The 136094-nt window shown below is 50.3% G+C and overlaps 2 protein-coding genes and 1 long non-coding RNA gene across 7 annotated transcripts; 1 reads left to right on the top strand and 2 right to left on the bottom strand.

Annotated features, from left to right (window-relative positions):
• Window positions 1–32329: 32329 nt before the first annotated feature.
• Window positions 32330–44696, bottom strand: LOC109578853 (uncharacterized). Of its 3 annotated transcripts, none has more exons than XR_002183748.2 (4): window positions 44514–44696; window positions 43608–43679; window positions 43075–43165; window positions 32330–32617 (listed from the first exon to the last, which is right to left on the bottom strand). It is a non-coding gene; the product is annotated as an uncharacterized lncRNA (long non-coding RNA). The 3 variants fall into 3 exon arrangements; XR_011564089.1 differs by having other exon boundaries at window positions 32330–38384; XR_011564088.1 differs by lacking the exon at window positions 44514–44696 and adding an exon at window positions 44130–44444.
• Window positions 44697–44994: 298 nt separating this feature from the next.
• Window positions 44995–99515, top strand: CASTOR2 (cytosolic arginine sensor for mTORC1 subunit 2). 3 transcript variants are annotated; one of them, XM_019987452.2, is made up of 9 exons: window positions 44995–45288; window positions 83629–83699; window positions 87760–87953; window positions 88921–89053; window positions 89587–89710; window positions 90419–90529; window positions 90980–91062; window positions 93638–93732; window positions 93812–99515. In XM_019987452.2, exons 1-9 carry the CDS (start codon window positions 45176–45178, stop codon window positions 93875–93877), a joined length of 990 nt encoding a protein of 329 aa, XP_019843011.1. In that variant the 5' UTR covers window positions 44995–45175; the 3' UTR covers window positions 93878–99515. The 3 variants fall into 3 exon arrangements, with proteins under 3 accessions (XP_019843011.1, XP_070636101.1, XP_070636100.1); XM_070780000.1 differs by lacking the exon at window positions 44995–45288 and adding an exon at window positions 45625–45650; XM_070779999.1 differs by lacking the exon at window positions 44995–45288 and adding an exon at window positions 82814–82860.
• Window positions 99516–104156: 4641 nt separating this feature from the next.
• RCC1L (RCC1 like) lies at window positions 104157–127948 on the bottom strand. The gene is made up of 11 exons (XM_019988007.2): window positions 127574–127948; window positions 123649–123778; window positions 120798–120926; window positions 119771–119837; window positions 119251–119302; window positions 118414–118498; window positions 115941–116122; window positions 112928–113015; window positions 111953–112126; window positions 109525–109610; window positions 104157–104927 (listed from the first exon to the last, which is right to left on the bottom strand). The coding sequence occupies exons 1-11, from the start codon at window positions 127895–127897 to the stop codon at window positions 104850–104852; spliced, it is 1395 nt and encodes a 464-aa protein (XP_019843566.2). The 5' UTR covers window positions 127898–127948; the 3' UTR covers window positions 104157–104849.
• Window positions 127949–136094: the final 8146 nt, after the last annotated feature.

The following is a 136094-nucleotide window of genomic DNA, read 5'->3' on the forward strand; positions in this document are numbered from 1 at the left end:
TAGTAAGCGTTAGCAATTATGAGAGTTTCGGGTGCCTAGTCACTAATCCACCCACCTGGGAGACAACCACCAAGAATGTCCCCCCCATTCCTTGCATATTATGGAGTAGAGGGCTTCACGTGAGCTTCAAACGCGAGCAAGTGAACCCCAAGGGCCTGGTGCTCTAGAGCCCGGGAATCACTACTGGTGCCTGTGTGCCCTAGAGCCTGTGTTTCTTAACAAGAGAAGCCACCACAGTGAGAAGCCCAAGCACCGCAACCAGAGAGTAGCTCCCACTTGCTGCAACTAGGGAAAGCTTTCACAGCAACAAAGACCAGCACAGCCATAAATAAATAAACGAAATTACGTATAAGAACCATCAGAGTAGTCGTTGTCCTTGAGTCGCTCAGTTGTGTCCAATTCTTTGCAATCTCATGGCTAGAGAAGTAGGGGGAAGCTATTCCTGGGTGGTGACCATATGCCAAGAGAGAGGGGAGTTTCTAGAAGCACCGAATGGCCCTTGGGATGAAATGCTGCTGAAAGGTCTTAGACAGGAAAGCCTCAGGAGGTTCAGCAAAAAGGAGGGCTTTCCTGACATCCCTGGGAATGCTCTCAGGGCAGGGAGGGAGCAAATGTCAGACTGCAGTGGGCTGAGGAGGAGCCTGGAGGCATGTTCCGGGGCATGGGGGAGGGAGGGCTGCACAGGGACAACTCTCCCAAGTTCATGGTCAGGGCAGAAAGAAAAAGAGGGTAGCTCTAGGGAGACCTGGGAGAGAGGGAGATTTTATTCTTTAATACGAGATGCACTTTAAACTGTTTAAATGATGAAGAGAAAGGAGAATTGAGTATGAGAAGCTGACATAACAGTAGAGAAACTACATAGACTTCTAAAACCCACTCCAAGAAAATCTTGAAATATTCAGGAATCCACTCGATTATTTATCAGACTTTACTTTTCACAAATGTTGCCTTTGCCAAGGTACAGAGCAGGTCCTGGGGGCCGAGAAATATTGTTTGTGTGTCTTGTAAGGGCTTTCTGGCTTCCCACAGAGCAAGCCATTCCTCCCTGAGATTCTAGACGGGCGTACAAATACTCAATAGTATCAGCACAGAGGGTGTGTTCTATCAGGAGGCTGAGTAAACAGCTGCTAGGAATGCAGTGTTAGAGATGGAGGAGCAGCTTCCTGCTCTCCTCCAGCCAGAAAACTCTCAGGGCACCTGGAGCCCAGCTCTCAGCTCCCTTTTAATTATGTTTAAACAGCTTCATTGAGTATAATTTGTTGTTCAGCCGCTCAGTCATGTTGGACTCTTTGCAACCCCATGGACTGCAGCACACCAGGCCTCCCTGTCCTTCACTATCTCCCCAGGCTTGCTCAAACTCATGTCCACTGAATTAGTGATGCCATCCAACCATCACAGCCTCAGCCGCCTCCTTCTCCTCTTGCCCTCAATCTTTCCCAGCATCAGGGTCTTTTCCAATGAGTAGGGTCTATTCCAGTGAGTCAGCTCTTTGCATTAGGTGGCCAAAGTACTGGAGCTTCAGCTTCAGCTTCAGCATCAGTCCTTCCAATGAATATTCAGGGTTGACTTCCTTTAGGACTGGCTGGTTTGATTTTGCAGTCCAGGGGAGTCTCAAGAGTCTTCTCCTGCACCACAATTTAATATACCATAAACTGCATGTACTTAAGGTATATTACTGAGCTCATTTTTGACACAGGTACCCTTGAAACCATCCTCACAATCAAGATGGTGCATTTATCCATGGTCCCCAAAGGCTTCCTCAAATCCTTTGCAACCCTTCCTCTTGTCCCTCCCTGCCCTCCATCCCTGTCCCCTGACAAACACTGCTCTGCTTTCTGACACTGTAGACGAGTTTACAATTTCTACAGTTTTATATAAAAGGACCTTTACTGTATTACTCTCCTCTGTGCGGCTTCTTTCACTCAGCATCATCATTTTAAGATTCATCCATGTTACTGCCCATATCACTGTGAAGTCACTCTGTCTTTGCAACCCCATGGACTGTAGCCCACCAGGCTCCTCCATCCATGGAATTTTCTAGGCAAGAGTACTGGAGTGGGTTGCCATTTCCTTCTCCAGGGCATCTTCCCAACCCGGGGATCGAACCCAGGTCTCCCACATTGTGGGCAGACACTTTACCATGTGAGCCACCAGGGAATCACTAGTTCGTTCCTTTTGGCCACTCCATATATCGATTCTGTAGCTGCTGGATATTCAGTAGCTGCTCAGTTGCTTCTGTGTGTGTGCTCAGTTGCTCAGTCGTATCTGACTCTTTGCGACCCCATGGACTGTAGCCCTCCAGGCTCCTCTGTCCATGGGATTTCCCAGGCAAGAATACTAGAAGAAATGAAGTGAAGAAGTGAAGTGAAGGTGCTCAGTCGTGTCCGACTCTTTGCAACCCCATGGACTGTAGCCTACAAGGCTCCTCTGTCCATGGAATTTTCCAGGCAAGAGTACTGGAGTGGGTTGCCATTTTCTTCTCCAGGGGATCTTCCCGACCCAGAGATTGAACCCACATCTCCTACACTGGCAGGCGGATTCTTTAGCACTGCACCAACTGGGAAGCCCTTGGGTGGTCTCTAGTTGCGAGCTATTACAAATAAAGCTGCTGTAAACACCTGCATATAGGTCTTCATGTGGACACGCGTTTCTCTTTCTCTTGGGTTTAATGCCTAGGAGTGAGATGGCTGGCTTCAGTGGCAGGGGTGTGTTTATATTTTGGACACTGCTACCCTGACTGCCAGAGTAGTTATACCTGTTCACATTCCCACCTGCAATTCTGGTTTCTCCATATCTTGACAACAGGCTTTTTATCCGTTATCTGTGGCAGCAAGATGCTTATCTATCTCTAAGAGAAATCTAGAAATACCATAGTGGTTTTTCACACGTGCTAAGGGTGAAGCCCCAGGGTAGAAAGGTTCTAGAAAGGTGTTTAGGATTTGGAGGATGGGGTTGGGGATGGCTATGTCACTAGGCTTTTAAAACCAGCACGACCCACCCCTCCTATCACGCACGCACGATCCAGCACAGCTGAGCCTCAGATACATAAGACAGTTCAGCCGAGACCCTCCCTTATCACTCCTTCTGCTTCAGCTCAGCCCATGTCCTCCCACAGTGAGGCTGACCTTTGTCCACAACCCTACTGTGCCCCGGCTGGGACTCTTTGAACTTGATCTCTGCAGGCTCCCAGTACTCCCAGGACTCCCCCTCTCCACCCCTCTGATTTTGTTCTCACTGGGATCCTCACTGACCTGTGCTACCCAGAGAGGACAAGCTCTACTCCGGCCTTTCAGCACCCCAAGTGGACACTGGTCCTTGGTCAGTGCCAGCAGCTCCTGGGCTGCCTGCCCTGTGCCCCAAGGCAAAGCGGGATAACAGAAGCCCACCTCCACCCAGCTCTGAGATGGGCCTAGAAAAAAAGCTCCTTTTCAAGCAGAGTGAACCCCTTGCCTCTTGAATAGTGAAAAGATTTGGGAAGTACATGCCCACCTAGGAGGTAGCAGCAGATTTGATCAACCTTCTCAACAGTGGGGAGACACGGTCAAGAGCAGCAGGGCTCCTCCAGGATCCGCAGCCTGGATCAAACCAAATCCTCTATTTAGTACAAAGTGAAGCCACTTAACCTCTATGTGCCTTAATTTTCTTATCTGTAAAAAGGGGGAAACAGTAGAATTTATTAATACCTGCCAAACTTGCCTCAGTGATCAAATGAGACATTTCTATAATGCATTGTACTTCAATCGAGACTTAATTAAATTTAATTAAATGGTCTATTTTAATAACAATGCCAGTTTCTCAGTTGTGTCCTACTCTGCAACTCTTTGGACTGTAGCTCGCCAGGCTCATCTGTCCGTGGAATTTTTCAGGGAAGAATACTAGAGTGGGTTGCCATTTCCTCCTCCAGGGGATCTTCCCAACCCAGAGACTGAACCTGCTTCTCCTGTGTCTCCTGCATTGCAGGCAGATTCTTTATTGCTGAGCCATCGAGGAAGCCCAACAATGCAAGTTACATAGTAGCAAGAGCTCAGCAAAAGTGAGTCATTATGAGGCAGAGACCTTGCTCAGCATTTCCACATTTCACTTCACTTAATCCTCATAATAACCCTATGAGAGGGTCACCATTATTATCTCCACTTGACAGAGAGAAAGCTGAAGCACAGGAAAGACATGTGCTTGGCCCAAAGTCACACAGCTAGCAGACAGAGGTGCAGGCTCTCAACCAGCTAACCTGACTTCAGACTACACATCTAACCCCTTGGTCATTCCATCTATCACCAAGCACCGGTCAAGACGAGAGATCCCTGAGCTGGTCCCTCGTCACACGTGCAGAAGGCTGACACCTCTCCTCCAGGAGCCGTGATCCCCTGGACCGACAGATCTCATCAATTTACCAAGCATCAGAGCCTCTCAGAAACCACACGATTTAAAGGTTTTGAGGAAGGAGACATTTAGCTGGGTCTTCAAGGATGAGTCAGAGTTTTCTAATTAGACAAAGTAAGAAAATATTTCAAGCCTATTGAGTCCCATTTGCAAAAGTTTGGAGATGTGGAATCCATGAGAAAGAGTTGGCTGGGAAGTGCAGGAATCCCTTAAGCTTAAACAACAGGGACATAATTTAAGAAGTCTAGAGGTGGACTTCCCAAATGGCCCAGTGGTTAAGAATCACCTGCCAATGCAGGGGACGCAGGTTCGATCCCTGGGCCAGGAAGAGTCCACATGCCACAAGGCAAGTAAGACCATGTGCCACCACTACTGAGCCCGTGCTCTAGAGCCCAAGAGTTTTGCAGCTACTGAAGCCTGTGGGCCTAGAGCTCAGGTTCTGCAACAAGAGAAGCCACCACACTCCAACCAGAGAGTAGCCCCTGCTTGCCGCAAATAAAGAAAGCCTGAGCATAGCAACGAAGCCCCAGCACAGCCAAAAATAAAATTAAGTTTTAAAAAAAGTCTAGAGGTGATTGCAAACTAGGAGGAGCCAATTGGGTAATGTTATCAATGATGCCCCAAGATCTTTCTGTCTGCCGTTTCGGCTTTGGATTTTTTGTCTTTCAACTCTCGGGCCTCATGATTCCAAGATGGCTGCCACAGCGCCAAATGTCATGTCCTCATACAAATGTGTTAAAAGTAGGAAGCAGGAGGCTGCCAGAGCCTAACAGAGATCTATCTCCTTACATGACTTTCTTCTTTTATTAGGAAAGAAAATCTTTTTCCAGAAGCCCCAGCCAACTTTCCCTGACATTGGCCAGCACTGTATTAAAGTCCAACCTTAGACCAATCACTGGCAAAGAGAAATGAGATTGTCATGGCTGAATCAGGCTAATTACAAAATCTTAGGGCTGGAGGGGCCTCTCAAGTTGCTTGAGCACACTGTGGCTCCTTGATTCTGGGGTTACCTGAGTAATAGGATGGTCAACCGAGCCGGGCAGAAGCGATGAACATTCAAACCACAGCCCTGAGCGGCCATGTAAACAGTCTGACTGCCCTGGGGCCACCGGGCTGCAAGGAAACCCACACTAACCCTGCGATGCGTCTACATGAAAAGGCAGCCCCAGACAGTCCCCAGCTACCCTATTCACCTCCTTCCTGCCTCTTCCACCCTTCCAACCCCTCCTGCCTGAAATAGCGTGAGAGATTTACCCTGCCCTGAACAGCCCAGCCAAGCATTTCCAGAATTCCTGACCCACACAAGTCATGACAGGCACGAGGTTTGGGATGATCCATTTTATTCCACTCTGCTTTGGGGTGGTCGGTTTAAGCACCAATAGATGGCAGAACAAACCTCAAGGTCATACAAGTGCCAAGCTGTGATTTGAACCTGATGCCACACTGCCTCTCAGATTCACAAGGGGGAGAGGAGAAATCTCTCTTTGAAATGCCAAAAAGAATTTTTAAATCATCACAGATTGTCAGGTCATATGCCTCAGAGAGGGGAAAAAAAAAAAAAGCCCCGTTAGGGAAAGAGAGGACGAGAGGGGGAAAAGTCAGCAGGAAGACAAAGAAGGTGGACAGAGGGTGTGCAGCGTGCTGTGGAAGACAGGTTACGCTGGGAAGGGCCGTGTAGCTTTGGAATAAAAAGTAGGTTAATAAAGCTGATAAATGCGAGCTAGGTCTGCATGTATTACCCCGTGAAGGATGGCTGCTTTAATGAGGAGCGAGGCAGGGAGAAGCCCCGTCGTCAGGCCCCCAGCTCTGGGTCAGAGTCCACGCTGCCGGAGGGAACCGCAGCAGGGTCACGGTCTTTGACCCGTGTGTTAATAATCTCTGTCTTCTGCTGCGAAGGCGGCGCATGCTGCCAGGTCAATGCGGGGGGCGGGGCGGGGCATAGGTGGCAGGCCTCATTGGGAGGAGGGGGACAGGGCCAGGCTCACAGCCTGTGCTATGACAGAAGGCACATTGATCACTCTCCAATGACAAAGAGAAGTCCCCTGGGGCCTGATCTGCTGAAGGCTGAGGAGTGTCTGAGCTCTGCAAGAAGCCAGCCCCATAAAGGGCAAGGGAGGGAGAGGGGAAGCTGAGCGGAGTGGGGAGGCAGGGAGCTTAGCACGCCAAAGCTGCCCCTCAAATCACCCCTAGCCTCGGGTGTTTCTCCCTTTTTAATTTGGGTCTCAGTCGGCTTTTCTCTTAAGGGCCAGGGGCCAGCCAGCTGGAATAATGTTGTCTGCAAGCCCAAGCAGGCTTAGTCAACTCTGACCAACTAAGTGACTATGGAATCCAGCCCAAACCTCAAGCCTTGGTCAAGCCTCAGTGCAGGGTGGGAGGAGGGCTCTTTCTGGTTGGTTTAGTGTCTGTATCAGTTTCTTGTTGCTGCTGTACAAATCAGCACAACCTTCATGACCGAGTCCCTCTGAAGCCACCTCTCAACCGTTGTGTCAGAGTCTGGGCACAGACCTGGCATCTGAGTAGCTTCGTGAGCCCCCGTGAATCTGTCAGTCAAACACTGAGATAATCAGGCCTCAGTCCAAAGGCTGGACATGTCAGGCGGAGTCTGCGGTGGCCCAGGACTCACCTCCCAAGCCAACTTGAGGACTGACTCGGGACAGCACCAACTAGATTCTAGCACAAGGACATCAGTGAATCGCAAACAGCATTCTCACCACCCTTTTGCCTCGAGTAATTAAAAAGTCAACAATGGATAATTCATTGCACTTTATTAAAAGTTAGGTTGGGAACTTGGGGGTTTCTGTTTAGAGTCTAATTTAGACATGAAATGTTGCATGGTCTTTCATGCATGTACACTCAGTCATGTCCAATTCTTCGCAACACCAGGGACTGTCACCTGCCAGGCTCCTCTGTCCATGGGATTTCCCAAGCAAGCATACTGGAGTGGGTTGCCATTTCCTTCTCCAGGGTGGTCTTGGGCAAGTCCTTTTACTTCTCTTGCCTCTGTTTGCTTACCTCTAAAATGGGGACAATGATGCTCGCCTTCCCCAACGTGGGCGACGATTAAATGAAACAATGAATGTGACAGACACACTCAAGACCCACCCCTTATGCAGTTGTTAACCCCCAAGAAGGGCAGTGACAAAGTCCCCAAGGCCCCGCGCAGCCTCGGTGGGGGCACCTTCCTGCCACCCCATCCCCCCACCTCCCTCCTACTTCTCTTTGTTTCAGCCTCAGCAGACTTCTTTAGATGCTCTGAAGTCACCCAGTTCCTTTCTGCCTCAGAGCCTTTACACGACTTCTTCATATCATCCAGGTCTCTGCTCTCACGTTCACCCACCAGCAGAACCTTCCCTGATTGCCACCATGGTCATCCTCCTGGCTAGGATCTGGGAGCCTGATCTAGTCTCAAGATGTCACCCTCATGTAACTAACCACGAAGAATTTCTGTGTACAACTTCATGTGGAAATCATCAGAGCCAAGGTCAAAGGGAGAGGTGAGGGAGGCTGGTACATACACAGAAGAGTTCGGCAAACTGTTCCTGCCAAAGGCAGACTAACAAATATTTAGGGCTTTCTGGCCATATGGTCCCTGTCACAACTACTCACCTCTGTTACCCAAGTGCAAAGACAGCCACAGGCAACACACAAGCAAATGAGCATGGCTGTGTCCCAGCAGAATCTCATTTACAAAAACAGACAGTGGGCTGGTCGTGGCCCATGGGCCACTGTTTTGCCAATCCTGATCTAGGAATCTAGCCGAGCAATTGCTGTTGCTGCTGCTGCTAAGTTGCTTCAGTCGTGTACGACTCTGTGCGACCCCACAGACAGCAGCCCACCAGGCTTCCCCGTCCCTGGGATTCCCCAGGCAAGAACACTGGTGTGGGTTGCCATTTCCTTTTCCAAGGCATGAAAGTGAAAAGTGAAAGTGAAGTCGCTCAGTCGTGTCCAAATCTTAGCGACCCCATGGACTGCAGCCTACCAGGCTCCTCCGTCCATGGGATTTTCCAGGCAAGAGTACTGGAGTGGGGTGCCATTGCCTTCTCCAAGTCGAGCAATTAGATCACCCCCAAGTACAGGATTCCCAAGATCCAGGCATGTGAAGAAACAACGGAAAAAGAGATAAGAAGAGAAGGGACAGAGGGAGTCAGAAAAGCGCTACGAAGACTTAAATGTGTTTTAAGGGACTTCTCTAGGGGTCCAGTGGCTAAGACTCCACATTCCCAATGCAGGGGGGCCTGGGGCTCGATCCCTGGTCAGGAAAGTAGATTCCACATGCTGCAAGTAAAGATCCTGCATGCTACAGCTAAGACAGAATCTCCTGGGTGCCACAGCTAGGATCAGGCCCAGCCAGATAAACAAATACGTTTACAGTAAATTTATTTTTAAAAAATATATATATAGTGAATCTCAGAGACAGTGGGGGAGACAAGAATAAGGCTATCAGAGGAAACAGAAAATTTTAGCCTAAAATTCATAAAGAATCTCAAGGATTCCAAATAGACAAAATGATCATGAAAAAAAAAAGAACAAAGTTCGAGGTCTCAGACTTCCTGATTTCAAACTTACTGTAAATCTATAGTAATAAAAACAGTGGGAAAAAACTGGCATAAGGACAGACATATAGACAAATGGAATAGAATAGAAAGGCCAGAAATAAAACCTCACATAAGTGGTCAAACGGTTTTGATGAGGGTGCCAAGACCATTCAATGGGGGAAGAACAGGCTTTTCAACAAATGGTTCTAGGAAACTGGAGATCCACATGCAAAAGAATGAAGTTGGACCCACACCTCAGAACGTATATAAACATTAACTCAAGATGGATCAGAGACCTAAATGTAAGACCAAAAACTATAAAACTCTCAGAAAAAACATACAAGAAAAGCTTTGTAACTTTGGGTTTGGCAATGATTTCTTGGATATGACACCCAAAGAACAGTCAACAAAAGGAAAAACAGACATGCTGGGCTACATCCACATTTAAAACTTCTGTGCATCAAAGGGCATGATAAACAGAGCAAAAAGGCAACTAACGGAATGGGAGGAAATATTTTCAAATCATATATCTGATAACAGAATACATAAATAATTTATACAACAACAAAAATGGATTTAAAAGGGATGAAGGACATGAATAGATATTTCTCCAAAGAAGATATACAAATGGCCAACAAGTGCATGGAAAGATGCTCAACATCACTCATCCTTCAGTTCAGATCAGTCGCTCAGTCGTGTCCAACTCTTTGCGACTCCATGAATCACAGCACGCCAGGCCTCCCTGTCCCTCACCATTTCCCGGAGTGCACTCAGACTCACGTCCATCGAGTCAGTGATGCCATCCAGCCATCCCATCCTCTGGCGTCCCCTTCTCCTCCTGCCCCCAATCCCTCCCAGCATCAGAGTCTTTTCCAGTGAGTCAACTCTTCGCATGAGGTGGCCAAAGTACTGGAGTTTCAGCTTTAGCATCATTCCTTCCAAAGAAATCCCAGGGCTGATCTCCTTCAGAATGGACTGGGTGGATCTCCTTGCAGTCCAAGGGACTCTCAAGAGTCTTCTGCAACACCACAGTTCAAAAGCATCAATTCTTTGGTGCTCAGCTCTCTTCACAGTCCAACTCTCACATCCATACATGACCACTGGAAAAACCATAGCCTTGACTAGACGGACCTTTGTTGGCAAAGTAATGTCTCTGCTTTTCAATATGCTATCTAGGTTGGTCATAACTTTTCTTCTAAGGAGTAAGCGTCTTTTAATTTCATGGCTGAAATCACCATCTGCAGTGATTTTGGAGCCCAGAAAAATAGTCTGACACTGTTTCCACTAGTGATGGGACCAGATGCCATGATCTTCATTTTCTGAATGTTGAGCTTTAAGCCAACTTTTTCACTCTCCTCTTTCACCTTCATCAAGAGGCTTTTTAGTTCCTCTTCACTTTCTGCCATAAGGGTGGTGTCATCTGCATATCTGAGGTTATTGATATTTCTCCCGGCAATCTTGATTCCAGCTTGTGCTTCTTCCAGCCCAGCGTTTCTCATGATGTACTCTGCATAGAAGTTAAATAAGCAGGGTGACAATATACAGCCTTGACGTACTCCTTTTCCTATTTGGAACCAGTCTGTTGTTCCATGTCCAGTTCTAACTGTTGCTTCCTGACCTACATATAAATTTCTCAAGAGAAGCGAATGTAAATCAAAACTACAATGAGATACCACCTCACACACATAGAGTGATTATGGTCAAAACAAAAACCAGAAAATAACTAGTGTTGACAAGTAGGTGAGAATTCAGAACCCCACGCACCATTGTCAGGAATGTAAAATGGGGCCATCAACTACGGTAAAGAGTATTGCAGTTCCTCAAAAACTTAGAATTAGCGTATGTCCCGGCAATTCCACCTCTGGATATATACAGAAAACAGTCAAAAGCAGGGTCCTAAAGAGATAGTTTCACAAGCATATTCATAGTAGCAATTGATAATAGCCAAGAAGTGAAAACAGTGGAACTTTCCATTGGCAGATGATGGATCAACAATCGCAGTATATGCATACAATGGAATATCATTCAGCCTTCAAGAGGAAGGAAACTCTACAGTACAGGTGAGCCTGGAGGACATCATGCCAAGTGAAACAGGCCAGTCACAGAAGGACCGTGTGATTCCGCTTACATGAGGAACCTAAAGTAGTCAAATTCACAGACAGGGCTTCCCTGATGGCTCAGCGGTTAAGAATGTAGAAGACATGGGTTCGATCCCTCGTCTGGGAAGATCCCACATGTGGCAGGGCTACTAAGCCCGGGTGCCGCAACTACGGAGCCTGTGCTCCAGAGCCTGGCAGCCACAACTACAGAACCCACACGCTGCAGCTACTAAAGCCCTCACACCCTGGAGCCTGTGCTTTGCAACAGGAGAAGCCACCTGGATGAGAAGCCTGAGCGCTGCAGCTAGAGAGTAACCCCTCCTCTCCACAACTAAAGCAAAGCCCATGCAGCAGCTAAGACCCAGCACACCAAAAACAAGCAAGTAAAAAAATTTTTTAATTCATAGAGACAGAAAGTTGATTTTGGTGGTTACGGGGGTAATGGGCAGGTAAGTTGTTAGTTAATGGGTATAGAGTATCTGTTCTGCAAGATGGAAAGACTTCTGGAGACTGGTTACACAACCAGTGAAAGTGAAGTGAAGCCGCTCAGTCGTGTCCGACTCTTAGCGACCCCATTGACTGCAGCCCACCAGGCTCCTCCGTCCATGGGATTTCCCAGGCAAGGGTACTGGAGTGGGGTGCCATTGCCTTCTCCAACACAACCAAGTAATACACAAAACATGAGTGATCTATACACATAAAATTGATAAACGTGGTAAATTTAACTTCATGTGTGAAGTGAAGTGAAGTGATAGCCGCTCAGTCTTGTCCGACTCTTTGCGATCCCATGGACTATACAGTCCATGGGATTCTCTAGGCCAGACTGCTGGAGTGGGTAGCCTTTCCTTTCTCCAGGGGATCTTCCCAACCCAGGGATCGAACCCAGGTCTCCCTCATTGCAGGCAGATTCTTTACCAACTGAGCCACATTTACCATAATTAATTTTTTTTTAATAACAAGTTTTTAAAAGTAAAGGGATGAAGAAAGTTATAGCATGCTACCATTAATGAAAACAAAGTGGAGTGCTTCTATTAACTTCTTACCAAACAGATTTCAGAACAAGGAAAATCATCAGGGATAATGAGGAACATTATATAATGATAAAAAGGTCAGTTCTCCAAGAAAACATAATAGTCATTAATGTGTTTGAAAGTGAAAGAGGAGAGTGAAAAAGTTGGCTTAAAACTCAACATTCAGAAAACGAAGATCATGGCATCTGGTCCCATCACTTCATGACAAATAGATGGGGAAACAATGGAAACAGTGAGAGACTTTATTTTGGGGGACTCCAAAATCACTGCAGATGGTGACTGCAGCCATGTTGTTCCATGTCCACTTCTAACTGTTGCTTCCTGATCTGCATACAGCTTTCTTGAGAGGCAGGTCAGGTGGTCTGGTATTGTGAGCCATAAACACACAAATTTAAAAGATAGAAATCATAAAAATTATGCCATGAGACATAAATGGAATTAAACTAAAAAATCAGCTATTGAAAAATAGTTAGCGGGACTTCTCTGGCAGCCCAGTGGTTAAGACTTCACCTTCCAATGTAGGGAGTGTGGGTTCGATTCCCCAGCCAGGGAGCTAAATCTGACATGCCTCATGATCAAAATTCCAAAACATAAAACAGAAGTAGTATTGTAACAAACTCAATAAAGACTTTAAAAATGGTCTGCATCAAAAATGTATACATATTTTTAAAAGCCTATTATTTTAAAAAGAAAATAAAAATAGAAACTTCCAAGTTGTGTGCTTAACACTTGGAGATTAAATGACATACTTCTAAGTAACATATGGGTCAAAGAAGTCTCAAAAAAATTTTTTTAATATTTTGAACCAAATGAAAATGAAAATGTAACTATCTGCCACACAGGAGAGGCCAGGTGGAGCAGCCAACAGCCAGGGAGCAAAAACCGGCAGCCACATGAGTGCGCCGTCTCGGATGGCCAGCCCCATAGTGCCTTCCGATGACTGCATTCCCAGCCAGCAGCAACCTCAACCAAGTGGAAGACCCCAAACAAGAGCTGCCCAGCCCAGCCCTTTCTCTATTTCTGATCTACCAAATAGTGACCAAAAGAAAATAGTTACTTTAAGCTGCTCCATTTAGGGGTAATTTGCCATGCAACTGTAATAACCAGGACGAGGAGAGAAGAGGAAAGTACAGTGGATGGGAAGGTGTGTCAAGGGAGGGAGTGCTGGCTACAAAAGTTTGGAGGACGTTGAAGAAGGAGGAGATGGGGGTGAAGATAAAGAAGACGAAGATGGTGGGGAATGAGAAAACAGAGAAGATGAATACAACACTGATGCAATCCAACTTTCCTTTTCCGATTAGCCTTTCTGATTTTCTCAGGACCTTGGCAGCGAGGGAATGGTCTGCTCTTTTCGCTTATGTTACATCCCCTGGTGTTCCTGAGGTCTCTCTTGGCCTCTTACACCTGATACACAGTTTTTTTGTTCCAACTCCCTCTTTATTCCTTCCTTTCTCAACAAAACCCTTACAGAAAGCATACACCACTGTGCTTGATGAGAAAAATGACAATGTGCACTCCTGTGAGCCCAGAGGCTGCCGGGCACCCGAGGGGAGGCAGGCAGAGCCCTGGTGTTCTTTTTTCTTTCCCTGCAACCATATCTGTGTGAATATGAACATTCAATACCAGCCCTTAGATCTCTACTCTTTCTTTGTAAAACTAGAAAAGCAGGATTATAGAAAATCAGCAGAAGGTGGTTCTAGATGTTTGGGAGGGTGAAGCGGGCATGTTGACAAAACAGCTTCTTCCTGGGTTATGCTTAATGGATGTTCTCGCCATTGAAACTTTTGCTTCAAAAATAAAATCGTCTCCTAATGATGACTGGAGCCCTGCCACTTGATGGAGGAGATTCAGCAGAATGTAAGGGATCTTATTTGGAAATGACATTCCGTATTGTAATTTTTGTTCGGGTTTTATTTTTAAATTTTCTTAATATGACATGTCTATGGTGTGCTTTAAAATATTCCAACCGAGAAAAAGAGAGGATGGGGAGAAGGGATGAGGCCAGGTTGGCAATATGGTGATCATTACTTAAACTAGGTGATGGGTCCACAGGGATTCATTGTACTGCTTGCTCTACTTTGGAAAATGCTTCACATTTTTCCATGATAAAAAGTTTGTTGTTTTTCTTTTTGTTTCACTGGAAGGGAAAAAAACATGTTCTGTTTTAAATGTTAAAATGTGCACATTGCTTTGTGACAATAAAGCCAATGAGTACACAAAGATTTCCATGCCTCTCTCTCAGAACATATTATACTTTAGACTTCCCTTTCTGGTTCACTTAATAAATATATTGTCAAACTTAATGTCTCTAAAGCAAGCATAATTTTTGCCTGGGCACACTGCAGGGCCATATGGACTGATCCAATTCACCCTCTCAGTGGGTGTAATTCATCAGCAGTTACGTCATCGATACAACCCTAGGGGACACCACATTGTTCAACATTTAGTCCTTGATTTTTATATCGAAGTTTCATCTCAAATTGGTTGTTTTTCAAAAGAGAGGATGGGGAGAAGGGATGGAAGTCATTCCTGTGAGCTGGTTGAGGTGGCGGCCCTGCACAGGCGACCATGCCTACGTGAATCATTTCAAGAAAGATGCTACCGAGGGCATAAGCTTTGCGAGCTATACAGTCAAGTAGCTGAAGTTCAATGCCACGATGCTCTTAGAGATACGCTTTAACATAAGTTGGTTGAAGCCTGCTATGAGCTTAGTTGTATCTCCCCAAGGTTCATATGTTGACGTCCTGACCCCCAGTACTTCAGACAATGACTGTATCTGGAGACAGTATCTTTAAGGTACTATGAACCCTCAGGGTGGGTCCTAGTCCAATATGATTGGTGTCCTTAGAAGAAGAGCACAAGGATAAGACAGCCACAAACCGAAGAAAGGGGCCTTCAGAGAAACCAGCTCTGCCCACGCCTTGACCTTGGATTTCCAGCCTCCAGAACTATCAGAAAATACATTTTTGTTGTTAAGTTTCCCAATCTGTAACTTTGTTATGGCAGCTCAAACACACTAATACAAAGGCAAGCCTTTTGATGTATGTTGTTGTTGTTTAAATTGCTAAGTCATGTCCAACTCTTTGCAACCCCATGAACTTGTTCCTCTGTCCATGTGATTTTCCAGGTAAGAATACTGGAGCAGGTTGCCATTTCCTTCTCTAGGGCATCTCCCCAACCCAGGGATCAAACCTGCGTCTCCCATGTCTCATGCATTAGCCAGAGGATTGTTTACCACCAAGCCACCAGGGAAGCCCAATAATAAGAACAAATTATACCAAATGCTTTTACATTTCCAACAATCTTTGCTCTAGTAATCTGTTGGTATAATAAATTATGTTAATGAACTTCCTTTTTATCAGCGTCTTCAATTATTTACTTTTTGAAAGGGACATTTTTTGTGGTTGTTTATTTTTAATTGGAGGATCACTGCTTTACAAGGTTGCATTGGTTTCTGCTCTACAACAATGTGAATCAGCTATAAGTATACTTACATCCCCTCCTTCCTGAGCCTCCCTCCCACTCCCCATCCCACCCCTCCAGGCTGTGACAGAGCACTGACCTGAGTTCCCTGTGCTAAACAGCTGTTTCCCATTAGCTATCTGATTAACTTCTTGAACCACATTTGCATTCCTGCAATAAATCCTACTTGCCATAATGAATTATTTCTGATAGATTAATAAATTCTATTTACTACTCTTTAGAAAATTTGCATCTCTATGTATATGTAGAATTGGTATGTATTTTTCTTTTTTTATAGTATAAAATTTCGCTATTTAGTCACTATGACTTCAAATAATAAATTCAGGAGCTGTTCATCATTTTCTTTGTCTTGGAATAACTTAAGTAACAGAAATTATGTGTTATTTAAATCTTTACTGTCTGAGCCACCAGGGAAGCCCATTTAAAATCTTGAATAAAGCTTACTCATGAAGCCAATGATAATAATAATAAACAGGACTAGTCCATCAAGAGACAAAACAATATACTAAAATCTATTTAAACAATAGGATGGAATTTCTCTACATGGATCAGGAATTTTTGAAATATTGGACATTTTTTTAAATAAAAGAATGGGAATCATTTAATCCAATAAAGGATTTTAAAAAAAGACAGCAAGTACACTCTTGCTTTAGCACTTGAGGGCGCTCTGGAGTTGTCTACATCCCTTGTCATTGCCTGAACTGCTTATTTATTTATTTAACTTCTGTCACCATGACAGCAAGGCCCTCTCCTGTCTTGTCTACTGTTGAAATCTCAGCACCTAAACAGCAGCAAGTTGGCTCTCAATAAATATCTGTGTGATGAATGAACCAGGCCAGTGTTCCTACCAAAAGCTGTGCTGTCCCGTTCAGCTCGTGCAGCTAGTCACGTGAAGCTATTTACATTTAAATTAATTTGAATTTAATTTTTTAAAAATGTTTTTTCACAGGCCACATTTCAAGAGGGCCTGCCAGCATATTGGACTGCTCAGACATAGACCATTTCCACAACTACAGAAAGTTCTACTGGGAGGCACTGCTCCCAGGGGTGCAAAGGTGGGGATCATGGCCATAGCATCTCTCAGAGTCAGGTGGGAGGCAGAGAGATGGAGAAGGTCATTATCAACACCAGGAATGATCGTGGCCACTGTCCACGGAGCACTTGCTCTCTGCCAGGGACTTTGTTAGATGCATTAGAAACTATTTTTTAATTGAAGTACAGTTGATTTACAATGGGGTGTTAGTTTCTGCTTACAGCCAAGTTAATTAGCCACACAAAAACATATATCCCCTCTTCCTTGGATTTCCTTCTCATTTAGGTCACCACAGAGCACTGAGCAAAGTTTCCTGTGCTATACACTCGGCTCTCATTAGTTAGCTACTTTATACATGCAGTGTATGTATGCCGGGCTTCCCAGGCAGCACAGTGGTAAAGAACCCACCTGCCAAGGCAGGAGATGCAGGTGCAGCTCAATGCTTCAGGAAGATCCCCTGAAGCAGGAAATGGAAACCTGCTCCAGTATTCTTGCCTGAAACATTCCATGGACAGAGGGCTACAGTCCCTGGGGTTGCAAAGAGTCGGACACGACTGAGCATCTGAGCACACGTGCACGTATGTACGTCAATGCCCTTTTTCCAATGCATCCCACCCTCGGCTCTGAAACATATTCACTATCGCTTCCAACAACTCTGCAGGGCAGGTGACATCACTCCTATTAATGACAAGGAATCTGAGTCTTCTAGTAAGGGACCCAGGGAAAGAGATAGTCCCCAGTTCAGGGGCTGGCAGGAGTTGGGAAGGGGCATCAGTCCAAGCAGCTAGGCTTCAGGGAGGAGCTCCAGGGGGCGCTAGAGCGTGGGAGGGGAGACTAAGGCAGGGGCTGCCCCTGCCACCTGCCACTAGGGGGACTTGACAAGAGAAGGCAGCTCTCCTAAGCGGCCCACAGGGCTCTCAGAGGGCTCACCCGCCCACTGGGTGCCAGGCTTGAGACCGTGAGACAATGCCAGCCCCAGCCACCACAGGAGCTGAGGCACTATCCATGCTCTGCCCTGGCCAGGACTATGCCCAGAGCCTCCACCCCCATGGGTGGCAATAATAGAATGGCCAGAGTGACAGGGCGCCCTTGAGACCCCAGGGCAGCAATGCCTGGCCCATTCCTGGCCTGCTGCCATGCTTCATGGTTGGCTTGTAAAGTGCCTGGGGCAGGCAGCCTCCTGGAAGTAGAGTGGGGAGCAAGCCTGGATTCCATGGGCCTCAGTGTCTCCTCAGTGGAAGGCCTCCATCCGAGCGTAGGGTCACCCTGCTCTAAACAGGAAGTGTTTGACCTCAGGGGTATGCTCTGAATGGTCACTCAAAGTAACCAGGGGTCTGCAGGGGCAAAGAATGAAACCACCAGCAAAGGACACATCGTCAGCCTTCCACAGCATCAGCAATCCATTACGGGGCCTCCAAGACAGACAGAGAGCTGACTCCTGCTACCTCCCTCTTCCGGAGGGATGGGTGGTAGGGTCAGGCACCATGCTGCTCTCTGAGCAGCCCCCTTGGACTGACCTCTTCTCCTGGGCTCTGGGAAGCCAGGCAGAAAGGCAGAGGCCCTTTATGTGCCAGACAAGACCGTTGTCAAGGGACTGCAAATCTGCTTGAGGTGTTACATGTCTGTTTTTAGAACAAGAATGTCACATCAGCAGGAACCAGTGGCCAGAGATGGGGGGGCGGGGGCAAAGCAAAAGAGATTACCTTCTGTCTCAGAGCTTTGGGTCTGCTGCCCAAGTATCTAGGGCACATTTGCACAGCACAGAGAACTATTCGCCCTCCTCAGCCTTATCAGGTTGCTCTGTGCCCAGCAGTGCCGGGCACGGTCCATGTGTTAAGTTGCAGTGCTGACAGCAAGGGGACGGGCGAGTGGCATTGCCCTGGCTTTGCAGATGGTGGAACAGGAGCTCCAGCTTCGGGGTTAGGATAAGAGGGTACCCCAGGCCCCCCATTCTAGGGCCAGGATCCAGCATCTGCAACTCTTGGCTAAGGCTTTCTCCAGCATCTGAGTTTGCTCTGCCCAACCAGGACAGGGGCAAGTGTTGGGGAATGAAATGTCCCTCGGGCTGCCCTTCACCAACGACCGATGGGGGTTTGTGCCTATACCCCGGGACAACCTCACCCAGCAGGTGAGAAAACTCCGAGTTCCTGCATCTGCGCTGTCTCCTGGAGCTCCATGCCAGATTTGGCTCAGCTGCTCATCTCTATCGAGACTAGCTTGCTAGAGTCCTTGTGTTATCCGGACACAACCCTACCTAGGTTTCTGGGACGACTTGAATCCCTGTCTAAAAGCCTGCTTCTGAGGGAACTCAAACTAAGCAGATAAGGAGGAGAAAGCTGAGAACCAGGAGGACAATTGTGACCACCTCATTGTAAAGCCTGGGTGGAGGTGGTCCAGGGACAGGACAGCCAGGCTGAAGGTGACGTCTAGGCTGGCCGCTGGGATGTGTGGTCCAGCAGCAGAGTCTCCAGGGAGAGAAGCTACCCAAATGGATGCTGGCACAGGATTCTATTCCAAGTAGCCTATTGAGATTAGAGCAGGACCTGAAGGTGTGTCATCAAGGTCTAACCCTGGGAGAGGGATCTGGCCAGGTCTGAGCAGCTGGACCGGGCTCGGGGTCAAGGTCTAACTGCAGTGTGCATCCCAGCAGGAGCAGAAGCCCAGAAGGATAATTTGACACACCCAGTGGGTCAGAGAAGAGGCTAGAGCTGGAAGGAGATAGGATTCCGGGGGCCCACAGGACACCTGACCCATTGAAGATCCAATCCCTGGGAGCCCGTCTAAAATGGCTCATGAAGAGCAGGTGAATTCTGTGCAGGAGGGTTCCACCTGGACAAGGATAAGCAAGATAAGGATTTGCACCCAAACCTCCATGTCTTCCCCTTGGCAGCTGGGCCCTGGACTCCCCTCACCACCGCCAGCCTACTCCCATGCAGCCCATCACCATCCAGCTTGTGTTCTAAGTATCTAGTCCTTCATCCTCTCCCTCCATCCCCACTGCCAGCTGCTGGTCCCAGCTACCTCCCATCTCTCACCCAGGCCGCAGGAGCCTCTAGACTGATCTCCCCACTCCTGCTCTTGCCCTTCTTCTGTCCTCTGCTCGACAAGGCAACCAGAAAGATGGGCCAGCGGATCAAGTCTTTTCCTGGCTTAAAGGCTTTCGGGGGCTTCCAATGGCCAACCTTCTCTTGCTCTTCATCTCATGAACTTTCTCATCTTGGGACCTTTACAAATCCTGCTCCCTCTGCCTGGAGGAATCTCCCCTACATCACTATTCTCTGATCCCACATGACATTCTTCCACCCCCATTGGATCTCAACTCAAACACCACATTCAGAGGGTGACCTTCGATAGATACCCATCCAGACGACCACTCTGTTACCAGCAGTGTCCTGACCCCCATGACAGCACCAAGAGTCAAAGGGGGAACAAGTATACAAAGGAGCAGTTAAGAGAACTGGAGGACAGATGGAGGGACTACAACATATATTTAATAGAAGTTCCAGAAAAAGAGGAAACTATGGAGAAGCAATATGTAATAAGGCAATCAGTGAGGAATTTCAAGAGTTAAAGATCAATATGAAACTGCAAATCAAAAATATAGCCCAAGAGGGGACTTCCCTGGCAGTTCAGTGGTTAAGATTCTGTGGTTCCAATGCGGGGGGCACAGGTTCAATCCCTAGTTGGGAAACTAAGATCCCACATACTGCATGGTATGGTCAAAAAGTAAAAAAAAAATTTAAATACACCCCAAGAATATACAGCATAAATTAAGTCCATGTATAGCTCTATTATAATTAAACCACATAAAATCAAGGATAAAGAGGAAATCCTTTAAATTAAAAATTAAGAATAACCACCAAAGAGAAATAAAATCTCAATCATCCAAACCAGCAAAGTTTTTTTCATATGCTTTTCCATTAGCAAATCAGTAAATTCTTAAACTTCAAAATACATGTGTATGTATGTATGTTGTGTATACATACATAGCCCACAGGAGACAAAAAGGGAAAGAAAGATAAAGTAAGCAAAAAACGTATAATGGGGTGGTATAATAAGTCCAAATATATTCTTAATCACAGTATATGTCATCTGGACAACACAAATAAGAAGTTGAATCATATATAGGAGAGAGAGATTATCAGTTCAGTTCAGTTCAGTCGCTCAGTCGTGTCCGACTCTTTGCGACCCCATGAATTGCAGCACGCCAGGCCTCCCTGTCCATCACCAACTCCCGGAGTTCACCCAGACTCACGTCCATCGAGTCAGTGATGCCATCCAGCCATCTCATCCTCTGTCATCCCCTTCTCCTCCTGCCCCCAATCCCTCCCAGCATCACAGTCTTTTCCAGTGAGTCAACTCTTCGCATGAGGTGACCAAAGTACTGGAGTTTCAGCTTTAGCATCATTCCTTCCAAAGAAATCCCAGGGCTGATCTCCTTCAGAATGGACTGGTTGGATCTCCTTGCAGTCCAAGGAACTCTCAAGAGTCTTCTCCAACACCACAGTTCAAAAGCATCAACTCTTCGGCGCTCAGCCTTCTTCACAGTCCAACTCTCACATCCATACATGACCACAGGAAAAACCATAGCCTTGACTAGACGAACCTTTGTTGGCAAAGTAATGTCTCTGCTTTTGAATATGCTATCTAGGTTGGTCATAACTTTCCTTCCAAGTAGTAAGCATCTTTTAATTTCATGGCTGTAGTCACCATCTGCAGTGATTTTGGAGCCCAAAAAAATAAAGTCTGACACTGTTTCTACTGTTTCCCCATCTATTTCCCATGAAATGATGGGACTGGATGCCATGATCTTTGTTTTCTGAATGTTGAGCTTTAAGCCAACTTTTTCACTCTCCTCTTTCACTTTCATCAAGAGGCTTTTTAGTTCCTCTTCACTTTCTGCCATAAAGGTGGTGTCATCTGCATATCTGAGGTTATTGATATTTCTCCCGGCAATCTTGATTCCAGTTTGTGTTTCTTCCAGTCCAGCGTTTCTCATGATGTACTCTGCATATAAGTTAAATAAACAGGGTGACAATATACAGCCTTGACGAACTCCTTTTCCTATTTGGAACCAGTCTGTTGTTCCATGTCCAGTTCTAACTGTTGCTTCCTGACCTGCATACAGATTTCTCAAGAGGCAGATCAGGTGGTCTGATATTCCCATCTCTTTCAGAATTTTCCACGGTTTACTGTAATCCACACAGTCAAAGGCTTTGGCATAGTCAATAAAGCAGAAATAGATGTTTTTCTGGAACTCTCTTGCTTTTTCCATGATCCAGTGGATGTTGGCAATTTGATCTCTGGTTCCTCTGCCTTTTCTAAAACCAGCTTGAACATCAGGAAGTTCACGGTTCACATATTGCTGAAGCCTGGCTTGGAGAATTTTGAGCATTACTTTACTAGCGTGTGAGATGAGTGCAATTGTGTGGTAGTTTGAGCATTCTTTGGCATTGCCTTTCTTTGGGATTGGAATGAAAACTGACCTTTTCCAGTCCTGTGGCCACTGCTGAGTTTTCCAGATTTGCTGGCATATTGAGTGCAGTACTTTCACAGCATCATCTTTCAGGATTTAAAATAGCTCCACTGGAATTCCAACACCTCCACTAGCTTTGTTCGTAGTGATGCTTTCTAAGGCCCACTTGACTTCACATTCCAGGATGTCTGGCTCTAGGTCAGTGATCACACCATCGTGATTATCTGGGTCGTGAAGATCTTTTTTGTATAGTTCTTCTGTGTATTCTTGCCACCTTTTCTTAATATCTTCTGCTTCTGTTAGGTCCATACCATTTCTGTCCTTTATCGAGCCCATCTTTGCATGAAATATTCCCTTGGTATCTCTAATTTTCTTGAAGAGATCTCTAGTCTTTCCCATTCTGTTGTTTTCCTCTATTTCTTTGCATTGATTGCTGAGGAAGGCTTTCTTATCTCTTCTTGCTATTCTTTAGAACTCTGCATTCAGATGCTTATATCTTTCCTTTTCTCCTTTGCTTTTCACTTCTCTTCTTTTCACAGCTATTTGTAAGGCCTCCCCAGACAGCCATTTTGCTTTTTTGCATTTCTTTTGCATGGGGATGGTCTTGATCCCTGTCTCCTGTACAGTGTCAAGAACCTCCTTCCATAGTTCATCAGGCACTCTCTCTATCAGATCTAGGCCCTTAAATCTATTTCTCTCTTCCACTGTATAATCATAAGGGATTTGATTTAGGTCATACCTGAATGGTCTAGTGGTTTTCCCTACTTTCTTCAATATAAGTCTGAATTTGACAATAAGGAGTTCATGATCTGAGCCACAGTCAGCTCCTGGTTTTGAGAGAGATTATACCACCCAACAAATTGAAAATTTAAGAAATTGAGAATACACATAACTTTTAAATTTTAAAATATTTTCTGGGAAATGGAGTCTTAACCACTAGACCTCTACAGAATTCCCAGAAAGGAATTAAAAAAAAAAAAAAACTTGTGGCATAAATTGCCCTTGCTCCCCACTTTCCACTCTTGTGTTCCTAACTGGTCACCCAGTAACCTTTGCAGCCAGATATAAAACATGGAAGCGGGCACAAGTGTCAGGTCATGTCTATAAAATGAAGGAGTGTGCTCTCCCTCCCCCCTTTTCTTTTCCAGCTGGCTGAGATGCAGGCAGGAAGGCAGGTCATGTTGAAGATGGTAGAGCAACAAGATAGAAAGAGCCTGGGCAACTGATGAACTCCATAAAAGTTGGGACTTTATGTGAGGTGCTGTGTTAGCTTGCTCAGGCTGCCATACTAACATATTAGTCTGATGACTTAACAACAGAAATTAGGAAGTCCAAGACCAAGGTGTTGGTAGGGTTGGTTTCTTCGGAGGCCTCTCTCCTTGGCTTATACATGACCCTCTTCTCTCCATATCCTCACATAATCTTTTCTCCAGGCACACTTATGCCTGGTGTCTCCGTATGTGTACAGATTTCCTCTTCTGTTTTGTTTTTATTTTTGGCTGTACCATGCAGTGTGGTATCTTAGTTCCCTGACCAGGGATCCAAACCCCCTGCATTGCAATCCTTAGTTTTAACCACTGGACCAGCAGGGAAGTCCTCCTCTTCTTATAAGGACACCAGTTAGATTGAATTTGGGCCCATCCATCATAAAGGCGCCTCATTTTAATTTAATTACCTCTTTAAAGGTGGGAAATTACCACCTCCACCTTAATTACCTCTCTAAACACAGTCACATTCAAAGGGTGCAACATGTGAATTTGCAGGGAGCTAGACGGTGGGATTGATTGAGGGCAGGAGGAAAAGGAGATGACAGAGGATGAGATGGTTGGATGGCATCACCAACTCAATGGACATGAGTCTGAGCAAACTCCGGGAGATGGTGAAGGACAGGGAAGCCTGGCGTGCTGCCTGCCATTCATGGGATCGCAAAGAGTCAAACTCAACTGAGGAACTCAACGACAAGACGGTGGGGTACACAATTGAGAACATAACTGGTAATAATGCATAATTTTTTAAAGTCATTAAAATTGTTTAAATTTCATTTATTTTAAATTCATTTTCATTGGAGGATATTTGCTTTATAATGTTGTGTTAGTTTCTACTGTACAGCAAAGGCAATCAGCTTTATGTATACATATATCCCCTCTTTTTGGGATTTCCTCCCCATTTAGGTTACCGCAGGGCATTGAGTAGGGTTCCCTGAGCGATAGGTTCTCATTAGCCATCTATTCTATACATAGTAGAGCATATGTGTCAATCCCAATCTCCCAATTCATCCCACCCGCTCCTCCTCCTTCCCCGAGTCCACACATTTGTTCTCGACATCTGTGTCTTTATTTAAGTCATTAATAATTTCAGGTTTCTGTTGTAGCAGTCAAATGTATATCCTATTCAAATACAAAATCAGAAGCTGGTTCTTTGCAGGGGAGGTGGGGAGTGATCAAATAAAGGCGCTACTAGTTAGCCTGTGCAAGAAGACAGAGGACAAAGAGGTGTGAAGAGGAGGAAAAGGGTACAAATAATCAAAATAAGTAATGAAAAGGAAGATATTCATTCCAAGAGTAACTACATTAGTAAACATGTTTAATTCATCCAGAAGTTGACCTCCACCATCCCAAGCTTGAGCAAGCTTAGAGGCAAATTTTCTGAAAATTCTGAGGACCAGAAAATATATACTTCTTACAAAAATGTTTCAAAGGACAGGAAAAGAATGAAAGCTACTGATTTCATTTTATGAAGCCAGTATAACCTTAATGGCAAAACCAGACAAGGATAATTTTTTTAAAAGGCAATTATAGATCCATTATACACTTATGAACATGTATTTTGAAATCTTAAATAAAAATCAGCAAATTAAATTCAGCAGCTAATTTAATTTCAGTGAAATTAAATATATATATAAAATGGTTGCTGGCCAGGTGGGATTTATCTCATGAATAATAAGTAAATCTATTAATGTAATACACCACATTATAGGATTAAAAGGAAAGGAGAGCATATGATCATCTCAATACCTGCAGGAAAAGCATTTGACAAAATTCTGTACTCACTTATACCATTAAAAAGATTTTCAAAAGCAATCTCGAAATAGAATATAATGTCACTGATGGGATAAAGAGTAATTGTTCAAAACTCACTGCATATTTAAGGATAAAACTTTAAAGGCAACTCAATTAGACTCAAAGCAATAAAGGGGCTTCCCAGGTGGCACCAGTGGTAAAGAATCTGCCTGCCAATGAAGGAGACGAAAGAGACATGGGTCAGGAAGATTCCCTGAAGGAGGGCATGGCAACCCACTCCAGTATTCTTGCCTGGAGAATCCCATGGACAGAGGAGCCTGGCGGGCTAAAGTCCATTGGGTCACAGAGTTGACCATTACTGAAGCAGCTGAGCACGTATGCAGAGCAATAAAGGAAGTCCTCGGTCATTGCTTCCCTTTAGCATTACACTAAAGTACCCAGACAATTAAATAAGGCCAAGTAAAAGATATAAAAAGACATTAAGTATAAAGGGAAAGTATATCTAGAGAAAGTATAATTATCTACAGAGAAAATCCAAAAGAATCTATACACAAACATGTAATCAGCAAGATTGCTATACATGAGATTGACATGTAAAAATCAATACCATTCCTATGTATCACAAATAACTAGAATATATTATTTTTAATTTCACTTACCAACCATAGCAAAAAAATAAAAAGCAATTAAAACTGTAAGGTGCCTAAAATAAATGCAGCAGAAAGTTGTGCAAGAACTATATGGTCCAAATTACAAAACATTATTGAAAGACTCAAAAGAATATCTGAGTAAGTAAAGAAATATATACCACATTCATGGACAGAAAGATTCAGTATCATAAAGATGCCGATTCTACCTAAATTTATGGATTAAACAGAATTTCAAAAATATCCAAAACTGTCTTTGGGAACTTGACAAGATGCTTCCGAAATCTATAGAGAAGAGCTAAGGGCCAAGAATAGCCCCAGACAGATTTATTAGATAGCGAGATTGATGACATAATTAAGATAGTGTCATAGACGCAAGGATAGACAGCTATACCAATAAAATAGGGAGCCCATAAGTCTATATAAATCAGTGGGGAAAGGGTGGATTCTTAATAAATGGTGTAGGGTTATGCATAAAAAAATAAAATTAGAGCTCTGCTGCTGCTGCTGCTAAGTCACTTCAGTCGTGTCCGACTCCATGCGACCCCATAGACGGCAACCCATCAGGCTTCCCCATCCCTGGTATTCTCCAGGCAAGAATACTGGAGTGGGTTGCCATTTCCTTCTCCAATGCATGAAAGTGAAAAGGGAAAGTGAAGTCGCTCAGTCGTGTCTGACTCCTAGCGACCCCATGGACTGCAGCCCACCAGGCTCCTCCATCCATGGGATTTTCCAGGCAAGAGTACTGGAGTGGGGTGCCATTGCCTTCTCTGAATTAGAGCTCTACAACACACAAAAAGATCAATTCCAACTAAAGACATACATGTGAAAAGCAAAACTTTTTAAAGTTTACAGGAAAATATCTCTTATGACCTTGAGGTAAAAAAAATTTCTTAGAAAAGACACAAAAAGGATGAACAACAACAAAAAAAGACTAATAAATTTACAGATTTTAATCAACAAAAGATACTATCAAATTGTTTTTTTAAAAATTCCACAGACTGAGAAGATATCTACTACCCAGTAAGGGATCACAATCGGGAAGAGGTTGAGTGGGAAAAACAAAGAAACTATTTCAAGAAGAAAAAGATGTATAACACAGTAGGGAAAAACAAAAGTCAACGAAGAGGCAATTCACATAAGAAAAAAAACCAAATCGACCAAAAAACATATAAACCAACCTCCCTAGTAATCAGGGAAAATGCATAATAAGACAACAATTAGGTATCATTTTACATTTATCAGCTAAGCAGAAGTTAAAGCCTGATAATACAATTTCTGATGAAGATGTAGAGGAATGAAATTCTCATACACTGTTGGTACAGTCAGTTGGTACAAGCCCTTGGAGAGCAATGTGAAGATGCTCATAGTCTTTGCTGCTGCTGCTGCTGCTAAGTCGCTTCAGTCGTGTCCGACTCTGTGCGACCCCATTAGAGGGCAGCCCACCAGGCTCCCCCATCCCTGGGATTCTCCAGGCAAGAACACTGGAGTGGGTTGCCATTTCCTTCTCCAATGCATGAAAGTGAAAAGTCAAAGTGAAGTCACTCAGTTGTGTCCGACTCCCAGCGACCCCATGGACTGCAGCCCACCAGGCTCCTCTGTCCATGGGATTTTCCAGGCAAGAGTAGTGGAGTGGGGTGCCATCATAGTCTTTATCCCTATTCAATTTACTCTTTTCAGTAAATATTCAAGAGAGAAATCTCTGCACCTGTGCTCCAGAATACATTTATAGGAGTCTAATTATTGTTACATCATTTAAAACAGAGGGAAGAAAAAACAGACACAAAGAAATGTCCATCAGAAGAAAAGAGACAACTTAAGATAGGATGCCTAATAGAGTTATCATGTAGCAGTTAAAATGAATGAACAGGAGCTATATGTATCCTTATTACATACATAGTGTCAACTTGTATAAAGCATTTGAGGGCAAGCCAAAAAAGCAAGCTGCAGAAGGATACATGCAGTATGATACTACTTACATAAAGGGCTTTTGGGTTCAATACTTCAGTCTAGTTTATCTGCATACAGTAAATTTTACTCTTCTTGGTGTACAGTTCTGCGAGTTATGGTAAATGCATACGGTGGAGTGGTCACTGTCACAATCATACTGTAGAACAGCTCTGTCACCTTCCAAAATTCCTTGGTGATACTTGGTAGGCACCAAATCCTTTACCCTACTCCCAACATTTGTAATCAAACAGTATGAAGCACTTTGACTTTGGTTTCATCCACTTAGCATAATGTGTGTGAGGTTCATTGATGTTACTGAGTGCTTCCACAGTTTGTTATTGCTGAATCGTATTCCACTGTATGGATGTACCAGTTTATTCATCCATTCCCCAATTACAGTGCATCTGGGTTTTTTCCAAGAAAGGAAAATTATGAATAAATCTGCTGTGAACATGGGAGAGCTGGTTTTTGTGGGAACACATGTTTTTCTTTCTCCTGGGTAGACAACTCAGAATGGGATTGCTGGATCACATGATGAATGCTGCTGCTGCTAAGTCGCCTCAGTCGTGTCTGACTCTGTGCGACCCCATAGACGGCAGCCCACCAGGCTCCCCCGTCCCTGGGATTCTCCAGGCAAGAACACTGGAGTGGGTTGCCATTTCCTTCTCCAAGGCATGAAAAGTGAAAAGTGAAAGTGAAGTCGCTCAGTCATGTCCGACTCTTAGCGACCCCATGGACTGCAGCCTACCAGGCTCCTCCATCCATGGGATTTTCCAGGCAAGAGTACTGGAGTGGGGTGCCATCGCCTTCTCCAATGATGAGTGCATGTTTACTGTTATAAGAAACTGCCAAACCATTTTCCAAATATTCTGTACAATTTTGCACGCGTTCTAGTTGCTCTGCATCTTCACCAGCACTTGGTCTTGTCAAGATTGTTTGTTAAATCATTGTAACAGATGTCTAGTGGTATCTCATTTTGCTTTTTTTTTTTTTATCATTTATTTGGCTGTCCTGGGTCTTAGTTGTGGCACACGGGATCTTCACCGCGTCATGCAGGATCTTTCATGGTGTTGCACAGATTCTCCAGTTGTGCTGCATGGCCTTCAGTAGTTGCGGTGTAGAGGCTTAGCTCTGAGGCATGTGGGACCTTAGTTGCCTAGCCAGGGATCGAACCTGTATCGTCTGCACTGCAAGACAGATTCTTTTTTTTTTTTTCCACCTGACAGGAGAGGCATTTGTTCAGTACATCATCACAAACCAGAATAATACAATAGCAGTTCCAATAAAAGGTTTCACATATTTATTTCTGAGCCAAATGGACCACTAGTCAGGAAACACCATGAGCCAAACATTCCATTTCTCCCATGAGCTATTCAGACAGTAGTGATGCTCTCAGCACTGTGATTCGGTTAAGATGCAAGTGACCTTGACGGAGCATAAATGTGCCACTTCACATGTGAGGCTCCCTATAGACCCAGCTTGATTCTTCTCCAATGTCTGCCTTCTCTTAGAGCTGTACCTGATTTTATTATCAGTTTTCATTCGAGTCCATTGGGGAATGGGGTGATTCTGCCTTTGTTTCTTGGCCAGGAATCACTTGATACTGACAGTCTCGTGAGAGGACTTGCCGAGGAGCAAATTCAACCCCACATAGGATGGCGGAGAAGAGAAAAGGCAGCTTCTTAACCACTGGACCACCAGGGAAGTCCCTCTCATTTTGGTTTTCATTTTGCATTTCTCTAGTAGCTCATGATGCTCAATATCCTTTCAGTGCTCATTTGCCATCCACGTATCTTCTTGTCTGCAGGGCTGATTCAATTTTTTGGACCATTTTTAATTGGGTCCTTTGTTTGCTTATTATGAAGTTTTCAGGATGCTTTATATTCTGGATACAAGTTCTTTATCACATGTGTTTTATAAATATTTTCCCCCAGGCTGTAGCTTGTCTTTTCATTTTCATAAGAATGTCTTTTCAAAATCAGATGTTTTTAATTTTGATGAAATCTAATTTACCATATTTTTCTTTTATAGCTCATGGATAAAGAAGCTATAACTAAGGAAAATTTTGCCTAACCTGAAGTCACAATGATTTTCTCCTATGTTTCCTTCTGGGGAGTATTTTAAGTTTTGCTTTTAGGTCTCTGATCCATTTTGAGTTGATTTTTGTATAAGTTGTGAGGTATGGGTAATCAAGGCTTTTTTTTTTTTTTCTTTTGCTTGCTTTTTCTCATATGGCTGTCTAGTTGTTCCAGCACCATTTGTTGAAATTATTATTTTCTCTCCATTGAATTGCCATTGCAGCTTTGTTAAAAATCAACTGGCCATATATGCATGAGTCTGTTTCCAGTCTGTAATGTTTCAAAAACACGAAAAACAGGATTCAATTTTTTTTTTTTCCAAAATATTTCAGCCATTCTAGTGGATGTGTAGTTGTCACTGGTAAGGTTCCCCTGGAAACAGAGAGGAGTTTAGCACCCAGGATGTTTATTAAGAAGTGCTCTTGAGATCAACACTTGTGGTCAGGAAGGAAGCAGGTGCAAGCAGAGGGAGAAAGTGAGCCTCCACTGAATCCAGTTCGGTTCAGTTCAGTTCAGTTGCTCAGTCGTGTCCGACCCTTTGCGACCCCATGGACTGTAGCCCGCCAGGCTCCTCCGTCCATGGGATTCTCCAGGCAAGAATACTGGAGTGGGTTGCCATTTCCTTCTCCAGGGGATCTTCTCAACCTAGGGATCAAACCCAGGTCTCCCGCACTGCAGGCAGACGCTTTAACCTCTGAGCTACCAGGGAAGCCCAATCTGATTCCACTGAATCCAGAGGGTGCATCAAAGCTGGAATGACCCAAGTTGGCCACAAGGACTGCTGGGGCCGCAAATCTGTGGGAGGTGGTCTGAGAGATGCACTTTTGCATTCTATCACAGTAGGGGTATGCTTGGTTTGCTTTTGTTGTTGCTGTTTTGTCGGGGGCGGGGGGGATTGTTTCACTGTGCTACGTGGCTTATAGAATCTTAGTTCCCTGACCAGGGATTGAACCCACACCCCTGGCAGTGAAAGCACAGTATCCTAACCACTGGAACGCCAGCTTGGGATTTTTATTTGCATCTCCTAGCTACAAATGAGGTTGAGTGCCTTTCATATGTTTATTAGCCATCTGAACATACATCTTTTTTGAGGGTCGTCTGTAAAGAGGGTGATAAAGTGGCTTAGGGCCTTAGGGAGACACAAGGGGCCCCTGTGAAGCACCAGCCTCTGCACATAACACAGAGAAGCAGTCCCCAGGGAAGTGGAGAGGCAGACAGATGTGGGTCCAAATCTCAGTCTCCCATTTCCCAGCTGTACCGCCTGAGGAGAGTGATTCAACTTCTCTGAGCCTCATAAAATAACTGAGATTGTGATTAGGAGTGGAGGATAAGAAGGAAGTGGAGGAGATGTCTTGGTTTTAATCTAAACTCTGGCCCTCCAGGATTTAAGGACTACCAGTTCCCTGATAGCTCAGTTGGTAAAGAATCTGTCTGCAATGCAGGAGACCTAGGTTTGATCCCTGGGTTGGGAAGATCCCCTGGACAAGGGAAAGGCTACCCATGCCAGTATTCTGGCCTGGATAATTCCATGGACTGTATAGTCCATGGGGTCGCAAAGAGCTGGACATGACTGAGCGACTTTCACTTTCAGTCAATTCCAGAGGGCCAGTTGCCCCCATGGGTCAGTCTTTGAGAGGACCCAAGAGTTTCCGAGGAAGAGGCTCAACCTGAGGAAAGGGAAATGTAATTCCCGAGTGGGTAGAGCCAGATCAGTCCTTCAGGTTGGTGCTGGGCTCAGCCCCATGGCTCCAGGTCTGAGTCCCAGGGAAAGAGAATACTGGAAACTGGAGAAACCCTGTGTCTGTTGTCTACAGCAGTGCAACAAACCATGTCAGACTTGGTGGCTTCAAACAACACTTATTCTACTTATGAATCCATAGTCTGGGCAAGGCTCAGTGGCAACAGCTCATCTCTGCTCCAGGTGGCATGGGCTAGGATGGCTGACTAAGGCTGGACCATCCACTTTTTTAAAATAGCACCATTCACCTGGCTGGAAGGTGGATACGATTTGGGCTTCCTCACAGCATAGTGGCTAGGTCCCATGAGCAAGCATCCCAAGCAAGCTAGCTGAAGCTACATCACTCTTTATGACCCTCTGTGTTTTCAGCCATAGTCACAAATCCATCCTGATCCAAGAAGAAGGGGTGTCAGAGTCCCATTGTACGAAGACCATGTGAAGATGGGGAGTCATCGTTGGTACCATTTTGGGGGGAATACAGTCTGCACAGTACTAAGAGATAACAGCATATTTTGTAGCTGTGTGACCATGAAACAGCAAGCCTGGAAGGGATAGGAAAGTCATCTTAGGGTGATGGGGGCAGCTTAAAGGGGTGTTCCAAGCCAGCCTTCATCCCAGAGAGGTCTTCAGCTTTCCGAGGAGTGAGGACCACAGCGATGGGAGAAGACAGCAGAAACATTGAAAGCAACCATCCCAGCTTGAAAATCAATCACAGGAGGAGGAGAATGGCAATAAAATGTAGCAGAAAAATGTTTGTGAGCACCAGTGAGACACCCACTGGGGCTCCTGGAAATAAATAGCAGAAACTTTGAAAGGCAGAGAAGTCCCATTAGGAGAGGAAGGAAATAAGTCGAAGGAATACTTTTTTAAAAAGATTTATTTATTTATTTGGCTGCACTGGGTCTTAGTTGAGGGAGGAGAAGACGTCGATAGGAGTCATTCTGGGGTCAGGATCCAAGGCGACAAGAGCCAGTCAGGAATCTGCCTGAGATGAAGCCAACAGTGCAAGTCCTGGCTGGTCCCTCCAGGCCAGAGCAGGAACAGAGGACAAATGCCAGAATCCTGCCATAAGGGGATGTGGGGTTGGGCCAGGGAAGGTCACTGAGGCAGTGGAGGAAGGAAGGGTAAGCCAGTGATCTGTACTGACCTGTGAGCAAATTAGAAAACACACCCCTTTCTCAAGATGCTTTACTTCCATCCTTGGAAAAGTATCATAATATACTGATATTTTGTGTGTGTGTGTGTGTGTGTGTGTGTGTGTGTGTGTACACGCACATGCAACACACACATGCTCAGTTGGGTCCAATTCTCTGCAACCCCACGGACTGTAGCCTGACAGTTTCCTCTGTCCATGGGACTTATCAGGCAAGAACACTGGAGTGCATTGCCATGCCCTCATCCAGGGGATCTTCCCTGCATCTCCTATATTGGCAGACGGATTTGCTACCACTGAGACACCCAGAAGCCCATACTGATATTGTTAGAGAAAGCAACTTTATTGCTTTCAGGGGAGAGTATTATAATCAACACAAATCTAATGAGGCCCCTTCAATTTACCCAGAGCTTGCACCATCACATATGTCAGAATACTCTTGTCCAATAGGGGGTGTGAGCCAGGGGAGGGGAGGTCGAGAAGCTCCCAGGTCCAAATGGGAGGTTGAAGGAGGCTTGGGCAAGGTCCAGCTTGGGCTCCGATGCTGCCCATGGCTGGATTTTTACAGCCATTCGTCCATCATCTACTATCTGAGTGGGCTAGCTCCATCCATCATCTACTGTCTGAGTGGGCTAGCTCCACTGAAATGGTCAGGATGAGATGGGCAGAGAAGCAGGAGGTGAAGACCTTGAAGGCTGATTTACTGGGTGCTGACGGTAACTCCAGGGCAGAGCCATGGATGTGAATGTCCCCCATGACCAGGAGCAAGAACAACTTCCTCTGAGGTCTCAGAGCTCAGTCTCACTACCCTGTGACAATTGCTATGTATTGAGGATCTATCTAGTGACAGGCACTGCCCCCTTAGCCGCATCATCCCTAATCCTTTCCACAACCCTGCCACGCCAGTGTCCTCACCCATCCTAAGTTTACAGAAGACGAAACCGAGGCTTCAAGAGAGTAAGTGACTTGCTTGGGGATGCAGAGGAAGGAAGCCAGCAGACTGGGATTTACTCTGGGCTGCCTGGGACTCCATGCCAGCTCCCGCCAGGAAACGGGCAGTTCCAGGCTGACAACACCCTGGGTGTACTTGGCCTCTTGAGCCGGGGTCCAGCTTTCTGTCTCCTCGGGCCTGACCCACTCACTCTGTGCGGGAGTTGAACAGTAAATTACAGGGCTTCATTATCTCATTTGAGGGTGGAATAAAACACTTTGGAAAGGCTGATGCATTAAGTGCAATCAAGTTCTGAAAGGTTCTTCATCGCTGGAAGGAATGGCCTCTGATAAATTACTCTCTTCACTGAGACGAGACTAATATCTCATGAGCAATCCCAGCAGTGTCCACTGCAGATGTTTCTGCATCTTCACAAAGGATGTTAGAAATCAGATTCCCTCCCAAGAGAGCAAATCGCCTTTGCGATGTGCAAAAAGACGCCCCAGGTACAGCTCCCTCTCCTGTCACCTGCTAGAAGGAATTCTGGAACTGCTCTGGATCAGAGGTCACCCAGGACCCCCAGGCCACCCCCACTGGTCAGTCACCACATGTGCATCCTGAGTCATTCCACAAGCCTTGAAGGAACACCACCCCGCGGAAGCCCACACATCATCCCAGAGTTCCTTAGTTCCACAGGACTCAGCTATGGCTCTCCCATACCAATGACTTAATGACCAATAGCTCACCACCTTCCTGGGAAGCAGCCATCCAGACACTTGCATTTTAGGGATCGTAAAACTGATGCACAGTCTACCCCAAGTCAAACCTTCAGAATCTCAGGCCCTGATGCTTTTCAAATCAGTTCCCAGGATATCAAAGAGCTGCAGTAAGGCCAGCCTTAAGCACAGCTGAAACAACCACATCAGCAAGTCACATCCCTCAGGCTCTCCATTGGTCAGGCCTGTACTTGGCACCTACACATACCATCCCACCTCCTTAAAACAACCCAGGTTACAATTGAGGAAAATGAGGCACCAGGGTGTGAATGGTAGGGGTTTGGAGGCCCCTCAGCCTCTATCTTCCACCATGTCAATCTCTGGGTTCTTAGAGGCTATGCAGTCTCGTCCTCAGTCACAGGTTACATGAAAGAAAGACAGAGAAGAAAGAAGGTAGGAAGGAAAGAAAGGAGGAGGGAAGGAAGAAAGAAAAGGAGGGGGGGGGGTGCTGAAAGAGCACAGGCTGAGAAGGAGAAGGAGAGGAGGCAGGAAGAGGGTATGGAAGGAAATAATACAAGACAGCGCGTGAGAGAAAGACTCCTTGCCACAGTAAAGAGGATACGGCTTCTCCTGTCACTTCGGAGCCCAAGGTTCACTCACCGACTCAAACAATCGGCATTCCTTAAGCAGCATGATGTGCTCAGCCCTGGTGCAGGCCCACGGGAGATCCAAGAAAAGCTGTGTCCACAGTCGGCTCCTCCTGACCTTCCCCTAGCCTCAGTCTCCCCATCTGCAAAACGAGCATGTGAATCCCTACCTGTTCTGGGAATCAGCTTCAGCGAGCACACACACGCACCGAGGGGAAGCCCTAGACACGTCCATTTCCCTCCTTTCCTCCATCACTGAGGGGAGCCACAGCCAGGAGGGAGTAGATTGGAAACTACAGAGGGGAGCTGCCCTTGGCTGCACTCTGAGGCCAGAGTGCCAATATGCCCATCCACACACTCATTCATTCATTCAACAAATATTTGATGAATGAGTATCTACCAAGTGCCAGGAGCAGTGCTGGATGTTTTCCCAAAGGATGTTCTTTCCTTTCATCCCTGCATGAGCATGCTCTGTGAGAAAGGCACCATCGTGCCCATTTTATAGATGAGGAAACCAAAGCAGAGAAAGATGCAATCTGCACAGCACGGAATGTGATAGAGGCCAAACTCAGACCAGGCCTGGTTCTCAAGGATGCAGTGATGGTTGGCTGGCTGGTTTCCCACACCCCACACTCTCTCCCTCTGTGGGGCCAAGTGATGCCTGGCGTCTGTGTCTAAGTGTGGATTTGCAGCAGAGAGGCCGGCACCTGGTCTCTGGGGGATCCTGGCAAGGCTGGGCAGGCCTGGGAGCATGAAGGAAGAAGAGCCTGTGCCTGAGATGAGGATAATGGCTGATGGGGACTAAGCTGTGACAGTTCACATATGAACTCAGTCCACCGCACTCGGGACCAATAATCCTTTCTCTTCCCTGGTGGCTCAGCCGGTAAAGAATCCACCTCAATGTGAGACCTGGGTTTAATCCCTGGGTTAGGAAGATCCCCTGGAGGAGGTTGTGACAACCTACTCCAGTATTCTTGCCTGGAGAATCTCCATGGACAGAGAAGCCTGGTGGGCTACAGTCCATGGGATCGCAAAGAGTCGGAAATAACTGAGCAGCTAAGCACACAATCCTTTTCCGTGGGGGTGAAGGCGAGCATGTGGGAAGGGACTCTCCAGCAAGGAATCAGAGAAGTCTCTTCTTCCTGCAGCTTTGTGGTGAAGTGCGGAAAAAGGAGGTGGTGGAGGCCTGGGCTCCCTCGGAAAGATATCCATTTCATCAGGCTCCTCCCCTGCTCAAGAACCTTCAATGACTCCCCATGGTCCTTGGTATTGTTTGCCAAACCCAGGGAAGGAGATTCAAGGTCAGCTCACCTGGGGACTAGGGAAGGATCCAGAAAGAACCAAAGCCCCAGAAAAAGATGCCCCCTTAGTTCTCCTGGCCCTCCCCTCCCTCTCTTCTTTTTCTATTTCTATGCCATCTGAGCAGCTCGTGCTGGTAAAGACCATGCTAGGCCTTAGCCAGGCAGAGTGAGAATTCCTGCCTGTCCTGGGGCATTGTTTTCTTTGGGCCAGAGAAACCCCAGTCTTAAGAAAAAAGGGGTTGCTGGCATCTATATTCCCACACCACATCCCACCACAGCAGGGAGACTGGGACCAGGAAAGCTGACAAAGGACAGGGGCCCAGGCTTCCTAGGCAGGGCATGGCCTGGGCCTGGGTATCTTTACCAAGTGCCCCAGTGATTCTGACACCAACCACAGTTTGAGAGCCACTACTCAAGGGCAGGGCTAGATAAAAATATAATGCAAGCCATATGTGACTTTTAAAAAGTGAAGAAGAAACAGATGGAATTTTAATATATATTCTATTTAACCCAACATCCCAAATATTATCATTTCAATGTGTAATCAATATAAGAAATTATTAAGGAGATTTATTTTTTCTATACCAAGTCTTTGAAAGCTAGGGTACATTTGACATTTATGGCACATCTCCATCCAGCTGCTAAATTCTCATCCACGATACTCAAGCTGTATTTGGATTTCACAGATGTCCATAACCAAGCTGTTTCAAAGCAGTATCACCAATTCATCCTTGCTTACTCAAGTCCTGGTTTTCTGTTTTTCTTTTGGCCATGCTGCATGACATGTGGGATCTTAGTTCTCGGACCAAGAATTGAACCTGTACCCTCTGCAGTGGAAGATCGGAGTCTTAACCACTGGACTGCCAGGGAAGTCCACAAGTCCTGGTTTTAAAACTCAGAGTTCCACAACCTGAAAGCCCAGTTTCAGGAAAACCAGAACAGCTGGGCAGCCTCTTCCAAACATACGTGAATGTTTTCCAATAACTAAATCATTTTTAAATTTCAAATTAATTAAAATGAAGTAGAATTAAAGCTGCCATGTCTCATGGCACTAGCTCCAGTTTCAAGTATTCAATAGCCATGTACGGCCAATGTCTACCATACTGGAGAGGATGGGTCTATGAGACAGAAAGCCTCTTTCCCTTCCCATAAGACCAACTATGGAGGATCAGAGCTCGGTTTTCTCAGGAGAGCCATGGTCCCTAAAAGACTTACAGGTGGGAGGCCCACATCATAGAACATCTATTAGGCAACACAAGGAGGATACGATGGACATTAGGAAGCCATTGGAACAATCTAGGACATGGGAACATGATGGTCAAGGTGAAGAGACAGCTGGATCACAGAGGTGTGCAGTAAATAAAATCAAGACCTGTTTTAGATGGTGGGGGCGGGGGGGGGGGGGCGCCATGGGGAAGCAAGAGGGACCAATCCAGGATAATTCCCTGGTCAGCTCCTCCCCCATCCACCATCACCACCAGCAACCAGACTGATTCTAGAATATCCCAATAATCTACTGCTATTAAATATAGTGGTTTAGAACAACTATAATTATCTAAGTATTGCCTTTCGTGGTCCGAGACGGGGATCAGGCTCAGCTAAGTGGTTCTTGCTCAGCGTCTCTCATTTGTCTCCAGTGAAGCCTTCCTCCCCAGGCCTGGGGGCTGTCAGATCTGCCCTGAGGTTTCTGTCTCCCACTGGGGCTGTTGGCTGGAACACTGTGTTGTGCTTGGTCGCTCAGCTGTGTCTGACTCTTTGCAACTCTGTGAACGGTAGCCCACCACGCTCCTCTGTCCGTGGGATTTTTCACGTGAGAACACTGAAGTGGGTTGCCATCCCCTCCTCCAGGAGATCTTCCAACACGGGGGTCAAACCCTGTCTCCTGCGTCTCCTGCATTGCCGGTGGATTCTTTACTCGCTGAGCCATTGGGGAAGTTGGAACACTGCTATGGGCCGAAGCGTGTCCACCATGCCTCACAATTCATATGTGGAAGTCAACCCCAACTACTTTAGAACATGACTGTATTCGGAGAAAGGGTCTTTAAAGAGGTAATTAAGTTAAAACAAGGTCATTAGGGTGGGCTCTAGTCAATATCATCAGTGTCCTCATAAGAGCAGGAGATTGGAAGGAAAACCACACGAGGACACTGGGGAGAAGGTGGCCATCTACAAACCAAGGAGAAAAGCTTCAGAAGAAACGTACCCTGGGTCTTGAGCTTCCAGCACCCAGAATTGTGAAACAACACACTTCTGTTGTTTAAGGCCCCCAGTCTGCATTCTGCAGACCTAACAAACCAGTACAAATTTCCACCTGCGATCCACCCACGGAGCCTGTGCGTCTTCACAGCATGGCATATGGCTTCAGAGAGGAGTGTCCCAAAGGGACCAGGTGCACACAGGATGACCAGGTATGACCCAGTTTTAGAAGCCACAGATTCAAGACAAGGGAACACTGACCCACTGCCTAATGAGACGATGATCAATGTCATGTTGCCAGGAGAGCATGCAGAATAAAAGATCTTGTGACCGTCTTGGAAAACACAACCTGCCAGATCAGGCTGGTAACCCCAGGGATTGGCAACAATGTCATCAGCCGAGACAGAGATTACAGGAGGAAGAGGAGAAGGTCTGGGATGGGTTAGATCAGCGGTCCCCAACCTTTTTGGCACCAGGGACTGGTTTCATGGAAGACAATTTTTCAATGGACTAGGGTGCGGTGGCGGGGTTGGTGGTTTTGGGATGATTCAAGCACATTATACTTACTTTGCACTTTATTTCTATTATTTATTACATCAGCTCTACCTCAGATCGTAAGACATTAGACCCAGAGGTTGGAGGTACCTGGGTTAGAGGATGAGGGAAGGCATGAAGAGGGTGAGCTGCCCAAGCCTGTGACCATTTAGGTGCACGTAACCAACCACCAGGCTTCCCTGGTGGCACGGTGGTAAAGAACCCGCTTGCCAGTGCAGGAGACACAAGAAACTTAGGGTCAATCTCTGGCTTGGAAGGATCCCCTGGAGAAGGAAATGGCAACCCATTCCAGTATTCTTGCCTGGGAAATCCCATGGACAGAGGAGCCTAGTGGGCTACAGACCAGGGGGTCACAAGAGTCAGACATGTCTGAGCACTCATACACACACATCCCCAACCATCAGAAAGTTAGATATGTGAATGGGGGCTTCAGGAACATGTTCTGGGTTAGAACTGTCAATTTAGGGGCTCTCAACATATCAGACTTAAATTGAAGAAAGTAGGGAAAACCACTAGACCATTCAGGTATGACCTAAATCAAATCCCTTATGATTATACAGTGGAAGTGAGAAATACATTTAAGGGCCTAGATCTGATAAGATAGAGTGCATGATGAACTATGGAATGAGATTCGTGACATTGTACAGGAGACAGGGATCAAGACCATCTCCATGGAAAAGAAATGCAAAAAAGCAAAATGGCTGTCTGGGGAGGCCTTACAAATAGCTGTGAAAAGAAGAGAAGTGAAAAGCAAAGGAGAAAAGGAAAGATATAAACATCTGAATGCAGAGTTCTAAAGAATAGCAAGAAGAGATAAGAAAGCCTTCCTCAGCGATCAATGCAAAGAAATAGGGGAAACAACAGAATGGGAAAGACTAGAGATCTCTTCAAGAAAATCAGAGATACAAAAGGAACATTTCATGCAAAGATGGGCTCGATAAAGGACAGAAATGGTATGGACATAACAGAAGCAGAAGATATTAAGAAGAGGTGGCAAGAATACACAGAAGAACTATACAAAAAAGATCTTCACGACCCAAATAATCACAATGGTGTGATCACTGACCTAGAGCCAGACATCCTGGAATGTGAAGTCAAGTGGGCCTTAGAAAGCATCACTACGAACAAAGCTAGTGGAGGTGATGGAATTCCAGTGGAGCCATTTCAAATCCTGAAAGATGATGCTGTGAAAGTACTGCACTCAATATGCCAGCAAATCTGGAAAACTCAGCAGTGGCCACAGGACTGGAAAAGGTCAGTTTTCATTCCAATCCCAAAGAAAGGCAATGCCAAAGAATGCTCAAACTACCACACAATTGCACTCATCTCACACACTAGTAAAGTAATGCTCAAAATTCTCCAAGCCAGGCTTCAGCAATATGTGAACCGTGAACTTCCTGATGTTCAAGCTGGTTTTAGAAAAGGCAGAGGAACCAGAGATCAAATTGCCAACATCCGCTGGATCATGGAAAAAGCAAGAGAGTTCCAGAAAAACATCTACTTCTGCTTTATTGACTATGCCAAAGCCTTTGACTGTGTGGATCACAATAAACTGTGGAAAATTCTGAAAGAGATGGGAATACCAGACTACATGATCTGCCTCTTGAGAAATCTGTATGCAGGTCAGGAAGTAACATTTAGAACTGGACATGGAACAACAGACTGGTTTCAAATAGGAAAAGGAGTACGTCAAGGCTGTATATTGTCACCTTGCTTATTTAACTTATATGCAGAGTACATCATGAGAAACGCTGGACTGGAAGAAGCACAAGCTGGAATCAAGATTGCCGGGAGAAATATCAATAACCTCAGATATGCAGATGACACCACCCTTATGGCAGAAAGTGAAGAGGAACTAAAAAGTCTCTTGATAAAATTTAAAGTGGAGAGTGAAAAAGTTGGCTTAAAGCTCAACATTCAGAAAACAAAGATTATGGCATCCGGTCCCATCACTTCATGGGAAATAGATGGCAAAACAGTAGAAACAGTGTCAGACTTTATTTTTTGGGCTCCAAAATCACTGCAGATGGTGACTGCAGCCATGAAATTAAAAGACGCTTACTCCTTGGAAGGAAAGTTATGTCCAACCTAGATAGCATATTCAAAAGCAGAGACATTACTTTGCCAACAAAGGTTCGTCTAGTCAAGGCTATGGTTTTTCCTGTGGTCATGTATGGATGTGAAAGTTGGACGGTGAAGAAGGCTGAGCACCGAAGAACTGATGCTTTTGAACTATGGTGTTGGAGAAGACTCTTGAGAGTCCCTTGGGCTGCAAGGAGATCCAACCAGTCCATTCTGAAGGAGATCAGCCCTGGGATTTCTTTGGAAGGAATGATGCTAAAGCTGAAACTCCAGTACTTTGGCCACGTCATGCGAAGAGTTGACTCATTGGAAAAGACTGTGATGCTGGGAGGGATTGGGGACAGGAGGAGAAGGGGAGGACAGAGGATGAGATGGCTGGATGGCATCACCGACTCGATGGACGTGAGTTTAAGTGAACTCCGGGAGTTGGTGATGGACAGGGAGGCCTGGCGTGCCTCCCTGGGGTCGCAGAGTCGGACACGACTGAGCGACTGAACTGAACTGAACTGAACATATCAGATGTCAGAGGCTGAGTCCACCCACAGAGTGAAAGAAGATAAGTGGTGAGGGAAAATATCAGCTATTTATTTCTGCACAATAAACCATTCCAAATATTAGTGGCTAAAAATAACTACAGTGGACCCTTGAACAAGGTGGGGATTAGGAATGCTGATCCTCCATCAGTTGAAAATCTGCTTATAATTTTTTTTAATATTTATTTTTATTTATTTGACTGCATCAGGTCTAGTGACACAATGAAGTATCTTTCCTTGAGGCTCCTGGGCTCAGTAGATGCAGTGTGCAGGCTTAGTCGCTCCACAGCATGTGGGATCTTACTAACAGTTCCCCAACCAGGGATTGAACCCACATCTCCTGCAAGGCAGATTCTTAGGGAACTTTCTACTTATAAATGACCCACCATATATGTGGTTCCTCAGTATCCATGGCTCCATATCCACAGATTCAAACCACCATGGATCGTAAGGCACTGCATTATTCACTACTGAAAAAAACAATGTATAAACGGACCTGAGCAGTTTAAACCCAGCTGTTCAAGGGTCAGCTGTATTTATTACTGCTCCATAGATTGGTTGGGTAGTTCCTCTTCTGGCTTCACCTGGCTCACTCATGTGGCTGCATGTGTCTGGATAGTGAGCTAGAAGGTCCCAGATCAGCTCACTCACGTGTCTGGTTGATGCCAGCTGTCAGCAGAGGATGGGGCTCAGCGGCGACAGCTGGAGCACCTGGCCTCTCTTTCCATGTGAACTTGCACTTAGGCTTCTTCACAGCGTCATGGACTCAGGGGAGCAACCCAGCGGGCAAGCGTCAATGCACAGGAGTTACCAAGTGCGTGTACTACCAAGCTAAGACCTTATTGGCCAAAGAAAGTCACAAGGCCAAAATCAATGTGGGATACCTTACCACGAGACAAGATGTCACTGGCAGCCAGCGCTGTAAAAACACACTACAGGAAGGAACACCAGGTGGGCCTCCACATATTTTAGGATTGGGGGGGGAAGAAACCAAAGAGGGAAAAACCAGGAGAACCAAGAAAGAACCAGAAGGGTGCAAAGCTAAAGGAGCAAGAGAGAAGTGAATTCCACAAGCATGTGCAGAGCCAAGACAGGAATGACCTTGAGAGTGAATGTCTCACCCTAGCCCCAGCCTGAAACCATCCTCTCGATGTGACAACCTAGAGGTGTGCTGCTGCTGCTAAGTCGCTTCAGTCGTGTCCGACTCTGTGCGACCCCATAGACGGCAGCCCATCAGGCTCCCCCGTCCCTAGGATTCTCCAGACAAGAACACTGGAGTGGGTTGCCATTTGGTCAGTTTCCTCAAATTCCCAACAATCATTTCAGGTGTCAGTGTCCCAAAACTTAAGCACCAAATACAGCTCAGTGAAAGCAATTCTGTAAATCCAACCAGTATGCTCTAAATTTTCAAACTTCACTACAGCCTGGCTTAATTCACTAGAAAGCCCAGGGTTTTCAAATGGTTTTTGACCCAAGTCACAGAGAAATACCTTTGCATCAAGATCCAGTGCATGTATGCTCACAGATGCACATCTAGGCCAGCGTGCACACATGTACACATGTGGCCAAGATGACAGTTTCCTGAAACATAGGAAAGATCACAGTAATAGACCACCTGTTCTATGTGCAAAGTTTTGTCTCATTTTCTATTCAATTTTCTTTTCGAATACTAGTCATGCCCTGCTAAATTGATTTCACCACCCACTCATGGATCATAAATTACAGATTAAAAAACACTGACCAAGGCCATCCAGAGCAGAAGTCTGAAAACTGACCAAATCCCGCCTTTGTTTGGTTTCACCTCTTGGGTTGCTTTCGTTTGTTTTAAGAATTTTAGGCCTTCAGTCAAGCCTCCCTTCCGCTGTACCATTTCCCAACTGTCTGATAGCCAACTGCTTTATTCACCTTCACACTTGCCTGGCCCCTGAATGCATTTCTGTTTGGGCCTTCTAAGTCTCTCCGTGCTAAAGGAAGAGATGTATACATTTATACATCCCATGAATATTGAATACATGTCTCTCACCTGCCAGCCACATTTCAGGCACTGGGAATACAGCAAGAGGACAAAACCCACTGCCTTCACAGAGCTGAGATTCTAGAAGAGGGAGACAGACAACCAAAACAAAAAAGAATATTCTTCATTAGATGCAGATAAATTCTTGAGTGAAAGTAAAGTGGGAATGGGGTCAAGATGCTTTAAGAGCCACCAGATTGCAGGCTTCGAGCCCCTTTGTGGAAACAAGGTAGCCCATCTGTCCCCCCACCTCAGAGAGGTGGGTTGAGGAATGGAGGTAGGGGATGGTCAGAATCTTCCCCAAAAAGAAAGTTCCCAGACAGCCCCAGCAGGTAAACCTAATCCATCATGCCCCCAAAATACTCTGCCCAAGAGCAAAGCACCAGTAACTTTAACCTAGAAAATTTCAAAATTCCAATAAGCCATTAAGGGGGAGCCGTGGCAGGACATTAGTCGCGGACATGCCGGCCCTGGGGTGGGAAGCCCTTGGGGGTGTATTTCAGACTTTTCCCTCATTCGCAGCCCCCTCACCCTCTGTCCCGCAGGATAAACGGCCACCTCATTAGTTCTGCACACATGACCCTCTCGACCTGGCTCCTGGTGACTGCGCCTGCCTTATCTCTGGCCTCTTCTCCCTCACATTTTCCGCTCCAGCAAAGCCAAACACGGATCCGTGGGGGCTTTCACGCTTCTGTGCCTCTGGACACGCTGTTCCTTCTGCCTGGAAGGCCGCCGGCCGCCTCCATCCCCGCATGCCCCTGCCCCTCCTCAGCGAGCTCCAGTTCATCCTTCAGAACCCAGCCTGGATGTCCCCTCCTCCAGGAAACTCCCCTGAAGCCCCATCTCCGTCCCGAGCACACACCGCCCCCCGCCCCGCTTTATTTATTTTGCTTTGCTTCTCTGCACTGTAATTACCGGTTTCTCCAAATTTCTCCCCTCCCAAACTCGGGCCTCCTCAAGAGCGGGAGTTCTGTGGGCCACTCGCTTTGCACCCAAAAGCGACAAGTCCCGAGCTCGGAGGGACAGAGCTTCCACTCCGGCCCAAGCCGGCTCCAAAGGCCCCCGTTTCTGCCCTCCGCCTCCCCGTGAGCCCGCGGGGATCCGCGCTCCAGCATTTCCCACCCTCCCCTCAGGCCACCCCCAGCCCCGCCGCCTTCCCCAGCACCGGGCCGGCCCCTAGCACGGCCGCCCGCCCCCTTGACATCACCAGCCGCCGGCGCCCCGGCCACGGGACTACAAGTCCCGACACGCCCCGCGGCGGGCGCGCATGCCCAGCGGGCCGGCGTTTGAGTGGCAAGTTGTTTGTTACAGCGAACACCAGCTGCTCTCCGCGCCGGGCGCCGCGCGCCGCTGCTCCGCCAGCGCTGCCGCCCTCGCCCGCCGCCTGCCCGCCGCCCGCGGCCCCCCTCGCGGCTCGGCGGGCCTCCCACTTTGTCCGCCCCAGCCCGCCCGGCGCCGAGCTCCGGGTCCCCCCGGCCGGCTGCCCGCGGCGCTCCGGTGCCGGCTGGGCGCGCGCAGGGGGGCGGGGGCCGCGGCTCGCCCCCCGCGGATGAGCCGCCGCGGAGCGCGGGCGGACGATGGAACTCCACATCCTGGAGCACCGGCTGCAAGTTGCCAGCGTCGCCAAGGAGAGTATCCCGCTCTTTACCTACGGCCTGATCAAACTTGCCTTCCTGTCCTCTAAGACCAGGTGAGCGCGCGGGGACGCGGCGCCGGCCGGGGAGAGACAAAGAGGCGCACCCGGGCGGCTGTCCTCGCCGCCGCGGCTCGGAAAACAACTTCGAGCCCCGGGGAGCGCCCCCGCCCCGCCCCCGCCGCATCGCTTGTCTTGTGTTTGACAAAGCCACCCGATCTGCCCTCCAACTGGGTCCTTCCACCCCGAGCCACCCACCCCACCCCCCAACGCACACACACAAGAGGCACCCCTGCCGCTGTCTCCCCCCATCTCAGCCCCCTTCCCATCCTCTCCCCTAGATCCAGAGGGCCAAGCAGGCAGCTGTGACGAATCCGTTAATGAATGAATGAACGAACGAATGAATGAATGAAAAACAGGTGTGGACTCGCGGCGGTGTTAAAAAAAAAAAAAAAAACTAAGCCCCCCCCCCGCCCCATCCCCCAATCCCTCCGTTGGGCCGGCCCCCGTCGTCAGGGCGGGGGAAGGGATTCTGCTGAGCGCGGCTACCCAGAGCAGAAAAATCATAAAATCATTAGTGGGTGTTTATCTCAAGGTGCCTGCGACGATTGCGGACGGCGCCGGAGGCTGGGGGAGGGGAGGAGAGGGGAGGGGGCCTGCGGGTGAGGGTCGCTGTGGTTCTTTCTCTTGGGGTCCGGGAAGGTGGGGGACGGCGGCGGGCGGGGGGGCTGTTTTGCCGAACCGTGGAAGGGGGAGGAGCGGGCGTGTTTACGGCTCTGCCTTGAGGCTGGGCTTGGATGCTGCAGGGGGAAAAATAGTTGAAGGCCTTGGGAGGTTGAAAAAAAAAAAAAACCCAAGTTGGATTTTTCCCACTGCCGGTCAGGGTCTGACTTTGTGAGCCCCGGTCGGGCTTGGATTAGGATGATGTTTTTTTAAGGAGCCGGAGTGTGAGTGCTAGCTAGCCGCTGTAACTTAAATCCCTTGTTTGTCCACCATTGTGACTGTTTAAAGGGATGAAGTTGTTGCTGGCTAGGCTTTTCGGGGGTTGAGACGGAGGTAGTTCTTCTTCTCTGCAAAATGAATGAATAAATTACAGATCAAGGTTAACTTAAAATGACGGGAGCCCCTAGGCTACCCCCTTGGACGCAAGCTCACGGGGAGCTCCCGGGATGTGGGGGGAAAATTCAATCCGAGCCTCTTATCTGCCTGTTAAAGTTCTTGCCTGGAAATCTCACTTTGATGTGTGTGTGTGAGCCGGCAGCTCAGTCCCGCCATTGTTTGCGAGACGGAGCAGAGAGCCAGTGGCATCTTGTTTACTTTCTTCTCTGGCTGCCCGGCTGCCTGGTGGGGTATGGAGGGTTGAATGCTCACCTTCCCTGGGCCCTGGCTCCTTTGATTGCAAAGGTAATTATTAAACAGGTCATTTGAAAACAAAAGCCACCAGCTCAGATTCTGAACCTCTCCTCCCACCTTCTGGCCCCCCACCCCAGCCTCCTCCCACTCTTGATACCCACCCCTCCTGCACCTACCTGCCGTCTGCTCCCCACCCCCAGCCTGTCTTGAAATTCCAAGGCTGGAGCTAAGAGAGAGAGGCCTTGTTTTTCCAACCCTTGGCCGTCAGCCCCAGGCAGCCCCCCTGGCTGATTTCTCGGCTACCATTCAAAAGACCAGGATGATGACTCAGGCTGCTGCTGTGCGGGGGCCTGGGTGCTGGCAGGAGGGGGCATTTGGGGGCTTCTTAGAAAGGCAGCCAAGGGCCACTCCCTCTGTCCCATTCCATTTGTGGGGGATTGGCCCCCACCCCAGGGTCCAGTTTGGAGGTCTCATAGATAGGCCTGTCCTGGGGGTGAGCCCCTGCTGACCTGTCTGGACCAGAGAAACCCCACCGATCAGTAGGTCCCGCTTCTCCCTCTCCTGCAAGAAGCCCAGGTGATCAGTCCAGTCTCAAGATGACTCAGAGGTCAAAGGTCATCTCCCTGTCTCCAGGATCTGGCTCTAGAAGGTGCTGAGCACATTTGTCCAATGGCCAGAGGCCTGCCTCCCAGGCAGGGCCAGGTTGCTGACTTCAGGTTGTGACGAGCCCCTTCATTGCCCCTGTGACCGTGGCAAGGTCCATCTCCTTCTCTGATTCTCACTTTGTCCATCTGTAATGAAGATAGCACGGCCCGGCCCTGTAGGTTTCACAGAGCTGCTGTGGGTGTAGCGTGGAATGATTGTGGAAATTGGCTTTTCTGCACGTAGAAGGGGGAGCAGGGTGTGGATGTGTTATTGGAGCAATTTTCAACAGTCAGTCATCCAGGTAGAACTTTTGGTCCTTTTTTGATTCATCCATCAGTATCTGCCCCCAAGTGGTGGCCCAGAGCCTTGTCATATTTGTCACTGTGTTGCCTGTTAACAAGTTTTCGGTCACTCCCTGAAGGGGCAAACCCTTGGCGTGGCATTTGAGACCCTTTGGGATCTGAATCCAGAATTCTCATCTTGAGTTAGACATTTTCTGGCACAACTGTGTGACCCACAATTTACTTCCACTCACACCTCCCTGCTTTAGTTCCCTCTTTTTCTGTCTCTCTTTCTCTGCCTGAAACCCCCTCCTCCCACCAGTAAATTCCTGTTGAACCCTCAAGATCTAGTGTTATCGCCCAAAACTTTCCTGAACCCCGCTTCCCTCCACCCCCAGCAGACTTAGTCACTTCCTCCCGCTCATGTCTACCTGGGTGGAGGCTTGGGAGGGATGTGGCATCAATAGATGCCCACTCCCTGTGGGGGTGCAGCTGGGTTCAAGAGATGCTGAGATCCCTGCCTCTTCCTCTTCAAAGCCCCAAGCCTGGTGAGAGAGAAAGAAGAGGCCATCACAGCAGAGAGGGGAGTGTCTAGGGCCTAGCAGCTGGATCTGGGGGATGACCTGAGAGAGCCTGGAGGACTTCCTGAAGGAGGTGGCACTGCATCTTAGGGCATTAAAGTGGGAATTAGCCAGATCCTGGTTCAGGATCCTGCATATACCACAGTACAGCTCTTCGAACTGGGGCTTCCCAGGTGGCTCAGGGGTAAAGAATCCACCTCCCAGTGCAGGGTGGTTTCAATCCTTGGTTTGGAAAGATCCCCTGGAGGAGGAAATGGCAACCCCCTCCAGTATTTTTGCCCAGATAGTCCCAGGGAGAGAGGAGCCTGGTGGGCTGCAGTCCATGGCATCGCAAAGAGTCAGACACAACTGAGCGACTGAGCACACGACTCTCTGAATTAGGTTTTACACCTGCTTTGCAAGGAAGGAGTCTGAGGCTCAGATGTTAAGTGACTCATTCAAGGTTACACTGTCAGTGTAGAGCCTGAATTTGAATCAGCGTCTTTCTGGCTCAAGTTCAGAAATCTGCTATTACAGGTTCAGTGACACCTATATTCAACAGTTTTATCCAGCCCATATATTTGCAGCATACTGTCCTAAAGCTTTAGGAACATGCCTTCCACCCTGCCTAATCTTCCGCTAGGAATGCTTGTCCCTCATCACCCCCCATCCAGATGTCCTACTTCCTCACTGTAACCATCACCTCTCAAGTTTTGTCCATAGGAGCATATCGTTTGCTTGTCTTACTCTCCCACCACCTAGTTTATAAACCTTACTTTCAGGAAGTTTTTTGTGCATCTTTTTATCTTTTTCTTCTCTCCCACCCCCCTGCCAGTACCAGAGAAACCAGAACTACGCTTGCCAGTGTAGGAGATGTGAGAGACGTGGGTTTGATCCCTAGGTTGGGAAGATCCCCTCAAGGAGGGCACAGCAACCCACTCCAGTATCCTTACCTGGAGAATCCCCATGAACAGAGGAGCCTGATGGGCTACAGTTCATGGGGTCGCAAAGAGTCGGACACAACTAAAGCGACTTAGCACTGTTGTTTGTACCGTGTGTTCCTAAGCGGTGAAGACACCGGGTTTGGAGAAGTAAAGCAGCCTGCTCAAGGTCACAGAAGAAACAGAATTGGGATTTGAACCAGGTCCTTTCTCCGCTGTGCTTAGCACTCTGCTTTGTAGGCACTTAGTAACTGCTTACTTGATGGATGTCCGGCTCGTGCAGAGTGACCCAGATTCCAGCCGGAGTCTTTTCTGAGAGCCTTAAGGGCTGGAAGAGGCTCGGCAGACTGAATCACACCTGGAGAAACAAGGCCCAGTGCCCCTGCCCTGACTGTCAGGGCAGCACCTGAGTGTGGCTGGAAAAGGGGGCAGAAGGCAGGCTGAGTACATTTATTCTAGGCCCAGGGCTGGAGGGGGAGACCTGAGGTGAGCCAAATCATGGCTGACCAGAGAGCTTTCCTTCAGCCTTGTGATAGCCTGAGGTTCTGTGGCCTGGCTGAGGGCCCACTGGAAAGCCCACCACACCATTCCAGTCTCATCTCATATGGCTCCCAGCCACACAGATTATTTGCATGGATACACACACCCTGTGGTGTCTCTAGCCTCAGGCCTTTCTTTCTCAGCCTGGAATGCTGCTCTTTGCCCTACCAGCTTTGTCCCCTTACTTGTTCTTTTAGACCCCGTATTAGCCTCACCTCCGCTAGGAAGTCTTCCTTGACGCACAGCTGAGCTCAAATCCTTCCTCTGGTATGGTGGGCTTAATCCCAAGAAGATATAATGTGACCAACCATGGAATATAGTTGGGATCCTTTGGGCTGCAAATAAGCTGGCGCAAACAATAAGAAGTATGAACTTTGTGCCATGAAGTCATGAATTGCGCTGTTTGAGGGCTGGTAACTTAAAGGCTTGATGTCATCAAGGGCCCAGTCTTTCTCTTTGGCTCTGTGGAATGGCTGGGGCACCTCCAGGCAATATGGCCAGTCATGGGAAGGAGTGGCGAGGATCCTGGGGACAGAAAAGGCTGTTGCCTTGAGAAGTCTATGAGAAAACCTTTCTGGGATCACATTCCCCTCATACACAGACTTCCTCATCTCATTGGTCAGAACCAGGCACATAAGTATATCTCCACCAATCACAGGCACAGGAAATGAGACCATCACAAGCCAATCAGGATGCACCATGGCAGCTGGGGACACCTGGCTAGAGTCTTGGGGCCATCTGGAGATGGAGCTCCTCGGGGACCCCCATTTGCTCTCTGCAACCACAGAAGGCAAAACTGGCAATAATCAATAAGTGTATGATGAAAACGACGACAACAATAATAGCCGATGCTTATAAAGCACTTAGTACACTTCAGGCACTATATCTGTTAGTTCATTTAATTCTCACACAACCCTCAAAAGTTGAAGCAGGATTGTCCCCACTTTTCAGGTGAGGAGACTGAGAACCTTGAGTGCCCAGGGACACACCCAAGTGGTAGAACTGGGATTTGAACCCAGAAAATCTTGGATGGCATCACCGACCTGACTCATATGAGTTTGAGCAAACTCCAGGAGACGGTGAAGGACGGAGGCTTGGTGAGCTGCAGTCCAAAGGGTCACAAAGAGTCAGGCATGACTGAGCGACTGAACAACAATCTGGTTGTGGAACCTATCCTGAGACTTCTCAGCCAGGTCTAAAATCACACTGGTTTGGACATACCCCCTCCTGGGGGCCGCTGAGCAGAGGTGTCACTGAGAGGCCATGACAATGAAGCTGGGGCAGGGGCAAGATCATTATCCTGAAATGCAAGTTGGGGGTGGGGGCACAGGAAGCTGCAGCATCCTCTTTTTGCCCATGAGATGCTCGTATCTAGAAAGTCCATCTCTTTTGATTGGCAAGAAAAAGCACCTAAGTGATAACGCAGTAAGCCCGTGCTCACAGAAACCCACACTGCCCGCCTGGGCCGGATCTGCTGTCTGTTAAGTCTCAGGTTTGGTTTGGCCCGCAATCATTCATCCACGGTGCTGCCTCTGGGAAATCTTGCCAGTGAGCCATCGTGAGCACTGAAGACTTAAGAGGCATTTACAGGAGAAAAGCTCAAAATTGCAAACAGTCCACTGTTTCCGAGGGTGTTGGGCTGAGGCCACTGTTTGATCACTTTAGGGAAAGACAGATGAGCAGGGGAGTGAGGGCCTGGGGCCTGGCGCCTCGGGTGGAATCTCAGCACCCCTGCATCCTGGCGGTGTGACCTGGGGCGCGATGTTTGACCTCTCTGTGCGCGCCGTTTCTAAATCAGAATAGTGTTCATGCCCCCCGCCTAGGTTGTTGTGGGGACTTAGACAAACCGTGACAAGCACTTCACATAGAGCCTGGGGTCCACTGCGGACCCCAGTGTTAACTGAGAAAATGCTCTTTAAGCTAGCCGTTGAGAGTCTGTGGAGGCAGAGTTTGAAAAGCCCAGGGTTAGGGGACTTGTTAAGGCTCCTTAACGCACACACAAAGCTATGTGTGTGCGTTAAGGAGCCTTCAGCTATGACAAACCTGGACAGTGTATTAAAAAGCAAAGACATGACCTTGCTGACAAAGGTCCGTCTAGTCAAAGCTATGGTCTTTTCCACTAGTCACGTACAGATGTGAGAGTTGAACCAGAAAGAAGGCAGAGCGCCGAAGAATTGATGCTTTCAAACTGTGGTGTTGGAGAAGACTCTTGAGAGTCCCTTGGACTGCACGGAGATCCAACCAGTCCATCCTAAAGGAAATCAGTCCTGAATATTCATTGGAAGGACTGATGCTGCAGCTGAAGCTCCAATACTTTGGCCACCTGATGCAAAGAACTGACTCGTTAGAAAAGACCCTGGTGCTGGGAAAGATTCAAGGCAGGAGGAGAAGAGGCTGACAGAGGATAAGATGGCTGGATGGCATCACTGATTCAATGGACATGAACTTGGGCAAACTCCGGGATATAGTGAGGGACAGGGAAGCCTGGCATGCTGCAGTCCATGGGGTCACAAAGAGCTGGACACGACTTAGCGACAAAACAATGCACATACAGTCACACTCTGCTATAGAAGGTGGAGAGTCTGTCACTGCCCTCCAGGAACCTCGCTGAGGACACCAGGCGTTCAGGGTCTCTGAGTGTGACAGCCAAAATGCTGTAGCATCACAGTTGTCGTTCAGTTGCTAACTCGTGTCTGATTCTTTGCGACCCCATGGACTGTAGCCCACCAGGCTCCTCTGTCCATGGGATTCTCCAGGCAAGAATACTGGAGTGGGTTGCCATTTCTTTCCCCAGGGGAATCTTCCTGTGTCTCCTGCATTGGCAGGCGGATTCTTTACCACCGAGCCACCTGGGAAGCCTGTAGCATCCCAAGCTACAAGCAGTTAAAGCTTCCTAGAAGAGATGGACGTGTGAGCTGAGTCTGAATGGAATGGGGAGATGTCAGGAGGTGGAGGTGCTGGGGACGAAGGAAAACAGGCTGGGCTGTGAGCAGGAGTGGGTGGACACAGATGGAGAGAGTGGGGGAGCACAGAGCCAATCCTCACGCCTGTCTGGAGTATCCATGGCCTGTCGCTGCCCCAGAGAAAGACACAGGCTCAGCACCAGCTCCAAAGCCCAAGGTATGGGAAGTACAAAGTTATCCTTGGCCTGCCCTACATCCACCTGCTTAGTGAGGTCCACACCTCTTCCTGCTCATATCCCCCCTAAATTATCCAAACCACTTTCCCACCAGTCCCATCTGCCCCCAGGGCAGTGCAGATGGTTGGCACAGCCAGAGCCCTCTGGGCAGGAAGAACCAAAGCCTGGAGGCTGGAAAGAGAAAGGTGGGTGCAGGCCAGGACTTGTGGCCGTGTGACCACAGCTTGAGACTGGTGTAAATTGATCTGTTTTGCTCATGCAGAAACCCTGCAGTGTGCACTTGCTGTGCGCAGGGCCCTGTGGGAGGCACAAAAGGAGCTCCGGTCCAGTGGAAAGAAAAGGTGTGTCCTCTGCCAAAGACAGAGGGTGACAGGCCCAAAGACCCAGAAGGAGGTGATGGCTGCTATTGCGGGGGCTGAGTGGAGCCCTGTGACCCCACCAGAGGCTGGTGCTGGGGTGGATGTCATGATTCACTGTGAATCCCTGATTTTATCTGTGCCTTGCTCAAAACAGTCCCTTCTCACCTTGTCCCCAGATCCTGGTTCATGCTCCTTATCTGGCATTGCAAATATTCTTTGATCTGACTTCTTATGTCCTCTCTGGCTTTGCTCCCTGTCTCCACCTCATATGCCCTAGTTTTAGAGTAACTGTGGTAGTTTTTAAATATCCCAGATTCTTTGACAATGTTCCCTTGAAAAGCTAGCTAAAGCTCCCTTACCTGTACGTGTAGGGTCTGGATTAGTGACTTTCTTCTAATGAGCAGAAGGGCCAGAAGTGATCCTGTGATGCTTCTGAGGCATCAAAATGGTAGCTTCTGCCTGGCATGGCTTTGCTCTGCCTCTGCCTTCCACTTGCACTGTGGGAATCCAGCTGCCATGTTGTCAGGATGCTCAAGCATCCCTGCAGAGAGGCCCATAGTGGAGTGGTGCTGAGACCTCCCAGCAGCTGCCAGCCTGGGAGTCACTTTGACCTTAAATCCTCCTGCCCCCAGGCAGGCCTTCTGGTGACCACAGCCCCAGCCTGCACGTAGGCTGTGACCTCATAAGAGACCCTCAGCCAGAAGTACCTATTTGAGCCAGACACACCTGCCTAGCCCGTAGAAACTGTGAAAGCTACACCAGTTTGTTGTCTCAAGTGACTAGGTTTTCAGGCAATTTGTCATGCAGTGGGTAACTGATAGAGTGACTATGTAATTTATCATCTAAATGGGGACACTTCTGAGAATAACAAGGAGCACTAAAAATAATTACCCCAGACAACAGGGCAAACCAGAATGTGTGATCACCCTAGCTGGCTTTCATCTGGCCAGACAGCTCTCAAAGCCGCCTGGGGCTGGGTGAGTGACTTTCTAGAATCACCTGTGCCTCAGGCCATGGGGGGAGGGCTTATCTCCCCCTGTGCTGGCCCCAGGTGCGGTCCAGGCCTCAGGACCAGAGCTTCAGCGCACTGAATCATCTTCTGTTGCAAAGCCCTGAGCTTGCACGTGTTGGCAAAGGATTTTCTTGTAACAGACCTCTGATCTGAGGAACTAGCCCTGAATGAACCAGCCTCGTCCCACCTGCGCTGGTTGTCCAAGACCCGGTGCTGCTTCTTAACCACCATGAACATCTCCCCCAGCTGCCAGTCCCCCAAAACCTTATTCCTTGCCTTAAAGGTAACATCCTCTTTGTGACCCCATGGACTGTAGCCTGCCCTGCACAATTCCATGGAATTTTCCAGGCAAGAATACTGGAGTGGGTTGCCATTTCCTACTCCAGGGGATCTTCCCAACCCAGGGATTGAACCTGTGTCTCTTACATCCCCTGCATTGCAGGCGGATTCTTCACCACTGAGCCACCAGGGAAGCCAGCACACATATAGTGGACTTATAGTCCTTTCCTTATAATGGACACACTCACACCTCTAAGGCCTGGCCTTAAAAGCTTGGGGTTTTCTTGCCCACCCATATTCATGGCAGCATTATTCATAATAGCCAAAAGGTGGGAGCCACCTAAGTGCTCATCAACAGATGCACGGATAAGCAAAATGTGGTCTCTACAGATAATAAAATATCACCCAGACTTAAAAAGGAATCGTGACACATGCTACAACATGGATGAGCCTTAAGGACATTGTGCCAAGTGAAATAAGGCATTCTCCGAAAGACAAACACCGTGTGATTCTACTTGCATGAAGTACCCAGAGAAGTCAAATTCGTAGAGACAGAAAGTCGAGTGGTGGTTGCCAGAGGCTGGTGAGGGCGGGTGAGTGGGGAGTTGTTATTCAGCGGGTATAGAGTTTCAGTTTTGCAGGATGAAGAGTTCTGGAGATCGGTTACACAACAATATGAACGCACTTAACTACTGAAAAGTCAGCTTTAAAATGATCAAGGTGATAAATTTGATAGGATGTATGTTTTACGAAAATTTGGGCACTGGGTGGGAGAGATAGCGAGGTGAGTGTGCAGAATCAAAGGGCAGTGTGGTGGGTGAGCAGATGGCGGTGTGCCAGGGCAGCGTGGGCGGCAGAGTCAGACCGAGGGGAAGTGCTGGCACCCAGCGAGACAGCTGCTTAGAGCACGTCATGCATGAACTCACTCAATCCTCACAACAACCCTTAGCACGTAGGTACAGTTACTGGCCCCATTTTACAGATGGGGAAATTGAGGCACGGAGGGTTCATGCCTTGCCCAAGATCACAAAAGCAACTAGTGAAGAGCAGTTTTTTTTTAAATAGCTTTATTGAGATAAAATTCACATAAAATACCATACAACTCACCCTCTTTAAGTTTACAACACAGTAGCTTCTTGGGTGGGCTTTCCTGATGGTCCATTGGTAAAGACTCTGCCTGCCAGTGTAGAAGGGTCAATCCCTGGGTCAGGAAGATCCCCCCTGGAGAAGGAAGTGGCAACCCACTCCAGTTTTCCTGCCTGGGAAATCCCATGGACAGAGGAGCCTGGCAGGCTCCAGTCCACGGGTTCGCAAAAGAGACGGAGGTGACTTAGCGACTAAACAGCAACACGACAAGCGGCTCGTGTATTCAGAGTTGTTCAACTGTTGCCACCGTCTTAATCCCAGAACTCATCCATTGTCGCCCCAAAAGAAACCGTACCCCTTAAGCAGACATCCCCAGCCCCTGGCAGGACTAATCCACTTCCTGTGTCTAGGGATTTGTCTTCTCTGGACGTTTCATACCAACGGGATCATCATACGGTATGTGGTTCTTTGTATCTGGCTTCTTTCACTGAGTATCAGTCGTATTTTTAAGGTTCATCTGTGTTGTAGCCTGTATGTCAATTCACCGTTCCTTTTTACTGCAGAACAATATTCCATCGTATGGATGGACCACATCTTGTTCATTCATCCATTGATGTATATTTGGATGGTTTCCCCATTTTTGTTATTATGAAGATTGCCGCGGTGAACGTCTGTGTGTAGATGTTGGTGTGAATATGTGTCTGCATCTCTCTTGGGTAGATCCTTAGAGTGGGAATGGCGCGTCAAGCAGTAACTCTTGTGTTTAACATTTTTAAGACCCGCCAGGCTGTTTTTCAGGGTGGCTGCACTGTTTAAAATACCTGAGAAGTAGGGCTTTGAACCCAGGGCCTCTGGCTGCAGAGCCCATGTTTGTAAACCACCATATTAGTTTTGCCTGGGTAGGAGCCTGGAGTCCCCTTCCGGTCAGATGACCCCAGCCTGGACTCAGGTTCTCTGTGCACGAACAGGATTATGGGGCAAGAATAACCCAGATAAAGCACCTGGCCACAGCAGGCTCCGCCCATGGTCCTCCTGGGACGAAGCTCACCAGAAGTTGGTGTCACCTAAGTGGGCGCATCTCTAAGGATGTGTCATATGGAGGTTCCCGTGGCTCTTGGGCTCTTTGGAGACCACTGCCAGATACCTTCCATGTCTCACCTGTCTGGAATGGGTGGTTGCTGAAGTGGTGGGCTCCAAGAGGCTCGGGGGGCGCTGGGGTGGCCATACCTAGGGGCCCTGGGGAAGGGTCAGGGGAAGGCAGGCTCCCCAGCCGACCCAGCCTAGGCTGTGGCCATTTGACCTAAGCTGAAGCTGCCGGGAGCTGAACAGTCCCGGGAGGTGGGGAGGGAGAGGCGATCCGGTCAGGCTTCTCCTCCTGCACCGGCGGGGACCCTGGACAGGAACAAGGTGCATTCTCTGAAGGTAGGGTTCATTTCCCTCCAAGGCGGACCTCCTGGGCGCTCCCCTGGACTTTCCTCCCCACCCTCAGTGCCAGCCTCTCCCCACCTCACGATGCATTCATTCCCTTTCTTGGGCAGAAAAGGCAGGGGGTGGAAAGGTGTTCTCCAAGTTCAGTCTTTTTCCTTCGGAGTTCAAAGGAGTTCAAAAGTCACTGAGGCGGTGACTGATAGAGTGGATTTAGAACAAGCAAAGCTTAGCCTCAGAGATCTTTCTTGAGCGCCTACTACGTGCCAGGCCGTGGTAGGGTTTCCATCCTTTTCCCTCCCCAGCCCACAGGGGAGACAGCAGCCTATTACTCACCCCCAGTCACGCGGCGGACACCTAGCAGACGGGGGTTCAGGCCTGTGCTAAGGCCCATTTCTCAGGGCATGTGCATACGTGGAAGAGTTAAGAAAACGTGTATTTAATTCAAAGTCCACCTCTTACCAGGGCTTCCCTGGTGGCTCAGTGGTAAAGAATCTACCTGCCAATGCAGGAGGCGTGGGTTTGATCCCTGGGTTGGGAAAATCCCCTGGAGTAAGAAATGGCAACCCACTCCAGTTTTCTCGCCTGGGAAATCCCATGGACAGAGGAGCCTTGTGGGCTACGGCCCATGGGCTTGCAAAGAGCCAGGCACGACTTAGAGACTAAACCACCACCACCGCCGCCACTCGCCAGCTCTGTGACCTTGGGCAGATTCTTGAGAGCCTCAAAGGAGGCTCAGTTTCTGCATCTTTAAAATGGTCATCAGTATATGGGGCCCTTTGCGTTGCACTGAGGATTAAGTAGGGAACTTTATATCAACGGCTTAGGCATCCTACCCACAGTGAGCTGGTTATTCGTATGAATTCACGGGATATTATTTTGAGGACCGAAGTGCCCTTCACTGGGCTGCATGCCTCAGGGGTGGCCTTGGTTCCCACAGCGCTGATGGTCTGTTCAGCTTTGGAATCATTGGAAGGGCTGAGCTGGTGGGTGCAGGATGGAATGTCTAATTCTGATTTTTTTTTTTTTTGACAAGGGACTTTTTGCTCGCAGCAGAGTAGGAGTCTGCAGGCATACAGACCTGAGAACCTTTGGGGTTAGGCAGGGGGCCCTCTGTAAGAGCAGCTTGTCAGAACCAAGAGTACTGAGGTCCGCTCCCAGCCAGGTCCTGGGACCTGTTTGCTGCACCCGGAGCTGCCTGACTGATGCTTAGACTCCCTGCCCATCCTTGGCCTGTCCCAAGTGGTCCTCCTCATCTGCCCAGACCTTCTCCTACCCTCCTCTGCATCCCCATGTCCATCTGTCTCTATCGAGCCCTTGTGCAGGCCCTTTCTCTAACCATTCCGCCTCCCTTGCCTCCCTCACCAGACCCCTTGACCCTCATCGTCCCCTCCAGGCTCTTTCCCAACAGGAGGGCAGCTTTGATTTGCACAGAAATCTAATCCCATCTTGGGACTGTGAGATGCGCTGGGATGAAGTCCAGGTCCTGAGCAGAGGCCCTGCCCCGCCTTCTCTCCTTTGCTGCTTCGTTCCTGCTCCCCGCTCCCCTCCGATGCCCGGATCCTCCTCTGTCCCCAGGACAACCTCTACTTTGCCCACACTGTGCTTTCTGTGGGAGGGTTTATACGTAGCCTTAGGACGGGGGACAGAGCTGTCACCCCCGCTTTGCAGAATGAGCCGTAGAAGTGGGAAGGAACACGTGGTGTCTCTCTGTTTCGGCAAGGGTTAGGATTGGGAGCCTGCAGGTGGACGTCTGGGGCAGGGAGGGTTCAGAAGGGTCTCCTTGGACTCCACCCCCTTCACTGCCTCCCGGTGAGACTAGGGAGGGGCTCTCAGAGATGGAATCCATTTCTCCCCTTCCCCGGGCTTGACCCCAGGGAGGTGCAGTGCTGGCCTGGGGATCACCCCACGATGAACCACCTGGTGGAACTCATTTGCACCCACTCGGGCTGGAGCCCCCTGAACTGAGAGTCCTTGTGGGATGGTTGGTCCACATTGTCTCCTGGAGCCAGGTCTCTGAGGACCCCAGCAGGTAGCCCAGGTGGATGGAGTACATGCTTGGAGCAATGAAACCGCATTTTTTTTTTCTCTCTCTTTTTAATTTTATTTATGTATTGGCCAAACCACGTTGCATGTGGGATCTTAGTTCTCCGAGCAGGGATGCACCCTTCCTGCATTGGAAGCTCCGAGTCCTAACCACTGGACCACCAGGGAAGTCCCCACATTTCTTTTTTTATCTGCTCTTTTCTAAGTGCTCTTCAGAGTAGGCCTACTCAGAGTGATGGCCCCTCAGCTTCCCTCCAGCCCTTTTCCTCCCTCTGCTTCTCAGTCCAGATCAGCCTGGTTTTAACTGCCTTGAGTTGTCAACTTCCACTGAAAAAAACGCAGAAAGCGATCACACCCTGTCCGAGGGCCGTTCAAGGATTAAATGAGATCCAGCAGGTCAGGTCAGAGAAGGCACTGGCACCCCACTCCAGTCCTCTTGCCTGGAGAATACCATGGATGGAGGAGCCTGGAAGGCTGCAGTCCATGGGGTCGCTGAGGGTCAGACACGACTGAGCGACTTCACTTTCACTTTCATGCATTGGAGAAGGAAATGGCAACCCACTCCAGTGTTCTTGCCTGGAGAATCCCAGGGACGGGGGAGCCTGGTGGGCTGCTGTCTATGGGGTCGCACAGAGTTGGACACAACTGAAGTGACTTAGCAGCAGTAGCAGCAGGTCAGGTGCTTAGGTGGGTGCCCAGCCCTGCGTCTGAGTGCAAGGAGGGTTGCGGGACTGGAGACACTGGCGATCATAAGACCCCTCAGTGCCCACCTGTACTGCCGGCCTCATTTGGACACCAGCTGTGATGCTAAAATGCCCCATGAAAAACCAAACCATTGCAAGATTGCCCTGGGTTAATGCCCCAAGGAGCGGTTGTTCTCAAAAGCCTGGACCTCTGCATCCTCCCCAAGAATGAAGGTTCTTGCATCATCACCCCTGTCTTGACCCGGTGCACACACCTCTGTCCTGTGAGGTCAGGTTTCCTCTGCAGCCTTGTCCCTTCTCCTTCCAAGGGCAGGAACAGGCCCCGAGGGAGCAGCTAGGCGAGTGTGAGGTCCCGGGAAGCTTGTGCCTCCAGTCTCCCAGGGCTTATCTGTCATCTGTCACCCCAGGGGGAATCAGGCCCATGGGAGGGTGGCCGCGGAAGGCAGAGGCCGAGAGTAGAGAGACAGTTCATTCTTGCTGTCTGGGGTTTCCTGACCCCTGGCCTGGATTCTTGGCCCTCGGGGGTTCATTCATCTCCACTAGTTCTTTTTTTTTTTTTTCTTTTTAAAATATTTATTATTTGGCTGCACTGAGTCTTAGTTGTGGCACATGGGATCTTTAGCTGCTGCGTGGGAACTCTTAGATGCAGCCTGTGGGATCTAGTTCCCTGACCTGGGATGGAACCTGGGCCCCTCTGCATTGGGAGCACAGAGTCTTAGCCACTGGACCACCAGGGAAGTCCCCCGTGATACCCATTCTGTGCCACATGCTGGCCCTTTGAGGACTTGAACCCCGACCCTGGACTCACTACGCACAGCGCGGTGGGGGAGACAGCTCTCTCCAGGCTCTTGACGATGCTAGTCTAGTGAGAGGAAAAGTCCTCCAGGCTCGGGAGTTCGAGGTGCAGGGAAGAAATACAGTGGAGTCCAGAGGGGTCGGAGCGAGCTTCCAGGAGAAGGGGCATTTGAGCCAGGCTTGAAACACCAAGGTAGGGAAGGGACTTCCAAGAAGGAGGAACAGCATGTGCAGGAAGCCCAGAGGCCTGGCTGGTGTGGCCCACAGTGAGCTGGAGCAACCCCGGGGGCTGGAGAGGGTGGCCCTGTTACGAGGGGAGGGCAGGCTCCGTCCAGCCTCCTCCATCAGGATCTGGTCACTGGGCCAAAGAAGGCTGGAGGAGGAAATGGCAACCCACTCCAGTATTCTTGCCATGAACAGAGGCGCCTGGCAAGTTGTAGTCCATGGGGTTGCAGAGTCAGACACAACTGAGCTCACATGCATGCAGGCTAATGAAGTGCCACTCCTGCATGTATACTGGGAAGGTTGGAAGCAGGGTCTCACATTCACAGCGTTACTCACAATAGCAAAAACATGGAAGCAACCCAGTACCCATTGACTGATGAATGGATAAGCGAGATGTGCGGTATGCCACTCTCCGTCACTTCCCCGTGTCCCCAGATGGTCTGGAGATGCTCAGTACCCCCCGTCCCTCCCCTCCCAACCCCGCACTTACAGAATGTGGTTTGGGCCACTCTAACTGGCCTAGTGCTCTGGTTTCTAAGAGGGGGTTTGGAAGGTGAGCAGAAGATCTCAGGAAGGTTTGGGTTGCTGTTTGTCCTCACATGGAGGCTGGAGACCCTGAGATACCTCCCCCATCCTTTGTTTGCCCACCCGCAAAGGGCTCAGGCTTACTACTGGAGGGTGGTGACCCAGCAGCTTCCAGCAACTTCTGCAGGGAGCCCTCCATGGAAAGAAGGCAGAGCCCCAGGGTCTGCTTTAAGATGACATGTCACCTGGCCCCTTAGGTGCTCAGGGTCAGCACCCGTACCAAGTAGAGGGTTGCAGGTGGGCAGGAGATTCTCATCGGTCCTCCTGACATCAAGCTGTATCTGGGCCGTGCCCCAGCCCTGGGCAGGAAGGTCACCACACAGGTCAACAGCAGGCCTGGGCTTTGACCCCCAGCAGTCTGGCTTCTGACACCACGCCCTTAGCCACTGTGCCCTCCTTCCCACACCTTCTCAGGGTCCCCCTCTGGCACCCCACTCTTACCTGGCTCCCCTGCCTGGACAGTCCAGCCCAGCGCCGCTGCCTCCTTGCCTGTTTTTTTTTTTTTTGGATAGATAATAAATTCATAATTTATTAGAATTCCAAAGGTACACAAAAGTACCCAGTAAAAGCTCCCTCCCACCCTTATTCTTCAGCTACCCAGTTCCCACCCCCACAAGGAGATTGGTGGATCTTGGTGATATTTTCTATGTCTGTCTGTGTGTATATATACGTGTATGTATATATATGCAAATATGCATATGCAATATTTTCCCTCTTTTTTTTTTTAAATATAAGTTGGTATTTCCCTCTTTTTTTTTTTTTTTAAACATAAGTTGGTATTAAACCATGCTCACTGTTCCTGTTCTGCATTGTGGATTTTTCAGCTGAAATTCGTCTTAGCAATAATTTGCATCCCTCCTTTTAACCACTGGGGCTTCCCTGGTAGTTCCTCTGGTAAAGAATCTGCCTGCAGTGCAGGAGATTCAGTTCCTGGGTCAGGAAGATCCCCTGGAGAAGCAATAGGCCACTCACTCCAGTATTCTTGGGCTTCCCTGGTGGCTCAGACAGTATTAAGAATCCACCTGCAATGTGGGACACCTGGGTTCGATCCCTGGGTTGGGAAGATCTCCTCTAGAAGGGAACGGCTACCCACTCCAGTATTCTGGCCTGGAGAATTCCATGGACAGAGGAGCCTGGTGGGCTACAGTCCATGGGGTCACAAAGGGTCAGACGTGACTGAGCAACCTTCACACTTTTAACCATCGCATAGTTGCCTGAGGACCAGGTGGCCATCATATCTTTAAACTGGCTCTCACTGGTGGACATTTCTTCCCAATCTTTTTTGTCATTATTTACAATTAATGCTGTAACTCATAACTCGGGGCACAGGCCTTAATTTTGCACGTGTGGAAATATGCTTGCAGGCAGATGCATAGAAGCAGAGTCCGGGGTCAGAGCACACGTGTTGGAAAAGTCTTTGGGTGGTGCTTGCCCAAAGCAGCTCATCCATCCATCTGGGTGTCCCCAGCCTGCTTCCCACCGCCTCACCACCCAGTGTGCATCAGCCTGGCGGGTGAAGGACCCTCGTGTGTCCCCTTCCATCCTGGGGGTGTGTGATTATGCAGGTACATACAGGCCCTGGGGCATTTGCTTGTCTTCTTGTTTGGGGTCCTTCATCAGCATTTTATCTTTTCGCCCAGCCAGCGCACAGGCCCCCAGTGGGCTGAGACAGGTCTTAAGCCTTTCACCTCCAGAGCACCCCCAGCCTGTTATTGGGCCATCAGAGTTAAAGCCCTGCTTTTGTTTGCTCTCATAGCGGTGTATCTGCCCATCTGTGTGGCCAGCTCCCGCTCTGGCCCCTCCACGTGCAGGTGAAGGCACCCATCTGCCAGGCCCAGGTAGCCAGACCCACTCTCGGCCATCCCCAGCCCTCGAAGCTGAGTCCCCACCTCCAGGGGCTGCCCCCTCCCAGATTCCCGAGCTCTCTCACCTCCACCAGTGTTGAATGTCAGAAACTGTCCTGGGTCCCAGCACACCAGGCTTTCCCACCTTCCTGCCAGGTTTAGCTGATGGGGAGGCTCCAGGCTCTGGGAGCAGCTGAGTCTGAGTAGTGCCCTCCCCAGGGCTTCATAGCTGTCCCAGCAGTAAAATGCTGCACACCCCAGAAAGGCACTTTCTCTCCCCAGGGCGGTAGGGAGGCAGCCACTGACCCCTGTTGCCCCCAGAGGGTTCTGAGGAGCCTCCTTACTGTTACCAAAGACTCCTTCCCCTGAGAACCCCCACTCCTGTGTGAGTAGAGGATGCTGGTACCACAGAGGCCCGGGTGTACCCCCTTACCAGTCACAGGCAACATATTAGCTCACGGCCCTTGGTGGGGTGTTGACCTTCCAAGCCTCAGTTTCTTCATCCGCAAAACGGGGTGATGACGCTGATTTGGCCAGTTTGCCCGGAATGCACTTTTAGGTTACGCTCCAGTTGTGTGTGTATATGCTCAGTCACGTCCAACTCTGCAACTCCATGGACTGCAGCCTGCCAGGGTCCTCTGTCCTTGGAATTTTCTAGGCAAAAATACTGGAGTGGGTTGCCGTTTCCTCCTCCAGGGGATCTTCCTGACCCAGGGATCGAACCCACATCTCTTGTGTCTCCTCCATTGGCAGGTGGATGCTCTAAAGACTTTCTCTCTCGTCTTCTAACACCGCAGTCTCCCTTACTTTTCTCTGTCTCCGTGACTTTGGCAAATTGGACATGGCCCCAGGGATATTGACCCCAGTCAAGTGAGAATTTTAATAAAAGTGAAGTGTTTGGCCCAGAGTCCATGGAGGGCCCTAGAGGCCTGCCCTCCTCACTGTGGGGCAGGACTCCTGGATGGTCATTAAGCTGCTCCGGGGAGCTCAGAGAGGTAATGACAGGTACAAACCCAGAAAACAAAGCGCTGCATCCTCCAGGAGAGGCTGGGGAGTGAGGAGCCGGCAGTGGCTGCCTGTGTTGATTTTCAGCCCCAGCCCTGACTCCGGGAAGCTGGTGTCACCATCAGCCAGGAGTGCAAGACCGCGTGACAGCCCAGGCTTCCTGTGCGGGCATGTCTTGGCCATAACTGGGCCCCCAGGCCAGGTGCCCGAGCACTTTGGAAGGACCACCCAGTCCAGTTAGTAAACAGAGCCCTGCTTGTTAACGGGAGGGTTTAGAGAGAGGCAAAGACGTCTTAAGAAAGCCAAGTGTCAGATTTCCCTGGTGGTCCCGTGATTAAGAATCTGCACTTCCACTGCAGGTATACGGGTTCGATCCCTGGTCTGGGAGAATTAAATACGCCACAGGGCAGCTGAGCCTGTGCGCTCTAGAGCCGGTGCTCCACACAAGAGAAGCCACTGCAATGAAAATCACTCCCACCGCAATGAAGAATAGCCCCCACTCGCCGCAACTAGGGAGAAACCCTGTGCAAAGCAATGAAAACTCAGCTCAGCCAAAAATAAAAAATTTTAAAAAAGAGCCAAGTGTCAATGCTAAACATTTTCTCCCCTGAGCTAAGTGAATGCTGAGGGGGCTTTTCCTGGGAAAAGATAGTGGTAAACTCAAGACCCCACCTCATGCCAGTCTCTAGTCCTTCACTCTTAAGGACCTCCGTGAGGTTCCGGACATTATGGAGCCAGAGATGAAATCCGAGCCCGGGATGGTCCCAGTGCTGGTGGCTTAGGGGGCTTAATTGCAACTCCTAAATCCCATATGAGAACTTTGCAGGGAGGTAGGGGGCTGGGAGGGGGAAAAATGGGGTATCTGTAGGTCAGACATGTTTTCTTTGGCCCACCTTGGTGTTTTTTTTTTTTTTTTTTAAGTATACTAACATTTAAGTATCTAGAGAGCACCAAAATCTGGATTTCCAGCTTTTCTGGAAAAATTGGAAGATCTTGCAACCCAGGGCCCGCAGTTTATCGAAGCTGAGTGTCAGCTGCCCCTGTTTTGGTGGGAAGGGAGCACCCCCCACCTCCCCGCCTGGGAGCCCCAGTCCCTTTCATACCCTGGTACCTCCCACCCTGCCCACCCCCACACACACAGCCCTCCACTGAGACCAGGTACCAGGCCCATTTGTTGTCATGCTATTACTGGCCTGTTTCTTGGGTACAGAAAAATATGTTTGTACTGTTCTTTCCTAAAAGTGCTAGGGACAAAAAGAGTGAGGGAGCCACGTGCTTCTTGGTGCGAGTGAAGAACGTTCTCGGGTATGGAGCGTGCAAAGCGTGTCTGAGTCCTGGTTCTCTTCACCCCGAGTATCTTGCGGACCTCTGAGCTGTAACCCACCGTTCAAGGCATTTCCCGGCTCTTCCTTCACTGAGGTCCTCCGCCCATCCTCTCGCTCCACCCCCTCCTGTGTCTTGTCCCTAGGACCCCTGCAGAAACACAAACCTGTCTGTGTCTGACTCCCTGTCTTGGCAGGGGCTCGGCTGATACCACTCACTCAATAAAGACAGTAGCAGTGTCGTCTTGGGGCTCCTGACCGTCCTCCCTGGCTCCCAGCTGGAGGGACACGGGGCCTGAGGTCTTATATGGCTAGGCTCATAGACTTCGGGGTCTATGCATCCCCCTGCATTCCCCAGGGTCCCCCACCCCCCTGGTGGTCCACAGTGAATGGAGCATGACTCCAGCTCCCCCATCTAAGAGAAGATGGGACTCGAGCAGGTACAGAGAGGCAGGTGCAAAGATGGAACAGCGAGACTGCCAGCAAGATGCGGGAACCGCTCTCTGTATAAATAAGACATACACCCTCAAACATTTCAAAGCCTTCTTTTTTATTTTTTTAATAGACCTCAGGTGCACAGAGTGTGATTACTCACCATCCTTGTCCTGTGACTTACTTATTGATACTAGCTTCCACGTTTCACCTGTTGATTGTTTGAATAAGAATATCCCCCGCACTGCGACCGTGACATCGATGGTAACTGCAGTCCATCCACGCTTATCTTTCCCTTGACTTTTACAAACAGTTTTGTCCTGGATATATAGCTGGCAAGGGTATTGGGCTGTGTGTTATCTTCTGGGGCTTGCTTTTTTCCCACTCAGCGATGTATTACATCATGTGGATGATACTGGACATTTCCACGGCTACAGATGGTTGGACCACAACCCTGTAGGGTATTTCTCTTCCGAGAGTCAGGGGGTCTTTCTTCTGGGGCCCCCCCGTGTCTGCTGCTTGTCCTGCATGGATCTCTTCTTCCCTGAGCCCTTCCCGGGCTCCCTGTCCAAAAGAAGTCCACACAGCTGCTCCCTTTTAAAATCCTTGTTTCACCTCCTTTCCCACAATCAAACGTGCTTGTTTTTCCCTAGCTGCACATCAGTGGGGTCCTTCCTCATCTCAGCAGGTGTGACTGCCCTGCCGCAGGACCCACCCCGCGGAGAGGCCAGGGCTCAGGTGCCCCTGGGTGGGCTGAGGTCTGCGGAGGAGTTCTTCGGGCAAACTCGAGCTGCTTTTGTGGAATTATGGGAACTTGGGGCAGAGGAAGCCAGCCAGGAAATCTTTTTTTAATAAGGATGTTTATAGCAGCTTCCTTCATAATAACCCAAAGCTGAAAACAACCAAATGTCATCAACAAGAGAAAGAATAGATGAAAATATAATACAATATAAATAAATATAAACATATATACTCAGCAATCAAAGCTGCCACAAATGATAAAAAACAGATGAATCTCAAAAACAATACACTGAACCAAAGAAGCCAGACACAAAATAGTACACACCATACAATTTCACGGCTGTGAAGCGCATGAACCACTAAATAGTCTATGATGGTAGAAACTGGAGCACGGGTTGCCTCTGGGTGGTCGTAGGGACCCACAGGCAAGGGACAGAAGGCTTTCTGCAGTGAAGAGGATGTTCAGTATCTTTTTTTTTTTTAATTGGGGTATAGTTGATTTACAGTGTTGTTAGCTTCAGATATATAGCAAAGTGAATCAGTTATACATATATCCACTTTTTTTTTAGATGTTTTCCCCATATATGCCGTTACATAGTATTAATTAGAGTTTCTTATGCTATACAGCAGGTTCCTATTAATTATCCATTCTATATATAGTAGTGTGTATATGTCAGGGCTTCCCTGGTGGCTCAGATGGGAAAAAACCTGCCTGCAATGCAAGAGACCTGGGTTTGATCCCTGGGTTGGGAAGATCCCCTGGAGAAGGAAGTGGAAAGAAGGAAAATTCTCCAGTTTCTTGCCTGGAGAATTCCATGGACAGGGGAGCTTGTCAGGCTGTATGTAGTTCATGAAGTCACAAAGAGTTGGACATGACTAAGCGACTAACACTTAACACTGACTTAACTGAGTGTGTATATGTCAGTCCCAATCTCCCAATTTTTGTCCCTCCCAAAATGTTCAGTATCTTGATTGGGGTGTTGGTTAAAAGGGAGTATACATTTGTGAAAATTCATCTAACCATACACCTAAAGTCTGCACATAGCATTTTGGTAAATTATGCCACAGTTCAGAAAAAGGATGTATACATATATAAAACCTGTAAAAAATTATGATCAAAACCCAAGTTGATGTCATTAAAAGCATTTCTCAGGTACTTCCCTGGTAGTCCAGTGGTTAAGAATCCACCTTGCAATGCAGGAGACCCGGGCTCAATCCCAAGGAACTAAGATCCCGCAAGCTGCTGAGCAGCTCAGACGGGGAGCCACAACTGCTGAGCCCCCGCACTGCAACGAAAGACCCTCCATGATGCAACAAAGAGCCCAAGTGCCACAGCTAAGACCCAACACAGCCAAATAATTTTTTTTTTTTTAAAGCATTTCTTGTCTAAATCAATGAGGGCTGTTCAGTAGCTGCTGCTCAGCCCTGGCACAGCAAGAGGGATGTCACCATGGAACATTGTAGAATCCTTTCTCTTCATCCATCTTCAGGTCACCTCCTCACCACCTCTGCCCCTTCACACCCTTGTTTGGAGGACCCTTGAGGTCTACTCTGGCACATGAGCCTCATAGCCACCTCCAAGCAAACCACTGAGCATGTCTGCTCAGTTGGGATGCAAAGAAGACTCAGGTTAAACAGGAAGAAAGGCATGAACTTGACCCATTAGCCTTTATCTCCCACTCCCCACCCTGCCCCAGGACTTCGCTTCTACTTTAGTGAAGTAGCAGCCCAGGTGGGACATGCACAGATTTTATAAATGAGGTTCCGTGAATTCCTACAAGGTGACCACACCTGGAGACCTAGCTCCCAGGCAGAAACCCCTAGAGAACGTTCCCGGGCTCCCGGAAGTTTTCCCACTACCCACCTCCGGTCACCACTCCCATCTCCTGCCCACTCGCACCCGACTTCTGTCGCCTCTGCATGATTCTGCCCGTTTCTGAGGCGTTGTTGGTGCCCAGGCTGGGACTGTCCCAGGCAAACCAAGAAGCCGTCCCCGTCCGTCACCTCCCTGCTGGCATTGCAGTGAGTGGGTATTGTCGGGACCAGCTTAAACCCACAGCCCTGGGCGCTGACATTCTGGGGAGCAGTGGCACCTCTGATTTAGGGGGCAGTGTCCTCCACGGCGTCTCACAGGCGTGCTCAGCCTTGTCTCGGGGAGGCCAGGAGTGCCACCCCCACAGCTTCCTAGAGGGGCCTGCAGAGCAGAGGCTCAGTAAGTGGACAGTGCCTGCAGGTGGTCATCCGCCCAGGGTGGTCCCCCCCAGAACGTGGTGGCGGATGTGCTGTGCTCAAGCCCCTGGCTAGGCAGCTTGCCGGCAGCCTCTCCTGGCCAGGAAGTTTCAGGCATCTGGCAAGGGACGCTGGCCTCCTGCCTCTCTGGCTTTCCGATCAGCTGTACATCCTCCGCAGGCTCCCTCAGTTTAGGGCTCACCAGGTGAGTTCAGTGTTCAGCCAAGGTTGAGAATCCATGCTTTAAGCCAGTGGTCCCCAACCTGCTTGGCACCAGGGACCAGTTTCGTGGAAGAGAGTTTTTCCACAGACCGGGGCTGGGTGGGGGTGTGTATGCTAAGTCCCTTCGGTTGTGTCCAACTCTTTGCAACCGCATGGACTGTAACCCTCCAGGCTCCTCTGGCCATGGGGGTTCTCCAGGCAAGCATACTAGAGTGGGTGGCCATGCCCTCCTCCAGGGGATCTTCTCAGCCCGGGGATCGAACCCATGTCTCTTACATCTCCTACATGGCAGGCGGGTTCTTCACCACTAGTGCTGCCGGGAACAGGTAGGGGTGGGTGGTGGTCTCGGGATGATTCAAGTCCATGACATTTATCGTGTACCTTATTTCTCTTATGATTACATCAGCTCCACCTCAGGTCATCAAGCTTTAGATCCCGGAGGTTGGGGACCCCTGCTTTAAGCAAACAGCTGAGGTTTATGTAACATCTTTGCCCGTAAGCCCTGTTCCCACTGTGAGAAGAGGTGGTAGTCCTCCTGGGCTCCTTTCCTGCCGTTTTCCCAGCTGAAATAAATCTCCCTGGGTCCCTGGAGGGCAGAATTAAGACTATTTGGGTGTCAGTTACTAAGGAGGCCCCACGGATAGAGCTTTCTAGAAATAAGCTCTCCCGGCCGCACAAAGGAGTGAGCTCCCCCTCCCCAGGGGTAAGCAAGCAGCAGCGGGGTCTCCGGGATTCCGTTACCCAGAGGCAGCACAGTGGCCCCCCGCCTGATTCTCTGCTTCCCCGTGCTCCGCCTTCGTGTCTGGGTGATTCCAGGAAGATCCCCCCTTTGTCCCGCGTGTTGTGGTTTTAATGGGAATCTGTGGTAAGCGATTCTACCAAATTAAACCAACCCTTGCAAATCTCTTCCCTCTGCTAATTTTATCGGGTTCATAAATCTAAAGTCTCAGGGTGGGTCTGCTGAACAAGTTTACCTGGAAGTGGCCCTCCCCCTCCTGGCTTAAGGTCCGCGAGGCTCTGACTGGCTGGGGCTCCTTGCCCAGGATGCCCCAGAGAGGCCCCCGTGAGGGCCTCACTCTGCTGGGCTAGGAATCCAAGAGTAAACAGATCGAGTGTCAGCCGACTGCCCATAACAGGCGGCCACAGCCATTGAAAGGAGAATGTTCTCTGAGATGACTCAGCCTTCAGCCCCAGGCTCGGTGCAGTCCCCTGTCCTTGACTCTGTCCTGGTGGTCAGCTGTTGGCCACGCCCAGGGGGGAGCAGCAGGGGTGTTTGATTGCTTGGTTTTGGCCATGCCTCGCAGCTTGTAGGATCTTACTTCCCTGATCAGGGATTGAACTCTGTCCCTTGGCAATGAAAGCCCAGAGTCCTAACCACTGGACCACCAGGGAACGTCCAGCAGTGGGTTTTTAGAGTCAAGCGAATGGTACTCGATTCTGTTTTGTCCCATTGGGATGAGGGCACAGGAGGTGGCCTCGGTTGCCTGCTGGGTTGCTGTCCTCGGTTTCCTTATCTATGAAATGGGCACCAGCACTTCCTCTCTAAGCAGTTGGATGTAAAAAATGAGTCTGAGACGAGTCCAGCCGGCATCAGAGAAGTGGGTGTCTGACGCTTGGGGAGAAAGCCTGGGTCGCAGTGACCAGGAGCCTGCGAGGGAGAGAATTGCAGGGAGGGGGTAATGTGAGAAGAGCACTGGGGAGGCTTGGAAGAGAGGACACTGCAGGAAGCGAAAGGAGGGTCGACGTTGGAAGACCCTGTGCTCAATACCCGGGTCTAGGCCGAGGCCCCCTGGGCAACCATGTAGGGTCTTGCCAGAAGGCCCAAGGACAGGAGGGCGTGAGGGAGGAAGCCATCATCTTTGGCTGGTAGAGGTCACAGGTGAGCAGGATCCACTGGAGGGCTGAGGCCGGCCAGCGGCAGGGGCTGGAGGGCTGGCGGTAGTGGAGGGAAGAAGGTTGATGGGCACAAGGGAGCCTTTTTTTAGGATGGGGGAAACTTGAGCTTGTTTGTCACTAAGACTAGGAGGAAGCCAAGTATGAGACAAGATTCCTGAGAGAGAGGCGCTGGTGGGAACAGGGACTTAAAAGGTTGCCCCGTGGCACCATTTTTCCAAGGTCAGAGAGGGGATGAGATGAATGGAAAGGCAGAGGGGTTTTGGAAGGAGGCGCTCACCTCCTTAGAAACTTGGAGGTGGACACTGGGGTGCAGAGCGTGGGCACAGGGAGGCACGGGAGAGGGAGGGTTGAGCTGTTCCCCTGAGTGGTGGAGGGGTGAGAGCCAGGACCCAGGGGATCTCTGAGCTGGAGGTCACTGCCGAGGAAGATGGTGCTGATCGGGGACCATCTAAGGATCGGCCAAGCAGGCCACCCAGGACACCCTGTCCCCAAGGCAGCAACAGGCGGTACAGAATTGAAGTGGCCGCAGGAGATGAGAGAGGCACAGAGTGACCTGGGAGTGGGGGCATCACGGAGTTGCCAGGCAACAGGCTGGCAACTCCATCCAGGCGGTACCTCAGTATGGTTCCAAAGTCTTGTAATGGCAAACCGTCTAGGGACCATTGGTTTCCCATGAAGGTGTCAGGGGCTTGGTGGGGCAGGGCAGGGGGAGAAGGACCACCAGTTGCTATAGGGTCGAGTCTTTTGATTACTGTTTTCAGTCAGCTGACCAAACGCTGTCTGCATCCTTGGAGGGTGTGTGTCTGCGTGTGTTCTCAGCTGCAGCATGAGGAACGGGGGTGGGGGTTGTTGAACAAGCTTCCCGTTAAGTCAGGAGAAAGCCAGGGAGCCACTATCAGAGAGGACACAGGCTCAGGGGCTTCCCAAAGGGGAAATCGGGAGGAGGGAGAGATGCATTAGGAGTTTGAGATTAACATATACACACTGCTATGTATAAAATAGATAGTCAGCAAGGAACTGCTGTACTGCAGAGTGCTGTGTGTGTGCTCAGCCGTGTCCAGGTCTTTGCAGCCCCATGAACTGTAGCCCGCCAGGCTCCTCTGTCCATGCGATTTCCCAGTCAAGAATACTGGAGTGGGTGGCCATTTCCTTCTCCAGGGGATCTTCCTGACCCAGGAATGGAAATCACTGTCTCCTACATCTCTGGCATTGGCAGGCAGATTCTTTACTACCACTGAGCCACCTGGGAAGCCCGTAGCACAGAGAACAATATTCAATATGTTGTAATAATCTATAAGGGAAAATAATGTAAAAAAGAACATATATATATATGTATAATTGAATCACTTTGTTATACACCTGAAACGAACACAGCATTGTAAATCAACTATACTCCAATATAAAATTAAAAAATTTTTTTATTTTTTAAATTAAAAAAAAAAGGTCTTTGGGGCTGGTGCAGTAACTGAGACCCAGAGCATTAGCCTGTTACCTACAGCACGGTCAGAGTGTTAGAGGCTGGGCTATGGGAGCCAAGTTGGGGATCCGATATACATCTCTTGAACTCAAGTGAGCCCCAAATCACTGGCCAGCCAGAGCCAAAGTGAATGACCCCTATGGTGGTGAGCTGTAACCCTGGGACCAGACCTGTCCATTCATCCTAGGACGCTTGCCTGGTTCTGGCTCCTGGACCAGAAACTTCTCCAGCCACCTCCTCTGGGTGGCTCTTCAGTTGCATTTCCTCCACCTTTTTGCAGCCTACCCTGGCCTCTCATCTGTGGCCAGGTCGCTTCTGCCAGGACCCAATCCCAGTTGCCTGCAGCCTTTCATCGTAAGGTTCATAACCCTCACCCATCATGTGTCACTTGCTCAGCCCACCTGTATTTGCTTAATTGACTAGTTAATATTAATAGTGTAATCAGCACGTGCACAGCCAGGGCAAAAGTCGGCGGGAAACAGTCCCTTCCATCTGGGACTTCCCTCGTGGCTCAGTGGTAAAGAACCCGCCTGCCACTGCGGGAGACACGGGTTCGATCCCTGGGTCAGGAAGATCCCCCGTGCTTCAGAACAACTAAGCCTGCATACCACACCTGTTGAGCCTGTGCCCCAGAGCTCGGGAGCCACAGTTGCTGAGCCCATGAGCCACAACGACTGAGGCCCGTGTGCCCTAGAGCCCATGCTGTGCAACAAGAGAAGCCACCTCCGTGAGGAGCCTGTGTGCCCCAACAAGGGAAGGCCCACAAGCAGCAACAGAGACCCAGTGCAGCCAAGTAAATAAATTATTTTTTTTAAATCACCCTTCATCTAACCAGACCCCCCAACCAGAAGTGAAATGAAAGTGAAAGCCGCTCAGTCGTATCCGACTCTTTGTGACCCCATGGACTATACAGTCCATGAAATTCTCCAGGCCAGAATACTGGAGTGGGCAGCCTTTCCCTTCTCCAGGGGATCTTCCCAACCCAGGAATCAAATCAAGGTCTCCTGCATTGCAGACGGATTCTTTACCAACTGAGGTATCAGGGAATTCCCCCCAACCCCAAGTAACATGTTCTTTATTCCCTGGCTTCCTTTACATGGAGTTATATTGCATCTCCGTGGAGTCTTAAACGTGTTGGGTTTTGTTGTTGTTTTTTCATTGTAGCTGCTTTTCACTCTATAAAGAGAATACCGTGCTACATATAACAGTTGGGCACTTATTTTTCCATCTACGATTATATTGCTGAGACGCATTCATAGTTTTGCAAGTCCCTGCAGAGTGTTCATTTTGGCTGCTGGGTAGTATTCTGTCATCACTCTCCTCTCCTGGTGATGGGCATCTGGGTTGCAGCCAGGAGTTTGTTACCAAGGACGGGCTGTTATCAATTCTCTCGTCCCTGTCTCTGGTTACCCATGTTTAAGAGGGTGGATGACTCCCAGGGGAAGAACTGAGTCATAGGGAATATGCCACACTTGTCCCCTGGCTGCCTGCCCCCGCCTCGATCCTAGAGACCGCACAGCACAGTGGTCCCAAGGCCACAACTGCCTTAACTTCACGGAACATCAGTTTTCCCACCTGTGAAATGGGAATCATTAATGACACTATGCATACATTCAGTTAGCAGATGACACGCAGACCCTGCGTGGAGTCCTGTGGCATGGGGAACTTGGATGAGAAAAACTCAGTCATTTCCCGAGGAGCAGGTATCTGACCAGCAGAGATAGACCGTGAAGGAAGTCATCTCGGCACCGCGATGGATACAATCATCGCTGGGAGTTGATGGGCAGGTGGGGTGACAGGACCCTGGGGGATGGCGGGGGCGGGGTGCAGTGGCCTGCCTGGGGTACCTGGGTTGGGTTCGTTAGCCACTGCACGAGACTTGACTGTCCTGCTTGTGAGGGTTGGGGTGGAGGCCATGAGAAGTGGGGAGACCAGAAGTTAGGCAGAGACCCAGAGCCCACTGCAAGGCTGAGCACTACCCGGATGGGAACACTGCCTTGGACCTCCACTCAAGTCTCCAGGCCAGCTCACAACATCAAGAGACTGTGCATGCTTGTGCGGGGTCTTGAGCACTTCCCATGTGTGTTCCGTAACCTCCTTAAATCCTGAACGATCCTGCAGGAGAGGTATCTTCAAACCTCTTTCACAGATAAGGAACTTGGGAAGATTCGATGACCAGTCAGTTGTTCCAGCCTCATCTTGGAGTGGTGGCAAAAGCCAGGATGTCCACTTGGGTTTTTTTCCATCTCAGTCCCTCCCAAGGCAGAAAGGGAACCACTAGTCAGTGCCTCGTGTGTGCCCTGCACTTGGAAATTGCTTGCAAAACAAGAAGCCAGCCTTCCGCAAACACGGTTCCTGCCCTTGGGCATGACCCTTCTGACACTGCCCGGTGCCCCAGGCCACAGGGATGGCCATCAGAGGAGCCATGTGGAAGCTCCCTGTGGCTTGTCCTTGAGCCTTTGGGGCAGGGATAGGGAGCTGCAGGTCTCCATGGAGGAAAGGACCAAAGATGTGGGTCCGGGCAGGATTCAGAGGTGTGTACATTCTGCCAGTTCAGGGCAGCCCCATCCGCCAGCTGACCTCTCCCCTGGTGCTTCTGCTGAGAACGTGCCGTGGATGATGGTTTCCTGCCTTGGCCTCAGTCTTTCTCACCAATCTCACCAGCCCCCAGTTGTTGAATATAACTTCCTGGCTTCTAAACGGAGCCACGCCCACCAGCGCCAGCCAGGTCCGAGCCCCCAGCTCTCACCAGCCAGCCCCCTTGAAGACCACAGGTACCTCCTCACTGGCCTGTCAGCCCCACCTGGTCCTTAGAGGGGCCCCAGGCATCCTCGGCCCTCCCACATTCTCTCCCACATCTTAGCCTGCCACTCCCCTTCCCCCACCAACAGCCACTCCTGGGCAGGAACCCACCTCGGGGCTTTGGGACAGCCACGTGTTCACCCTTCCAGTTTCTACAGAACTCATGGGCGACGCTCCCTGCTCACTCTCTTTTTTTTTAAAGATTTATTTTTTTGGCTGCATCAGGTCTTTGTTTGCAGCAGTGGGATCTTTCATCGCGGTGGGCAAACTTCTCTCTAGGTGTGACACTGTGGCTTAGCTGCCCAGTGGCATGTGGGATTGGGAGTTCCCCAACCAGGGATCGAACCCGAGTCCCCTTCGTTGGAAGGTGGATTCTTAACCACTCGACCACCGGGGAAGTCCCCTCTTTTTTTTTAATGGTCAACAAATGTACTTAACAGAAAGTATTATCATTTTAATTTTTTGTAATATTTCTTATTAAATACATTTGTCCACCATTTAAAAAAGAGAGCAAGAGAAGGTCCCCATGAGTCCTGTAGAAGCTTTTCAGTGTATCGCGTATCTCAGTGGCATTAAATCCTTACATTGCATTGTTCCACAGCCTTCACCACCATCCACCTCCAGAACTTTGTATCGTCTCAAAAGTGAAATTCTGCACCCATTTAATGATTGCTCCCCATTCCATTACCCCTACCCCAGCCCCTGGCAACCACTCCCCACTCTGCTTTAAACTGCAAATTCCCTTTTTTTATTGGCTCTGAGGCACACACCACCGTCTGACTCACCATTTATCCAGCCCCCATGGAAATTCTAATTGTCCAATTATTTAAGGTGTGTCTCCAGCTCACGAAGCAGTGCCTTTATGCATTAAAGGCACTTAACCGTTTGTTTGTCAAAAGACTGAGTGATCTAGCCACTGCATTCGGCTCTCAGGGGCTTTATCCAGACCTTACCGATACCCTCTGCCCTACCCAGCCCCTTTCTGCAGTCCTGTCTCTGCGTATCACCCTAGAATTTGTGAGCACTGATACCCACGCTGTCTGATTCTCCTGGCCACCCCGGACTGAAGCAGATTTTTTTTCAATCTTAACAGAAAAAGGACATTCTTTAGGATTGCCCTTCAAACCACAGCACTGACACCGTGCTTGAAACGGCAGCTTCTTTGTTAACTAAAACAACTAATTTAGTTTTTTCTAACTAAAATTTCAATTGTCAGCTTCTAGTTGTTAATAACAGTAGAAATGAATTGTAAATAACACAAAAGACCTATCAAAGACCCAGAAGCAGAAGAAAAAGTCACAGTTGGGTAACAGAAGAAAGTCTGACCCACACTCTCCGCCTGGATGTCCTTAGGGAAGAAGAGCCCGGGAAGGCGGGAGACCAGCACAGTGAGCACCCCAAAAGCGCGTCTGTCCCTCGCTGGAGTTCAAGTTCGAGGCATCTGTGTTCCACTGCAGGAATGCATCGGCGGGGCTGGCGGAGGCAGTGGGATGCCCCCAGAAGTGGGTCAGAGCCTGGCCCCTCCGTCTGCTCGTTGTGATGTGCTACAGAGGAAGATGTAGTTGAACCTCCCTCATTCCATCCTGAATGGGCTACCCTTGGTGGGAAACAGGCATGGGTGTCCAGGTGCTGAAATTCAAAATGAGCGTTCAGAGGCCCTACTTGAGTAAAGGAATTACGGGTACCTGGGACATGCTGGAAGCCTGTTCTCAGTCCGGTTTGCAGGGCCTGTCTGGTGCTCATGTCGTAGCCCAGCTGTTGTTCAATCACCAAGTCATGTCCAACTCTTTGCAACCCCATGGGCTGAAGCACACGAGGCCTCCCTGTTCCTCACTGTCTCCCAGAGTTCGCCCAAGTTCATGTCCATCGAATCGGTGATGCCATCCAACCATCTCATCCTCTGTCGTCCCCTTGTCCTCCTGCCTTCAATCTTTCGCAGCATCAGGGTCTTTTCTAGTGAGTCAGCTGTTCACATCAGGTGGCCAAAGTACTGGAGCTTCAGCTTTAGCACAGAGGAGGGAATGGCAAACCACTCCAGTATTCTTCCCGTGAGAACCCCATGAACTGTATAAAAAGACAAAAAGCCCAGCTGACCAAGCTCTAATTGCAAAGGGCTAGATTTATTCTGTGGCCTGGCGACCTCAGCAAGGTCTGGCTGGGAGGAGCACGTGGTGACCCTGCAGAAAACAGGCCCCAGTCCCGGGAGGGTCTGGCCCACGAAGCTGGCTCCCGCCTCCCAGAGACCAAGACTTCTGCACAGGATTCCATGGAAAGGCGACTTCTGCTGAGCCCTGACTATGTCAGGGGGTCTTTGTGATGTCTGGGAAACGAGGAGGGGAGGGCAGGACCACCACCCAGCCCTCAGGTGAATGGGGAAGGCAAGAAGGATGCTGATAGGAGCTCCCAACCAATGGTGATGTGTGAGGCCACTTCCCTGGCTCCCCTGATCTGGACAGTCCATGTGCTCAGACATGCTGAATGTCTGAAGACTCATGAAGTCCCAGCATGGCGTACCAGGGAGTGGGTTTGGCTCCAGCAGATCCACTGGGAATTGCAGGCTGAGTTGGTTTCTTCCATCATAGACCATCATCCCTTTGCTGGCTACCTGATGGGTGCCAGACTACTGGAAGGTGAACGGAGACTTTTCAGCCAAAGCTTGTTGCTTGGGGTCAGCGTGTAAGGACTAAGTGTCTCAAGGAATCCAGAGACTCGGCACTCCCCAGAACCTTGGAGGTGGCTTAATCCATCCTCCCCATCAATGTAGCATCATCTCTGAAGCCCACCAGCCTGGGGCTCAGCCCCTCAGAAAGGTAACATCTCACTACTTCCTGGTCTCTGTAGCCCATTTGGCTTTGCTCATGCTCAATTGCTCAGTCATGTCCGACTCTTTGTGACCCAACAGACCATAGTCCACCAGGCTCCTCTATCCGTGGGGATTTCCCAGGCAAGAATACTGGAGTGGGTTGCCGTTTCCTCCTCCAGGGGGATCTTCTGAACCTAGAGATCAAACCCTCATCCCTCCTGCATTTCAGGCGCATTCTTTACCACTGAGCCACGGGAGAAGCCCTCATTTGGCTTTAGAGCCCTTCTAACTGGCAACACAAGCTGGCCTCCCCGTGGTCCCCCACCACATCACAGCGGCCTCTGTCCTCCGAGAAGGAAAAATGGCCAACGTATAGGTGCTTTCCATGGTCGTGCTGGGTGTACACTCCTTTATTCTTAAGCAGCAACCCTCGGAAGTGGACTCTGTCATCATCCTCACTGTACACGTGACGAAACTGAGGCACAGAGAGGTTAAGTGACTTGCCAGACGTCACACAGCCACAGACAGCAGCACGGTTCCCTTCCCTGGTCCACAGCAGCCACAGAGATTTAAAGATGGCAGCTGGACTCTTCCTCCAGGTGGGAAGGGGGTGCAGTCTAAAGCCCCCTCATTTCTCCTGGGCGTGCTCTACCAGGCCTGTGAGTCTCTGAACAGACATAGACTATCGAGCACCCGTGCTTCGTTCACAGAGCCCAAGGATGTGTTGGCATCTCCTGGACAGGGGACTTGCGTTACGATTCTTGGAGTGTGTCCTGAACCACGGTGAACCAGGAGTGTCCCTAGGGCTGTTGCTCCCAATCTCCCTCCTACGTTGCCCAGGATTCTACCTGACCACTCCTGCCGATCGACCATCACACAGGTGCACAGGCCATACACTGCCCAGCCCTGAGGGTGCTCTTCACACGGACTGTGCAATGAATGAGCCCTCCCCCAGAGGTGTGATGTTACCACCTGCCCAGCTGCCTGGGCAACAGATCTGTCTTGGGTTCTGATCAGAGCTGGATGGGATTTTTACCTGCCCTTGAAAAGCTTTTCCCAGACAGATTTGATGGTTCTGGGATCGTCTCTCCATGCCTTGTCGCCAGGCCCTTTGAGATCCACGTTGCTATGGATCTGGCAGGGTTCCACGGGGCCTGTGCCCTTCTTGCCCAAGCTGGAGCTTCAGAAAACCTAGTCCCCCTTGAACATGTCCTTCACTGGACATGTACAGAGGAATGAGGCAGCCCAGGGTTCACCACCCCCCAGCGCCGGACTAGGACTGGAACTCGGACCTCTTGACTCCAGGACCTTGGTCCTCTTCCCGCTCTCCCAGGCGGCTCTCTCTAACCCTGTTATTTCATCCTGTTCCTTAGCACCATGAGGGCATCTAGAGGGCAAATGCTTCCCCTCCTCCTCGGATTTCCTAACAGCACTCAGCAGCAGCCTGGGTAATTGCTGGGTCTTGTTCCTCTCTCCGGCTCCTTAGACAAAGCACAGAGACGCCACAAACTCCGAGGCCCGGCGTCTGGGGAATGGGTTTAGCCACAGCGCGTTAGAGAGCGTGGAGCTGGGACTGGAGACTTGACTTGACTGGAGACTTACCCCAGCGGCGGGGTAAGTCAAAGCAGTGCCACACAGGACAGGCAGGGGTTGCTCTGATCGGGGCTTCTCTGGCTCTGGGGGTAGGTATGTGGCCATAGTTCACTCTTGCTCATCAGGCTTTGAGTATCGACACTCTGTCCAGGCCATGTCAGGTACAAGATATATGTGCAGAGAACCCATCCTCCTTCCCTTTGAGAGCTTATATGGTCCACTGTGGGAAACAAGTGTTACCTGGACTAGATTGTGGAAAGCATTCAGGACCATCAAGTGCAGTTGTACAGGTTGTGCACTGCCCAACTCTTACAGGCATCCTTCACAGACACTCTGAGATGAACTGTCCCCTAAAGGTGTGATGCACCACCAAGCCTAGCTGTCCACGGTGGCTTTAACATCCGGGGAGGACCCCTCCTATGGTGGGAAGTGAGACAGAGGAGGTGGCCAGTGCCAGTTAGAAAAGATTTCACCCCAAACAAGATGCTTAAACTGAGTCTTGAAGGATGAGCAGCACGTGTCCAGCCAAAGAACAGGGAAGGGGTGCCGGGCTGTGGAAAGAATATTTGTCAGCCTTTGGATGCGTGAGATGAGACAGGCAAGAGTTCTGGAGAGGTTGCTAGGCACGCATTCATGTGGAGGAGAGTGATGGAGAGAGGCAAAATCAGAGCGACTGTCGGGGTGGGGTGGAGATGGGGTGAGCTCTGAGACCTGTAGGACGTGGTGGTGGGGGGGAATATGAGAATAGGTCCTCCTGAGTTTGATGACCAGAGGAGTAGCTGCAGGTCCCTCTGGCCAACTCGCCCTCCCAGAGGCCTGCCCATGCCAAGGTGCACATTCCAAGATGGATGTCTACCAGCTGGCCCTCAGCCGCGGGTCACATCAACAGCATAGTCATACCTCCATTTATACAGAGGCCGGTGTTGCCTTCTGCCGGTGTTTACGCCCTCAGGGTCATTTATACCGTCTATTTCTGGAGCATCCCTCACCGCCAAGAGGGCACCAAGAGCAAGCACCACATCTGTTTGCCTTCCCGGGGCTCTCGGATGGCTCAGTTGCCCCCACCCAGCCAGGGTGTTCGTGCTTGTGGCATTCTGGTGATGGCTGGGGAGAGGGGCTTCCTGAGGCTCTTAGCACACGGGGGTCCCCAGGAAGGAACTAGGCCAGACCAGCGATTGCCACTCACCAAGGTGATAATGTGCTGCTGTCCCCCAGCAATTACAGATTTCGCTTGTCCAGACAATAGTTGCAAATTGGATGTGGGACAGGCAGGGGCAAGAGATGTAATTTGAAAACCAAAGACCTGGAGGGAAATTGAACAGTGTGTGCTGCTGGTTGAGCCGAATGTCAAGGAGGGGGAAGGGTGCCACCCCATTTATGACTCTGGCACCAGCGCTTTTCTTAAGTCTGGGTTCATGGCAGTATAATCTAGGTATACAGTAAAGTTACCCTTTCTAGGGCATAGTTCTTTCCGTTTTGAAAAACATATACAATCTCGTCGCCACCACAACGATCAAGAAACCAAACACCAGACTTCCCTGGTGGTCCAGTGGTTAAGAATCCACCAGGGGTCATGAGTTCAATCCCTGGTCCAGAAAGATTTCACACGCCTCAGAGCAACTCAGTCCACAGGCCACAGCTACTGAAGCCTGTGTGCCTAGACCCCATGCGCCACAGCAAGAGAAGCCCGCGCACCGCAGCTAGAGAGTAGCCCCTGCTTGCCACAACTAGAGAAAGCCTGTGCCCAGCAAAGAAGACCCAGCACAGCCATAAATAAATACGTTTTTTAAAAAGAAACCAAACACCTCCTTCACCCCAAAAAGTTCCTGGTGACTTTTAGACATCAACCCCAACCCAGCCCCAGGCAACCAGGGATCTGTCTGTTCTCCATCCTTACAGTTTTGCCTCTTCCAGAATGTCACACACAAGTCAGAGAAGCAGAAACATTGTATGACATCCCTTATATGTGGAATCTAAAGGACATTATACAAAACAGGAGGAGACTCACAGACTTAGAAAACACATTTATGGTTGCTGGGAGTGGGGGGAGCAGTGGGGATAGTTAGGGACTTTGGGAAGGTACACACTGGTGTATTTAAAATGGATAACCACTAGGTCCTACTGTAGAGCCCAGGGAACTCTGCTCAGTGTTATGTGGCAGCCTGGGTGGGAGGGGAGTTTGGGGGAGAATGGATGCGTGTATACGTATGGCTGAGCCCCTCTGCTGTCCACCTGAGACTATCGAAACGTTGTTAATCGGCTATATTCCAATACAAGATTAAAAGTTTCATTTAAAAAGAAAGGTAAATCAGAATCTCACATAAATGGAATCGTGGAGTACGTTAACTTGTTGAGGGTGGCTTTCCCTTGGCCCTTTGCTCTTGCGCTTCATCCACTTTATTGCAGGAGTCACTCATTCATGCCTCCTTGTTGCTGACTCGTGTTCGCTGGCGTGGATGTGCTACAGTTTCCCCACTTCTCCAGCTGCAAGGAGGGTGTTTGGAATGCTTGCAGTTCGGGGTGGTTACAGATAAAGGCCATAAACATTCTGCATACAGGTGTTTGTATGGCCATGTTTCCATTTCTCTTGAGTCCATACCCAGGGGTAGGATTGCCTGTGGTCATGTCTGTTTCACTCCGTAAGAAACTGACAAGCCGTTTTCTCTAACAGCTGTACCATTTTGCATTCTTACCAGTTCCGGTGGATCTCACACCTTGTGAAAAACTTAAAGAAAAAAGGGGAGGGAGGTGGGAGGGGGCATTCAGGATTGGGGGGACACGTGTGTCCCCGTGGCTGATTCATGTCGATGTATGGCAAAAGCCACGGCAGTATCATAATTATCCTCCAGTTAAATTAATTTTTTAAAAAGGGAGAAAGGATGCTGCGGGGGTTCTGGTGACAAGGCTTCAGTGCTGGAGGGCGGCTGCCAGGAGAGGGGAAACCAGGAAGAGAGAGGTTTGTGTAACCTTCCGGCCTCCCCCATCCCATGACACTTCAGGATTCCTTTCCCGTTTTAATCTTCGTAGAAGTGCCGTTCGGACCCTTGCCAGGTTACTCATTGGGCCTCTTTGTGTCATGACTTCCCATGATGGATGGGTTTTACACGCTGGGCGTGGAGCCCGAGCTGAGCCTCACTCTTGAGATTGGTGACACCGGAAAAGTAAATGACCGTGGGCAGTTTCCCACACACCACTGCCTGAGCGTGCCGGCTCTCCCTGTCGCTGTGCCTGGGGTGTTCTGGGGGCCACTAGCTGGATGGGGAGCAGGGAGACAGGCAGTGAGAGGAGGTAACCCTCCCCCTCACCCGGTGACAGCCTCAAAGCCCAGCCCAAGGGCAGCCTGGACACAGAGCCCAGCTGGTCTGCCAGGTGCCCAGAGCGCGCTCAGGGCTGAGACCAGCGGGGACGAGATACAGAAGGACAGGGTGATTGCCAGACCCTCCCTGGCCTTGGGAAATTGATGGTCCCACTTGAGGTAGAGGATGAGTAACTTACACCCCAGGCTAAGCAGTGTTACCAGAGGCGGTTCAGGGATCCATGCCCCAAAATGGCACACACGGCCACACCCCTCTCTTGTACAAGGAAGAAGGGTGCCCTAAAGGCGGGGCTCTCGGTGGGGTAATGCGAATTAGCCCCTGAATGACAGTGGGAGCGCTTGTCTTGGTGAGGAGAGGGGCTGGGACCATGGGCAGGCCACACAGCACAGCGACAGAGGCCTAGAGGTCAGAATGTAGGGCTTTGGGTAGGCTGGAAAACACGGTTCATCTGCATGGTTCCTGCCAGAGCTGCCCTTTGGCCTAGAGGCGACCCTGGAGGCTGGCCAGCTCGGGGGTCCCCACAGACTGGGTGTGGCGGAGGAAACGATCGTCATCTCTAGGCCTCTCTGAGACCCCGTGAGTCAGAGCTGGGGCACTGGCGGGAGAAAGAATCAGTACCCCCCACCCAGCTCCAGCAGCCTGGGTCAGAGCACTGGGTACACGGGGTCACGAGTGGGCGGCTGCCGCAGGGTCTGCTGGGACTTAACAATATGCTGTGTCTGTCTGTCCGTCCACCCAGGTGCAAGTTCTTCAGTCTGACTGAGACCCCGGAGGATTACACCATCATTGTGGATGAGGAGGGCTTTCTTGGTATGTGCTTCTCTCCCCAGGGGCTTGGCTGGACCATGGCCTGTGGTCAGTGCTGGCCGCTCCCCCGCCTGTTTCTGCCTCCCCCTGCTGGTGGGTTACAAAGTCGGTAGAGCTTCCCTCTCTCCCCACGTGTTCTGATCGCTCGAGAAAGGACCCACAGCTGAGAGGGGGCAGTGCTTACCCCCCCTGGGACTAAGGCCACCAGGGAGGCAGGGGGCTTGCTCTCTGGGGCTCGTCCCACAAGGGAGGTGCTTTCAAACGTCCTCAGTCCTTGTTCCCATGGCAACAAGCCAAGGTCACCATCCTTCTGTGATTTTCCATTATCTTTCTTCCTTGGTCACTCGGACGGTAAAGGATCCACCTGCAGTGCAGGAGACCTGGATTTGATCCCTGGGCCGGGAAGATCTCCTGGAGAAGGGAATGGCTACCCACTCCAGTATTCTTGCCTGGACATTTCCACGGAAAGAGGAGCCTGGCAGGCTACAGCCCATGGGAGTGGCAAAGAGTCGGAGACGACTGAGCGAATAACACTTTCTTCCATCTTTTATACAATTTATACAATACCTCAGGGTATCACCAAAGTTCCTACCCTATCTTTCTTCCATCTGGGCTCCAGCATGGACTTTGAGGTGGTTCCTAGGTCTTTGTTTTAAATTCTTTTGAGTTGAATGCTCAGACCCATGACTGTCCCTTTGTCCCACAAGTGACTCCTTTACAGTGAAATCACATGTTAAACTCTTGGTATTGATACATTTTCCCCAACTCCTGTCCCCAAACCAGCACCACTGCCACCACCTGTGTTGAAACAGAAAGACTCTGGCGCTTGGTGAGCCCTCAAACACCAGGCCCTTAGCTAAGCATTCGATGGGGTTTATCTCACATAATCCTCCAAGCGTCTTCTGGAGCCCATCCTAATTTCAGCAGCCCACGTTTGAAAGCTTAAGAAATTGAGACGTGGTAATTTTGTCCAGAGTCATGCAGCCAGGATGAAACCCTGCCCACCTGACCCCAGGTCTCTTGACCCTCATGCTGGCAGGGTGGGAAAGACCTGACCTGACTGTGCGGAGGACATGGCCACGTAGCGCAGGGACCCGCAAGCCCTGCTGTCAGTAGCGGGGGGCTCCCAACAACAGAGCTGCCCACCTGGTGTCTGGGAGGTGACAGGCGTCCTCAGCAATCCAGGGACCGTCCTCAGCTCTAAGAGGCTATTTTTAGGGCCTTGAGTGATGGGTAGTGACAGAAATAATAATGCCTTTCAGTCTTGAGATGGTCCACCTTTCCTCTAGGGAAGGGCAGGCCTGAGGCTGGGGCAGCCAAAGCTCCACCTGCCAGGTGAAGGCCCCACAGGGCCAGTGGGACCATGCTGTCAGAACTGGGGCCCTGGAGCCCCAGCTGCCTGAACCCCCCTGCTTGACAGTCCTGAAGCTCAGCCCTGCGAGAGGGGTTTTCTCAACACCCTGCTGCAGGCTGGTGGCAAGGCGAGGCTGGAAGGCATGCCACGAGGCCAGAATGAGGTCCCCCCGCCTTTACACCGTGATCTCTTACCCATCAGCCTCCCTCTCTGGGCCTCAGTTTCGTAGTCTGTGAAATGGGAGAGGGGCTGACTTCTGAGCCGGGTCTCTAAGCAAATGGACAGCATTCTGCCCTGAGAATCCAGAGGCAGACCAGGTAAGGGGGTGGCACTGGCTCCCCTGGGGCCCTTTGCCCCATCCTGGGAAGTCGAGTATAGGAGCTCATGAAATGATGTCAGAGGTGACCCTGCGCCCCGGGTCTGGTGGTGAGACGGAGCCTGACCACAGAGACCGAGCTAGGGGGACGGGGCGGGGAACAGCGAAGGCAGAGGAGTGAGAAGAGGGACCTGGGCCGAGTAGAGAGAGCTGGGGACAGCCGCCCTCTCCCTCCCCAGCCCTTCACTTGGAGCCTCCGTGTGCCCCCGCACTGAGAATGGCAGAAAGCAAAGGCCACCGAGGCCGCTGCCCTGGGGGAGCTGACGGGCTACCGGGGCCAGTTGCTGACTCCAACCAGCTGCTCCCCCCATACGACTGTGGAGACTTAAATGAACCAAAATTAAATAAAATGCTCGATTGTATTTTTTTCTGTCGCACTAACCACATCTCACGTGCCCCGTAGCCATGTGAGGTGAGTGGCCTTGGACAGCATAGGTGTAGACTATCTCCCTGAACCCAGAACGCCCTCTGGGGCAGCGCTGGTTCCCAGGTCACGAGGACTTCAGCTGTTGCTCCAGAGGACGTGGGAGCCGCCGGGTGGCTCTGAGTCACGAGGAGCTTGGAATAGGCAGACAGAGGGCAGGTTCGTGACAGCCAACGTGGTTGTGATGCGTGAGCTGACCCTTACAGGAAGGACCCCTCCAGAGTTTTCCCAAGAAGGCTTTTGGGATTCAGTCCTCGTAAAAAGAGACTTGTTAAAACTTTTCCTGTTAAATCTATTTATTAATTAATTTGTTTATCAGTATGTTTATAAAATGGCTTTAGCTGACGGGACCATCGGGGCACCCCAGCCCTCAGTGGCTCCTAGGGCTTTGCTCAAGATGGCATGGTTAGGGGGATTCCCTGGTGGCCTGGTGGTTAGGATTCGGTGTTTTCACTGCAGAGACCCAGGTTCAGGCCCTCGTCGGGGTACCATGCTACTTGTCACGTGGCAAGGCTAAAAACACCAAAAGAAAAAAATAGATGGCAGGGTGGCATCTCACAATACTGTCCCTGGGAAGTCCCCTGTGGCCAGTTCCAGGCCCCGTAGGATTTCAGAATTGAGCTGGGACTCTTGGCTCTGGTGGGGCTGTGATTCCTCTGGCGGTCCTGGAGCTGAGAAGTCTTTTCCAACACCCCGGGTAACAGGTGGAAGCCCGAAATCAGAGCCTTTTTTTTAAAGCCTTTCCTCCCGCTCCACCTCCCAAGCCCCTTCCCTTCTCTGGGAGGCAGCCTGCCTCTCCAGCCAGCCTAGCGGAGGACTGGCCCTTCTCAGGCAGCAGGGCCAATGGGCTCCCTAGGCTGTGGTTGCCATGACGACCGGAGCTGGGCAGGTAGGAGCTTGGGTGAGGCCGCCAGAGCCGTCCTGCACAGCCTCCCTCGGGCATCATCATGATCCTGAGAGCCCCCTTAACTCCCCAGGCTCCAGGCCCCTGTTCTTAGCCCCTGTGCCAATTGGGGACCTGGCCCTTCTTCCCATGCAGTGCTCGCACAGAGCATGAGAGTCTGTGTATAAGGCAGACCTGGGTTTGAACTCTGGCTCTGTTATTCCTTAAGTGATCTTGGTTAAGTCACCAGTCCCTCAGAGCTCTGGTTTGTCACATGAATGGGGTGAAATAACAGTCTTGGTCCAGGGTCAGTTTGAACAGACAGCCGTGATGCACAGAGAGTTCCATGGCTGCCTGTCCGTGCAGCTGCACACACGTGTGCCATGTCCCATGCATAGCCTCCCCGGGTGCTCTCTCTGCAGGACGGGCGGGGTAGGTTGGTCTTCACAAGCTAGTCAAGGAGACACCAGGATCACTGGCCCCCTGACCCTACCCCACCGTGTCCCTGGTGGGGCCCCCCCGCAGGATCCCCAGGCTCTCAGGAGGGACCTGGGTGACGGGTCTAATGGAAGCAGGGAGAGAAATCTTGGGCCCTCGATCCTGTCTTCTCCTGGGCTCCCTCCCCTCCACCCCCAGCCCCCCCCCCCCCGCCCCGGAGATTCCTGGGAACCCAGTTTGAAAACCATAGGACCTATTCCACCTGGATAAGGTGATAGCAGGACCTGGCACCTGGAAGGGTCATGAGAACCAGAAACAACAGAATCGCTGCCAAGTACTCATCACTTCACAGCTGGGGACTGAGGCCCCGCGCAGATAAACCCCAGGGCCCCCACCCTACTGAGCTGCCCAGCATGTCCAGACTCCTCTGAAGGTCTTCCCTGCTCAGTCCTCCCAGGAGGGACAGAGGAGGCCAGTCTCTCGTCCTCTTCTGACAGATGAGGGCGCTGGGGTCCAGAAGGCAGGCTGGCCAGGGTCGCACAGCTGGGGCCCATCAGTCACAGGCCGGGCCTCCATGTCCCCCTCCAGAACTGCCCTCTTCGGAACACCTGAGCGTGGCTGACGCCACCTGGCTGGCCCTCAATGTGGTGTCTGGCGGCGGCAGCTTCTCCAGCTCCCAGCCCATTGGCGTGACCAAGATCGCCAAGTCGGTCATCGCCCCACTGGCCGATCAGAACATCTCGGTGTTCATGCTTTCCACCTACCAGACGGACTTCATCCTGGTAAGCTGTGATGCAGGCACCCCCACCAATGTGAACCGCAAAGTCTTTGCCCCCACCCCCATTTCATGGTCTGCTCAGAGAAAGGTCAACGGGACCTTGGGGTCATCAGTCCAGTGTCACATGGCCCGGGCTAGGCTCTGGCTCCATCCACTACCTGCCCTTTGAGTGGACCCTGTTTGGTTTGAACTGGATACCAGATGTGTCTGTGGGACACCCTCACAGCTAGATTTCTGGCTCCCCAATCCCACAGCACTTCCTCCAGGGGAGCAGGCATTTCTGGTCAGAGTTGTTGAGTTGCTAAATCATGTGTGACACTTTGCAACCCCAGGCTTCCTTGTCCTTCATTATTTCCCGGAGTTTACTCAAACTCATGTCCACTGAGTCGGTGATGCCATCCAACCATCTCATCCTCTGCTGCCCCCTTACTCCTCCTGCCCTCAATCTTGCCCAGCATCAGGGTCTTTTCCAGTGAGTCGGCTTTTCACATGAGGTGGCCAGAGTATTGGAGCTTCAGCTTCAGCATCAGGCCTTCCCATGAACATGCATGGTTGATTTCCTTTAGGGTGAACTGGTTTGATCTCGCTGTCCAGTCACAGAGCTGACAGTAATTCCTGGCCACTGTGTTATTTGTGCTCTTCTCCCGTGGGGGCGTGGCCACCCTGGAGGGCATGGCCGGCGGGGGCAGGTTCGGCACCGCATTCTAAAGGGAGTGGGGTGTGGACCCACACGTCCCGGCCCTCGGTGGAGCATCTTCTCCCCTCTGGTCCTCCCTCTGTCCCTGGAGAGTCACGTGCCCCTGGTCCCAGGTCCCTGGTCCCACATGCCCCTGTCTCAACCAGGACAGTGGGAGGCCGGGAGGGGGACACTGGTTCTGGGCACAGAATTTCAGAGTAAAGAGGCCGGTGCCCCCAGCCCCACTCCATCCGGGGATCATGGTACACTCACTTCATGGACTCCTCGTCCCCAGGTGCGTGAGCGGGACCTGCCCTTCGTCACCCACACCTTGTCATCAGAGTTCACCATCCTGCGGGTCGTCAATGGCGAGACGGTGGCGGCTGAGAACCTTGGCATCACCAACGGCTTTGTGAAGCCCAAGATGGGTGAGTTGAGGGCGGGGAGAGTTGTGCAGAGAAACTTCAGGAAATGACCAGGTCCTGCCCCAGGGCACCCCCATTCTCAGAGCCTCGGCTGAGGGCCTGGCATCACATGGATCAACAGTCCTCAGACCCAGGGTCTCCAAAGGGCGATGAATGTGGACACAGCCAGAAATGGCCAGGGGCCACGGCTGACCCAGCCCAGGGTGTCAGTGTGGGCCTCTCAGAGGCAGTGACTCTCAGGCTGAAACACTTACAGCACAAGTAGGAGCTAATAAGATAGGTGGTGAAGTTTGGGAAGGGCTTTCCAGGCAGATGCATGGCACGTGCAAAGGCCCAGGGGTCTGGCGGGATGAGCCCAGAGAATTAGGAGAGCTGCAAGGGCTGCTGGGAGCTGCAGAAGTGACTGGGGCCGGATCTCAGAGCCTGCCATCGGGCCTCCCAGAGCAGCTGCTGGCTGACCGCCCCCGCAACCCCCAGGCCCCTTGCCGCCTCCTCTCCTCCTGCCCTCAGCACCCCCTGTATTTGTGCTCCCACAGTCCAGAGGCCCGTCATCCACCCACTGTCCAGCCCAAGCAACAGGTTCTGTGTCACCAGCCTGGACCCCGACACGCTGCCCACCGTTGCCACACTCCTCATGGACGTCATGTTTTACTCCAACGGGTAGGGCCCCCTCGGGGGTGAGGGGCTGCAGGGTGGGCCAAGGAGACACGAATCTGCCTACAAGCCCCAGTCTGAGGGGAGGCACAGGCCTGCCCTGGGAGCTAGCCTGAGAAGAGAGACATGACTCTACCCCAAATCCCATTTCTTAAAGGGGAGAATTGATTCATTGCAAACCCCAAAACTTGTTGAAACCCCAGGCCCACATGTAGATGTTATGAACACTCCAGGGTCCCCTGAGCTCCTGGACAAGCCCAGTCATTTGAAAAGCCAGGAACTCAGGTTTTTTTCATTTGGTGGATGACAACTTTGCGTTTTTCCTCAGGGCAGATTTTAAGTTTTGGCCAACACCAAGTGGGGTGGCATCAGGGGCCAGCAAGCTGGCAGTGACCACAGACTCCCTGAGATGTTGGCAGAGAAACCCTGCCAGGAATGTATAAGTATAGCCCATGCAGAGGGCCAGCTGGGTCTTCAACACTGTGAAGTGCGGTGCTCACCACTGTGAATGCCGTGGAGTCACCTACGTCTCAGGTGTGGAGACCAATGAGTGGGCAGTGGCTCAGAGTCCCCCAGCAAGGCGGGGTCAGAGCCAGGATTTGGTCGGTGCCTCCCCGGACACCCCGCAGCTGACAGGCGGGGCAGGTGGGCCAGGTGAGGGTCAGGGTGCAGTGGGTCCCTCACTCCAGCCTCACCATCTCCCCCGGCCCCCAGAGTGAAGGACCCCCTGGCGTCCGGCGATGACTGCGACCACATCCGCTTCTTCTCCTTCTCCCTCATCGAGGGCTACATCTCCCTGGTGATGGACGTGCAGACCCAGCAGAGGTGAGCCAGGCCCCGGGTGGAGGCTGATAATGGGCCCGTCACCCACTTGGTCCTAACAAGTCCCCGCCCCAGCCCTTCATTGCAGGTGAGCAACCCCAGCTTACAGATGACAGGCCTCTCAGAGACGAAGGCCCCGAGTCACCCAGCACTGTCCAGTGCTCTTCGTTCCCCCACCCCATCCTCCAGTCTGGAGCTGAGGAGGGGTACCCTGACCAGCCGGAGCAAAGGGGGCAGTTGTTCCCAAAGCCCAATCCCAGCTTTGCCTACCTGCCCCCCCCCCACCCCTGGAGGAGGGAATGTGCGGAGCGTGTGGACTGAGGGCTTGGAGGGTCCTGGGGGCCCCTGAGTTCCAGTCCAGCATAAGTGCCCCAGTGACAGGGAGCATTCCAGGGAGAGCTGGCGGGGGGAGCACTCAGCATCTGGGGTTGACGTCTCTCGCTCCCTTTTAAGGTTTCCTAGTAATCTGTTGTTCACGAGCGCATCTGGGGAGCTCTGGAAGATGGTGCGGATTGGAGGACAGCCCCTGGGATTTGGTGAGCGCCTGGGGTTCGACACTGCTTTATGTGTAGTAGTGGGTATCTGTTCATCCCACACTCCTTCTAGTTTATCCCCCACTGACCCCCTTTCCCCTTTGGCAACCATGTTTGTTTGCTGTGTCTGTGAGCCTATTTCTGTTTTGTGAGTGAGTTCAGTTTTTTGCAGGGCGGGGGCCTGGGCTGGGTCTTTGTTGCTATGTATGGGCTTTCTCTAGCTGCATCGAGTCGGGGTTACTGTCTAGTTTTGGGGCTCGGGCTTCGCACCGTGGCGGTTTCTCTCATTGCAGAGCGTGGGCTCTGGGCGCTGGGGCTTCAGTAGTACAGCTCGTGGGCTCAGGAGTTGTGGCGCACAGGCTTACTTGCCCGTTGGTACGTGGGATCTTCCCAGAGCAGGGATCAAACCCGTGTCCCCTGCATTGGCAGGTGGATCCTTAACCGCTGGACCACAGGGAAGTCTGTGCATTAGTTCACTTGTATCATGTTTTACATTTGACATATAAGCGCTATCATATGGTACTTGTCTCTCCTGATCTTCTTCTTAGTCTGATCATCTCTAGGTCCGCCCACGTTGCTGCTGCAAATGGCATCATTTCATTTTTTTTTGTGAGACTGAGCAGTATTCCGTCGCATATTCCGATGTATTCCGTAGTATCCCAATGTACCACATCTTCTTCATCCATTCATCTCTCAGTGGACACTTCGGTTGTTTCTATGTCCTGGCTGCTATGAACATGGGATGCGTGTTTCTTTTCAAATTAGAGTTTTGTCCACATATATGTCCCAGAGTGGGATTGCTGGATCACGTGATAATTCTGCTTTTAGTTTTCTGCGGAACCTCCATATCTGTTTTCCACAGTGACTGCACCAACCTACATTCTCACCATCAGTCATAGGAAGGTTCCCTTTTTCCCCCACCTTCCCCAGAATTTGTTATTTGTAGACTTTTAAATGATGCCCATTCTGACTGGGGTGAGAGGTGGTACGTCATTGTCACGTTATATACATTTCTCTAATAATTAGCCATGCGTATCAGCTTCTCCTTTTATTCCCAGATTTGGTTTAGAGTTTACCAAAGCACACCAGTATAATAACATTACAGAAAAAAGAAAGGATGAAGGGAGAATTCAGGTGGGCTAGTGAGTGAAACTCGAATCATCTTAGCATCTGTAGACGCTGTGTTCCGCTTTGAGTGGCCTCATGGGCAGGCACCAGGGGTCCTGGCATTTGGCATATAAGAAGCAGCAATGGGACCTACCTTCCTGGAATGTGGAGGGTTTTAACGCTAGGCTAATAGCTATAAATAGCCGTGCAAGGCTTCCCTACTGGCTCAGTAGTATAGAATCCACCTGCCAGTGCAGGAGACACAGGTTCGATCCCTGATCCGGTAGGATCCCACATGCCGCGGAGCAACTAAGCCCACGCCCTGCAACTATGGAGCCTGCTCTCTAGAGCGTGGGGGTGTCAACTGCTGAAGCCCACGCGCCCTAGAGCCCATGCTCTGCAACAAGAGAAGCCACAGCAATGAGAAGCCCACGCACCACAACGGGAGGGTAGCCCCCATTTGCTGCACCTAGAGCAGAGCCCATGCGGCCATGAAGACCCAGCACGGCCAAAAGTAAATTAATTAAAAATAGCCCCGCGAGAAAAACAACTTTTTGAGAATCGGAAAGATTCTAGATTGGCAGATGTCATATGCTTTTGACCATGGTTTGCAGGAAATGTGTTTTCCATCACAGCCCAGCACACACACACCCTAACAACTCGACGCTTTCACAAAACTGCACTCACGGCCGTGCTGTCCGAGCTCCTTGCCCTTCCCTTTGCTGTTGTCTTTTGTTGCTGTTGTTAGTTTTATTTACTTATTTTTGGCTGCCCTGGGTCAGTGTTGCTGCCCGAGCGCTTTGTCTAGCTGCAGCGAGTAGGGGCTACTTTCTCGTCGCAGTGTACAGGCTTCCTGATGCGGTAGCTTCCCTGGCTGCGGAGCACAGGCTCAAGGCCAGCGAGTAGGGGCTACTTTCTCGTCGCAGTGTACAGGCATCGCGTTGCGGTGGCTTCCCTGGCTGCAGAGCATAGGCTCAAGGCCTTCACTCATTGCAGTACGAGGGCTTCATTGCCCTGCAACATGTGGAGTCTTCTCAGACCAGGGGTCAAGCCTGGGTCCCCTTCGTTGGCAGGCGGATTCTTAACCACCGGACCACCAGAGAAGTCCCCTGTTGTCGCTTAATAAAGCGCTAGTCGCCAGCCTTCTAAATTCATGTCCCAAACGGTCACCAGCCACTGTTGGAAAGGCACCATTCTAGACCCTCATCTCCCTCCCGCCTTATTTTATAGAAATAAAAACGAATGTGTCTGTAGTTTAAGAATCTTAGGACACAACCAGTCTCCACCACGTAGCAGGACAGTCAGTCATCTGGAGTGCAGGCACGGGGCCTGTACGACCACCTCCAGCCAGGAGCCCCGGGAGACCAGGCAGAAAAGCAGGAGCTCAAGAGACCTGTCGGGGAACGGCCGAGGCTGCACTGGGTGACGCGGCAGGGGGAGGGCTGAGCCTGGTCCCCGCCTCTGTCCCCAGATGAGTGCGGCATCGTGGCCCAGATCTCCGAGCCCTTGGCTGCCGCAGACATCCCCGCCTACTACATCAGCACCTTCAAGTTCGACCACGCACTGGTGAGTGTCGGGCCCCCACCCCGGGGCAGGGGAGGCCCCGTCCGGCGGCTCCCAGATGTTTACTTCCCACCCCTCGCAGGTACCGGAAGAAAACATCAACGGCGTCATCAGCGCCCTGAAAGTCAGCCAAGCAGAGAAGCACTAGAAGGGCCTCTTCCGCTCCTCCCCATCCACCCCGCCCAGGCCTGGGCCCAGCCCCACCCTGAAGACTCTTCTTGCAGTATTTCTCAACAGACTGGAAAACCGGCCCCGGGGCCCCCAGAGGTGGAGTCTCTAGGAGACGCCCCCGATGACTGACCCCGCCAGGCCTGGGACCCAAGCCAAGGCCTCCCCATGCCCTCCTCCTGGCTTCCTGGAGCCCCCAGACCCTCCAGAGAGCACCCCCCCTTCTCCTCCCCCACCCTCACCCCAGAAAATGATGTCCAGGGCTGAGGGAGCTTGTCCGCTGACCCACCTTCTTGTCCAGCCTCACCCACGGCCGAGGGCAAACGCCGAAGGAAGTTGGTGCCTCCTACGGAACACTGGGGTACCGATTGTCATGTCATCTTGGGGGGCTTGCCGAGCAGGGCCGAGTTCATGGAGCCGGGGAAGGCCCTTGTGAGGGCGGGGGCTCTGGACCCTGTGGTCGCTGGTCTCTGGTCCCATCGGCTCTGGGCTGGTCCCTGCAGAGTGGAGGCCAGTGGGCAGCCCTCTAGTCCTGTGCTGGTGAGGCTCTAAGGGAACACGGGTGGGGCCCTGAGCTGGGCGGAGGACCCCGGCCACCCAGAACCTTCCTTGGCTGCCAACCATAGGGCCTGTACCCCGACTCCCAGCAAGACTGCCAAGGGGGCCCTGTCCAGACCCTCCCCACCACAAGCGCTCATCCTGGGGGTTGAGGGGGTGGTTCCCAGGAGACCCACCAGCCTAGGGCAACAGCTCCTGTCCCCTCTGCTTTCCCTGGACTCTCCTGGGGCCGGCAGAGCCTCGGTTTTCCCCAAGTAGGGGCGTCCCCAGCATTCTGAGCTGGGGTTTTCTTAGGTCACCCCCACCTCCCCAGCAATCAACGAGACCAGCAGAGGGCTCCCCCGTCATCCTGCCCTCCTCTCTCCCTGCCCCGCTTGTGGGGGAACGTGGAAGGCCCCTGCCCCCAATTCGCCCGCCCGCCCGCCCGCCCCTCTGTCCAGGGACTGTGGCGTTCATGAGTACTTGACCTGGGAGGCAGCTTATCTGAGCCTTAATAGAGAAAACCGTTCCTTGTTGTAGTCTCCTATTTAATGTATTTGTTACCCAGGCTGCGGCTGGCAGTAGTTTCAGGGGACAGGGCCTGCTGATGCTGTCGGGACCCAAAGTGTGACATCGCTTGGTGTGACATCCTGTGGCTCCAGGGACAAGCCTGAGAACTGGAGCTGCCACCAGGGGCCTTGGCTTTCCCTTCAGAGCAGGAAGCTGGGAGCAGAGGTCAGTTATGATCCAGGGGTCCCCAGGGGCACCCCACACAGAGCTGCCAAGGCAGAGTGGTTCTAAGCCTCAGAGGAAGGTTTCGACGGGCTGCGGGGAGACGGACAGCCAGGTGGCAGAGCAGCCCCCGCCCCGGAGAGCAGGGCGACCCCCTGCCTCCTCCAGCTGATGGTATTGTCCGTGTCGTCCCTGAGAAGCTGGGAGGAGAAGGGCCATTCTCTTGACCGGGTGAGGCCCCACCCTGCCCCTTCTCCAGGCCACGTGGGACCCTCTGAGCCCGGGAAACCCACCCGGTGTTGGAGGTGTGTCTCTGAATCCTTACAGATGTTCAGAGCCCAAGCACTGATTCGGAACCCTTTTTTTTTTTGGAAGTCATTTTGCACAAAACTCCAGAACAACCAAAACATGTCAATTGTTTGCTGGTTCCAAAACCGGGGTGACCACGTGGGCAGGGCAGCCTCTCAAGTCCCGAGCATCCTCTGTGCCTAGAAGGCCTTGATTTTTCTGTGGCGTGCCCTCCAGACCCCTTCCTGTCAGCCCCCTCCCCGTGTCGCTCCCCCACCTCTCCTCCCCGCCGAGCAAGTGTGTCGGCCCCGTGACCCCAAGAAACGTGTGATTTCCCCCAGACCCCCTAGGACGTATATTGTACACACATATAAATACCTGTGTTTTATGTTGATATAGATATATACTGTAAATAGCATATATACTTGAGCAATATATATGTTAATATATACCGTGTGAGCGTGCACACGCGTGTGTGCTGTATGTGTGGGCGTGAGGGCCTCCGCCCCGCTGTGTCTGCCGTGCACACGGGCACGTTTTGAGCCACCGTGTAATTTTAATTCAAGTATATAGGCAATACGATGATCAGAGGAGCCAGCTGGCTGCCTCGGCCCTGACTTGAGAGAAGAATTAGACCAGCATCCGAGAGCAGAGCCCCAGAGTGGGGGTTGAGGGTCCCTCCTCCCTCCTCCCCGAGTTGCCTTTGAAAGCTGGGGTTCAGCCCCTTCAGTTCTGTTTCCAAGGCCCCTGGACGCCCCTTGTTTTATTCTGGGGACAGGGCTGTAAAGGGGAAGAGCGTTTGGGAAGGAACAGCCCCTTCGCCACTGCTCAGCCCAGGTCTGCTTCCCCGCCGCCAGCACCTCCGTCACCTGATTTCCTTCACCTGCAAGGTTAGAAGCCACAGGTTCTTTCCTCAGGTCTCCTCCTAGGGACTGGCCCCGGGTAACTGAGAAAGATGGAAGCCCTGGACGTTGTTTCCTTGAGGGGTTGGTGCAAAGACTTGGCTCTCCCGGTTACACTGGTGTGTCCAACCCACGGGCCGGGAGCCGACACCCTGGGAGCCCCGCCCTGTTCCCCACCCCTCCCCGTCCTCTTGCCATGTGGGGAGGCCGGAGCATCCTCGGTGTCCACGTGCCCGTGAGCCAGCGGCTTGATGTGCAGCACCCTGGGGGAAGAGAAAGTGATACCCCACTGGCTGGCTGCCCCCAGGGGTCTCCAGACCCACAGGGAGGTGGCCCGAAGGGGCCCTGTTGAGCTGAGACACTCTTGGCTCTGGCTCACTGAGCATGGAGCCCTGGAGCTGCCACCAGGGTCCCCCGTGTGTCTCAAGTGTGCGCTGTTCCTTGGTAAGAAGAGCTCAAGCCGTCTCACCTCCCCCCTCACTCCTCGCCTGCGTCATCCGTGAACACAGAGTGAGAGGTTAAGGTAGGGAGAGTGAGGGAGATGGGGAGTGGAGACCGCTGCTTCGCCTCCACCCCCCATTATGAAAATCTGCCCCTTTGGTTCAACACTCAACTTGGGCTCCCCTGGCTCCTAAGAAACCCCTTTCTGCCTCAGCCCCAGTCCTGGCCCAGCAGAGACTCAGCAGTCCTCACTTGACACCCCCTGTCTCCACGGGGGTCTCCAAAGCCCCCTAGTAAGTGGTGCCCTCCCCACTGCCCTCCGTCCAGAGCACCCATCCAAGCAGGAGAGGCTCACAGCCCTCCCTTCCCCAGGATTCAGGGGTCCCAGAGCCCCCCAAGCACCAGCATTCTCCCCCTCCTGTCAGCTCCAGGCCCCAGGCCCCCGGTGGGGAGAGAGGGACCGGGTGACCTGGAGCTGGCCACTGTGACCTCCCCATTCAGGCAGTGCAGCCTTGGTGACCAGAGTGGTGTGTCCAGACCCCTCGGAGGTGACAGAGGAGGAGGCCTCAGAGCTTGGGACAGGAGGCTCCAGGGAGACGGGAAGGGCCAGCCCCCGACCCCAAGCCAAGGGCACCATTTGCCTGATGGTCGAAGATGAACCTGCCCAGCCGCCACCAGCGCCTTCGGCCACAGTTCCCAGCCACCCGGGGCCACCTTTCTGAGTCCCTGGATCTGGATGTGGGCACTACTAGGGCCCGTCCCAGCCCCAGCTAAGAGTGGGGACCGCCCAGGGGGTGGCTGACGAGGGTGTGTTGCCACTTTGCTGAGTGAAAGTGGTGGGGCATAGAAAGGAGGCGCCCCGGTGTGTCTGCCCCGCCAGGGCTGGGGATAGTCAACCTGCCAGTCATGGCCACCATGGAGTTGGTGGTTGGCTTGGCAACCAGAGCTCGGGGGAGGACGACGGGGTCTCCCAACAGTGGAAAGACAGGGGCTTTGGCTTTTCAGGTTTCCTGGATACTGTGCTGAGGCAAGGGCGAGGCTGGAGCGGGCAGTAGCCCTCTATTCAGAGAGGCTGTCTGGGAGGGGAGCAACCAAGATGGCGGATGGTGGCCAGCCCAGCAGAGGGCAGACTTGGGAAGAGTGGCCGGGACTTGTGAGGGGAGTTGAGCCCTGGTATAGCTAGATACCTTTTCTTACACTCCAGTTTCCTTTTCATTTTTCAAATTAGAGGCAGCAAAAGGACTCTCTTCCATAGACCAAGGGAGAAAGCTGTGGGGTGGGCTATGGCCTTCAGCTTTGAAACCCAAACCCTCCAAGAAAGCCTGTTTTCTTGGGAGGGGAGGATGGGAGCTGTGGGCTGAGGCAGCCTCTGTCCTTGGAGCTGAAGGCCTCAGAGTGGCCTGGAATGGAGGTAGAAGCCTGTGGCCTGGCCTGTGGCTTCCAAGGGCACCCTGGTTGGTGACGGGGCTTGTGGCTCTTGCTTCTCGGTCGGGCAGGCTGAGAGTGGGAAGTGTTGGGCATCAGAGCAGAGTTCTGGGCACACGTGTGTGTAAAAGTGCATGTAAGTGTGAACATGTGCTGTGCATATGGGAGCACACGCCTGCAGAGCCCAAATTAGAGCAAAAGGACTGACTCGTTCAGCAGTTCAAGGCCTCGGTATATTCTTACTGTGGGCCACATGCAGAATTGAAGGGGTGGGGATGGCAGGCCTTGAACTCCCCTTGACTTTGTTAAAACCGCTCTGGGGAGGAGGCGGGCTTCCCCGGTGCCCCAGACAGCAGTGTGCCTGCAGCACGGGAGACCCGGTTTCGATCCCTGGATTGGGAAGTTTCCCTGGAGGAGGAAATGGCAACCCACTCCAGGATTCTTGCCTGGAGAACTCCATGGACAGAGAAGCCTGGTGGGCTACAGTCCATGGGGTGGCAGTCAGATATGACCGAACTACTAACACTGGGGAGAGGTCAGAGGTGTCCCCATGGGGCTCTGCTCCGCCCTGCAGAGGCCCAGTGGTCCGTGCAGCCAGCCCCAAGGGCTAGACCTGCCCAGCAGACTCCTCAGAAGCAGCCAGCCCTGAAGACAGTATTTACAAGGAGAGGTTCTAGGGGCCAGTGCCCCCTTGCCTACTGGGGCTGATCCACAGAGAGCGTCCCAAAAAGTTGAAGGCCAGAGGGTGGGGGTGAGGAGCTTGTGGAAAACACGCCAAATTCAGGTCCCAGGGCAGAGGCCAAGCCTCGTGCATCTTCCTGTCCACTGCTTCAGCTTATCTGTTCAGAAAATGATCCAGGGAGAGCTGGGCAGCATTGGCTCCAAAACTGGGGGTGGAGCGGAGGGGCTAACGGCAAACAAAACCCCAGCCCACCTCTTGCTCTTTGCCAAAATCGTTTCCGTTATCCCGAGATGGGGGTGAGTGGATGTTGGCTGCACAGCGGGGTTCAGAGAGGCCGCTGTCCTGCCCAGGGCCTTGCCTTGGGGGTCTGACACGCCCCGGGTCACCAGCAGTACCAGTGGCACTTATATCTATCTGTCCCACGTTCTGGGCGCGGGGAGAACGGAGCAGCCCTGCCCAGGGCCCTCACACTTTCTTCCTTGAAGAAACACAAAACCCTCGAGATTCATGTACTGTATGACGGAGAGAAAAAAAGTACCTAATGTTCCCCCAAAAAAGACAGTATATTTTGTACTTTGTAAAGTGTTCATTAAAATGGAAGAAAAAACAAATGATGTTGGCTAACGGCTGTCTGATTTCATGCTGATCCAGGGCCAAGTCTCCTCCCTCCCTTCTCTGTACCGTGGTTGGGGGAACACCGGCCTGGAGCTGCAAGGAGGCAAAACAAGAATATGAGAGGAAATCGCCCTGAGAGCAAGAAGGGTTGTCTTAATGCTTTGTCACAAGTTGCCCCCAAAGCCTAAGGCTTTAAAACAATCCATTTGTGTGTCTTGGTTTCTGTGGTTTGGAATTTGGGAGCAGTTTGGGCTCAGAGTCTCAGGAGGCTGCAGGCATCTGAGAGCCTCTACTGGGACCAGAGGGTCCGTTTCTAAGGTGCTCCCCTCCACATGGCTGGCGAGACGGGCCTGGCTGCCGGCCTGTCCCCACATGAGTCTCCGCTGCTTGAATATCCTGACAGTAAGTGTTTGGTTTTCCCCAGAGTAAGGGATTCAAGGACCAAGGCAGAACCTTAAAAAAAAAAAAAAAAAAAATTGTCTTTCTTCTAGCCTCAGAATTCATGTACCATCCTCTCCACCATGTTCTGTCAGCACTGCAGCTCAGCTCTGACTGAACCCTGGAGGATTCAGTCCACACCACACAGGGGTGTGAAAACCAAGAGGTCAAGGTAACCTTGGGGCCACCTTGGGAACTGGCTGCTACATTCACCATTCCCTCCCCTCAGCCCAAATATCTGGCAGAGGTGGGCCTGGGGGCGGGGGCCCTGCTGTGCACACCACACCCCCAGGAAAGGTCTCTTGGTGCTGGAAGCCCAGGAGCCGATGCCTCCAGACAAGACACCCTGAGGTCAGGAGGCTCAGCGTCCCTCCCACAAGCACCTGGAGTTGGGCTCCTGCTCCCTCAGCAGGTGGACACAGGCTGCCCTGGTAAGAAAGGCTTGAGGGACTTCCCTGGGGGTCCAGTGGTTAAGACTGCACTTTTAATGCAGCAGACACAGGTTCAATCCCTGGTCAGGGAACTAAGATCCCACATGTTGTGCGATGTGGCCAAAAAAGAAGGAAGCAGCCTGAGACCAGCAGGTCTGGACCTCGCACACCCTCACTCTGCTCCTCGCTGGTGTTCTCCATGGAGGGCAGGTGTGAGCGGGGCAGGGCTCTGCCTGCATCAGACCCCAGCCTCCCCTCACCCCTGCCTTGCAGGAAAAGTAGCCCTAACAATGGAAGGGGGTGAAAATGGGAGCTGAAGCGCTCGTTCACCACCCTCAGTCCAAGGAGGTGCTTGGACCCTCAGCCCTTCTGGCTGCTGTGAAGGCTTTTCTCCCTGGGTTTGCAAGGACTAAGCACCCTCCTCAACCCTTCACATTTCGAACAGGGACCACAGCATTGGTGGGAACTCAATTGCCCCCAAGAGTGGCAAAAGCCTCCTTTTCCCACTGCTCATTCATGTTTAGTGTCTGTAGGGCAGTGCCAAACCTAGGGTTGGGGGCTGGGGGCAGTGGGGGTGGTGGTGGTGTGGCGGTGGAGACCCAGATGACTCTGCCACAGCCCCCTGCACCTGAGTGGCTCCAGATTTAAAGATGTGGAAATGGGCTATCTCAGGGAAGTGCAGTGCCGGGCTCGACCACAAGGGGATGGTGCCATGCTCTGGGGCCATGACCACAGTCAGGCAGGAGGAACAAGAACCCAGGACGTTAGGTTGAGCTTGATTAAGCCGGGGGACCCAAACAAGGGACAGCAAAGGCGCAGAGAGCCTAGCAGAGCAGCAGGGTGGAGAAGGGCAGAAATGGACGGGGCTGGAAGGAAATGAGGCTGAAATACAAGGTGGGTTGTCAGGCCAGCTGGAGGCTTCACACTCTACTACAGACCATGGGGAGCCACAGAGGACTTTGTGCAGGAGACCAAACTTGGCATCTGAATGGTGAGTCTAGGTTACTGAATATGACTGATAGGAGGGGGAAAGGGGGCAGCCAGGGTCCCGGCCTCGTATCTCAGGAGAGGTGACCCTGGCCGACTCGTGAGCCTTCCCACTGCAGTCAGGAATGGCGGGCACCATGGATATGGAAGGTGGCTGGTGCCCCTCCCCCCAGCCAGGCACATAATTCCACGTGGGAGCCTTTGGCCGCTTCTTAGCAGGGATCTCACCGCAGCATATCAGACTCTCCTGGAGGGTGGGAGGAGTTCCCTGTACCAGGACTCACCCCCACCGGCCCCCTGCCCCGCCATCCAGAGAGTCTGATTCAACTCTTCTTGGCTTCAGTATAGTTTTTAAAGTTCCCCAACTCACTCTTAGGGGCTTTCTTGATGGCTCAGTAGGTAAAGAATCCACCTGCAGTGCAGGAGATGTGGGTTCGATCCCTGGGTCAGAAAGCTCCTCTGGAAGAGGAAATAGCAATCCATACAGTATTCTTGCCCAGAAAATCCCTGGACCGAGGAGCCTGGCAGGCTATAGTCCGGAGGGTTGCAAAGAGTTGGACATGACTGAGCCCCAGAACAGAACCCGCTCTGAAAAATACAGGGCCACAGAAGGAAAGGGCGCCCTCTGTGGTCACTCAGCCTCCCTTTGGTTTTTTGGGTTTTGATTAAATTTTATTTGACTGCTCCAGGTGTTAGTTGTGGCGTGTGGGATCTAGTTCCCTGACCAGGGATCAAACCTGGGCCCCTGCGTTGCTAGTGCAGAGCCTTAGCCACTGGACCACCAGGAAGTCCCCACCTCCCCTTGGTTTGATCATGTGTAACCCTGCCAGTGGCAAGCAGGGGGCTCATGATGGTGAAAAGCTCTCCAGAAGGAGCATGTGGAATGAGATCGTGGTGATGGTCGCACAAAAGACTAACAGGCTAAAACCACTGAATTATACACTTGAAAATGGTTTTAAGAGTATATGACTCACATTTCAATTTTTTTTTAAAAAACTGAATGTGCTAGAGAAGCCAGATGTGGATGCACGGCAGGAAGGATGGCCAAGAAAATGGGAGTTATTCCGACAGCCCCTTGACAGCTGTCAAAACTTAAAAGAAGGACCCAGGCATCTTAGAAGGGACCGTCCACCGCGAGAGCCGGTGGTGGAGTCCCTATGCCTTCTCAGGGGTCTGCACTGGCCCCAGCTACTGACCCCAACATCCGTGAATGGACGCAATCCAAGTGTGAGAAGAGAGGTCACATCAGGGGCAGCCCGGGGTCACCTCACTCAGGGTGTCAGCCACGCATTTGCTCGTGAGAGGTGTCCAGAGCCTGACCCTTCGCAGGAACAAAATGAGACACCGCAGCGACCAAGCCAGTGGCAGAGAAGGCCTCTCTGTTAAACGCTGCGGGGCTGGGGAGTGGGGTTGGGAATGAGAGGACAAAACTGAAGAGGTAGGAGCACAGAGGACAGTCATGGGAAGGACCCGGCACACACACTCCAGCCAGGACCCTGTCACCACAAACGGAACAGCCGTGCCACCTGCCCAGGGGGAACAGACCCGGCCAGTGTTGCCTTGAGTTTTAAGACAAATCTAAGGACGTCCCTTAATATACGCTGGGTACTGTGTCCCAGGGCTTCCCCAGTGGGTCCGATGGTAAAGATTCTGCCCATGGCGTAAGAGACCCAGGTTCCATCCTTGGGTCAGGAAGATCCCCTGGAGAAGGAAACAGTAACCCACTCCGATATCCTTGCCTGGAAGACCCCACGGACAGAGCCTGGCAGGCTACAGTCCACAGGGTCGCAAAGCATCAGACACAACTGAGCGACTAACACGGTGTCCAAGGAGGAGGCAGTGGCCGGATCTGATCATGGCTGCCACCTGTGGGGAGGCTAAAAACCACCCCCACCTTCGACAGAGACCACCCCCCATCACCACCATGCCCTACGGTCCCTGAGCATCACTGGGGGGTCCCCTGCCTGTCCTTCGGGGGCATCACGCTCTGCAAATCATGAAGTTCAAGGCGTGTATCCCCAGAGGAAGGGTTACTGTTCTTCACCGCCGGGGTGACGTGGTCCTTGGCCCAAGAGGAGCTCTGGGAAGGAACATGACAGACGGTTTTCAATTTCTGTTTCAAGTTTATGGAAGAGCTTTGCTCTAAGAAACACAAGAACTGGTCGGCCCACAGAGAAGTGGAGGTGGCACATGCCCAGGTGAGGAGGGCTCCCAGGACCACACCCCGCCCCCCCAGACACCATGTGGCTGGTCCCCACTGCCTCGGGCCGCAGCAGGGACGTCGACAGTGACCGTTCACTTTCATGTCGCCCTCCCAGCACCGCTCGCCCGCTCCTGCTTTTTCTTCACAGCCCACGCAACCATCTAACACACTTTGCACTTGGCTTGTTGATTGTTCTGCCTCCTCGAAATGTAAGCATTGTGAGACCTGCTTGCGGGGGCTTTCCATCCCCGTGTGACTCTTATGTGATTAACAATACCTGGCACATACAGGACACAACAGTGAACATTTGTTGAGTGAACAGATAAAAGGAGGGGATGTATGTACACTCGAGTGAGACCCCAGATTGTGACGTGATAACTGGTTATTTTTATACTGCATCGTTCTCTCCCAGTTGCAATGGCGGGGGAGGGGGGGCAGGCTCTGGTCAGAAAACAGTTTCCGAGCGGGACTGTCTTCCAGAGTACCTTTCACTGGCTTCTAGTAGCCTCTTCACCAAATGCCTTGTTTTGGAAAGCTAATCCCTAAATGATTAGGTTAAAATAAAAAGGCCTCTCAAGTTCTTAAAAACGAAAAGGCAGAAAATAGACTTTATTCCAAAAAAGAGTTTTAAAAGATGTTAAAGAAAAGGACACGTTACATTATTAACGCAAATGTTTTTCACCGTCTGAGTTTTCCTTCTCCAAGGCAAGCACTCGAGCCAAGCTTTCGCGGATTGTGTTCAAAGCCCTTGGCCCACAGAAATCTGGCCTTGCTCATCTTCCCAAGGGGCCTCTCAAGTCTTCTGAGCCAGGCAGGAAGAAGTGTTACAAGGCAGGTGACTGCTGTGGGCCCACAGGGTTCCAGGCTGGCACCCACTGGCATTTCCAGGGAGGACCCCCGTGCAGGGCTGTCAGCTGGCGTTCCAGCAGCGCGCAGACATGGCTGAGCAGATAAGCTCTCTGAAGACCAGACATGACAGCAGATACCACCGTGTGTCCCTGGGAAGGAGCTGAGATGAAGCAGATCGTCCTCACCTTGCCAGGGCCACTCAGCCCAGGGGCAGAATCTGCGCCAAGTGCCTCACCCTGGGCTGGAAGGGGAACCACCTCCAGCACTTCCAGTCACCCCGCTCCAGGCTGTGGGGAGCGCGGCCCAGCGCACGGCGGGCCCTGACCCTCTTGGGCCCCATCCAGAGCCCCGTGGCTGCCCTGGCTGAGCAGGCCAGGCAGTCCTGAGGCCAGGGCCGGGCTCCAGCAGATCGAGGAGGAGGTTCAGATGAAGGACCTGGCCAGAGTCACCATATGATCCACACCACACGCCACATCCATGGGCTCCCCAGGCATAGTCACCTGAAAAAGAGAGGCCCAGCACACCGTGAAGGGAGGTGGCCTGGCAGGGGCCCAACGAGGGCCTGACCCTGGCTCTGCCTCTGGGTCAGTAATGGAACCGGTCTGAGCCTCAGCCACCTACACGCACCTGGAAGGTTAGCTGGGAAGGGCCATCTTAACGCCCCACACAGTCAAGGGCAACACCCCCAACCCCCGAGAGGCCGCTCTGGGCCCCTGCGTGCACCGTCCCAGGACGCAGACACCCCACAGAGGCTGCTCCCCTGTGAGGGTGACTCCCCAGAGGTGGCCACCTGCCCCAGGGGTCACCAGGCAGCTCCCTGAGCGGCTCCAGAAACCATCCCGCCCAGTCCTGCCCGCGGGGCCCACTGTGGGGAGGAGTCCTGCCAGCCCAGCGTCCTCACCCGTCTCACCCGTCAGCCCCAGGCCCAGGCAGGCTGCAGGAGGGGTGCTGACCGCGTCTTAGAAGGGGCCAGAGGCCTGGCTGGCGGCCTTGCCAACACGTTATCACCAGTAGGGCCAACCCTCCAGGTGACATGCAGACAACCCCGCAGGGTGTGGAGGCCACGGCCTGGCCTGCTGGCCTTTACACGGATGCTCGTCGTCCCACAGCTCCACAGCTGGGCCCTGGAGAAGGACATACACACACATGCACACACACACGCGCGCACACACACACACACAAAAACGGTGCCCACGACACAAGCGGGATCTCCAGGCCCACACAGGCCCCCAGCTCTCCAGGAAAAGGGCACTTGCCTTTCTCCTGTTGTTGTAGTATCATTGTTGTTATTATTACTATTGATCTGAATAGGTGACAGTCACATGGCTACCATATAAAATGACTGTTCAATAGAAAAGAAAGGTATTATTGCCTCTGGATACCACCGCATCGTCGTCTGCCCTGCTCCCCACCTTCCCGAGGAACTGGAAACGACTTCTCACTGGTTTCTGCTCTTCCAGAGAGTCTGGGTGCAGAGCGCCAGTGGGAGTGCGGCGTCTCGTTTGAGCTCCGGCCCCGGCTCCTCCCCGGCCTCTGCCGGGCGCAGGTCCTGCGCTCCTGCCTGCATCCGACTCCTGCCCACCCTCCCCCGGGCGGCAAAGTGACAGCTGGAGACGGCTCTGCAACAGCCTGCAGAGTTTACTGAGCTTCCGAGGGGACGACCCCGGCCAGATGGCCTGGCCTTTTAAAAGCCCAGAGGCAGCAGCGTCCACGCTTCAGAGACAAGTCCATTAAGGGCTCTGGGCCGCAAGGCAAACGGACGCTAGCACCAAGTCATGCTGCCCGTCCTGCTCTAAACAAACGCCCTTAGCAAAACCTGTTACAGGATCACTGAGCAAACACGCCACAGTGCCCCCCACCCGTCACGAGGGCCCAGGGCTGCATAAAGTGTTCCGGGCTGGCCATGGAAGCAGAAGAAAACATGCTGCCCGGGGTGACCGGCCAGGTGAGCTCCCAGCAACCTCCCCGGCCACGAGGGCGCCTTTATTGACCTTCCCCGGGGGAGGCCACTCTCCGCGCTGACCGGCAGCCGAGCGGCCGCACTTAAGCGCCTCTGTCCTCATTCCCCAAGGGCTGTGGCCCAAGAGCCCAAGGCAGAGAGGACCACATGGTCCTGGCTCACGCTGGCCCCGGGAGCCTCTCTGGGGAGAAGCAGGTGGTTCCCTGGTGACACACCCCTCAGCCTCTGAACTGAATCCAAGAGACGGCTGCCCTCAGCCGTGTTCTATCTGTGTCATCCTCAAGGTTAAAAGGAGTTTCTATTTAGACCAACTTACACTCCCATTATTGCAAAGGCAAACAGTTCCAGAAGCCAACCCCTGTCTGGCCTGAAATAACTCTGAAAAGTGTGAGCAGAATTAGTGTAGGAGCAACTCTCTACACAAGGACAAGTTCCCAAGACACACGCCCACCAGGTGAAGGACAGAGGACACACACCCACCAGGTCAGGGACAGAGGACACTCGCCCACCAGATCAAGGACAGAGGAAGGCCGAGAGGAGCACTGGACAGCTGTGACCGGGCCGCCAGACTCGCCATGTCCCCACTCAGCTGCACCCGAAGACACCTTGCCCGGCACCCAGAGGTGGGGCCACACCCCAGAGGGGATCCCGCCCAGCCTGTGAGGAGGCCCGGCCCTGCAGCGCACCCTCCCCCGGGGAGTCAGAACTGCCAGGGCCTGCGGCTCCCGAAGAGGCCAAGTAAGAAAAGGGCCCTGAAGGCAGCGGGTCCCCAGGCAGGGCTCCAACCAACCAGAGGGGCGCAGAGCACTGGGGAGGCATAGTCTGCAAAGGACCAAGTTCACATCGCAGCCCAGCCCAGCGGACGGCTGAGCGACTGGGAAGTCAGTGTTTACGGCCATAGGCTGGGGGGGCAACCCCACCTTCATCAGCAGAGCGCCTTGCCCCCAGGATGGCCATCACCCTTCCCTGGGCAGGGGTGTGGCCTGAGTCCAGGCCTGTGGGGCCGCTATTGCGCAGATGGTCTCCCTCTGCACATGACCTCTCCTCCATGGCGGGGGACCCAGCTCAGGCCCTCACAGAGGAGGGGGGCCTTGGTGACATCTCAAAGTCAGACACTGAATCCGAATCTGGGCTCCACTTCTCACTAGGTATGTGACCTTAAAGAGATCACCGAACCTCTCTGAGCACCAACGTGGAGCAGGAAGACATCCTGGACGCTTCTGGAAGGAGAGGCTTGGATCAGGTGACTCAGACGTCACCTCCTGGGCCTGTGAACCATGAGAAAAGCCCCGGTTCTGTGCGTCTAAGAATAACCAGTCACTACCACTATAGGAGCTACAAACACGGTTCTAGTTTTCTTTCCTCCTTTTGTGGAATACTTTTTAAATGATGTAACATATTCCCTGCTGAAGGTAAGTAAGAAAATATAATTTTTAAGGAATAAAAATCACTTGCAATTGTTTTTTTAAGTGAGACAACAGAACAGACTGGAGAAAGATCCAACTACTCAACATCAGACTAACCTTTAAAGATTCCAACCTAGCTGATTGAAAAACTGGCTCCTGTCTCCATCGCTCTCCCAGAGCTCCAGCCCCACATCCTGGAGCCGGCATAGACCTCAGCACCATCCTCCCACCCCAACCGAAAGGAGACAAGGGGGTGAAGGAGCTCCACAGATGCCCAAGAGGAGACAGCATGTGGCCTGAGGGCAGCCGTCACAGGAACAGACTGGAGCGTCCTTGCCCTGATGGCGTGGGGGCCGGGAGCACGTCAGAGGGACGCTCGGGGGTCCAGCCTTAACAGCAAGGAGTCCGCCCACAGGCCTGGCACCCCCTGCTCCGCCTCAGAGGCCAAGCCTGGCCCGGCCACTTCAGCAGTGAAGACACCCTCTGATGTCAAACCCGACTTCACAGCTAATCTTCGCTCTAATTTGAGGAAATGAAGGCAAGTGGGGAGCCTCAAGTCACAGTGGTCATTCATTCAAAGCCCGGTTGCTCGGCCATTTCCCAAACTGCTCCCACAGAACGGAGCCCTTGGGGTGGGGTCGGGGCTCCCGAAGGACAAGCAGGATCCTGACTGCCCCACACTCCTGCTCCCGGACAGCCGACCACTGCCTGCCGCCGCCACACCTCTCCTCTCCCGGGCTGGGGTCCCCAGGGGACAGCAGGGCCGCCCCATCAGGCTGGAAACAACTTGGGGGTGCACTCATCTTTCCCCAACAAGTTCAAAGCCTCCCTCTGACCAGTGTCTCTTGGAGACTGCACCGGAGGGAGGGCCAGCGAGGTTCACAGGAGCCAGGAGAGCCAGCAGCTAAGGGAAAGGCTGGGAGAAACAGCCAGTGAAATAACAAAGCACCTCCAGACACTTTCCATGGGTTTTTGACAGATAAATCTTCTTTTTAAAAATTAAAACATTTCTTTTGCATTTTTATGTGTTTTTTTAAAAGATGCTTTTACACAACCTCAAAACACATTATTAAAAATGATCCTTCAAAACAAAACATTTAGGCACACATGCAAACACACACACGAACATACACAAGCATGCATGCACACGAGCGCCCGATTCTCTACAGAGACCATCTCCGGAAGGGAAGGATGAAACCAGAAGCTGCCTCTGCGACAGGAGATGGGAGGCTTATTTTTCATAATACATTTTGTTCCAGGTCCATATGTTCTATACTCAGAAGAATAAATAGCCTTGTTTGGAAGAACTTAAAGAACTGACTTAGTAAACAACGTGAAAATAAACTACAACCTAAGAAGGAATCTCCTTTCCCTTTAATTTTGAAATGAGCCTTTTTGTATAATTGCACCCTCCTCCTGAGAAGAGCCTGTATGTTTCAGTCTGGTGGCTGTGGTAAGGCACTCTAAATATTAAACATCCTGCTTTCTTTTAAATTCGCTGTAAAACATTCCTCTCCATGGGCCTTGGTAAACAGCTCCTGGCACGTCAGCTCCTTCAGCCCGACCCCCTCCCTTGTGGAGAGTGGGGACACCCGGCCTGCAGCTCACTCCTCCCTGAAGCACCCTAAGGACAGCACGAGACCAGAACCCCGGGGACCCGGTGCTGGCCCAGCTGCTGCTTCCAGTGTCGGCTCCGCAAGCATGCCCTCAAGCCGCTTGGCCTAGCCTTACCCTCCACGGGAAGTACTGGTCTTCCAGGCGACCGATTCCCAGGCACCCTCGGATGTTCTTGCCCCACACAAACAGCTCTCCTCGGTCTGCAGAGAAAGAACAACGGTGGCTTGGCTGGGGCTTAGGCTAAGGGCAAGTCTCCAAGAGAAGGAAGGGTCATGAGAATAGGCCTTCTAGAACCCGGTACAGAAAGATCAATGTTAACCTTCAATTTCTCCCCGGATTTATTAATGCTTGCTTTTGAAGGGACAAGTAAACAGCACCATCCCCAAACCAAACACGTGTCCCAGCCCAGATTCACGCAGCGTCTTTCTCAGGGGAGATGAGCACGTGCCCAGAGGTGGGCCTGGGGACTCCTGCACACACAGCCCCCTCTGCTCAGCCCTTGCGGACACCCCCCCATCGCCCAGCTGTGTGACCCTGCGCTCCACAATCCTGAGACCTCAGCATCCTCAAATCCCAGTCACACCCTGACAGAGTGAGAAGTAGGGTCATCGGTCACTCCTTGTCTGGTCTCGGGAGCATTTGGTCAAGTGACACATGGTGATGGGGCGCCTCTCTGGGCTGGGTCTACGTCTGTGTGCTAGGACCTGGGACGGTATGGGGACCACCAGGCGTGTTCCTGTCCTCGTCCGGGTGGAGCCAGTCCAACAGAGAACAATAAATAACCCGAAAATGCATGATTTCCAACTGTAGCAAGTGCCACGAAGGAAGAGGACTGGCAGAGTGCTGTAGGGACAGGCCAGGACACTGAAGCCAGACTGGGGCTCTGGGAACCCCAGCCTCCAGGACGAACCCCCAGACTGGGAAGGCCCCTCGGTCCAGACTTCCTCCCGCACCAGCTTGGGGCATCCTTAGCACAGAGGTCCCATTCACAGCCCCAGCAGGCAGAAGGCTCTGGTCGTGGGAAGGACAGACACGCAGGAGCTGAACTGAAACAACCCGGCTGGCTCAGTAAAGGGCCCTTTGGTGACACACGTCAGAGCCTCTGTCCTGCCTGCCCTCCTTGGTCTTCCACCCGAGGGGGGAGTACCTCAGGGTAAACCAGATGGCCGCACGCAAATGCCAGGCCCAGAGACATGGGAGACACCCGGGTCCTGGGGCTCCTTCTACTGAGGAACAGTCACTGGCACTGGGAGGATGGCTGCTGGATTCTGGGGGAAATCTAAGTAGGATTTCATTTCAGTGTGACCCACATGGCTACATGGTGGAACAGCAGACAAAGGAATCTACCTTAGTCCTAGGTGAAGGCTGTGTGTGGATTCTGAAGTTCGTGACTCTGCACACAATTTAAGCCTTAAACATTTGGGAAATTACAGATAATCGTTACCTCTAGAATTCACCCATACCAACTCTTCTTTGCCAAGTCAGAACAGCTTCAAAACGTTCATGTGACACATATATTTGCAGATGGAGGTGGCTGACCCTGCGTGGGGGGTGGTGAGGGATCACCCCAGTTGCCCCTGCTATCACTGGGGTGCCTCAGGGCACAGTCAGACAGCACTGCAGCCCCCAGCACAGCAGCCACCGCTGCTTCAGAACCCCCAAACCGAAACGCGGACCGTGACTGAGAGGCCGTGAGGACTCTGGAGCCTCCAGAGGGTGCTTATCTGGAGCGGGCCTCACGTTAGCAGGAGGCCAGAGAACAGACGAGGGGGACCCCAAACTGACTGTCCCAGCTCAGATGTTTTAAGAAAATAACTACTTGCCATGAGACAAAAAGGTCTTTAAAATTTCAAGGAAAAAGCGAATTTATAATACTTCAAAGTCATAAAATGAAATCTGTTTAGTTCAGTCTTACTTTTCAAGTCAACTAAAGGGGACAGCCGCAGTGGTGGGAGCGCAGGCATGCTGGAGGTCTGCAGGGTAACTGGATAGCTCGTGGCTCCGTGATTGGGCAGACCTCTGAGAAAGCCTCCATTTCCGCCTCCCCTTTGATCACTCTGCCCCAGCACTCTGGAGAAAGCAGGCACATCCACCTCCCGAAACCACAGGCCGGCCTGACGCATGCGCCTCCTGCACTCCAGGCTGGACGAGGGGTGGGCGTGGCCAGGGGGCCAGGAGGAAGCCCCGCAAGGTCGCTTCCTGTTCGCCCACAGCGGATGCCGCCAAACCCCCACTGGTTTCCCCCGGGCCCACTCCAGGGTCCCCTCTCCCAACCACCGACTGTGTCCTCTTGAGAAACTCACTGTAATGTTAGCCTAACCACAAACCAGATGAACCAAAAACAAACCTCCGGGATGAAAAGGAGACACATTACACAACCTCAAGCTGAACAACTTCTGGATCAGCCGCTCTCTCTAATTATCCACACAAGGGCGCCACTCCGCTGGACCGATGGGAACTGAGAGCGGTCCTCGGCCTGGGGCTGAACCCGAGAGGCAGAAGCCCGGCCAGGCCTTGGGGCCGCACAGGCCTGGTCACTTACTGGTCAGGGCGGCGAAGTGGCTGAGCCCGCAGCGAATGCGGGAAACCTGGACTCCAGGGTTGAACTCCGACAGGCCAAAGAGAGTGGGTGGAATCATTTCTGGAAGAGCGGTTTCCAAGAGGTTTGGTCCCTTCCCAAGAATTCCGTAGCCCCAGACGAAAACATGTCCTTCTCCTGGATTACAGTAAAAACAACAGTCAGGAAGTCAAACCAAGCACAGCCCTCCCTCTCAAGAAATGCAAACCACGCCACCAAGATGTGTTACATCCAGACGCATTTTTTTTCCTTTTTTCTTTTCCCTTTTGCTTGGCAAGAACATGTTGAGATAGATAATGTTTCTTTTCTCCTCTTTCAAATTTGTGCTTGTGGAGGATGTCTCGCCAGCTAACCAATCTCAGAACACAAATCCCACATCTTGAGGGTGCTGGACAGGGCTGCTCCATAAATCACCCAGAGACCCCACATGAACACAGGGGAGCCTGACAAGGACAGCTTTTCCCGACATGAGCAGCAGATGGAGCCAAGTACCCACACGACTCCTGGCCAGATTCTAAAACTCGCAATGACTTTCAGGTTATAAAAAGTTTAACACTGATCAGTGGTGCCAGATGCGTAATCCCAGGGGGCGTGGCTCTCAGGATCTGGACCCTAGGCCGCCTCCTGTGTGCCCATGGGCTCTCAGCACAGTCTCTCTGGAGAAGGCAGGGCTGGAGTCTTTGGCCCAGGCTCAGGGAGAGGGAGCAAGCAAGCCAGAGGTCTGCAATCCTCAGTTCTACACTGGCTCTTTGTCGATGTATAAATCACAGCTGTTAGCCTTCTGTCAAGAACATCAGTCACCCTCCCCCTCTGTGGACTGAACTCTGATCTTTCCACAGGCCCACTCCCCACACTGAGAGCCGGACCCAGTGGACACCAGCCCTTCCGCAGCCATCCCACCCTCAGCTTCCCAGCAAACAGCCCGCAAGAGGGGCTCACCATTTAACACCGCGCAGCCTGTGCCCCCACACGCAGCCTGCTTCACCTGCCCCACTCCTGAGAAGGGCAAGCACCGGGGGACATTCACCTGCATCAGAGGAAGGGGCCACACCGTTAGGAAGACAAACCAGCAAGAACTTGGAAACACTGTTTCGTGTACAGGGTAGGTCTAAGTCCCAGTTCATTCATGCCCTCCCCTAGATAATCCCAAATACTCTACAGGTGCTGAGGGTCTAACAGGGCATGGGGGAGACGAGGGAGCAGGACACCCCGTCCCGCTCTGGGAGTGTAGTCCAGTGGAGGAGGCAGATGTGAGCCAAGATGAACGCAGGATGAACCTGCGCTGAGTGCAGTGAAGGCAGGACGCGTGTCAGGACGGCAGTCAGGAGGAAGCAGCCAGGGGAGGAGAGAAGGAAACCCCAGGTCAGGCAGGTGGAAGTGCAGAGGGGGCGAGGCGCGCGTGGCACGCTCAGGAGTTTCAGCAGGTCAGGGTGGCCGCAGCCGGAAACGAGGGGGAGTATTTGCAAGATGCTGGTGGAGAGAAGGAAAACCAGACCACGTGGGACAGTGGCTGACCGCGGTAAGGATCTGGTCTCTACCCTGAGCATAACGGGGAGGCAGTAGGGGTTCCAAGTGAGAGGGATGTGACCTCGAGAGGGGAAGGTGAGTGGACATGGGAAACGATGGAGAAGGGCCAGGGTAGGGGGATGAGCACAGATTCACTCCAGGATGTTCTGAACCTACAGTGCCTAGAGACGGCCAAGTGGCCTACCTAGCCTTCCAGCAGGCTTTGGTCTTGGCGCTTCTACTGAGGAGTGTCTTTGGAAAGATGGATTTTAAGTGCTTCAGTGACAGGCATGGGTCTTTTCAGAGTCACGGGCAGATGGAGACAGCTGGAGGATAAGGACCCCTAAGTTGATTAAAGGGGCTTACTGATCTTAGATGGCACGAGGCTGCTGGCCGGGCCTGGCGTCCGCTACCGGCTCACACGGCTCCTCTGCCCAACTGGGCTCTGACACACCGCCCTCAGCAAAGACTGAGAAATGCTCCAGCAAAGAGCCATGGAAACGCACCACTGCTGTCCCTGACAGGGTGAGGCTCAGGCCACATAAAGGATCAGGGCTGTGGTGGGCTGCTTCCAAACAAGTGACCTGTCTCCTGCAGGTCACACCGTGTGCTGTCTGCGCCCTGCCATGCAGGAAGCTGGGCTGGTGACTTACTTCTACAGAACAGACCTCCAGCAAACATGAGGGGAAGCCACCACTGGGATGAACTTGTAGAGCACTGGCTTCTGTCTCACTGACATGCTCGCTCACCCTCTCATCTGCCTGCTCGGCTGAAGCCAACTGCTGTGCTGGGAGCCGCCATGTGGAGAAGCCTGCATAGCAAGGAGCTGAGGAAGGCTTGGCCAACCGCTGTGAGCTGGCCAAGCACCAGTGAGGACGGGGGGCCCCGGGGCCAGCAGTCCATGGGGACCTGCTCCCTGCTGCAAACCACCAGTGTGAGCTCAAAGGCAGAGCCTTCCCAAGGTGAACCCCAAGAAAGAGACTCAGAGCCAAAGACCTGGCCAAGCCAGCCCTAGATCTCTGACTCACAAAAGCTGAGAGAAAATAAACATGGGTTGTTTTAAGCCATTACATGGTAGGGTCATTTGTCACGCAGCACAGGTAACAACAGCATGACCCTAGACCTGCCCCCACAGGAAGGCCATGCAGACACTGACCTCAGGCCTTGGTATCAGGAAGCCCAGTCCTTCTTCTGAACACTTTATTTGCAATTTATCTTATGAAAACAATGAATCATTAACTGACCACGTTTTCTGGGACTTCCCTGGTGATACAGTGGCTAAGACTCTGAGATTCCAACTCCAGGAGGCCAAGGTTCAATCCCTGGTCAGGGAACTAGGTTCCACATGCCACAACTAAGATCTGACACAACCAAATGAATAAATAAAAATAAACATATTAAAATAGTAACCGATGACCTTTTCTTCTGTTTCAGCTACTAGAAAGTTCAGGGCCTAATCTGCAGCCACTTCTAGCCAGTGTGTCAGACCACAGAGAACTGAGGATTATCTTTGTCTGATTAGCTGACCTTTATCCCTTTCTTTACCTATTAACATATTTAAAACTCTTCTGTGTGTTGTCAGAAGCTTGATGATATTAATTTAAGTCCTTATCACTTAGAGACACAATGATTTATAAAGTCTAGGATTTGCTTCAAAATAATGTAGGACAGAGAAGTAGATGGAGTTACAGATGCAACAGAACTGGCCATTAGGTGTGTGGGGCTTTTTGGAGAGGAGGGTGGGGGAGGGTTAATGAAAATGTTCTGGAATTAGATACTGGTGACAGTTACACAGCCTTGTGAATATACTAAAAACCACTAAGCCATACAATTTAAAACAGTGTATTATCTATTTTTTTAAACGGGCCATTAGTTGGCAATTATTGAATATGGGTAATGGCTACATAGAGATTAATTATGCAGTAAGGCCTACTTTTTGCTTATATTTGGAACTTTCCTTAATAGAACGTTTAAAACCCTACTGCACTGTACGGACGGTGGCCCCCTGCGGTGACAGCGGGGTCGCGACGGGGAGACCCCACATGCCGGGCGCCGGGGCTCTCCTGCGTGACCTGGGGGCCGCACGGCGTCTTCATCAAGGGGCACACACGCTGGACGGAAGCAAAAGGCCCACTGGGATGTCGCAGGATCATGTGTAAACAGCCTCACTTCCCCTTTCAGAACAGGACAGGGCAGACAGACATACTCAAACTACTGCTCTAAGCCAGGACTAGCTTATAGAAGTATTGATAATGAAGGCTTTTGAACCTAAGCTTTCTTTCTAGGCTCCAAAGAGATCGTCAAGCACTCGGCCCCTTGAAGAGGCAGCCTCAGGTCAGGCGAGGCTACACAGCAGTCTGGACATCTCCCCTTGGTGACGGACCTCTTCTGCATGTCCTTAATACTACTTCCAAGCCCCCAGCCCGGGCTGCCAGTGACCGCGTACCTGTGTGGAGTCAGTGACAGAGGCCAGCTGCAGGTACTCAGAGTTGCCCCAGCCGAAGAGGCCACCATCAGCCGACACGGCCAGGCAGCAGTCCCCGTAGGTGGCCACCTGGACGACATTCACTCCGGCCAGGTCTCCCCCCAGCTTGGTGGGCGTGCTGGTGATATTGTAGTGACCCAGGCCTGACACAATGGAAAACTGTGTTACTCAAACATTTGCCTTGACTTACTATGTGCCAAACACCGTTTTAAGCACTTTACAAAGATCAACTCAGAATCCTAATCAGTTCCCCCTGCACGCTGTACAACTTCCTGTTCCACGTTCTCTAAGAGGAAAAAACATCATAGTGATTGTTGACACGTAAAACCCTTGATGTTTCCTAAGTCTGATTCAAGTTAGAAACCTTTTCAAGATGAAACGCCACCACACAATGAGCCTACCAGACCTTGTATACGATATCCAGGCACAACTCGTTCTATTGCACTTTGCAGATACTGCACTGTTAACAAATTGAAGGTCTGTGGCAACCCTGTATTGTCAGGTGATGGTTAATACTTTGGAGGCAGTATTTTTTTATTAAGATATGTACCTTGTTTTTTTTTAGACATAATGCTATTGCACACTTAATAGACTACAGTATAAACATAACTTCTATATGCACTGGGAAACCAAAGTTACAACAAGCAATTCCTGAGGCACTGCTGGGCTTGGGAGAAAATAAAGGAAATTTATAAGAGCCCATGCAATGTCAACCCCCCACGCCATTCCCCCAAAACAACAAATAGAAACTGGCAAACTGGTGTGGTAAACAATGAGCCAAGGAAAAGATAGGGCTTGCCAGGAGGGCAAACGTCACTACCAGCTCGGCGATGGAGGGTAACCCCTTGGGCAGCAGATGAGGGAGACCCCAAACCACAGAGCCCTGCTTATACTAGGTTTCCTGCAAGGAGCCCAAAGCAGTGTCGGACTGGCAACACCCTCTGGGAACAGGCAACGCAAAACCTATATATCATCTTTTGTATACACAAAGTATAATCCATATACTAAAAAAGATTTTTAAAAATTAACTCAAAATGTTGAAGGGTTATTAAAGAAACTGGATACGGAGATAGAAACTGCTTTAGACCTGATAGTCAGGGGGGCCTTCACTGAAAAGACAACCTCAAACCAAGGTCTGCAGGATGAAAGGGAGAGTGAAGAAGAGCATGCCAGGCTGAGGGAACAGCATGTGCAAAGGCCCTGCAGCAGCAGAGGAGGGGCTCCCGATCAGGGTGCAGGGGGACCTCGGGGCTGGACTCAGAGCCTGGCAAGCAAGGGCAGTGAGGCCACGGGACAGCAGAGCTTCTGGAGTGGCGCCAGGAAACTAAACCAGGGTTCTCTCCAGCACTGAGACTTTCACCTCACTCCTTGGTCTGTGCTGTCAAAAATGTATCAATTTCATTCTTTTTATAAAAAGCTGATTTTTAAAAGTTACTCACACCAAGATTTGAAAAAATAAAAAGGAAGCTTCAACTTTACAGATACTAAAGAAATGCACACTTTAAAAACTGGCACTGGGATTAAATTAGGACACTTAAACTGACAATAATCCCTGCTAGAGGGCTGATGATTAAATCAGTACTTCGGTACACTGCTGACGTCAATATAAGTCATTTCCAACACTGAAACTTTTGGAAAGCAACATAACAGTATATCCTGAAAACAATAAAAATACTCGAATCCTTTGACCCACACCTGGGAAATTCATCCCAGGGCAACAATCCAAATGAAGGGAAAAGCTAGACATGTATATGTGACAAATGTCGTATCTGCAAGGGCTACTGCACCCCCCACCCCACCCCCACCAAAAGTATGCCTCCTGACTACAGGGTAATGAGTAGCTATCTGATCAAATAACTAAATTATTAATTCACCTTATAGTACACGAATTGGATGCTCTATCATACAAATATTAAAAACTGTGCAAATTATACCAACGTGGGAAAATGTTTCAAGTAAATTTAACAATAAAACAGGCATATAAAAATCACACCTCTGAGTACCATAAACGATGTTCACATATGAATAAGGACAGGGAAAAAACATGAGTCAAGGGACAAAGATGATGTGTTGAGGTGGCGGGATGATAGAGGATTTACACAAGGTTTAAATCTTAAATTTAAGGTCCTCCCTTCAGACAAACACAGAACACAGAAAGGTAAGCTGCGCAAGGATGATAAACCTCCTCTCTCATTCCTCTCTCCCTGAATCACAATCTTCTCAAATCAGTTGAAGCCGAGCTCCCCTTAGGGGGCATTTGTCTCTGAAAAGACTCAGACTTGTATGGTGGGGCAGCCCCAGTCCTCCATCCAATCCAGGAGCCGGGGCTGAGGGGAAAGGGAGGGGACACGCGGGAAGGGACAGGAGAGGGAAGGGCCGGATGAAGGCAACTGTGCCATCCCCGGGGAGGGGCCGGGGGAGGAAGGGACACTACCTGTCTGCCCGTCCGCACCCCATCCACAAGAATACACTTCTCCTTGATCCGTCAGGAACAGACTGTGGTCCTGACCGCAGGCGACCTACCACACAAATGGAGGCGAGATGACTGGTGAGAAGAAATCCTTAGAGCCCCGCTGTCCTGGCCCAAGTGCCCAAAGCCAGGTACCACTGCCCACCACCCCGGAATGCTGCAGGGGCTGGGTGGCAGGCTGCCCCGCCCTGCTCCACGGCCAACTCTTTCTCAATCCAGCACAGCCCAGCCTGTGTCTCCCACTCCCCTGAAACTGCTCTGGCTAAAAACAAAACGGTGCCTCATGTCCTAAGGAGCGAACCCAAGCGCCCCTCCACCCCACTCCACCCCAGGAACCATGGCCTCCTCCAGAAGCCCTTCCCTCCTTCCAGTCCACCCCAGGTAGGAGTAACAGATCTCCTTCTGGTGCCCTCATAAGCGCTTTCTGTATACACTCATTTACACAGTTAAGTATCTACTGTGTGCCAGGCACTATACCGTGGATGAGCATAAAATGGTCAGCAGGATAAAGCAGCCTGGAACGCAGAGCTCGAATTACACTCTGACACGCCGGTATATAACCTGCCTCTCCCCAGAGTGTTACTCACTCTCACCAATTTTTATTAAACTTTGTATCCCCACAAGCTGGCGTAAGCCCTGACCTAGAATAGGCTGGCAACAATGCTTACCAAAATAATTTATTAATTCAGAAAATCACCGTAATAGTTTGCCATCAGCTCACCCAACTTTCACCCTTTCAAAATCACCCCCGGGTGTGGGGTGGGGGTGCAAGACCAGTGGTCCTCAGCCCCCATCTCTTACCTGGACCACCTGTCCATCGAAGTCCTGCATCCTATGAACTCTGTGACTTTCACTACAGCCAGGAGAAATTTGGGAAGAAGCATGGTAAGCACTGGGTAATTCCAGCCCCTCTCGTCACCCCAACCGGTGGCCCCCACATGCACACGGTAACGTCAGGGAGATCTCAGGGTCAAATACAAGGAGAGGGAGGTCTGGGCATGAAAGTAAAACAAAATCCTTTGGTGACTTTAATATGCTGCAGACTTCTGAGTGTAATTTAGATCTACCAGCATAATATGAGGAGCTAGAGGGAAATTTTTTTAAAGATTAGCAGAATTTTTAAGTTAATCAGTCTGGTGAAAGCAACAAATGAAATCAAAGACATTCCCACATCAGACAGGGCTCAGGCTCCCTCCCTCCCACTCTCCACACCTTCCGGGGACCTCCCACTGCGTTTTATGACTCTGGGGTCTCTCACATCTCACAAGGTGTTTAACACTCCACACAACCTGGGGAAGGGGTAGCAATTTCAGGAACTCACCTATAAATTTCATTCTCGACCACCTTTCTTCCACACTGCCCGTAAGAATTATTCCCCATGCTGAAAACTAAAGGATAAAACGCCAATCAAATGAGCTCTGCAGGTCCTGGAATCCTCAGGACTGGGAGGAGAGTCTCACATGCGGTTCTAGTGCAACCACTTGCCCCAGCTGCCACTCAGCCTCCTTCTCCAACATTCCCAGCCTCTGCAGGCACCCCTACGGCAGTGCTGGAGTGCAGGCCGGCCAGGACAGCTCAGGCCACTGTTGCCATGCCTTCTGCCTCCCCACGTGGGCCCTGGGAGTGCTTCTCAGGAATGCTACATGATGAGGTGAGCACATCTCGTGGAAGGAAGGCCTCAGCAACCCCATTCCCTGGACCTGTCACAAGGCTGCCCTCAACGCCAAGCCTCCCCCGCTAAAAGAGCTCCTAACACCACCTTCACCATTTCCTACAAAGCATACTGAGCCAAAAGAGTGAAATTTGAAAACTTTAGTGAAGTTGACCTTCCCCTGGAAACAACCGCTCTTCTGAAGAGGGCCGGGGGTGAGCCAGGAGCTTGAACTAGGGAAACTCTCCACCCCCACCCCATGTGGAAGAAGTGTCAGCAAACAGGCTACTCTCAGTACAAGAGAAAAAGCCACCTACACACACACACACACACACACACACACAGTCTGGCGTGTCAGCAAACAGGCTGCTTTCAGTACGAGGGAAAAAGCCATCTACACACACACACAGAGTCCGGCTTGGTGGCTCCAGGGCTAAGGAGAAGTAGGTCATGATCCGGTGCGCGCTATCACGTTTATAAATACAGACCGAGATTTCCCAAGAGCCACAGAGGGCAGAGAACATGCAAGAGTTGCCAAGGTCGGCCCCACACCGCTCTCTTGAGCCATCCCACTGACTTGCTCAGGAAATGCCAACAGCTTCACTAACTAGATGGGGCCCAACCCCACGAACCCCTTCAGGCCCGGCCGCCGGAAAGCGGCCCCCACTCTCCCACACCCCCGGAACACGTCCATCACCTCCTTCGCCGTCCGTCAGGACGAGCGAGTGGGCTCTGCCACAGGAGACCTGCAGCACCCGCGTCTCCTGGGGCCTGTCCAGCGGCAGCGGCACGGGCGAGGGCTCCAGCACATACTCGTATCCCCTCGCTGAAACGAGAATGCGCAGGCGCACACGCGTTACACGGCCCGGAGACGGACGTTATTGGCAGAGCGGAGAGAACTCCAGCCCCGCTCCCTGCCCCCGGCGTCCATCACACGATGAGTTACTGTAAAGCATACTTAGTCCTATTAAAGAAATTTCTTCCCATGTCATTTAAAACCTGCTGGATTTTTTTTTCTTTTTTTGGCCACAACACACAGCCTGCAGAAATATTAGCAACCAGGGATCAAACCCACACCCCCTACACTGGTAGTGTGGAGTCTTAACTGCTAGACCACCAGGGAAGTCCCACCTTCTGGATTTTTAAGGAAAGGAAAAGTACTTTCTTCCTGCAAGCACCATTAGAATTCATCAGTAGACTGAAGAATAGCATATACAGTATGATACAACTTAGAGTAAAAGTAAAAAGAATACATAGATGCATGTGCTTCCTTCCATATGCACAAAATCTCTCTAGGAGGATAAACTGGAAACTCCTGACATATGTTGTCTTCAGGGAGAAAAGCTGTGTGGCTTGGAGGACAGAGGTGGAAAGCAGACTTGTCACTGTATATTTAACTGCGCCTTTAGGATTCTGAAGTATGTATGTTATCTATTCAAAAAAGAAAATTTTAATATTTAAATAAGCAAGAAAGGGAGGAAAGTGTTTTAGAAGGCACCCCAAAGAAGAATCTTATTGTTCTTTATAATCCTACTGGAGAAGCCAGATTGGCCTACATAGGGAAATCCTACAGTACGTTTTGGGCTTCCCTGGTGGCTCAGACAGTAAAGAATCTGCCTGGAATGCAGGCGATTCCTACCTAGGTTGGGAAGATCCCCTGGAGGAGGAAACAGCACTCTACTCCAGTATTCTTGCCTGGAGAATTCCATGGATAGAAGAGCCTGAGGCTACAGTCCATGGGGTCACAAAGAGAGGGACATGACTGAGGTATAACACTTTCACTACGGTAGGTTCTAAACGATGAACTTCTGAATATTTGTAACAGAGGCTGGAGTTAAGATCTGCCAATGTCCTGGTTCTCAACCACTCATGACCCCCCTCTTTTCTCCCATGAACCCCACGTTTAAAAACATTTCATTTACCAAATATATGGCGTTACCATCATACATGCCTGTTGGTATTCACTTGTGACTGATACAATTTTCAAACAGAGCTTTTGATCAGCATGGAATAACTGTAATTTATCACAAGAAGATGATGTAACTCTAAGCTAAACCAAAGGCACTGGATAACGCTATTAGTGTAATACTGTATTTTAAAATACTAAAAACTTCACATCTCCTATTACTATAGTCACTGACCCCTAAGGGCCTGGGAAGCAGCAAAGACATAACATTTGAAGGGAATCGGAAGTGTTACAGCTCTCGGGGAATCTGGCTCCACTTCCAGCTACCAACTGACAGGAAACAAAGGACAGCAGAGCACGCCACAGAGCGCCACAGGGATGCAATCAGCAAACTCCAGCCTGGACGCTTCTACAGGACAATCGCCATGATTCCTTCAATAAATAAATATCAAGGAGAAAAAGACGGACACAAACGCAAAAGACTTTCAAAAGTCTTACCAACCAATCAATGTCTGGCCTTTATCTGGACCTTGATTCAAATAAATTTTTAAAAATATAAGCCTAATGATATTTATGAGATAATAGGCAATTTAAACACTGAGGGGGAGCTCCCTGGTGGTCAGGATTTGGCACTTTCACTGCTGTGAAAGTTTAATTACCCGGGGTTTAATCTCTGGTCAGGTAACAGATCCTGCAAGCCAAGCAGCACAGCCATAAAAAAAAATAAAATAAACACTGGATATCTGATGATATCAAATGACTATACTGCTAATTATTTTTGGGTGTGATAATAGTATCTTTTTTTTTTTTAAGAGTTCTTAATTTTTTTAGATATGTACTGAAATATTCATGAAAAAAATCAATAATGTTAGGATTTGCTTCAAATTTGTTGAGGGGGATGGTGGAGGCTGAATAAAACACGACGAGTGAGCTGATGACTGCTGGAGCTGGTGGCAGTACATGGGGTGCGCTAGACTCTTAGTAATGTGGTATCTTGCAGCTAATAAAGCCTTCATTACTAATTTATAAAAGACTCCCAATATAAAATTAAGTGAAGAAAGGCAGAAAACAAAACATATGCTGTAATCAAAATTATATTTTTAAATATATTTGCATATGAATAAAGGAATAGGAAAAAATGGGGGGGGAGGCTTATCCAGTATATTTCTGGTAATTACTCCTTTATTTAAAAAAATAAATGCTTCTTATTGTACTTATAATTGATTTACTACTGTCTACTTATAAAGCTGTCATTATAAATAATTAACGTTCTTACAATTCAAGTTTCGAATACCTGGAATCAAACCTCCATCTTAAGGATTTCATTGAATTTTTCCTCTTAGACCATATTGTAGGCACTGCAGAATATTTCAAGTGATCTCCAACCTAGGGAAAAAAGGGGCATCTCTTTGGGGCCAAAAAGAATACCTTTACTCATCAGCAAATGCTCCTTTGCCTAAAGTTTCAATGTTATTACCAAACAGACTGGAAAATAATCTGGTCTAGATGGTTTCAAACAACACTTTAAAGACTCCATCTATTTTGTTGCTATGGTTTGGTTTATGAAACCATTTTCTTAAAAATCAAAGAGTGCCTTTTCAGACCACTCACAACAGAGAGAAATCAAGGTGAGAATACTTACTTTTATCTTTCCGGCTCCTGTGAAATCCAAGCTGAGAATCTTTGTTGAGCCCCATACCCCAAACTTTGGTAATATCCTTGGTTTTAGAGGACAGCAATGTGAATCCATATCCACAGGCGGCAGATGAAATCTGAATGGAAAAAAAAAAAAAAATCCCATAAAGCATTGACTGATATGGGACATAAGTTTTCCCAGCAATAAATCACAGGTTATTTATCCATTTCAAGAACCACCACTATTACTATAGCAACTAACACTTACTGGAGGTTTACCATGTGTTAAGGGCTTGATATGCACAACCTCATTTAATCTTGTCACCCAGTTGTCTAGGTATCAAATGATCCCCATTCACCAAGACATAGTCTCGCATAGTAAACTTGAAGACTACCTTAGTTTTAGTTTGAATCTTGGCAAGATCAAAGGGTTGACCACTGGGTAGACCTTTACCAGCTGTGTAACCTGAGACAGACTACTTAACTTCTCTGTGTCTCTTTCCCTATATGCAAAATAGTTAACAACAGTGTCTCTCCTATAATAGTTAGGAGTAGTTGTGAAGACTAAATGAGTTAATATAGTTAAAACTTTAAGAGTAAACAGTACCTGGCTTAATGTAAGAGCTATATAATGTGCTTATTATTATTACTAAGGGTAGTAATAGTAGTATTTGGTATATAAGAAATTCAAACCTCCTAGAGATTAGGTACCTTGCCTAAGCTGTCTGATTGCGGAGCGCATGCTATTAATCCTTATGCTACAGTGTTAATAGTCTCAAACCACTACTTCCATGAAGAAGAATTAGTTATCACAGCTACCATGAATATGACACACTGACTGATCCCCACCTTCAAGATCAGATAAGGAAACTGAGTCTTCAGTGGGGCTGGTAACAAACCAAAGGCAGCCTGGCTTTAAGGTCAACTCCCTTTCCACAATACCCAGAGCAGCCTGAGACAATCCTGGTTTACACCTGATGCCCTAAAGTTCACTCTCAAGCAAATGAGAACACATCGCATGGTCACCCTAACGTTCCTCCATTATCTCTTGGCTATTTATAGTTTACCGAAGACCTATATAGCTGATCTCAGAGACTACCTGGAAATCTAACCTGATCCTGATGAAAATGCTAGCTTACCACGATAATGAACAAACAGGAGTGTTGTTTTGTTTTTACATTTTTTAACTCCAGCATATCTTGAAGAAAGCGAGCTAAATATTTCTTTTTAAAGTTGATGACCTGTTTAATCGAGCCATCCAAAAGTTACAGACCCCTCCTTCTGCCCTGTGACACTTGCTCTCCTAACACTCACATGGAGCATACACAGATGCACCACTACATCAGGAAAAACGGAAAAGCACCTCAGTCCCCTGGTCTCTTGGAACGGCTCCACCTCCAAGGAAATGACCCACTGGGGAGGCCGGATACAACCCCTGACCACACAGCAGGAAACACAGAAAACAGTTCTGAAGCCGCTGCCCAGCACACGATACGATTACTCTCATCTGTTTGTTCAACAGCCAACAAATATTTGGGTAGCACCTGCTATATTATTAAATCTGCCAGTATGTGAAAAGGCATTGAACAGTACCTAACACAGAGTCAGCATTAAGCAATGTTTGTTATAATAAAGCACCAGAAGGGGACTTTCCAACTCTGGTGGTGTAAAGAGGTTAGCTAATCTTTCCCCAAAAAAACAAGTAAAAAACTGGAGAAAACTGGAAAAAAAAAAAAAAAAAAAACCACAACCATTTCAGGGCTCCAGAAGTCAATCAAAGGCAAACAAATCAAGAAATTACTCACAAAGTGCTGCTAGACCTACAGGCAAGAAATACCAGGGTTTGTAGACTTCTTGTCCGGAGTTGCTCCAGCTAACCCAGCTCAGTCGGCACAGGAGTTAGAAAAGGGCAGCGCTGACAGTGAAAACCATCAGTTTTGTTGCTTAGACAGACTTAATTTGCGGTAAAAGGTGAAAACTCATGCCCCACAGCAAATTCAGCAGGAAACAAACAAGGAAGATTCGCGATTCACTGAGTCTGAGGTTGCAATCCTGACTCCGGTAAGAGGAGAAATGTAACAGGCAGGTCCTAGAAATGAGAGTCACAGAAAGCTCTTCACACCTGCATGGCTGACAGGGAAACTGCACAAGGAGCTCCCAGTGGGAAGAAAAGCTGAGGCCGACTTGAGATCAGGCTGAACTTTGAATGTGATCCCCAACCCACACACAGAATCAAAGTGGAGAGCAGAAGACTTACTAGCTCAAGGTGTCTGAGCACAGCCTCTGCCCAAATCATTGGCAAACGCCAAGAAGGCTGACTTAAAAAAAAAAAAAAAGGACAGTTGGGGGAGGGGGGCGGAACAAAACAAAAACACAAGCAATGTCAGCAGCCACACACAGCAGAGGAGACTGATGTCCTAGATTACAGAAAAGTTAGTTGCTAAGTCTGTCCGACTCTGTGGCGACCCCACGAACCTGCCAGGCTCCTCTGTCCTTGGGATTTCCCAAGCAAGGATACTGGAGTGGCTAGCCAGCCATTTCCTCCTCCAGGACCGCATCTCCTGCATTGGCAGGCATATTCTTTACCACTGAGCCACGAGGGAGGCCCACATACCATACACAAAAATTAACTCAAATGACTGGCTCACAGACCAAAGTATAAGAACTCAAACTATGAAGATCCTAAACAAAAACATACGAAAATTATCTTTGCAATCTTGGGATGGGCAAAGACTTCTTAGATATACCAAATGCCTGATCCACACCAGAAAACCTCATCAACTGAACTTTATTCAATTAAAAACTTTTGCTTCCTGAAGGACACTATTAAAATAAAAAGAAAATCAAGAACTGGCAGAAAATATATGCACATATCATATATGCGATAAAGCACCTACATCCAGAACACATAAATAACTCTCACAACTCAACATTAAGAAGTAAACCTTTCACTGAAGCTTAATAATCCCTGTTTACGTGCTCCCTATTTAGGGCAAAAGATCATGTGTTATCCTTGACAGAAAAGTCAGAAGCCAAAGCGGTCCAATCTGCTTCTTTTCCACCGCCTACCAAGATGTCCACAACCACACCAAGCAAGAACCTATCCTAAACATCCTTTTCTGCTTTTCTATATACTGGCTGCCACAATAAGGCGCCCTCCAGGAGCTGTTCTTTACTGCATCTCTTCAAGTCTGAGTCAACTCACGGGCCTCCTGTGCAACCATTCCAGTGTGTTTAGACCTTTCATCCTCGCTGTCATTCCTGTTACTTCTCCAGTTAACATTTCCTTTCCGAGCTATTCACCGACTCCAACCGGCCCACATTTTCTCAGACCTTTTGAAGTCCACTTAAGTTCCGTGTCTCTATAGGAGGTTTTCTGAGAGACTGTTTTCTTGTATTTAAGGGCTTCCCTGGTGGCGCAGAGGTTAAAGTGTTTGCCTGCAATGTGGGAGACCTGCGTTCGATCCCTGGATCGGGAAGATCCCCTGGAGAAGGAGATGGCAACCCACTCCAGTATTCTTGCCTGGAGAATCCCATGGACAGAGGAGCTTGGTGGGCTACAGTCCACGAGTCGCAAAGAGTCGGAACCGACTGAGCGACTTCATTTTCACTTTCCTAGCAGAAGAACTTCTGGGGTCTAGCCCGAGGGCGAATCCCTAAGTACCGAACACCTACGAACCTTGGGGCAATGGGCCCGTCCCTTAACCTCTCTGAGCCTCCCTTTCCTCTCCCGTAACTGTGGCAACGACCCCGGCTCACGGGGTGTCGCGAGAATGACGCGAGCCGGACACAACACCCTCCCCTTCGGGGAGGGTCGTTCTCCCCGAAGTTTGTCCACCCAGCGTCGCCAACCCTCCAAGAGGGTCTCAGGAGGAACGGCGAAGACTAGAGAGCGGCACCGAGGGAGGGAGGGAAGAAGCCGCAGTCCTCACCTTTTGGTCCAGCTCCAGGCGGTAGGGCACGGGCTGGATCCTGCGGCGCGGCCGCGAGCCGGCGCGGGGCTGGGGTCCGGAGCCGGGCAGCACGAAGGTGGGCACGCCCAGCGCCCCGGAGAAGCTGAAGCCCCACACGAAGATTCGGTCGGCGCGAGTTGCACGCTCGCCCACGTACTGGAACACGGGCGCATCCGCCTCGGCCTCCGCCGCCTCGCGCCGGCTCCGCGAGCGTCCGGCCGCTGTCCAGTGTCCGCGGCCCGGCCCCAGCCCACTCAGCCGGCGCCCCAGCCGAGCCACCGCCGCCAGCGTCACCACCGCCATCCTCCGTCTCACGCCTTAACAGCTCCTGGGCGCCGCCATATTGGTGACCCTTGACCTTACGCCCCGGCGGAAGAGCCTGCGGCCTCGTTTACTATTGGCTGAAAGCAAAGGCCTTGAGGGCAGCCGATGGCTGAGGGCGAACGGGATGGCTGGGCTGGACTAGGCCGAAGCCGGTATCCGCCGATCCTGAGAGATCCTGTGGGATCCGTCTCGGCCCGACTTAACGCGCAGCCTTTCTTCGGTCTCCCGAAACCACCCTGAACTCACTCACCTTCCCCCACAGCGCACGTTTGCTGAGCACCTTCCCGCCCCTGGCGAGCCCTTTCATCTTACAAAGGCCCTTTGCTTTTCTGGCAACCAGAAGTAAAATGTTAGGGGTTGCCCGCTCTGCACGACTCCAGCGTAGTGCTCCCCCCATCCACTGTCCCTGTCGTTTCTTACCTGGCCTTGTCGCTGCTGCTCCCGCTTGCACACCACTCAGTCCGTGCTCCAGCCACAGAGAGCTCCCTGCTGTCTTAACAGTGCAGCGTCCTCTCAGCGTCTCCTCAACCCCTCAGCCCATCACCACTCCACTGAAGTCAAGTGGTCCCACTTGTAATTTCTGAATCCCAGGGACGTTTCAGGCCTTACTTTGCACACAGTGCCTTGAATGCTTGTCCAGATACCCTGTTCTCCCTACTTGTATCTAGCAAACTCCTGCTCATCTAAGATCCAGCGGGAGCACCTCCTTTGAAGTTCCATGAAGCCAAGAACCAGTTCACTCAGATGGTCCTCACCAGTTTTGTCCTAGAGTTTAACGTGCAGCCAGGAACAAGGGAGGCCCTCGTGAACCATTTGGGAGTCTAGGGGCCTGGGTTCCTGTCCTGGCTCCACTACTGACTTGTCCAGTGACGTTGGGAAGTTGTTTCACCTCTAAAATGAGAAGGTTAAATCAATACATGAAAGTAATCTTTTTTTTTAAATAAATGTGATGTTTGAACATCATGGCCTGTGGGATCTCTTGCAGCCCTTTATGATCCATGATCCGAAATTAGTCCCAAATGCTAAGGGCAAATTATTTCTTTTTTTCCCCTCCTCTTCCTCCCTTTTCTCTTTTTTTTATAAGCGTGATACCTGTGTCAACTTTAATAATGTAAGAGCCAGTTATTTAACCAGCAAAAGTGAGGTTATTTAGGAATAGGAAGAGAAATCGCAAATCAGGGAGCACACCCTATGGTAGACCACAGGCAAATCCAGAGAACAAGGAAGGGATTGCTTTTATAGGGAAAGGGGCATAGTTGGAAGAGGCTGTGATAACCAAGTTGGAAGGGCTGTGATAACCAGAGTCCTTTGGAAGAAGCCGGGACTCCAAAGTATGGTGACTTCCCATTGGTGGGGTAGAGGCATCTTCCTGTCCCAGATGTAGGGATTTGTCTATTCCTATTTGGAATAACTGAAGATACATGGTGAGGCACACAAGCCCTCACCTACAGGCCTGTCCCGACGCCCAATTTTAGCTGTGTGTTAGTTGCTCAGTTGTGTCTGACTCTATGGGACCCCAAGGGTTGTAGCCCAACCAGGCTTCTCTGTCCATGAGATTCTCCAGGCAAGAATACTGGAGTGGATTGCCATGCCCTCCTCCAGGAGATCTTCCCAACCCGGGGATCGAACCCTGGTCTCCTGCATTGCAGGCAGATTCTTTACCGGCTAATCTAGGGAAAGTGAAAGTCACTCAGTCGTGTCCGACTCTTTGGGACCCCAGGTACCATACAGTCCATGGAATTCTCCAGACCAGAATACTGGAGTGGGTAGCCGCTCCCTTCTCCAGGGCATCTTCCCGACCCAGGAATCGAACCAGGGTCTCCTGCATTACAGGCAGATTCTTCACCAACTGATCTTGCTGCTGCTAAGTCACTTCAGTCGTGTCCGACTCTGTGCGACCCCATAGACGGCAGCCCATCAGGCTCCACCGTCCCTGGGATTTTCCAGGCAAGAACACTGGAGTGGGGTGCCAACTGATCTTCAGTTCAGTTCAGTTCAGTCGCTCAGTCGTGTCTGACTCTTTGCCACCCCATGAATCGCAGCACGCCAGGCCTCCCTGTCCATCACCAACTCCTGGAGTTCACTGAGACTCACATCCATCGAGTCGGTGATGCCATCCAGCCATCTCATCCTCTGTCATCCCCTTCTCCTCCTGCCCCCAATCCCTCCCAGCATCAGGGTCTTTTCCAATGAATCAACTCTTTGCATGCAGTGGCCAAAGTATTAGAGTTTCAGCTTCAACATCAGTCCTTCCAATGAACACCCAGGACTGATCTCCTTTAGGATGGACTGGTTGGATGTCTTGACCTGCTGCTGCTGCTGCTGTCGCTTCAGTTGTGTCCAACTCTGTGCGACCCCATAGACGGCAGCCCACCAGGCTCCCCCATCCCTGGGATTCTTCAGGCAAGAACACCGGAGTGGGTTGCCATTTCCTTCTCCAATGCATGAAAGTGAAAAGTGAAAGGGAAGTCGCTCAGTCGTGTCCGACTCTTAGCAACCCCATGGACTGCAGCCTACCAGGCTCCTCCATCCATGGGATTTTCCAGGCAAGAGTACTGGAGTGGGGTGCCATTGCCTTCTCCGGTTGGATGTCTTGACCTAGGCAGTATTAAATGAGAAGCCACACTGCACCCCAGTTGGAACTGTAGACCTGAGAGCATGTTTGGCTCCTGCAAACACCAGATGGATAATGGCAGACAACTGTAAACTACTATGAACTTAGCCAGTTGCTTAATCCAATCATAGCTTTTGAGTCAAGGGTAGTATTTTACTAGAACAGATCGACACGGTTTCTGGAACTTCCAGATAATACTGATCTGGTGAATGGGTTCTTTTCAATCCCAGTGGTAAAGAGGACCAAAGGCAGCTTGCCTCTGTATGGAAAGGATGCTCCTACTCGTTACTTCTCCCTGCCCTCACTCCTGAAACCTCCAAAACTGAGGCTCTGTGTACAAGACTTTGTGTCCATCTCTGCTTTTATTGATAAATCTGAGACATATATTGATAAAGGAGAACTATGTAAAGATTACTGTATACGGGTTCTCCTGAAAACCGACAGGGGGAACAGGATTCTCACTATGTGCCATCTGCAAGCTGGAGACCCAGGAGCCTGGGTGTAGTTGTAGACTGAGTGTAGAACTACACTGCTGGTGTCATTCCACTGTAGTTCTGGTGTAGTTCCAGTCTGAGCCCAAAGACCTGAGAACCAGAGTAGCCATGCTGGAGGTTCCAGATTGAGGGCAGGGGAAGATCAATGCCCCAGGTCAAACAGGCAGAGAGAAAGAAAAAGAACATTCAACCTTCTCTGCCTTTCTGTTCAACTGGGGCTGTCAGTGGGCTGGCTGAGGCCCAGGCACGTTGGGGAGAGCCAGTTTCTGTTCTCAGTCCACCCATACAAATGCTCATCATCTCTTCCAGAAACACCATCACAGGCACACTCAGAAATGTTTAACCACCTCTGGGCATCCTTCGGCCCAGCTCAGTTGACATATTAAATCAAGCATCACAATTAGTAATATAGTTACGATATACTTGCATATGTATAAAATGCATATATAATTGTCAACTGTTCTTTCATACGCCGGGCTGTCTTTTTATTTAGTGCAGTTTTGGGTTTTAAATATCTGTTTTTTTGCAAAACTGACAATGCTGACAATACTTGCCAGGATTAAATAATCAATAGCCCTACACGAGACTTTTGAATTTCCAGAACATTTTTCTTTTAAGGGATATCTGACAGAACCATTGGTTTGGGATTTAGGAACAAAAGGGCGCCATTTCATACTCTGCAAGGTGAACCAGAGCCACTGGGTGGCAATGTTTGCCCGTTAATTTTCTGGCTCCCACTAAGGAAGACACAGATAAAACAGCGGGAAAGTTGAGTTTGGCCCAAGGAGACCTGAATTTAGTCACACCTGGGCTTTTACATTTTGCTATCAAAGCCCGGGTGGTTTTTTATACTGGCTTTATGCTGGCAAAGACTTACATTTTTGTCCAAATTGCTATTCTGAATAGACGGTCCTACAGTAAAATATCAGTTACCCCCAAATGTTAAAATGTCTGCGAATTGTTAGCCAAACTAAATCTTCTCCCCACTCATAATGTCATCTTTCTGTAGACATCCTAATTTCTTTGTTACTTTGTGATAGATGAAATTCTCCAGTTAGGGAAAGAGTGAACTTAATTAGTCCTATATATTTTTATTATTAACTTTGAATTACACAATTAATCTATGACTTTTACCTTTGTAGAAGAACTAATAAAACACTATACATGGCTAAGGCTAAAGACTCATTTAACCACAGCACCACATATATATGGTACTATGGAAAAATATTTTATTTTTGCTACATGTGTGTTTTTTTAAAATTAGATAATATGTATTTCATGCTTCAACTTCATTTTCTCACTCAAAACTATATTGGAAATACTTTCACAACAATGTGTTTGGATTTACCCCATTCTTTTCCACTCTTGGATATCAGTGTAAGTGAACTACATCTTATTTAACCATTCTTCTGATGGACATTCGAGTTGTTTCCAGTTTTTTCTATTATAGTGAATATTCTTGTATATGTTCCTTTTGCATTTATTTGAGGGTATCTCTTGGGTAGATGGGAAGCCCCAGTGGGGCTGCAATGTAGGAGATGAGGGTTCTATCCGTGGCTTGGGAAGATCCCCTAGAGGAGGAAATGGCAACCTACTATAGTATTCTTGCCTGGAAAATTCCATGGACAGAGGAACCTGGTTGGCTACAGTCCATGGGGTGGCAAATAGTCACGTGACTGAGCACATACACGCAACCTCCCCAACCAGGGTAAATACCGAAAAACAAAACTGCTGGGTCACAGAAAATACTCATTTGGAAAATTTAATAAATGATTTCAATTTCCAAAAGTTGTGCTTCAATAGAATATGGGTAGATTCATTTTTCCATACACCCAACACCTGGATACAAACTTTTCAATTTTTTGTCAATCTAATACCTAAAGCACATTTCATTACTGATTCACTTTTTATTTCTGTAATCTCTAGAAGGTTTAAACACGCTTACTAGCATTTCGTGCTTTTCCTTTACAGAGAATCGTCTATTCATATTCTTGGAGACATTTCTATTGGGTTGTTTGTCTTACCAATTTATAGAAATGACTGATATATAACATAGAAATTGTTATGTGTTGAAATGTGTTGAAAATTTTTATTTTTTTAATTTATGGTGTCTTTTGTCCTATACAATTTCATTCTCTTATAGTTAGTTTTACTAAATTTATCATTTCGAGCTTTTGCTTTCTATGTCTTGTTTAGGAAAAGTACTACCCAAGAAAATAAGGATATTATGTAATATTTGTAAAGCTCTTAATGTAACACTTGTATTGAGTTGATTTTTATGAGTGGTGTGAGACCAGACTGTATAATTCTTCTTTCAAACAGATATCTCACTGTCCCCAAATTATTGGCTGTTAACAGACTTTATCTGAAGATCTGAAATGCCATTTATAACATATGATAAATCTCCTTATACACTGGTCAACTTCTGAACTCAATTTTTGTTTCTACTGATTTATTCTCAACTAACATGACAATGTTTCACCTGCTACAGTTTTACAATATGTTCTTTTATTCAATCAAATCCCTCTTCTTTGTTCTTTTACAAAATTGCCTTTGCTATTCATAACATTTACTTTCATATAAATTTTAAAATCATCTTGCCAAGTTGCATTAAAAAAATCCCACTGGGATTTTTTTTATTGGAGTTGCATTAAATTCATGAGCTAATTTAGAGAAATTAACTAGAAGAAATGGCATTTTTACAATCTTGAGTCTTCCCGTGTCACATAAATGTGGTATACTTTAATATTTCCATTGGTTTCAGCCATCTGCTTGATGAATTCAGCTCACTACTTGGGGATAAATTCTTCTTTCAATTTTCTAAGAAAAGGGTACTTTCAACTTTTTAGGGCATTAGTCTTCAAATTATTTTGATTATGCATCCCTATGGGAAAAATTGGTAAGCATGAGAAAATATATACAAGTTATTTGCATATGAAAGTTATGATCAACCTAGACAGCATATTAAAAAGCAGAGACATTTACTTTGTCAACAAAGGTCCATCTAGTCAAGGCTATGGTTTTTCCAGTAGTCATGTATGGATGTGAGAGTTGAACTACAAAGAAAGCTGAGCGCCAAAGAACTGATGCTTTTGAACTGTGGTGTTAGAGAAGACTCTTGAGAGTCCCTTAGACTGCAAGGAGATCCAACCAGTCCATCCTAAAGGAGATCAGTCCTGGGTGTTCATTGGAAGGACTGATGTTGAGGCTGAAACTCCAATACTTTGGCTACCTGATGCAAAGAGCTGACTCATCTGAAAAGACCGTGATGCTGGCAAAGATTGAGGGCAGGAGGAGAAGGGGACGACAGAGGATGAGATGCTTGGATGGCATCACTGACTCAATGGACATGGGTTTGGGTGGACTCCGGGAGTTGGTGATGGACAGGGAGGCCTGGTGTGCTGCAGTTCATGGGGTCACAAAGAGTCAGACACGACTGAGTGACTGAACTGATACTAATATGAAGTTTATGAAATATACAAGGAAATTATTTAAATAATGAGATAAAGATTAAATAAACAATAATTTTAAAACAAATGTCTTATTTATTTTAGCGAAATTTCCATTTCTTTTCTACATATTGTTGTTGTTGAGTCACTAAGTCATGCCTGACTATTTTGCCACCCCATGGACTGTAGCCTGCCAGGCTCCTCTGTCCATGGAATTCTCCAAGCAAGAGTACTGGAGCAGGTTGCCATTTCCTTCTCCAGGGGATCTTCCCAATCCAGGGACTAAACCCACATCTCCTGTATTGCAGGCAGATTCTTTATCACTGAGCCACCAGGGAAGCCTGAAGCTCTTGATATACAGGTTAAGTTTTAAATCAATCATTATTATTCACTAGCTCCAGATTTGGGAAGTTGTTTTGTCTGCCACACCCATTCCAGGCTGAGGTAGAATAGGGCGGCACCAGCTCTTACACTGTAAATGTGTCATTTTCCTGGTCTATTTAATGCCACACTTTCCACATTTTCTGTTTTTTTTTTTTTTTTTTTATGACTTTGCTATTTAAAATGGTCCTCAAACTGTAAGCACTGAAGACAGCAATGAGCATTAGGTAGAAAACACTTTGTGTTAGCTAAGCTTCCTTCCTTCACAACACTGTTGAGTTCAAGTAATGAATCTACAAAATACATGAAATACGGTGTCTTTAAATAGACACACACAAAAAACAAAGTTATGTTTAATAGTGTCACAATGGCACCGCACTCCAGTACTCTTGCCTGGAAAATCCCATGGACGGAGGAGCCTGGTAGGCTGCAGTCCATGAGGTCGCTAAGAGTTGGACACGACTGAGCGACTTCACTTTCACTTTTCACTTTCATGCATTGGAGAAGGAAATGGCAATCCACTCCAGTGTTCTTGCCTGGAGAATCCCAGGGACTGGGGAGCCTGGTGGGCTGCCATCTATGGGGTCATACAGAGTCAGACACGACTGAAGTGACTTAGCAGCAGCAGTAGCAGCAAAAATGTGAAGAGGCTGGCAGAATCCTGTTTGCTAAGACTTTACAGGCCATGACTCTTCTGAATAATGAAGACTCAACATACCACGAGGATTTTCAAACATCGCTTTTAAAAATATCATAAAGCAGGTACCAGCTCAGCTAATCGCAGCACGCCAGGCCTCCCTGTCCATCACCAACTCCCGGAGTCTACTCAAACTCATGTGCATCGAATCGGTGATGCCATCCAGCCATCTCATCCTCTGTCGTCCCCTTTTCCTCCTGCCCCCAATCCCTCCCAGCATCAGCGTCTTTTCCAATGAGTCAACTCTTCGCATGAGGTGGCCAAAGTATTGGAGTTTCAGCCTCAGCATCAGTCTTTCCAATGAACACCCAGGACTGGTCTCCTCCTTTAGGATGGATTGGTTGGATTTCCTTGCAGTCCAAGGGACTCTCAAGAGTCTTCTCCAACACCACAGTTCAAAAGCATCAATTCTTCAGTGCTCAGCTTTCTTCACAGTCCAACTCTCACATCCATACATGACCACAGGAAAAACCACAGCCTTGACTAGACGGACCTCTGTTGGCAAAGTAATGTCTCTGCTTTTTAATATGCTATCACATTG

This window comes from Bos indicus, chromosome 25 (assembly GCF_029378745.1).
Source record: "Bos indicus isolate NIAB-ARS_2022 breed Sahiwal x Tharparkar chromosome 25, NIAB-ARS_B.indTharparkar_mat_pri_1.0, whole genome shotgun sequence".
Taxonomy (NCBI): domain Eukaryota; kingdom Metazoa; phylum Chordata; class Mammalia; order Artiodactyla; family Bovidae; genus Bos; species Bos indicus.

Coding starts and splice junctions, on each gene's coding strand:
- RCC1L (XM_019988007.2), bottom strand. CDS start 127,897: ATGGCGGTGGTGACGCTGGCGGCGGTGGCTCGGCTGGGGCGCCGGCTG. Junction 120,927..123,648: donor CAGGAGCCGGAAAGATAAAA/GTAAGTATTCTC, acceptor TTCTCGTTTCAG/CGAGGGGATACGAGTATGTG. Junction 109,611..111,952: donor CCACTTCGCCGCCCTGACCA/GTAAGTGACCAG, acceptor CTTTCTCTGCAG/ACCGAGGAGAGCTGTTTGTG.
- CASTOR2 (XM_019987452.2), top strand. CDS start 45,176: ATGGAACTCCACATCCTGGAGCACCGGCTGCAAGTTGCCAGCGTCGCC. Junction 87,954..88,920: donor ACCAGACGGACTTCATCCTG/GTAAGCTGTGAT, acceptor CCTCGTCCCCAG/GTGCGTGAGCGGGACCTGCC. Junction 93,733..93,811: donor TCAAGTTCGACCACGCACTG/GTGAGTGTCGGG, acceptor CACCCCTCGCAG/GTACCGGAAGAAAACATCAA.